The sequence below is a fragment of the Sturnus vulgaris genome, chromosome 17 (assembly GCF_052056855.1).
Source record: "Sturnus vulgaris isolate bStuVul1 chromosome 17, bStuVul1.hap1, whole genome shotgun sequence".
In the NCBI taxonomy this organism is placed as follows: domain Eukaryota; kingdom Metazoa; phylum Chordata; class Aves; order Passeriformes; family Sturnidae; genus Sturnus; species Sturnus vulgaris.
Window position 1 is genome coordinate 11,866,957 of NC_142259.1, and position 128,355 is coordinate 11,995,311.

At 49.4% G+C, this 128,355-nt stretch overlaps 1 protein-coding gene across 1 annotated transcript; it reads right to left on the reverse strand.

The window, feature by feature from the left end:
• Window positions 1-20,868: 20,868 nt before the first annotated feature.
• On the reverse strand, window positions 20,869-119,953 carry KCNB1 (potassium voltage-gated channel subfamily B member 1). Its single transcript, XM_014876091.2, has 3 exons — window positions 119,742-119,953; window positions 117,461-118,111; window positions 20,869-32,111 (listed from the first exon to the last, which is right to left on the reverse strand). The coding sequence occupies exons 2-3, from the start codon at window positions 118,025-118,027 to the stop codon at window positions 30,093-30,095; spliced, it is 2,586 nt and encodes an 861-aa protein (XP_014731577.1). The 5' UTR covers window positions 118,028-118,111; window positions 119,742-119,953; the 3' UTR covers window positions 20,869-30,092.
• Between the last annotated feature and the right edge of the window lie 8,402 nt (window positions 119,954-128,355).

Here is a 128,355-nt window from a genome sequence, read left to right on the forward strand (position 1 = left end):
AAAAAATTGCCTGATGTCTACAAAGACTGTTTCATGTTGCTGATAGACAAGTTTGTTAGGGATATCCTGATATCAACCTTTCCAAGCCCTTCCACATCCAGACACTCAGTTACATCCTCAGGAGGCATTTCTGTCTTCCACCATAAAGGAAAGATGTGGCCACCACTGAAAAGCTTCGATAACAACCTACAAAACATGGTTTGAAACATGGAGTAAATAAATATAACAGGGGCAAAAAGTAGAATCTGAGATTATACAGCAGGACTGTGGTCATAAGGTCACTAATTTCTTTTATTTCCTTTTTTCCTTAAGAGCCCTTCTGTGCTGCTGTGCCCTGTGTACTGTCAGTGACTGAATTTCATTTCTAAAGGCATAAGTGGCTGTCACTTATAGAAATACTCGTGGGAAATGGCAGGGGAGCATGTCAAAGTATTCCATTTCAGATGGGCACACGGTTTTTTCATCACTTCTTTCCTTGACAATTCTTCAGCACTTAAGGAACTCTTTCCTCTTTCAGAAGATAGAAGAAAAAGGTGCTCAGGACTGTCTTTTTCTGATTTTTTGGCAATAAAGATGGGTTCCTGCTGTCTGAGCAGCCCTGGGAGCTGTGATCCATCACTGGAGGAAACAGCAGAGCAGTTCTGGGATGTTTTAAAGGGCATGGCTTAACTGGACTGTAATTGACTTTCACTCATTGATCCAGTATTATTAGTGTTTGTTTAAAAATCAAAGGTTATTCAATTTGAAGTTATTTTGCTGCTTTCAGGGACTATAAATGCCATTTAACAGCACTAAATTTGATCAATCCACAAAAAACAAAAAACTTTTGAGTTTTTCTTGTAGTAATGCTCTCTTCCTCCCCTCACTCCAATTTCTCCATTCCCAAATGCCTGTGGAAACTTCACTTAAGCTTCAGAGCAGCATCCACTGGGCTTTGGCTATTCCATTGTCATCACTTCTACCCATTACCACCCACCAGCTTCCAAATGGGGACACAACCCAGGCTACAAATTCTAGATATGGTCAGCAAGATCCTTCAGAAGGCTCTGGAAATGAAAACATCCATCTTTTTCTAGCATTTCACCTTGAGGTTTAACAGCTCCTGTGGTGCTTTCTGTGTTCATGGGCTGGGGCTGTTGCCACCAGGAGGTCCCAGGCTTCCATAAAAGGGTAGAATGCTTTCCCATTTAATTTCCAGTGGTCCAGATGACTTTATTATTTACATCTTGAAAGAACAGACATACCACAGCCTGAACACCCAGGTGGCTTAGTGAGAATACATTTCCAACTGCTTCTTCATTCACTATTGCAGAGGAAAGAGTTCCAGATATTTCATTTGATGAACATCATATAAACATTTGATTTTTTTCCCCAATTATTAGGGAAATAAGAGAACACACAGTTTAAATACTGTGTACAACTCCATGATCAACAGGCCTTCTTGGGACAGAATTGTCATTATTAATCTCAATTCTCACTTCAGGCTGAGACTGACAAAGTCAGTGTCTTCTTAAACTTAATCTGATAAGAAATTCATTTAGTTTGCTGGACCCCCTGAGGTCTGAGTCGTTAGGATGTGAAGTTTTCATAACAAAAATTATAGTGATATAAACTTCAATTTCCTGTTTTAAAAGCAGCCATTTTCATATAAGTGCATGACTCCATCTGGGACTTGAAGAAAATGGTCAAGTGCTGCAGAAGAAAAGCTGTGAGCCACAGGTGCTGTCTAGAGGAAGAGTATGAAGCTCCTGGAATATTACTTTGTAAAAATACAGCAAGATATTGAGTATAATTGGTGCTAACATGTATTAGATCTCAGGACAGAGACTGGTTTTGTTTGAATCTGCACAGTAGCCAGCACAAAAAATGCCCTGGACCTGAGGCACAACAGTAGTATAAATAATATCAATAATTTAGGCACTGACCATATGGGAGCAGACCCAAAGCTAGAGCAAGATGAGTCAATCTGCTGCAGAGGAGGGAACTGTGCCAGCTTGTGCTGAGGAAATGGCCTGAGAGCTGATCCTGCTCGTGGGGACCAGATGGTGGTTTATGATACTTTTTCTTCCCCCCATTTAAAGTTCCTCAGACTGGCAAGGGGAAAAGGGAGAGAGGAGTGGTGTGGTGCAGCAGGCTGGTGGGTGGTGATGTGGTGGGGGGTGGAACCAGGAGCATTCTCCCATTTGTGGAGTATGACATAGAATGAAACAGCACTGTGAGCTAACCAAAGTTAGTCCTGGATGTGAATATATTCCTGCTATAGGGTGGAAGCTTTTCCATGTTCTCTTCCACTGAATCCAACAAAAGATCTGGCTGATTTACTCCAGATATGGGTCAAGTCCAAGTCTCCTACACATCCCTGCTGTGCCCTCCTCACTGGAGCTCCGAGGGGAGTGCTAAGGAACATGTGAGTCCATCAGCTCTCCTGCTTGCTCTGCTCTACCCACACTTCCCACATGCAAGCAGTGAGTAAACTACCACACCACTTTACTCCTTTCCTTTTCTTTAAAAGGAGTTTCGCTCAAGTTGAAATGTTGAAGAGCAGCAACTCCACAAAGTGCAATGGGTAGGTCGAGAAGCTATCAAAGACCTCCCTGCTATCTTCAATTTTTGGAGAGAATTAATAATCTCCTGAGCAGGCAGTAGCACAGAGGAGGGAGTTTTCAACAAGAAAAGCTCAGTGGCAGCTCTGCCTCACTCTGCCAGGCAGCAGCTCCCTGGAGAGCTCTGCCATGTAAGGGTGGCAGGAGCTGTGGCTGTGCCCCAGCGTGAGCCTCACATGGTTTTGGCCTTTGTCTGTGTCCATGTGTGTGCAGAGGTGTGTGTGTGTGTGCTTAAACACACCCACTCTTCCAAAATCTCAGTCAATGCCATGGATCGTGGGGCTTCAAACCCTGTATTCTATCATTTATTTTTGCAATGAAATGAAGATGTCGATCCAGCAGAGGTTTGCCAAGTAATTGTCACCTAAGTGGGTTCTGTGAAGGCACAGATGTGAGAAGAGAAGGAGCTGGGGAGACCTTGGAGCATCTTCCTTTAGTGCCTAAAGGATTCTGAGGGAGCTGGGGAGGGACTTTGGACAAGGGCATGGAGTAACAGGACAGAGGGGAATTTCTTTAAACTGACAGAGTAGGTTTAGGTCAGATAGTAGGAAAAAATTCTTCCCTGTGAGGGATTTCCCAGAGCAGCTGTGACTGCTCCATCCCTGGAAGTGTCCAAGGCCAGGTTGGACAGGGCTTGAAGCAACCTGGGCTAGTGGAAGGTGTCCCTGCCCATGACAGGGTGTTGGAATGAGACGATTTTTCAGGTCCCTTCCAGCCCATTCAGGGATTCTGTGTCTCTTGCAGAGTGCTCTGGGCACAAGTTGCCATTCCTGACCAACCTTAAACTTGGAAGAGCATCCAAGGCAGGCAGAGCAGGCAGAAGCTCCACCAAGACTCCCCACACAGTCAGACAGCCACAACACACTGCTCGTGATCATCCCCTTCCCCCAAGAAGCAGATGATTCCCCAAATAATTTGATTTTCAGTGCTGGGCTGGGAGGAGCTCCCACCACCTCCCTTAGCTGGGGACTGCAGGGAGCAGACCTGATTTCCACATTAGCATCCCCAGAGCCCATTTCCAGCTGTGGAGAGATTTGCTGGGTGGTGAAAGCACAGCAGGAGCTGCTCATTCAAAAGCAGGGAATGGCATCAATGAATTCCAGCAGAACCTCTCTGCTTGCAGGGGAGCACTGCAGAGCTGGGATGAAACCTCTGATGCTGCTGTTAATTGCAGCCTTTGCCTCACAGGAGCTGCTGTCTTTATTAATGCAATTATGATGTAGCCAAAGGCAGCAAATGCTTCTGTTGACCTTGCTGGGGGAACAGAGGCCTTCAGTCTCCACAGGAAATTGCTTCCTCTCCTGGCAAATGGCACATAACCCAGTGTTGTCCCATTCCTGCAGATTCACCATCTTGTCATTGGACCAGACAGGATGGAAATTGCTGTTTGATGCCACCCCCCTCGCTCCTGCAAGTCAGAGATAAAATCCAACAGTGTTTCCTGTCTTTCAGTATGGGAAGATCAACAATAAAACTTAACATTATACTAGAAGTCACTCTTGTATTATGAATTACAAAAATAGTAATAATAACCCTTAAAGAGTCCTAATTACAGACATTTCTGAGCTGTGATTTAATTGTATTTTGATGACTGAATTCAGTTAGCCTAAAGGCATTCAACGTGGAGACCTGATCTAAAAAAAAATGCACAAATAAATTGAAATTCTATATTGTGGCAAGAAGCTGCCATTAACAATATCAGGATTGGCGGGGGGGGAAATGTCTTAATCATTAAAGATTGAGATTTCTGACCACCCACTACAGACTTACAATCAAAGCAGGTTCCAATCTCAGAGCAACTTCCACTCCTAGTGAAAAGCACATTTCCTAAGGTTATGATATATCCTTAGTAAATAAAAATTCAAAAGAGGATGAACAGATGTGGTTGGATTTTAGAGGACCAAAAAAACTATTCTCCAGACATGAGTCCCAACACTTTAACCCCAGGAGCTCTAGAATTGCACTGACTGCCACCAAGGTTTGAGTTTTCCCATAGATCAATCACTGAAAGAAGAACATCCCACTATGGGATGTCTCAATTTGACAGCCCAAGGCAGACACAGAGTGGAAAATGAGAACTGCTGCTTTCCACAAAAGTCTGCTGAGATCTGGGGGGGGGGGATGGATGGCTTGTCCAATGTCAGTCAAGAAATCATCAACACAGCTATGGAACCTCCTGGTGACACTGGACTACCTCTCCTGGTGGTGGCCCCAGGGCAGCCAGTGTGACAGCCACAAGGTCTTTGGCTGGGTGTCACTCCAGAATACACTACAGCCTCCACCTCCAGCACTTGCCATCCTTGAATATTTGTTGGGTTTTTTGGGAGTCGTCTAAAGCAAGGAGACCTGCACGATCTTTTCTCAAAGTACCTGGAAAAAGGACAAAAACTCCTACAAGGTTATATTGCAAAGCAGAGTGTTGGGAATTAAGACAAACAAATGACTGCATGCAGAGGCAGGGAAGGCAGATTGGGCAGGCTGCCTGCACCTACCCTGAGGGCTGGCACAGACTGGGACAAGGCTCTGGGGAGCCCTGTGTCACCAGCTAAGGGCCCAGAGAGCTCCAGAGCCTCCCACGACATGAGGGAATAGGACATGGCCAGATGCTTTTAGTCAGATGACTCATAGCCAAGAAGCCTGGGGGCCAGAGTTTCAAAAGACATTATAATGCATTAGTCAACCTTAAAGTAAAGGCTTCTGTGGACCTCAGTATCTCAAAATAATTATGCCTTGGAGACATGCCCGAGGTGGCACAGCCACAGTGACAGCACAGGGGAGCAGCTCTGAGCCCCTGAGCACCCTCCTGCAGCCCAGCCACCAACACCATTAACGAGCACTGGGGCATTTGCTTGAATTTCCCTGTGCTTCTCCCAGCTCGTGAGAGCTCTCCATTCTGCATGATGCTAGAGTTTAGTCTCCTACTGTTCAGCATGAAAAACTGGCATAAAAGCAGCAGCTGGTGCTCACAGTATCTGCTCAGTCCCTAACACCACCCAGCATGTGCTAGTACTGAATATTGATGAAACTCAGATCTTATTACAACAGAGCACAATATGTTCCTTGCCTATGCATTCCCTTTAAGCACAAAAAAATAGTGCTAAATTAGGATCCAGGTCAGGTCCAGTTTCAGAAAACCCACTTAAGCCAAGGTTTGGGGGAAGCCTCGTGGGTTTTGCCTGGCTCTAGAGAGGATTGCTTTCTACTGCAGGAGTATAACCCAGCTGTAAAATGAGCCCAAAGTCTGGGGGTGTCAGAGTTTCACCCACCTCTGCTGAAGAACACACTTGGATCCGATCTGATGTCACATGTCTTGAAGATAAAGGCAAATTAACCACTTCAAAGCAGCAAGTGCTTCCACGCAGCCAATTTTGTTCTTTCTATAGAATCCAAAATAAAAATCCCTGTTTACCAAAAATCAGTTTTTCATCAAGTTCAAAATGGGAAATGAAACGTTATATGAGCTGTATTGGTGCAGAAATAGAAACACAAGTGTAAAGGATAAGACAACACTATTCCAGATATATTTTGAACAAGTTTTACTTCTGGGAATTTAGTGAACTTAGAACTGTGCATCATTGATTCATCCTTTGGTAGTGCTCCAAATTACACAAGATCCACATTATTAACTTGTGTAGTTGATAAAACACATTATGAATTCCCACATTCACCCCCACAACCAAAGAAATCCGGAGGAACAGCAAAAGCAGTTTTAAATACCCTGGTGGTCCTCAAGGCAGTAGAAGATTGTAAAGAGAAGAAAAGATCTGAAAGTCATGGCAGGGGAATATGCACGTTCTTGCCTTCCAGCTCCCACACACAGGGCTCGTTCCTGATGGTGGGGTTGATCCCAGGCACCATCCCAGCACCCCTGTCCCACCTTACAGGCCAGAAACGAGGTGGGAAGAGACCTCAAAGGGCAGCTCTGCATTGGGGGAGGATCATCTTCACACAAACCATGGCTTAATTCCCTTTTCTGACACCATGCTTGTGCTCAAGTGCCCTGGTGCCAGTCCTGGATTATCCTTCCTGTTGGGAAATTGCACTCAATGCTCAAAATAGCTGCACCTAAACCCATGACTTCTCCTCCCATGAACGGTGGGCAAAGAGAGCATTTTAGTTTTATATTCTAATTCTTCTCTGACATATTTGCAGCTGAGACTTTCTGCTTGACCTCATTTGCAAATTTAATAAGAACAATCCCTATCTCATCCTTGAGATGATTAATGAAGACACTGATTGACAGAAAACCCTTTGCAGAACCCCACTTTGTGAAGTTTTCTTTTTTGATAAGAAATAACTTTCCAACATGGCTTTCCAACCAGTTTTGTAACCACCAAATGAAAATTTTCTTCTAATGACGTTTCTCTATCTTGATTATCAAAACATAATTGGAGAAAATCAAAAGCTTTATTACTGTCAGTTTATACAAAAACCACCGCTTTTTTTTTGCTCATAAAACTGAGTTATACTGACACAGGAGAAAAATCAAAATGTTTTGGAAGCCACTTGTTCTAGGCAAAGCCCATGGGATGCTGCTGACCTCCTCACTATGTGCTAACAATTTCATTATTTGCTCCAAGGTTTTCCTGGCAGATAAAGTTAAACTGCTGGTCTGTACATGGAGCTTCCTTAACCCCATTTGAATGGGAATTTTTTTTTTTTTTTAAATCTTTGCAAGGAGACATTACCCACAGTTTGCAATGTCTCAAAACCAGAGGTGAACAGCTCCATGGTGGAGCAAATCACCCTGTGGTGATTTTCCCCAGCCTAGGTGATTTGAGATCAACAATCCACGCTTTTTAATTTCTCTTTCCCTGTGTTGGCTGCCTGGTGGCAGCTGCACATTTGAGTTGAATCTGGAGCAATTCAACACCAGAATGAAGGAGCTGGGCTTTGCTCCTCCACAAACTTCCCTCCCCTCTGAGGGAAGCCCAACACTTCCCCAGCTATAACAGTGGTGGGAGTCTGCACCACTTAATTAGTGGTTTGTCTGGAGTCTCTTCTGCCTTCACTGAGAGCCAGGATTAAAAAACACATGAAGGAAACGAATTTTCTTGTATTTGGGCTTGGTTGTTTATTAAATCTTATCTAAAGTACAGAAAGTTCAGCACCACTTCTAGCTACCAGCTAAAAGTGAGCAAAGTGGAGCTGAATCCAGCTAGTTACAGGGTCTCTTAAAGCTAAACAGTCCAATAGAGAATTAACACCTGTATTACTTATACTTTTAACCCAATAACCAAATTCCTGTGACCCTCAATGCAGCACTAACTGTCCAACCAGAAACTACTGCCTGAAACCATGAAGATGAAGGAAGATGAACACTGAAAGAGACAGCACCCAAAATCCTCCATCTTGTCCCATAACTATTACTATATTATAAAAACCTCAAATTTAAAACCCTTCACCATATGAAAGCATATTTAACTACACACCAGTGATTTTAACTCCATCACTCAAATTTGGAGCCTTCTCCAAGGCCTCAGGTCCAAAGCAGTGTTCTCCTGGGGGTCAGAGTCAGAAAGCACAGAAAGCTCAAAATCCCCAGATTTCTGGGATCCAACACCCAGGTGCCTCTTGTGTCCAACACACTTGTGCAGAGCATCCTCCTCCCTGTCCTTCCCAGTTCCCTCTCCATTTTGAGCCCTGGCCTGTTTGTTCTGCCCTCCCAGGCTCACACACTAGGCTTTTGTGCTCCTCCTTAGTAGTTTGACCCAGTTTCCCCAAGTCTGGACTGTTCCGCTTTCCATCGTGACTTAGCGCTAGCAAACAAAGCCTGGGAGCTGCAGAGACAAAGCACATCAGAGAGATCTGGGCCACCACCAGCCCTGTCCAGGGCACCAATTTCCCTGTGCATACTGATCCGAGGGCCCTGTGCCTGCAGGAAAACAGGGCACACGTCTGGGGATGCAATCAGCAAAGGTTTGCGCAGATGCCGGCAAGGACGCGCCTGTGCTCGGGTGTCCTCAGCACAAAGGAGGCTCTGCCTCGCACGATGAAGGTGTCACAGGCCAAACTGGAGGGACTGGCACAGGGAACTGGGAGCAGGTCTCCAGGCTGTGGTGTGGGAGCACAAGAAGCACAGGGCAGGGAGCTGGTGTGATGTCCTTCCATCGCAGGAGGACGGGGAGCTGCTGGAGAGAGCCCAGAGCAGGCACCGGGATAATGAGAGGGATGGAGCAGCTCTGCCGGGAGGAAAGGCTGGGAGAGCTGGGGGTGTTCAGCCTGGAAAAGACAAGGCTCTGGGGTGATCTAATCACAGCCTTCCAGTGCCTGAAGGAAGCCCACAAAAACAATAGAGAGAGTATTTACAAGGGCCTGCAGTGACAGAACAAGGGGGAATGGGCTCAGACCCACAGAGAGGAGGTTTAAATGGGATATTAGGAAAAAATTGCCATCTGGGATGCAATGGCACAGGTTTCCAGGGAAGTTGTGGCTTCCCCATCCCTAGAGGAGTTCAAGGCCAGGCTGGACACGGCTTGATCTAGTGGAAAGTGTCCCTGCCCACGGCAGGGGTTGGAACAAGACAACCTCTGAGGTCCCTTCCAACCCAAACCACTCCATGATTCTGTGATGAGTCGCTCCCCCTGTGACCTCCTGCTGCCCTCAGTGAGAGGAAAGAAGCAATAAGGAACCAAGGAGACTACACTGAGCAGCCCCATAGACAAAAATCCCATTTGGGTGCTCTACTTGGTGGCAAGATTTGAAAAGGCCCATGCAATCTAGGAATTCTTTACAGGCAGTTTGTCCAGCTGTGGAGAGGCTGCAAAGATGCTTGTCCAGAGGGCAGATCAGCATCAGGGAAGGAATGCACTTGGAGGCATTTAAAGAGTGCTGAGGACAACAGCTTGTGCTGTGACAGGGAAGGGGAGCAGCAGGGCTGCAGGCAGAGGGGAGGTGGTCCTGGAAAATTTGCTAAAACAAGATTCCCAAGGAAGTTTTAACCAAGCAGAATAGAGCAGGACTGTATTTGCTGAGGGATGAACAGGGCAGCAGCAGAGGAAAAGTCACATTCCCGATTTTCTGACATGTCTGGGTCTACCTGAATACCCAGTCATGGTGTTCTTTTCTATCTCAATGGAAAACAGTCTTGGTGAGGAGAAGAAAACAGGATTCATGACACTAAGTTTGCATTTTTCTGGAAGTCCATTAAGAGAAATAATAAGAGTTGGCTTGAGGTACCCCACACCTGCAGTAACCTGGAGAAGCCCCCAACCCACTGTGGCTGTGGAAGTTTTTAATACTTCCCCCTGCACTCTGTATCCCTGGCAGCCCCAGAAGAAACACTGGATTCCTAGATTAGCTGACAGGCACACACAGCACACCTGCACAGCTGGACCAGAAGAGTTGAATTATAGAAATGTCAGGCAGAAATTCTGCAAAATTCAGAAGGAGCTTCAACATCAGGACCCAGAGGGAAATCTGAGTCTAAAGGAGCAACAGGGAGCTGACATGAATGATAATCATAATATTGCAGCAGATCAAGGAGGGAATGGCATGGGGAAGAGTCTGAGGACTCTGCCATGCAGAGATTGGGCTGATGGCTGTAACTGCAGAGGTCACTGAAGAGACAGGCTGAGATTTTTGTCTGGACAGAGGAAACACAAGTGGAGTGGCCAGGCAGAGAGAGAATTTGTCTGCACAAAATCAGGAGCTGAGCTTTTCTTAGAACCACAGAATGGTTTGGGTTGGAAGGGATGTAAAGTTCACCTCATTCCACCCCCTGCTATGGACAGAGACACCTCCACTACCACAGGTTGCTCTAATCCCATCCACCATGACAACCTTTGCAGCAGGTAACAATTCACTGTTGCCTTAGAGCAGGGGTGCATTATATCACAAAACAGTTCATTAGGAAAGACTGGGGGAAGGTCACCCCGAGTGACTGGATGAGATAAATTAATCACATTTGTTGGTGAAAAATACAAGTGATCATCATTTTTACTGCTGTAGAAGCACAGCTTAAAATAACTGTGTGGACAGTAATGAAGGGCCCTGCCAATCAACACGAGCTAGAGAAAAAACCCAAACCAAGATTATTTTGGTTTTGGAGCATTACAGGGGTAGCTTGCAACTTGTGTTTTACTTGTTAGCTGGCCAGGTTATTCCTCAGAATAAAACCAAACAGAAAAAGGCAAATTCAACCAACTGAATTAATTGCACCAGTGCAACCCCATTGCCTCTGGAAGTCACCCACAGCTCTCCTGGGGTACAGAGACACACACATCACTTGGTGAGAGCACAGAGCTCTGCCCATCATCAATCTGCACTCGGGAGGGACAAATCCCAGCCCATCTCCACAGTGGGAACACGGGCAAAACCCAGGAGCTGACACAAAGGGAGGGTTTGAGGAGCCAGGCAGGCTGGCAGGGGCTCAGCTGCTGCTGGAAGCAGCCAGAGCACTGGGAGTGAAGGGGATCTCTGTATTCATGGACATCTCAGGGCACCTTTGGCTCACAGTGGGTTTGGACAGCAAACACACAGCACTGGGAATTGCTGCCTAAATTATTCAGCCTCAATCCAGTACTTATTGCTACTGAAGCACTTGGAGGGAAAATCTTTCTTTGACTTCAGAGGACTCCAGATCAAACCTCAGTCATGCTTTTATTTCTAGATGGAGAAGCTGTGAAATTAAAAAATTAAAACACAGGTTGACATGAAATTCCCGGATTTTTTCATATTTACCACTACGCCTTTTTTTTTTTTTTTTTTAAATAACCTAGATGTTTGCTTGAAAAGAAAGCAGGATCCCTATGGCAAATATTTGTCCATTCATTCATTTTCTTGCAATTTCTCTGCCAAATCTTCTCGGCACCATCCACATTTTCCATGGCACTGATCAAAGGTATCATTACTAACAAGGAGCATCACTGGACAGGGCATGTTCAAAAAAAATCATTTTCCCCTTACAAGACTCTCAGATCAGGAGCTCAGCATTGAAAAAGCCCCAAAAATCTGTCAGATGCACAAAGTGAGTGGAGTAAAAAGGCACTGGAAGGGTTGTGGGACAGAAATCCCACAGGGTAAGCACACACTCTGGAACCCAGCAGTGCCATCACCACCAGCAGGTGAAAAGCTTTGTACAAAGTTAAGAGAATCCCAGGAATGCAATAGAGCCATGGGAAACAGCACAGAGGAGAGTGGGTGACAGGAGCTGGGACACAGGCTGGCACTGGGGACAAACACCTCACTGATGGTCACACAAAGACATGCAGAGGTGGGCAGGGCTGGGGTTAGGAGAGGCAGAGAAGGCGGAATCAGCAACCAGTACATGAAAAGTGCGTGGGATAAATTTAGACATAATTCAGCTCCAGACCGTGAAGGAAGCAGCAGTGCTCTGAAAGCTTCTTCAACAACAAAGGAAGAGCAAAGGTGTAAAGGTGTGTTAGCAAACAAAGAACTGACCCGGGGCAAGAAAACCAAGACCACCACTGAGAACATCACATCCTTAGCAAAGGATTCAGGCACTGGCAAATTGCTGTAACCAGAAAAAAACCACCAACCTCAAGAGCCAGGGGAACAAGGCAGGGATGAGCACAAATCCCTTCCTCCAAAAGAGAGGTAGAATCCAAGGGCACGTTTAAATGCTTTAAGTTAATTATTTTTCTGTAAAAACGTACCTAATTAAACTACTAAGATATTGCATATACCAGTAATAGGTCCGTGGCTTTGCTCACACATTGGATGTGCTTCCTTTCACCTGCAGTGACAGCAGGAATGGCTTTAGACTGTCAGAGATATTGGGCAGGAATTGTTCCCTGTGAGGGTGGGCAGGGCTGGCACAGGGTGCCCAGAGCAGCTGTGGCTGCCCCTGGATCCCTGGAAATGTCCAAGGCCAGGCTGGACAGGGCTTGGAGAACCCTGGGACAGTGGCAGGCGCCCCTGCCATGGCAGGGGTGTCACTGGATGACCTGAAAGGTCCCTTCCCAACCCCAAACCCTCTGTGGTGCTGTGATTAAGCAGAACATTAGCAGCATTAATTTCTGAGTGAAAAGTGGACCAGTAGAAGGGGCCATTTGTGAATTGTTCACTGGGATTTGGTGACTCCTTTCCCTCTGGTTAGGTTTTCCTGTGGAAGGGACTCTCCCTAGCTGCAGCTGCTGCTGTTACTCACTCCCCATTTTTCTCCTTTAACAGACTTTGCAAAGGAAACCCTCAGTTTCTGACAAAGCCACAAATTAATTTTCTGTTATACCCAGAAGCTGCAGCAAAGGCTGCCGTGTCTCAGTGACGTTGTCCCCTATCCCACAGCACCATCTCGTGGGAAACTGCAGCTTGGAAAAACCCACCAGCAAAACCACCAGCTTGGAATAAATACACTTCCAAGAATGCCACTGCTCTTCTCTCAGCTCCAAATTATGTTTCCAGAATAGACAAATATATACATAACCAAGGACATGACTATGCACATACCTTACACGAAAATTTAGTCTGTAGTTAATATAAGAAGTCGTCATCATTTAATGTCCAGTTAGTGGTTTAAATAAAATCACTTTATTGCTTGGACAACTGCCCAACAAACAAGGACCCACATCATAAATATGCACACATAAAAATCGCCATCAGTACTCATTAGAGTAGCCACCTTGTTGGCAGACTCAACAAAAATGGAAAGGAGATTTGCTTATGTGACAGCATAATATCTGAAGCCAAAATAAAAATGGCTGAACAAACACAGAAAGCACAAGAAAAGAAAACTTCCCATGAAATCAGATGAATTTAAAATCCATCCATCCATCAATCAATCACATTTGATTGATTCAAAATCAAGTGAAAGCTAATACATAGAGTGTGTTGCTTTGTTGTCAGTTTTCATAGCTTAGTCAAAATAAGGCAAGGGAAAATTCTTGCAAACAGTATAAGAAAACACAATTAAACCAATACATACGAGACACTGTATATTATGTATATGTGCACAGCAGGATAAACGCTGCATCTTTGCAGGGCTTGCAGTGCTTCCCCTAAAACACGAAGAAGTGACAGGGAAGCACCTCCATGGCACAGCCTCACCCCCAGTTTATCTTTCCAGGAGCAGAAGTGCAGAAATGCACCTGGGTCTTTTCTCCCAGGTAACAAGTGTCAGGACAAGAGGAGATGACCTCAAGTTGAACCAGTGGGGTTTGGATTGGATATTACAAAAATTTCCTCACTGAAAGGGTTGCCAGGCATTGGAACAGCTGCCCAGGGCAGCGATGGAATCATCAGGCCTGGAAATGTTTTTTTAAAAAGGTGTAGATGTGATGCTTAGGGACGTGGTTTATTGGTGGCTTTGGCAGTGCTGGGTTAATGGCTGGAACTCAATCTCAAAAGGTTTTTCCAAACTGAATTATTAAACTATTGAATCATATGAATTATTACTGATTTATTGAATTATTTGAACTGTTTAGCCCATCTGTGAAGTGCTGCATTGCAATCCCATCCCTCACAGAAGACTCTCCAGTGCTGCCTGCTCAGCTCTCAGCAGGATCAGTGAGAGAAGAATCCATGCAAACCCCTGACCTCCTATTCGTGTCCAAGAGCTGGCAAACCCTCCACCTCAAATATCCCTGAAAAGAATCCCCAAAGCCATAAAATAGTTTCATAAAATATCTCCTTGGCTGCTCTGGGAGATCTTTCAGTGGGCCCAAACCCATGTGCCTGAAGGATATGTAAGAGAAGCTTAGAACAAAGGAAGTTTTCATCATCTCAAGAATGTATTTGTATTTGTGGTTCTGTCTTTTGGAGGCCATGACTGAAGTGGGCCAGCTATTGCTGGGATAATTTTTCCAATATTTACAAGATTTCCCATGGCAGCACTGCTGGGTGTCAAGGAAGAGGGGGTCCAGACCCTGGATATGGGTGAGGTTCCAGCCCAGAGAATGTGCCAGGCTTAGACTCAGAGCCTGTTCTTTCTCCTAAGATTTCCTTGGGAGGTGGAATTACCATGTTAAAAACCATTGTTTAATGAAATTTTACTTATTTTCTACATGGAAAAAACATGATTTCTATCTCAGCACCCAGCTTGCAGCTGCAGATTTGCAGGATTCTGGGAAAAACAGAGGAGAAAGAGTGCTCCCAACCCTGAGTGCTGCAGGACATCAGCTGAGTCCCACCATGGGCCATGGGGTCACCCAGTACCTTCACCTGCTGGGAAAGCATCACCAGAGCCTGTTTCAACAGCACAGCTTTCCCTGATGGGCCTCCACACAGGTATCCCATAAAAACATCTTCTGCTGCATCATTAATAAAATGATCATCCTTTTTAGAAACTCTCACCCTTCTTAGCCAATGATGCAGTGAGAACAGTGGGAGTAGCAAATAGCTGCTCTCTGCTGCAAACATTTGACATAAAGCACATCAAATTAGCAGCTAATGCCTCTTCCTTCCACATCCCACAGCTCTGGGAATCCCCTTTGGGAGCAGCAGCCTGCACACAAAGGCACGAGCCCCAGACTTTCAGCTGCACCTCCCACCTCCATACCCAAAAGTAGAGTTCAGCCTCCAGCTTGGAGCTGTAGGAGCTTCCAGGTCCTGCAAACCCAGCCCTGGAGGGTTATTAATGATCTCCATTTATACCATCACGCTGGAAATGTGGCATGTCAGGCAGCCGGGAAGATTCCAGGTGTCCTGCTGAGCCAACCTCCAGATGATTTATTTTTGCAAACAGGGAGAATGAGCTGGTGAAAGGGAGAGCACCCTGAGCCCATGGACAGAGAGCAGAGCCAACACCTCAGTCTGCCCCTTCGGCCCTGGCTGGGCAGGGGGGCAGCAGACAGAGGATCCCACAGTGGTTTCTGCATCCTCCCCTTCTGCAGCCGCTGCTCTTGGCTCTGCAAGGCTCAGGAGCAGGGCGAGCCCAGCCCTGTGGAGCTCACAGGGCAGAGCCCAGGCTGCACCCCACGGCTTTCTCCATCCCCTGGAGGAGCCAGCCTGTCCCCTGCAGCCTCTTTCGTGCAGATTTTTGTCTCGGCCACGAGCACTTTGTGCTGTCTCCACCCAGGAAAGGCAGAGCTGCCAGCACAGGGAGTCAGCTGCAAGCTGAAACCTCCCAAAAAATTCCAAGGGTCCGCTCCCATGGGCTTTCTCCAACACTTATTAACTCATTTATCACACCACCAGCCCCTCAGCTCCCCAGTGCTTCCACCCCTCAAACTGACTGTGATCAAGCCTGGCTGATCCTTTGTTTTTCAGAAAAGTGGCTAAGAGGCAAAGATGGAAAGGATTTCTGTTGGCATCAGGATCTTTGGGTCCTAGCTGTAATGTGACATTTGGGAATTAAAGCCCATATGAAAAAGCTTCAGTCACATTTCAAAGACCAGATGGAGACTGAAGTTCATCCCTAGATGCAAGACTTGCTTGGAGCAGGGGATCAGAGACCAGACCCTCCATATCAGCAATTACACTGAAATGGGTTTTCCGTTAATGAGCAGTAATTAGGGCTGCTAATTAGAGCCAAGCAATTCCCAGCCCATCCAGGGGTGGTGACTGCAGGCACCTTACCTGGGACTGTCCCATCACCAGCACCAACCTGGCCTTCCCCACACTGCACAGAACAGGATAGAATAACAGAGCTGAGACAGGCAACTCAAGGGTTAAGCTGTAAAAAAGCTGAGACTCTTCCTTATATGAACTACCTGATTCTTATTCAACGTGGATCTGTTCCACTGCATGAATGTTGCCTTGGCTTTATTGATATTACATGCTTTGAAAGCTCTACAATGACTAAAACTTGTAAAAATCCCATTTTGCTCAAGCTCTCAAGAAAAAGCAAAGCCCGTGTTTTATTTCTGAAGAAGCACTCATCCCAAGAAATCCCAGCTCTGCTAGTTACTAGTGAGCTGACACCAAACTGCTGAGCTTGGGTGAGAGGAGCTGAGAGCAGAAGCCAAAATGCTGCAGCCACATTTCCAGAACTGCTCCTGCAGGGATGCAGGACCCAGCTGCTGCACAGGTGAAGGTCACAACTCAAATTGCCATAGATAGAGCCTTCCTCATACTCCAAATGCAAGCACTTTGGGACATGTGCTGATCAAAACTTGAATTCAGGAGAATTTTCTAAGTATTCCAGTCATCTTTGGCTGGACTAAGCCCCCTTGAACTCTGAGGGTTTGGTCTCTGCATTGGCTCTCCTCTGCATTTTGCTGTCTGAGCTCTGCTAATTAGAAACACTCTTTAAACAACACACAAAACAGATTTGAGAGATGAGGAGGACATGGAACATCCAGGGCACAGGGAATGGAGCAGTGAAAAGCTCCCTCACTTGATCGAAGAGACCTCCTTATCATATTTAAATTTAAAACTAATTTAAACTTTTTTGGCTTGCTTTTCACATCCAGCTAGTCTTTTCCCTCACATGTGGACACCTTCACTCCTCTTCTTCCTTGCAGAAGTTGCTGGCCCAGCCTTTTTCCCTTCCCACAAGGTGACAGAAAACTTCTTTGAGCCTGATCAGCATAAAGAGCTTCACCCAGGGAGGTGTGAGAACCATTCACTGCTTCTTCTGAGCCCTTGGAAGTTTTTCCCTAGATTTTCCCTAGAGGAAGGCCAAGCTGAGCAAGATCTCTGGTCACCCAAATGAACCCCAGGATGAGCTGCCCAAGGATGTGCATCACAGCCAAAGGGAACAGACCCAGGGCTCACAGCAGCCACAGGAATTTTCCCCTCAAGGGCTCTATCTCCTAGTAGAGAAAGTGCTCCGTGCAACGCAGCTCTTCCCTAGGGCTTTCCACAGGAATTGCACTGGCCCACAGCTGGGTTAGGGCTGGAAACTGCACTTGGCAGCTGCAAACAATTCCTCGGTAAGTAAAGGTGTTCACAAACCACTCAGCAAACAGCAAAGCCATTGCAACACTCACCATCTGCTAGGGAAACAGCCCGGCAGACAAAGACTGCAGAATTCCCTCCCAGCATCATCCTTGAACAGTCACAAGAGAGGAACCAGCCCAGAAAGTGCCACGGGCAAAAACTGAAAGGAGGAGCCAGAATTTGCACTTAAATAGAATTCCACCACTCCATGTGGAGGGTGGGTCCCAGGTGAGGCTTTTTGGGAATTCAGGCTCATCAGGGCTCTCAGGGCAACCTGGGGGCTGCTGGTTAATCAGAGACCCTGCTGGGATGAGTTGAGCTCCCATAATGGTCAGTGGAGCTGACACAGAAAGCCAAATTATCTTGAGAATCCCAACAAAGATTAAATATGACTGGGTTATTTCCTTCTCCTCTGTGGTCACTTGCTATCTCTATCCAATTAGTAAATGTTGGTAGTTTGTTTTTAAAGCTACAAAGTGCAGTCCTTGCTTTTCCTAGAAAGCTCTCTTCCTTTTCACTGTTCAACTCCTGCCCTGGGTTTCTGATTACAAAGTCTTTTCTGAAGGGTGAGTGCAAGAGTAGCTGTGCTGGCACTGGGCTCAGAGCTCCTGGGCACTGCTCTAGCTGCAGGATATTGCTAAAACTTCAAGCTTCGATTGTTCATTTCTTTCATTTCTGACTGATATATTTTTTTAAATCTTGTTATGCATACTGGAGATTTCTTAAAAGCCCGTTTGTGGTCAGCACATCAATGAAAGTGTCCAGGCTTGAAAATTTTCATATAGCAGGAGGTTGTAATTTTTCAGTGGCCAGGTTAACAAAAGGAAAGAGTTTATTTAGGTTTTTCTTTATGTATTCTTCAGCTTTTGGTTGAGCTGCTGCCCTTCCTTCCTCCCTCCCTGCCTGAACATCCTCAGGTGTCTCTGGTGGCTGTAGGGGAGATGGACACCTGTGCCCTCAGCTCTGACTGCGTTTTACATTTCTAGTGTTGTTAAACTGTTCTATTTGGTATCTAGATAATTTATATCCTTTAACTGTGAGCCCAATGTTTGCAGTGGTAATTTTCCTTGCACAAACCCAGCAGTGTGATGGGAGCCAAGGGAAGGTTTTTGCCCTGCTAACATGCTGCTGGCAGTGCCTGAAACAGGCTGGAGTGCTCTGGGCAGGGCTGGAGCACAGCTGCGGTCTCTGCCTCTCCCTGCTCCAAGGAAAAGGCACTAAAGCAGTGACGGTATCTGGCACACGGATACAAAATTCAAATTAAACACTGGGTAAAATCGGAAGGAACTTTGTAGCACTTTTATGTATAAAGGCAAACATAATAACGTTTATATCGGTAATGATTTATAAGCGTTCTTCTACAACGCTGCTGTGTCTGCAGAGTGTTGAAAACTGTTCTCACTTTTTTTTTTTTCTTTTTCTGTGTTTTTCCCCTATTGCCGAAAGCAGCGCAAAGGCGGCTGCGCTCTCCCCTGTGGCCACCAGGTGGCGATGCAGCCCCGCCCAGCAGAAATGGGGCAGAAAACGCAGATTTGGGGTTTTTTGTGGAATTTTGTTGTTAAGGGCCTCGGTTTGCTTTGGGCTTTTGGGTCAGGAGAAGACTCATGGGCGAGAGGACCCACCTGGCCCATGGCCATTGTCCCTGTCCCAAACAGTAACCCCTGAGAGCTGAGCAGGGGGAGCCCTCAGCATTTCTAGGGCCACGTTGATGCCCTAAATTCCCACAGCCATTCCTGGACCACGGCAGCCAGCTCCAGCCTAGGAGAGCCAGGCTGCCTGCCAAGGTCCTGGAAATGTGGCACTTCCCTGGTCCCACAAGAGTGGGATGTGTTGAGTGCTGTTCTGAGCTCCTGGAGCAGGATTCTGCTCATGAACATCCCCAGCCTGCCACACTGCAGTGTCACTGGTGTTGGGGACAGCCAGCCTGGGGGTCCTGCACTGCTGTCCCTGCACAGCCACATTGCCCAGGCTAGGGGAGAGCAGAGCTGGGCAAGGGGAGGGCAGGATGGGTCTCAGTGTGGTGATCTTGTACCCCAAAACAAGAGCCCCTCCACTTCTTCCCCAAAGCAGGTCCCAGGAGCCCTGAGCAGCATCAAAACAGCCCAGAGCCCCCATGGATTATGTCTGGAGGGGAGGGCAGAGCAGGGGGGGCTCTGTGAAGCTCTTGGACTTGCTCTGAGGGCTGGGTGAGGAAGCTCACCCAGGAGAGTGTGAGCTGCAAAGTGCTGGGAGGTAGGAGTGGCTCAGGGAGAGGCTGGTGACAGAGCAGAGGGTGCTGCAGCATCCCGACCTGGTTGGCCCAGCAGTGGAGGCAGCTCAGGGCCAGGAAAGGAGAGCCCAGAGTATCTCATGTTTGGTTTTTTCCCTACACCTGCAGGTTTTTAATCCTTTACTGCTGGTCCATGAGAAGCTTGTGCTGTGCCATGGAAACGGGGTGCTGCCTTTATCCCAGGGTGCCCTCAGCATCTGGAGGGCTGCTCTGGCTCCCTAAATCCCCCTGACCATTCCTGGGCCCGGGGCCTCCATCTCCAAACACCAGCAGCCATGTCAGTGGGCAATGCCCTGGTGCTCTGTTGTCCAGCACTGCTGGACAGGCTGCTGCTGAGCCCAGAGCTGTTGGTGTCTCGTTCTTCCTCCTTCCTCTTGTGGAATCCAAGATGTAGGGGCAGAGAAGCAGTGCTTCCCATGCTGCTGATGCTGGAGGAGAGAGCCAGGGTTTGGGATGCAGCTCAGGTTCTGTGGAGGGTCTGACTGATGGAGGTGGGATTGGCTGGAGCCCCTGGAGCTGCTCACTGGGCCCAGCACCAGCGTCCTCACCTGACAGGGACAGCAGAGCCTCAACCTGGGCATCTTCCCAGAACCCCTCTCTCCTGCCTGGCCAAAGGTTTTTGGTAGTATCTCTCAGGCAACAGCAGATTTGGGAGAAATCAGTATCATTTCTGCTGGGGATGGTGGAAATCCAAGGCAGCCCCATTGCTATGGCTGCTGCAGACCATCATGATCCAACATCACATTAAGCAGCTCTGTAAGCAGATGTGCCACAGCTGGAAAGCAAAGCTATTCCCTCAGGTGTGAGCACGGTATGGCAGGTCACACAGAGTCCCCTGTGCTCCCACAGCCTCCCTGGGAGGGAACACGTGTGTGCCAGGGATTGTGTGTGTGTGCCAGGGAACGTGTGTGTGTGTGCCACGGCCATGGCACTGCGAGGTGTGGATGGGTTCTGTCCAGGCAGGTTCCTGCACTGGAGGTTTAATGCACTGGAGGTTTAATGCACTGCAGGTTCCTGCACTGGAGGTTTCTGCTCTGGATCTGTCACACTCAGAACAGGAGGTGTCAGGCTTGGCACAGCTTTCCTGACTCACGGCCCCAGCCATGAACAATAACAAATGTCTGAACCTGCTGGCAGTGCCAGGAGCTCAGTGCCAGCCAAGGGGAGTTCAATCTTTGGCCAGAATATGTGACCACGAAACAGAGCAATAAAGGCTTTAGGTTTTTCCATTCCTTTTTATTTATTTCTGTAGGCTGTAGTAAGGGACCATTGCTTTAAAACCCTTAGACATTTGGACATATTTTACAAGACAGTACAGTTTCTGAATGTCACACATTGATCACAGTTTCATACTATTACATGCATATAAAGACACGGATTTTTTTCAATAATTTGTTTTACAGAAACAACTGGAGAGGTCAATAAACTTCAACAAAGAATGACTAAATCAAAGTTACAAAAAAATGTAAGACTCTAAGTACACTAGTATATGGCTAATGTTGCTGTAATCACCCCAAAGTGCCAGGGCACTGAAACATTTCTTAAAAGGGAAGAAAACATCTGCTGGTGCATTGGACCAATATAACGATGGGTTGAGTGAATTCCAGTGTAACCCAATGAAGGGATAGTGCAAGGCATGCAGGACCTGCTGGACCACGGAGCACAAGCACTGCCCTTCCTTACAGACACGCTGAGCTGGGCTCCCCATTGATTCCCCATTGCACGGCTTGAAAAATAACTCAGTGCAAGGCAATGGAGAAACCGGCCCCAGTCTGCCCTTCCTGGGTCACAGCCAGTTTCTGTTTCCAGCTATAAAAGCAATTTGATCTAAATGTACCAGCAGAGCCACAGGAAACACATTTTCCAGTTTTGACTTGTCGTTAAGCATCACTTTCTTTTTTGAAAGGACCCCCAGAGCTTTCCCATCCTTCAGTGAGGATGGGCACTGGGGGCTGCCTTTGGGGCTCTGCAGGTCCTGGGCTCCTGGAGGAGACCTGGGCTGGTGCCAGCCCCAGCCGTGGTGGCAGCACAGCCTCGGGCACGGGGACATCACCGAGCAGCACCCACAGCCCTCGCTGATGTGCTGATGTTTTCTCCCTTTTCCAAAACTGCTTCACTGGCCTGATGAGAGAGCAGGATTCTGCTGCAGGAAGTAGGGGTGGATTTTTTTAATGCTAATCTAGTTGGAAAGAGAGTTTGGTTGGTAGCTGTGGCTGGCCTTTCTGAGTACAGTATCATGGCTTCAAAATTCAAAGTGAAATGGAGATGCTGCTCCCCCACCCTCCCCCCAGACACACCAGTGGGGAATGGTTCGATGCAAAAGTAATTTTCTGCACCGACCACCAAAAAGCCAGGGAATGGGAGAAAAAAATGTTCCTCAAAAGCCAACAAAACTGACATATACAAAATAAATCACGGGGCTTGCAGGAGCCAACGTGTGGCAAATAGTACGTGGAGGCAGTAAAACATAACAGGAAGAAGAGTCATAAATGGCAGAGCTCCTGAATGAAAAACACAGAGTAGAGAAGAATGGATGAATGGTGTTAAATGTAGATTACCAACAGGATCAGAGGTTGTGCCACAATTCAAAGTAACCCATGGCCCCTCTGCTGGCAGTGCCCTCCCAGCTCAGCCTGGGCCTGGGGCAGAGAGTCAGGGAGTGCTGAACTGTGGGGCTGAGTTTGGGATCCTGCTGGGGGACAGTCAGTCCCTGTGGGTTTGGGATCCTGCTGGGGGACAGTCAGTCCCTGTGAATTTGGGATCCTGCTGGGGGACAGTCAGTCCCTGTGGGTTTGGGATCCTGCTGGGGGACAGTCAGTCCCTGTGAATTGGGGATCCTGCTGGGGGACAGTCAGTCCCTGTGAGTTTGGGATCCACTTGTACCATCACATCCAGAGTGAGCTGCTGTGGGGGATGCTCAGTCGTGGCTGCAGTGACTGCCACCCTCCTGCCTGAAGGATTCCCCCTTTTCCCAGGCTTTCCCTGTCCTGCCTCTGTTTCCCATTCCCTCACCCCACTGGTTTCCAAGAAGGTGCTGGAGGCAGACACTTCCAACCCTGAGGCCATACAAAACAATTAATTTTCCATTAGCTTTTAGAGATATGGAGGGCACAGCTCCATTGCCCTCAATGGGCTCTAACTTACAGCAGCAAAGAATTTGGCATTTCATATAAATTTGGCTCCCTGGCTTTCATGAGGCTCTAGTTTTGAGGGGTCTTTGTATGGAGCTCAGCCTTATTATTAATTTTTGAAGGTAGTGTCACTGCAGTCTTGGAAAGACCCCTTTAAAAATAAAGGTTAATCCTTGTTCAGTCCTACAGAGCATCAACAGTATTATTTTAGTTAAAAGGAAGAAGGTTTTGCTTTGTCTTCTAAGCCTCTAAGACTGAAAACTTCTTGTGCAATGAAGCCAGAATCAAGCAAAGCAAAATATGGAGTAGTATTTACAGATAGGAACACTTGTGGCACCCAACCATTGGTGTCAAAGGACACTTATTGTGGCTTAGATAACACCAGCAGTGAACAGGAAACACATCCTGGATGCAGACTTTCAGTTTTCCCAAGGTTTCCTTTGCCTGGCTGAGACAAAGTTTCAGTGCAAGAGCCCAGATGTGACCAGCACGGGGTGCGAGATGCATGCTGGAAAGGAAACATCTCTTCTTCAAAGGGCTGGGGGTGCTTGGGCTGCTCCTGTGCTGCTGTGGGAGGGCAAGGGCAAGAGTGGCTGACCAGAAGCGTTCTGTGGTTTTGCTGACATGGAAGGTGCCTTTGGAAGGGATTGGTGTGATTGCTGACCACAGGCATGGCAGCCTATTGCATTAATTGCTTCCTAAGAAAGAAAAAAAATCCCTCCCGACTTTAACGCCTTCATTTGTGAACAGGTCTTGCTGATAATCCCGTGCAGAACTGGGTCTGGTGGTTGTTCCTTTCATTCGAGGGACACCTGGACTTTCTGAAACACACACCTTTCCCAATATCATCTGTGTCAGGTTTATTGGCCATTAATAGTGGGCATGGAAGAAAAGCTCACAAACAAATGAAAGGAAATGGAACCAAAACTCCATCTGTGGCAAAAGCACTGCCCAGACTGCTGAGTCAGAAGGAAATGTCTGTGCAGAGCTAGAGTGGCTCTGGAGCTCTTCATGCTGAACTTCAGCAGCCCATGAGATAGCTGCAGGATGAACATTTATCTCATGGATTTCTTATTAAATTTCTCTGAAAATGCCTGTGGGTACAGCTACAAAGGAGCAAAGAAGGTCATTACATAAGCAGGTACATGGACAGATTTTACCATAACTAAATCAAAATCTGGTCCCTTTTTGAATGTTTACACTTCTAATTCCTCCATAATTTTTCTCGTTTCCTGATTTTCTCTGGGACCAAAAATAAAATTTCCAAAACCCAGTGGGAAATGAAAGTCTGGACACTTCTGTTTTAGTCCAGGAAAAACTTCCCTGGAGGTGCCTGAGCACTGTCAGGTCACTGCCTCGAATAAGAGCCTAGGTTTTGATGCTTATCCCAACTCCATCATGTCACTATTAGGACGATTAGATTCAAAACCTGTCTCTTCTTTCTGTTCTCAGCTTAATCGATGTAAATCTGGAGGAATTGCAGCCAGGGATGTTGGGTGACCTTTCCCCTGCTGTCACCAGGGCAGAGTCTGGCCTGCTCCACATTTCTCAGCAGGAATGTCTCAGTTCCCACAGCCAGTCCCTGGTTAAAGTACCACAAACAGGAAAATACAAAAACATGACAACATCAGACAAACCCCATGACCTTTCACAGATGCACTTCCAGGAGGAATGTTGCAGGTGTTTATCAGAAAAAAAAAAAGAGAATAACATCAACAAAATGTTGGGGGATCAGCTGTGTAAATGAACACTGAGAGAGCATCTAATATATTATTCTGTAATACAAAAGAAGAAATCTGACTTGATTGCCCTATTATAAATTTGCTAAAAATACAGATATATATTTATATTTTTATATATATATATATAATTTTTTTTTTCAATCTGAACAGAAAAATAGACTACTCTGGAATGCATGAAAGTCACATGACTTTTCCATACATCAGGTACTTATAAAGCCAACACAATGGCAAGCAGGAGGTACAGAGGTAACCAGAACATCTGTACTTTATTCAAGAACCATTTAAAGCCATATTCTCCCCAGGTGGGTGATCCAAAGGAACCCAAGGTAGCACTTTGTTGTGTGCAGAAGTGACTGACCACACATGGGGGGGCTGGGGCTGGTTTGGAGCCCAGGGAAGCCCCTCTGGGAATTGCAGGGTTTGCTTTGGAATGAGCTGTTCTGGGAGCTCACCAGCAGAGAGAACGTGGCTTTAGAAACCTTTGTGATGAGTTTTACATAACCTCGTTATTTACTATAAACTGTACCGCTCAGAATTCTGTCAAGACATAAATATACAGTAGGTACAAATATTAACAATACATTACAATTTTAAAGAAGAGAATACTGTTTTCCTTAGAAATGTGTATCTTATTAGCTGCAAGGGAAGAAAAGGCTACAGTTTATCACAGCCATGGTTGCCAAACAACCTGACCGCCTCAGATGTTTCTCATGACTCGCCCAGGCAGAAATTCCCCGGCACTTGACACACGGCATGTTCAGGAAGGGAATGTGCGTTCCACGGATTTCTTTTCCTTTCTTTTGCTTTTGTTTTTTTTCCTTTCTTCTACCTTTTTTTTTTTTTTTTTGGCTCTCAAACCTTTCAGAAAAAATGTGGATTTCACAGGAGACTCTTTTGTTTTGGGTTGGGTTTTTTTTTCCATAAGTGTGCTTAGGTGAAGTTTTTGAGAAAAGGCACTGAGAAATCTACTGCAAAGTCACTGCTTTTTCCCCTCTGTTCAAGGCCAAAACTCAAAGAATCTTTAGGCTCCTGGTTAAGAAAACCTTCCACACACACACACACACATATATATATATGTATGTTCCATATATATATTTATAGGTGTGTGTTCAAGGTGATGCTGATGGTGTAAGACACAAGCAAGTGCAGCCATCACCTGTCCAAGGGTCCTTGCAGGTGTGACGTGTTCTGCAGCAGCAGGTGAGGCTCTGGCAGCTTGCTTGGTACTGGGAGCACAGTAAAGCTGCAGACCTGAAGCCAAATCTCAGTGATTAAACCCCACGCTTTAGCTCCAGGTGTTTTCCCGTTTTCCCCAACCACTATGAACTTTGGGAAATGTATCAAACCAACAAGAATTGAGTTGTCTTGCTGGGCTCTATAGAATTTGGTGAGCATTATGTTTTCACAGCATTGCCTTTCCTTTGAGTATAGATTTAGTCTAGCACAGCTTTAGGTTAGAGTAGATTTCCCAGTGCTTACATTATATATATGTGTATTACGCACACACACACATATATAGATACATGCTTCGTATTCAGACTTTATTTCATTAAAATAAACTAAACATACTTCCTTTGTAATTGGGCACAAAATGAGAGCTACATCTTTGTACACAAATAAGAAAGAAATGCTCTTCAAGCATATTATATGCTAAATTTTAAATTATTTGCTTTCTATAAGAAATCTATAGGACTTTGGCTATTCAGACTTAAAAGGAAGATTTTCTTTTAAAATGATACTTTTGAATTTGGCTTTCAAAAGTGACTCAGTAAAATGCTACTTTAAAGGTAGGACTAATAGATGACATAAGGTGTGTGTCATGAGCGATCATGCAAGGCAGACAGAGGGCCTTTGGTTACAAGGAGAGTTGCACCAGTTGACTATCAGATAAAAAATGATAGAATCGTTGATTTATACATTTTTGTCAGTGCCATCTATAAACCAAATACATCAATTTGGATGAGAGTGTGGTAAGTACTACACTATATGGCTATATTTAAATACGTTCACTTTCGTGATATGTAAAATATGACTTTTTTTCTCCACATGAAAGCATCAGCTCTAAAAATATTTAACTTGGAAATCACCATTACTTTATAAAAAAAAATTCCCTGATTTTTCTTCTTTTTACATTTGTGCTGATGGCAGACATGACTGATCACTGAAACACAGAGATTATATTAAAACTGTTCTCTTTAAGATTTCTTGTTGCCGCTCTGTGGCCTCAGAAAGCCACAGAATTAACCAGTATTTAAAGCTTATCTGCTGGAAAGTTACTTTTTACTTTTTCGTGACGACTCAATCTTAGCCAGTATCTCAGCAATACGTCGGTTCCTCTAAGTACACTTGAATTTACTATGGCCAAATCCTACAGCTCATCCCAATCCTTCCTTCACCGGGCAGAGCCCGCCGGGAGCGGCGCTGGGGCTGCGGGAAGGCGGAGTAAGGGCGGAGAAACCCCGGGAGCGGCCCCGCGTAAATTACACAGCCGCGGAATTCCCGCACAGAGCCGGGGAGATCCCGCACACACACCCAGGGAATTCCCGCACAGAGCCGGGGAGATCCCGCACACACACACAGGGAATTCCCGCACACAGACTCGGGGAGATCCCGCACACACACCCAGGGAATTCCCGCACAGAGCCGGGGAGATCCCGCACACACATCCAGGGAATTCCCGCACACAGACTCGGGGAGATCCCGCACACACACCCAGGGAATTCCCGCATACACACCCAGGGAATTCCAGCACAGAGCCAGGGAATTCCCGCACACACACCCAGGGAATTCCAGCACAGAGCCAGGGAATTCCCGCACAAACATCCAAGGAATTCCCGCACACACACCCAGGGAATTCCCGCACAAACATCCAAGGAATTCCCGCACACACACCCAGGGAATTCCAGCACAGAGCCAGGGAATTCCCGCACACACACCCAGGGAATTCCAGCACAGAGCCAGGGAATTCCCGCACAAACATCCAAGGAATTCCCGCACACACACCCAGGGAATTCCCGCACAAACATCCAAGGAATTCCCGCACACACACCCAGGGAATTCCCGCACACACATCCAAGGAATTCCCGCACACATACACAGGGAATTCCCGCACAGAGCCAGGGAATTTCCGCACACACACTCAGGGAATTCCCGCGCACACATCCAAGGAATTCCCCCACACAGACTCGGGGAGATCCCGCACACACACCCAGGGAATTCCCGCACACACATCCGCGGAGATCCCGCACATACACACACCCAGGGAATTCCCGCACACACACCCAGGGAATTCCCGCGCAGTTCCCGCACACACACTCTCACAGTTCTGCACACACACCCGCACAATTCCCGCACAGTCCCGGGCCCTGCTCTCTCGCTGCCCCGGCCCCTCCCGAGCTGTGGCTCTCCTCGCCCCGCTGGGCCACCAGGGCCGGGCCGGCTGGGCAGAGCAGGGTCACAGCACGGCGGGCACAGCTCCGTGCCAAGGAGACACCTGGCAAAGCCATCCTCACATCCCGCACTAGCTCCTGAAACAGAAATGTGCTTATTGCTTTTGTCCGTACATGCTGCATTCACTATTACGGGTTACAGACAGTGCTGCACGGCCGGGACGGACACACGGCTACATTCAGGACTAACCAACACTTGTTTTCTACAATAGGAAGGAACAAAATGCAGTGGACTCGAGTGACTTCGGGGGTCTCCCTCCCGCGTGTGCCCCTCTGCTCCCACGCCCCGTGTCTCAGCTCATCCCCGGACCCGCTGCCTGCAGATTGCTACACCCGGCAGGACCTCGGGGACAGGTCAGGAAACGCTCGGTGACAAGAGTTATTTACAACTGAGTTTTACAGTAGAAACAGAGAACAACAGAAAAGTTACCATCACAGTTATCACAGGACAAGTCGTGACTTGCTACAGGCGTGTAACAAATCACAGTCACAACAAGAGGCACAAATTAAAGTAGTGCTTGGTTAAAGTGCTTGATTGTTACACTCTGCTATCCTACTCCAGCATTGCAACAACGACAACAAAAAGTCAACGTAAAGTGCTTTCCCCCCCCCCCCGAGATTAAAAACCAAAGACAAATTATTTCCTACACAATTTGACATAACTTTATTGAAATAATAATATTTTAAAAACCTAGGCTGGTGGCTGCTAGTTCTGTTCACTTAAAATGGTCAGATCTTTTTTTTTTTTTCTTTTTTTTTCTTTTCTTTCCTCTTTATTTTCTTGTTTCATTTAAAAATGACTGGATGCTATTAAAACGCCAGGCCTGATTCTCCTGCCTCTCGCAGCCGCTTCGTGCCACGGCCCTGCAGGAGCCTCTCCTGCCCGACCCGGCGAGAGGGAGCACAGCCAGGCCAGGCACGGCTCACTAACCAACCCCTCTTTTTGCATATTTGTGTAACACTTGCATATCTTTCACTGCGCTGCTTGGGCGCAAAAAGCTTCGGAGCAGCCTGGTGCTGTCCTGCGGCCGGAGCCGGCGGGAGCGGAGCCCGGGGCAGCCCCGAGCAGCGGCACGGACGGGCGGGCAGGGCTCCGGTACCGCTCTGCTGCCAGCCCCGGGCCGGGCAGGGCTCCGATACCGCTCTGCTGCCAGCCCCGGGACCAGCCCCGGCTCGGGCAGGGCTCTGACCGAGCTCTCCTGCCATCCCCGGGACCGGCCCCGCTCTTTTGCCAGCCCCGGGACCGGCCCCGCTCTCCTGCCAGCCCCGGGACCGGCTCCGTCTCGGGCAGGGCTCTGGTACCGCTCTCCTGCCAGCCCCGGCTCCGGCTGCGGTGCCTCGGAGCCTCCTGCTCCTGCATGGCCCCTCCGACCTTCCCCGTGGCCAAGCACTGGCCCTGGGGCAGGTTCTGGCTTTTAGCAGAGGGTAAGTGCAAGTCTCACTATGTCCTAGGGCGTGTTTGGAATTAGATACAAGTGGTGCAACTCACCCTGCTGATTTTTCAAAAGAAAACGTCAGGTCCTACAGGATATCAGATTGTTAAACACACAAAGAGCATTTTAAGAATTGGTTTCTCTAGACCATTATTTGTTTCAAATGCTTTTCACCTGGATTTCCCAATAATGCAAGTGTTCCCTGTAACCTTTAAACATAATATCCATCAGAGAAAGCTGTAGATGGGGAACAGCTGCCCTGAAGCAGTGAGCATTGTGTTTTTGAAAGCTTTATACCAACCCCAGCAATTTATTCCAGAGTTCAAATCTGGCTGCCTTGGCATCCTTTATGGAACTAATGCAAATCAGATGTTAATATTTCCAAAAGGAGCTCTAGCGTTCAAGGGGAATGATGGATATTTGGTCACATTGGCTTCACTGGACAACATGAAAGGAGATCAATGTGTGATCATGATTTGCAATCATTTTTTTGACTGATGTGGGCAATGTCTTTAGAGTTGTTTCAGAGAAGGACATTTTCACAAACCCACACTGGACCTCCCCCAGACTTTTAGAAACAGGTGGCTTGTTTCAGCCAAGTTCATGCCATGCAGAAGCTCTTTTGTTTGTGTTGACTGTGAAGATACTCCTTTAAACTCTCAGTAAGTTCTTTCAGACCCCACCTCAGATGCTTTGATCATGTGTGCTAGCATGTCCTCCACTGCCTGGTAATACATGGACTTCTGGGGAAATGTGATTTTCTAGTCTGACAGTCTCCTGATTGCCCTGGGTTCTTCCAGTGATACCTTCCATAGAGTAAATGCAGTTCTGCCCTATCAGCTTAGGGGAGGTGGGTAAAGCAGCAGCTTCTAGATGGTTCTTCTCTGTTCTATAAACATGGTCCTTTTGTTTTAGATAGCCACTGTTTGCAACACTGTACTTGGGACTCACATTTCCAGGCGGACTGGAATCATACATGAGCTGACCTTCATCATCAGTGTCAGCATCGATGTATTTGTGAATGCCAGCATCATGGAAGTTGAAAGCTATGGCTGCCTGCGACTCTGGTGACTTTGGGGGGGTTCTTGCACTCGCAGTTGTGTAGATGGAGGTTTCTGGGCTCATGAGAGACCTGTCAGAGAGTAAGGACGTGTCTGTGGCAGCAGTGGCTCCCCGGCTCTTGAGAGGCTCTGGGTATGTTCTCAGTACATTTGATGCTGGTACTAATGTGCTGGTGTCCTCTTCCATGAAGTTGACTTTCAGAGATCTTAGTTTTAGAGGGTTACTGGCCTTGATGGAGCTTTTGGGACTTTCAATGAAGAAAGCAGAACGGTGGCTGCTGTCGGAGCTGGGGTTCATCTCCGCGTACCTGGCAGCGCTGCCCTCGGGCCTGGCCTGCTCCTGGATGAGGCTGATGCCTCCCTTGCAGGGCAGGGCAGTGAGGGGGCTGTGTGAGAACCTCCCTGCCTCAGGGAACTCGGCAGCACAGCTGATGAAGCTGTCGATGCTGGACATGCTCCTCATGTCCACCACGCCGTCGGTGCGCGTCGCCAGCAGCGGCACCATGGGGCCGGGCAGGGTTTCCATCTCCAGCTCCTCCTTCTGCTTCCCAGCCTGGCTCGACTCTTTAGTGTTCAGGTTTGGCTGGGACTGAGTCTTTGCCATTTTGTTGTACATGTCCTCGAGCTGCTGGACGTTCAGGTGTTGGGGACTTGAAGATGACCTGGCTTTTTCTGGGGATCCTTGTTCCTTGGTTTCAAAAGATTTACTAGAACTAGTTTCAGACAGTGTTCTCTTGGTCCATTTCCATTTGCTTGGAGATAAATGATTGTCCTGAACTTTATCCTTTTTGGCTATGCTTTCTCCATTCTTCTCAACCACAATGTCCATGAGTTCTATGCTACGGGCAAATGCATCCTTCATGTTCATGGAAACAATGCTGCCATTTCTTTTTGCTCTTTCAAGAGCTTCCCTGCGCTTAATGGCTTTCTCCTGCCTCTTCTGCTCCTTGTAAAACTCGGAGAAGTTATTGACAATGATTGGGATGGGAAGAGCTATCACCAGCACACCAGCAATGCAGCACAGTCCTCCTACTATTTTACCCAAAAGAGTTTTGGGGTAAATGTCTCCATAGCCTACTGTTGTCATGGTGATTGTTGCCCACCAGAAAGAAGCTGGGATGCTCTTGAATTTTGTATCATCCTCATCCTTTTCTGCAAAAAACACTAAACTGGAGAAGATCATAATGCCCATAGCCAGAAACAAGATGAGTAGTCCAAGTTCATTGTAACTCCTCCTCAGTGTAAACCCCAAGGACTGTAAACCCGTCGAGTGCCGGGCGAGTTTTAGAATCCGGAGTATCCTCATAATCCGAAATATTTGGACCACTCTTCGTACATTTTGGAACTGAAGTACACTTTTATTGGATTCTGTGAGGAAGATAGTAACATAGTAGGGTAAGATAGCCAGCAAATCTATAGCATTCAGTGGACCTTTGAAAAACTTCCATTTCTTGGGGGAGGAGAGGAAGCGCAGGAGGTATTCCATGGTAAACCACGCGATGCACACCGCTTCCACGTGCGCCAGCTGGGGGTTGTCTGTGGTCTGCCCAAATTCATCCACGCCTTGTAGCTCAGGAAGTGTATTAAGGGACAAGGCAATTGTAGATAGTACAATAAACATGATGGAAATGATTGCCAAAATCTGGAAAGGAAAGAGAGAACAGGGAGTTAATGTCAGAACACATAACGCTGCCGTTAACTCGTGGCTGTATTTTCACTCACTCACTGCAGGACCCATTTTGCTCAGTGCACTGAAGTCAGATAACCAATGCACCCCGAGCTGAGTTTATTTTGGAAGCTGTTTCAGTTATGGCAGATGCATAAAGGAGATAAAGCATCTACTTCGACTCCTGAGCTTTCATCTCCGTGCAGTCAAGGAACACGTGAGGAACAGCTAGGATGCCAGGAGGGCTGTGAAGCAGCAGGAGCTTTTGATTAACTACTAATTAGGTGCCCAACAAGGCCCATCTGGACAACAAGCTCTGAAATTTAAGCAAGAAGGAATGAAATTGTGAATACACAATTCGATCAGCGTTCTGCCCTCCATTTAATGAACGGTTGCTGCTGTAATTTGGGGTGCTGATGGCTAATTACAGAGATGTGTGTACAGTTCTACCACATAAGCATACAAATAATACACTCTTATTTAATGACTCATCTCTAATTTGATTCTTGATGGTTGTGAAAAACACGAAAACTTCACCAAGTTTTCTAAGCCATTTTGAGATTTGAGTTTTCTGGAGGAGAGAGCAAGCATCTGAGCAAACCAAACTGGGCAGCACTGAGACAGCCAAGGCAGGGCAGGTCCAGTCACTGGAGGCCTCACAGGTCTCAACCTCAAGAGAATAAAATGTAAGTCAAGTGTCTCATGGTGAAGTGTGGGGCAATTTAGATGTTAATTAATTCTGCATGGTGGCTTGTTTGAAAAGACCATTTCCTGGAGACCAGGAGCTGCCCCTGAGAAGCAGAGAGCCTGGTTTGCTTTCCTAGAAGGCTCTTTTGGTGGTTTTGCTGTCATTTCTTTGTTTACAGCCCACCATTTCTGAAGGTGTTTGGGATGTTTGCAGTGGTAATTTCAATTAGTTTTGCTTGGCTTTATCTCTGCCCACTGTACACAGAAGGGTTTATTTGCAGGCTTAGATGTATGTACCTGTTGGGTTTTATCTCCTTCCCTTTCACTGTAAATATTAACACTCCATCTTTATTCAGTGAATGGCATCCAGCAGCAGTAATTGGTGTCAAACCTTCTGTTCCCTTTGATATACCTTCCTGCTTTGAAGATCAAGGCGATGCCAGATGAATATAAATAAATAAACTGGGAGATCTAAGGGTAAAATTAGATTTTGGTTTAGGAGATTTAGCCACAAAGCTAAGCAATAAACAGAGACAGACATTTGTCATTTCTCCCATAAGTTGCAGCAAGATGTCACTTGTGGCTCCCAAGACACAGATTTTCCCCTTACTCATCTACTGCAACCACATCTCTGGGAATTTTCTTAGGCTAAGAGAAACTTCTAAATGTGAGTTGATTGTCCTCAGTTATTCAAGGAACTTTTCACTTGGAAAGTACATAAAACTGAGATGGAATCTCTCCAGCAGGGTTTAGAAGATCCTTCTCTCTGTAAGAGATACCTTGTCCTGGAAGCATCTCCCATGCACTGAAAGCCACCCCCGGAGCAGTTGTGCACAGAAAACTGGATCCAGCTGCTGCTGCTGCCAGGCTTTAGCACTGTTCAGTTGTGCAGGGCTCCGTCCCAAAGTATTTACAGTCTGGGATTTCAGATTATAGAAATCACCATCTGTCTCTCTAATAAGGTTTCCCATCTTGGCTGTACTGAACCTCTAGCTTGGCAGCTCCTGTATTTTCCACTGTCAGTAATGAGAGACAGAGAGCTGAAGGGAAGATGTTTGCACTCCCAGGGAGGCCTCCAGGGATGCTCTCCATCACAGGCAGCCTTTTCATTCCATTCCTGGCCTTTCCTCCTCCATTTACTCTTCCAGGTTCACTTCTCTTTAACAAGAAAAGCCAATGGGACCAATCTGGACTCGAGCAGAAACCATCCCTCTGCAGTGCATGACGCTCCAGCTCTTACAAAACTGGAAATCTTTTTTCCAGTCACTGTAAAACAGCACCTGTGGTCCCTGTTCCAGAGCACTGCCCCCAAATCTCGCTGCTTCTCCAGCTGCTCATGGCTGCATGAGATGGAAGGAAGCATGGGAGAGGGCTCCTCAAATTTAATTTAATTGTTTCATTCCTCACAAGGCATTAAACATGGTGTTCGTGAGAGCATGGGATGGGAATCAAAGAGCTGAGGTCCAGAGAACCTCGATTCAAAAGAACAGGCTCAGGCACAGGAAGGTCCCCAGAGCTCAGGCTTGGGCTGGCAGAAGGAACAGGGATGGGGAAGTTCAGCATCAGAGGCCTGTCAGGCTCTGTGAGTGCTGCTGAAATGTCCGTGTTCCACTTTTGGAGCGAGCTGTGCTCTCCCAGCTCTGGCTGCTGGCCTCCCTGGCATGTCTGGGCTGTTTATTGGGACTGGGGGAGGCCCCTCCAGCATCCCTGCAGGAGCATCCAGAGCTGCTCACTTGGATGCCTGTGTTGGGTCCTTTAAAATGCAGAACCAACACTGGCAAAGCTTGCAGCCTAAAATTCGGAAGCATAGGAGGAAATCAGGAGTCACAAAGAGCTAAACTGAGTGACATGAGGACACAGGCAGGTGCAGGAGTCCCTGTGTTGTGGAGCCACAGCAATGACAAATGTCCTGCACTGTGCTCACGTTGGCTCCATGTGAGCTGAAGGCAGGAGCCCAGAGCAGCACTGGGCAGCTTTCCTCAGCAGGGCAGCACAGACACTCCCTGCACTGGGCTTGGCACTGGTTTGTCCCCACACGACTTTCAGACCATTCCCACTCACAGTTTGCATGAGAGAAGCTCTGCAGTCCTCTTTGCTTCTTTGTATTTACTCTTGCCTTTCACTTGTAGCAATGCACCATAAATTGTGAAAATCCCCTCAGGTACTTTACCAGGTTACTTGCTGCAGGTATGGGAAGCACTCCTGATGATGGCCCTGGCTTGTGGTGCAATGTTCAGTATGGGCAGGATTTCAGGAAAAAGCTTCTCCTCCACTAAATCAGCTGTTTCACAAAGGTTTTTATGGAGTGAATGCTATGGTTCCTTTGTAGAAGCTAAATAACCCAAGGACAGGCAGGACAGGATTTTGGATGAATTTAAAGCAGTTGCCTCGAAGTGATTAGCATGATTGTACATACATGCTGGTTATTACACATGCAAATGAGACAAGCTGATTTTGGGAGCGAGTGTAGCCAGTCTGTGCAACTGCTGTTTCCTGAGGCAAGATGGATGTGCCATGCTGGCAAGCCTTTAATCCCCATCTCCTCCAAAATTCCCCCCAAAACTAGGCAGGCCACCTCTACCTGGCCCCTGTCAGGAAATCAGCACCAGCCCTGGGCTGGCTGAGAGTGGCCCAGAGATTCCTGCTTTGTGCTGGCCAGGTCTGTGCTCATCCCTGGGGGAAGAGGGCTCCTGCCTGCTCAGGATTTCCCTTCTCTCTCTCTCTGCAGCAGCAGTTTGTGTGTTCACCCCACAGCTGGCACAGAAAGGGGTGAGTTTTTAGGCAGCAGGGACAAACCCAGCATTGAGGCTTGGTGATATTCATTGCTTGGTTGTTTTCTCTGCTGAAAACCCTAACAGAGATAAAAGCATAAGACAGGAGACTTTCAAGGCCATTAAATTTATGAGAACTGGCTGCCCCAATCCCATAGGTGGCTCTAAAATCTCAGGGTAAGCATCTAAGATCTCTCTGCTCGTGGCAACATGCCCTATACTTTTTCTGTCTTCATACTGGGTAATGAAGCTGATATAGCAAGGAGAAGGGGTGGTGTGTGGGAGAGAGTAGGAGGATGTTTGAATATAGATTCGATATTCTTGGAAATACGATGAGGAAATTGTTATGTAATCAAGAAGTTCAATAATGTTTTTGTCTAATGTGCTTTTTTAGCTCCATCAAGGCCTGCAGAATAAATCTGGCATCAGGACCAGGTTTCATTCATGTGCTCCATTTACTAAGGGATGTTTCCTGCAGCCCCTCTGCTTTCCCAAGCTACAATACACTTTGAGTCAGACTGTCCAGCTCCATCCTGCCACGCCTGTGCCAGCCTCTGTCTGCCCAGCCTCTGAAACAGAGAGCACAGTGTATTTTGAGCTATATCCCACGTGCTGCACAGTGCAGAAACAGATGGAGAGTTCCTTAATCTCCTCCCCACTTGATTCTGCACAGGAATAACATCAGCTATACATGTCTGTGGTATTTATTGACAAGGACTTGTTTTAGGAAACATCTCTTCACTAGAAAATGCCTATTTATTCAAAAACTGAAAGAGTTTGAAGAACACAGTCACTCCTGATGTCAAGATTCTGACCACTGGGTTCGCAGGAAGTTTTTTCTAGGAAATGCTGAAGCCACAATGAAAGGTAACACTTGCATCATGGCAAGTGGAGACTGAAGTGGGGGATATGGCTGAAGGGAAGTACAGAGAACCTTCAATCTGCTTTTTTCACGTGGAAGGATGTTAAGATGCAACGCAAGACCTTGAATCTCCAAACCCCTCAAGTCCTACTGGTTCCTGTGGAGTATAAACCTCTGCTTAGGAGTTTTCCCTGACCTGGCACTCTCCATGTCACTTGAAGGTGTTGCCCTGTGCTCCAGCAGCTCCGTGCTCTGGAGGGGCCCTGCACACAGAGCTCAGCTCCTGCAGTGCCCCAGGCACTGTGCACACCATCTGTGGGATGGCAAAGCCCTGCACTCCTCTGCAGGCACACAGCATAACACCCAGGAAAACAACAGCAAGATAAAGCCACTTACATTTTGCTTTGGAAACATAGGAGATCTTAATTTTGACATTTGCCTGGAAAAGCCAAGATTGAATAATGCTTAATGATTTAATTTCAATTATAGCTGTAATAAGTTTATCTGTTGAGAGAGTAAGTCTATTTAGTTTAAAAGAGGATACAAGACTTGAGCTGATTCTCTGTCAATGCTTTGTTTGCCTACAGGCACCCAGAGAGCTGCAGCTCCAACTGCTGCTGACTAAGGTACAGTGGGCAGAAAGTCGCCTTCAGGCACAGCTGGCTGTAAAATCTTTAATACTCTTAAGAACATGTTCAGTTGTCACAGAACTATCAAACCCCATTAAATGATAAACGGTGTCAGGCTTCTTTCAGAGCAAAGCCCAGATGCAAATGGTGTGCTGGAGAAGAAAATGATAGATGAATCAAAATACTGAGAAGGCAAACTTGAAAGACATACAGTGCCTTTAGACATCAGTGCAGTGACAGTTCTCAGGAGAGGATGAGAGGGAAGCATCTGTCCTATTTCTGCTGCTGCTAGCACGGGGGAAATCAAAAAACAAAACAAGTGAATGGCACATGGAAGCTGAAGTTTCCCGTTTTCCTGTCGGCCTTGCCTTGTGCCCAGGATGATGCAATCCCAGCAAGGAGCACTGGGGACACATTCCCAAACCCCAAACCCCTGCCCACACCCAAACCCCACAGCCCTGCACATTCCCAAACCCCACAGTCCTGCACATTCCCAAACCCCACAGTCCTGCACACCTGCATCCCTGCACACCTGCACCACTGCACACCTGCATCCCTGCATCCCTGCACACTTGCAGTCAGCAGCTGCCCCTGGGGCCAGGCTCCCAACAAAACCTTCCCCCCAGCCAGGGCTCCCCTCTCAGGTGCATCTCCCATTCCCACCATCTGTCTTGCATTCAAGCACACAGAGGTTTGGACTCAGAAAGAGCAAAAAAACAAAGCAAAAATATGAAGCAAAAAAAAAAAGACTGCCCTCCACCTGAGCACTGGTGAGTGCTTGGGAACAGCTCCCGAGATGCCTTTGGGATTTTACCCTGCACCAGGGAGAGACGATGCTCGTGATCGACTCCCACCATGCAGAGCAGTCTGCTCAGCCTCAGACACTATTTACAGGGGATGCTGAGCTCAGTGGTGCTGTTTGCACGAGTAGTTGTGGGAGGGTTTTTTTTTAATGGTTAAATTCAATCAGGAATGTGCCAAGATAGCATGAAATCAACTAAATGTAATTAAGCAAAAACTATCAGCTTGATTGCTAAACCAGTCTTCCTCTCATGAATATGCATGAGAATAATTGATATTAATTCTATTCAAATCTTATAGGCACATTAGTCCTACATATTATAGTGTAGAATTTTTTGGAAAACTGAACCAGTTCCACTGCTGCTTTCTCACCAAAAGGCACAATGAGTCTTGCTTGTAGGGAGATTCACCGAGTCATTGATACCATCCTGAGTTGCCACATGAGAGGAAAGTAGAACAGAGCTCAAGTGATGTTTTGTCTGCAAAAAACAATGACCTGCTCAACGTTTCTTCCAGAAATGTGTTAGGAAAAGTGGCAAATCCATTTACCAGCATCAGCCACACTAATGACATCCTGGAGAGACAGAGAAGGCTGCAGGAAGAGTAAATCCCTGTAGACAGAAAGGCAGGGGCAACATCCTCTCCTGTTTAATGTGCTTGATACCAGCATGGCCCTGTCAGCTGGGTGTCCCCGTGTCCCTGTGTCCATCTGTCCATTGTCCCTGTATCCCTGTGTCCATCTGTCCCTGTGTCCCTGTGTCCATGTGTCCCTGTGTCCCTGTGTCCAGCTGTCCCTGGCCTTGCAGCTTCTCCTCTCCCCCATGCCCACCCCTCCTCCTGTCTGGCAGCAGACCTTGTGTCACACAGAGCACTTGGATGCAGGGACAATCCACACAGGAGGGGATTCACCTCCCCAAGCCAGGGTTCCCAAGGCTTTTCTCTAGAGCAGAGCCTGGAACCCTCACTGACAGCCTTGGCACAAAGGGACTGAAGTGTTTTAATCTCAAGCACAGATGGTTCTTCCTTTTATAAGCACCAAACACTGGATTAGATGTCACATATTTAATAAATAGCAACAACTGTATACAAACTGTGTACTAAAGCAGCTAAAAACTAACCCTTGGCAGCAAATCATTCCTATTAGCATGGGGCCATAGCAAGTGGCAAGTAGAGCCAGTGCACAGCAAACCTGTGTGGACATAAAAGAAGATGCAGCTCTACATGAGCAGCTCAAGAAGAGAGTTTGATCTTGCCTCACTATGAGAGTTTTGATGCATCCAGCTATAAATATAGAGGATGAAACAGAACTGTGAAGATGTGTACTCAGTTCTTTGTTGGGGCACCTTTCCTTTTTTGTTGGTTTATTTATTGTTGTGTTGCTTTTGAGGTATTTTTAAACTCAATTTGAGCTCAGAAGATGCTCAGACTCTTCGAAGTGTTTGCTGGCAGTCTGGGAATATTCACTCCATGCTTGCTGACTTCTGGACATTGACAGGAGAACAAACCTTTCCAAAGTGTAAGGGGTAAAGAGCAGCTTGGGCAGCCCTTGGCTCTCCCACAGCTCTGCCAGCCTTTCCTACATCCCTGAACCCCAGCCCAGCCCAGCTGGGCACAGCCCAGGCAGCACCTGCCTCCCCCAGAGCCGGGCTCAGCCGTGGGTCCAGCTCAGTGTGGGGAGGCAGCTCAGGCTGCCCGGGGTGTGACAGCTCAGGCTCTGCTTGGCCAGCGGAAAAAACCTCCCCGGGCTGGGACACGGCCAGGCCCTGCTGTGGGCAGAGCTGTGGCACACACCTGTGGGTACACACCTGTGGCACACACCTGTGACACACACCTGTGGTACACACCTGTGACACACACCTGTGGTACACACACCTGTGGGTACACACCTGTGGATATGCACCTGTGGTACACACCTGTGACACACACCTGTGGTACACACACCTGTGGTACACACACCTGTGGTACACACCTGTGGTACACACACCTGTGGTACACACCTGTGGTACACACACCTGTGGTACACACACCTGTGGTACACACACCTGTGGGTACACACCTGTGGATATGCACCTGTGGGTGCACACCTGTGGTACACACCTGTGGATATGCACCTGTGGGTGCACACCTGTGGTACACACCTGTGGTACACACCTGTGGGTGCACACCTGTGGTGGACACACCTGTGGTACACACCTGTGGGTGCACACCTGTAGTGTCCACACCTGTGGATACACACCTGTGGTACACACCTGTGGATACACACCTGTGGTACACACTTGTGGCACATACCTGTGAGTACACACCTTTGGGTGTGCACTTCTGGGTACACACTGTGGGTACACACCTGTGGTACACACACCTGTGGCACACACCTGTGGCTACATACCTGTGGTGTACATACCTGTGGCGCACACCTGTTGCACACACCCCGCCCTGCTCTGAGCTCTGAGCTCTGTCTCCGCTGCGTTATCCCAAACGAGCTCTGCAGGAGCTCCCCACGGGAGTCCCTTCACCCATCCCACGGGAATCCCTGTCCCCTTCCCACGGGAATCCCTGTCCCCTTCCCACGGGAATCCCTGACCCCTTTCCCCCACGGCCCGCGGGGCAGCCCGGGCACGGTCGGGGTGCAGATGCCGGCGCTCAGCTCGGCTCCAGCGGCTCCTGGTGTCCCAAAGCTCTGCAGGACGAGCTCTCGTTTCTGTGCTGCCCTCTGCCTTCATCCCGAGTGCCGCAGGAAATGGCAAAATCCCCACGGAGCAGGATTTGCAAAAGATCCCAGCTCCGATGTACGCATTAAAACATTTTAACGTGGCCCATTAAAAAACCATTAAAAAGGGACTTTTCAATGCACACAGTGCCCAGCATCTCTCACTGGCAGCACCGGTGGCATCACCTGGTGCCACTTGCAGGAGCTGGACAGCAGGAATCTGCTCAGGAGGTTTGGAAATGAGACACAGGGTGAGCCCAGCACAGGGAGAAACCGACTGCTGAGGGGGGAAAACAAGTCCAGTCCAAACTGGGAGTTGTTTAAAGAAGGCAAAATAATAAGGGAAAAACCACTCAGCACGCCAGGGAAATGAGAGTAAAAGAATTATGCAGGGATCTGGGAATAACCTTCCAAGGGCTGCAGCCTGGCACAGATGTGAATGAGCATCCCTGGCAGCTGAGGGCTCTCTCTCCATGTGTGACAGGGAATGAGCTGGCAATTCCCAGGGCACTCCTGAACGGCCAGACTGCTCACAGCAGCTAATATTGCCTGATTGTTTTCCTTTATTTCTTGGAAAGAAAAAAGACTCCTAAGGGCAGTGCCATTGGAGCCATGTGTCCAATTAACCTGCTGCAGGTTGTGTCACTCTGCTCTCTGCTGCATCCCCTTCCTGGGGCACAGAGCGTGTCTGTTCCCATGGCCACTGTCCCCTGGGAAAGAGAGAGGAAGGAAAAAATGTGCTGCTTTCTATTTATGAATGTCCTGCCTTTCCTGCAGCCAGGCTGAAGGCTCTGACTTCTTTTCACTCTCTCTCTCTTTCCCATTTCTCTGTCAATTGATTGCTCACTGCCAGAGGGCATTATTGGCTTCAAAAGCTTCATTTTCTGGTTCCTGAGCTGCTCATCTTCTCCTGGCTCATTGCTGTTACTGGAGGGCAGATCCAAGTCCCAGAGTCTTTGGACTGTTTTGGATTTGACCTTGAGAGCTTCTTTTGCTCACCCCATCACATGAAACAATCCTTTGATCATTGTAGGCAAGTACTTAAAAAAAAAAATAAATCCAGTGGGCAGAGATGATTTAGCTATATCAGTGGTGAGTGGAAATAAGCTGGAACTAAAACATTCCCAGGCAGGTTTAAAGAATGCAGTGCCTGGGGGCACCCCTGCTCTCTGTGTGCTGGGGCATGTGGCACACACCAAAAACTGGCTTCAGTTCTGTAACTGAGCAGCAATTGTGCTCTAGTGCCAACTTTTCCTGTGCTTAAATTCAAGGTTTGCAAGATGAAGTTGTGTAATTGCCATGAAAATCACAGCCTGTTCCTGAAGTATTTGCACCTGGAAAAGGAAATCCCTAAACTGTAACTTCCAGCAGTGGCCACTGAAAGCACAAGGCAAAGAAAAGATGGGAGTAGTGAATCCTGAACTTTGTGCCCTGCTGGCCAAGCTCATCTGGCCTGGCTGGGGAACTACAGAAAAGATGGTGGTAAAAATGCAGTGGTAAAAATGCCTTTCAGAAAACATTTCTCTTAACTAAGCTACTTACATACTGCAGTACTCCAGAGAATTAGCTTGTCTTGCAAGGTCTCATGAGATTCAAATCTTTGAGATGAGGTTTCTGCTCTGCTCTGGGCAAGAACACCTCTATCAGACACTGAGTAGTGGATTTGTTCAGGAGGTGGCTCCTTGGGTCAGCATTAGCAGCAGCAGATCCTTTTCCTGCAGGCTGGGCATGGGCTGTCCTTTGCTGGGGTCAATAAACCAGACATGGAGCTGCTGCTCCAGCAGCTGAGCTTGCCTGGCTTTGGGCGAGGTGGATGTCAAACCAGACCAACTGGGGCATTCTGGCTGACACCCTGCTTTTGGAGATGTATTAACATTGCACATGTAAGGGATGGTACTGCTGGAAAACAAATAAAAACCCACGCACACTTTGTGAGAAAGGCAGGAGGGGGAGGGATGGGTCCGTTTAAAGATGTCTCAATCAAATCCGTCCCCTTCCACACCTCTAGGTTTTGCTCCAAAATTCAGTTAAATTACAAAGCTACTAAAGATCCCAGCTACCAAAGGGAGGGATAATGAGGACACAAAGAAAGAAAATCAGTGGCAAAGCTGTGCTCCTGGATTGTTTCAGTACTCCATGGGAGAGCACTGAGTTCCTGACAATTTACCTTTCAAATCTCTTAGATAAAACAACTCTTGGAAATTGCCAAAACATTATTAACACAAACAGCAACACACAGCAGGGTGGCTTTGTCAAATGTCAGCAGAAGCAGCCTGGAAAAAGGGTCTGGAGTGCCTCTTGCAGGGCTCACCTTTCTCTTCCAAGATTTCTCCCTCCAGGTTTGGATGCTCTGCAGAATTCCCCTTGGGTCTTACATCCCATTCCAAACCCGCTGTTTGCAGAAAACAGTTGCTGCCAATTTCCTTTTATGTGAATATGGTGGGAGATGTAAAAAAATGGGAAATTTACAGGGGATTGGACAGTTTCTCAAAGAAAAATGTGTGACTGTTACTTTTTTCTTCAAAAATTCTTTTTGAGGAAAAAGTAGCAATCACCAAGTCTCTGTGTTTGCAGTGCAGTGGCTGTGATGCCTAAAGATTTTTTAGCTTTTTATACACTTTTCATATATTTGTAGCCTTGTAGATTTTTAATCTATAGTTGTATCATTTCTAGTACTTTTCCTGACTTTTCTCACAATAAGCTAACCCTTACTAACACATTCTTGAAAATCTGTTTAGTCTTATTCCTAAGAAGATAAATTTCTGACAAGGACATCTTGTTTTCCACCAGAACTTAAGACACATAACAAGAAAAGGGGCAAAGAAACCCCTGGACCACCTCCAAGGGGCTGACCCACGGGTGGGTTACTGGGTCAGCTGATCTCCTATTGGATGCACCTGCCTGATATACGAATTAATTAACCTTATAAAAATTGCAGAAGTCCTTTATCATGTGTGTGCAGAGCCATATGTGTGCACCTGAAAGATTTCACTGAAGAGTTGCTTTTTATATTACCACTCTTAATACCATTTGGAAAGTTTTGTGGTTTTATTCCAGGCAACAGCTGCTGCTTTGAAATCAGCCTCTGGCAGATGTTATTTTGGGGTATTTAAGCCAGGCTCTTGCTGTCACCAATCTCAATGTTCTTGGCTTTGTTACTGTTTCTCTGTTTTATTATTCTGAAGAAAATAACTCTGTCAGTGTTCTTTTTCTGGCAAGGAAGGGCTGTGCCAGCACCGAGTGGACGGGCTCCAGGTGCCAGTGGCTCAGAGCTCCTGTCCCTTGTCCCTTCCTGCTGCAGGCAGGGGCAGTGACACCTGGATTTCCCTCCTGCTGCAGGCAGGTCCAGTGACACCGGGATTTCCCTCCCGTGCCACGGGGGTTTTGTGCTTTCCCTGCTGCCTCATGGAGCTCCCGAGCTGAGCTGCTGTCCTGTGGCCAAACCTGCCCAGGTGTGGTGCTGGGGCCAGGTGAAAGGGCAGCACACGAGGGGCACATCCCAGCCACAGGGTCTGCCCTGTCCCCACCTTCGCCAGGGGCTGTGGCACAAACCCTGGAGTTCAGAAAAGCCCCAGTCCCTGTTAGACACCAGAAGCTGAACTCCTGCACCAGGGTCAGCCCACCCTGTCCTGAGCTGTGCCCACCCTGTCCTGGAGCTGTGCCCACCCTGTCCTGAGCTGTGCCCACCCTGTCCTGAGCTGTGCCCACCCTGTCCTGGAGCTGTGCCCACCCTGTCCTGAGCTGTGTCCACCCTGTCTGAGCTGTGCCCACCCTGTCCGAGCTGTGCCCACCCAGTCCTGGAGCTGTGCCCACCCTGTCCTGAGCTGTGCCCATCCTGTCCGAGCTGTGCCCACCCTGTCCTGAGCTGTGCCCATCCTGTCCGAGCTGTGCCCACCCTGTCCGAGCTGTGCCCACCCCTGGCACGACCCCAGCCCCGTTTTCCCAGGGAACAGCTCCAGAGGAGCCGTCTCTGCTCGCTGGGGGAGGTTTCTGGGCTGCTTCTCTTTGCAGCTCAGGCTGCTCCAAGAAATAAACACAGAAAGGGCTCTGCACAATGTTTCTTGTCACAAAGCCACTGCTCTGCTGTGTTGCTTGTGACAGTGCCACCATAAAATACGTGTTCCTTGTGCTCTCTATTCTGGTATTCCCAGTTTGAGGTTCATAAGTTGACTTATTCCCCTTTCTCAGCCCTCTCCCACATCACGTCTTATGGAGCCAGGAGTATAAAAACACTAAGCCCCGTTGCTTGTGGCCTAAGCAAATGATTTAATCAGTGATGTAAAAGGAATGACGAGCCTGTAGGATGGAAAAAATGCCAGATAGACAGTAAGATTAATGAGGTAACGTCTAAATCCAGGCATTTTCTAACAGATGGGACATGGCAGAGTTGACATGTATATTATTAAGAGGGACGTAAGAACACAGACAAAACAATAGCCTGCCTTGGCCACAGCTTCATTTACGCAGTGGAAACATTTTTTCTTCTGCAGGCAAAGGCAAGAAACATAGAAGGCAATGCTTGGTAGTGGAGTCCCAGTGGAGAAGCAATGTCTGTGTCCAAACACAGCTCTGCAGCCTGGGCTGAGGCAGGGGACAAATTCCCCTGGGCTCTGCCAGGTAAAGCAGCATCACTGTCCCACAAGGACAGGGGAGCCAGGCACCCCGAGACAGCTCAGGGACAATGTGGGGACAATCTGGGGACAATTTGGGGGACAGTTCGGTGTGGCTCAGGGGCCGTGGGCAGCAGCAGCCCTGGTGAGCTGGAGCTGGAGCTCAGGGCTGGGGAGGAGAGGAGAACTCAGGGATGGGAGCACATCTCACTGTGGGATGGCCAATGAGACAAGGCTGTATTTTTGCCTGCCTGCTTTTACTGGAGAAGCCCTTGGAAATTCCTGGTGGTGAAATGCAGAATAACCGTGAAGCAAAATCCCTGAGTCATCTGTCTCAAACTGTCACAGCAGCTTCCCCTGTCAATCCACATGACCCACTCAATTCTCATCCATTTTCTCCATTTTGGGGGAGTTGTGAAAAATAACTACAACCATTCCAAGTGATTGGTTGTAACATATGCTCAAACTGCAGTGATTTGGCCAAATTCTCCTAAGGCTGTACCACATCTCAGGCTTTATATAATCCAGACAAGAGCAGCAGACACACTCAGGGGACTTGGTCTGCCCTCAGTGCTGCTGTGCCCTGGGCAGACAGGCCACAGCTCAGCAGCTCAGACAGGGGAAAAAAATAATATTAACAAAAGAACGTAGTTACTAACGTCATTTTCCATTGAGATAGTGCATGAAATCAATCTATCCTGCTAAATCTACGAGTTCCAAACTGTATACATAAGGTATATTAAGGGATTTGGAGAGATTAAGAGTAGCTCCTACGGGTCTGTGTGTGTGTGTAACACCGATTGTTTTATCTGTGAATTACCTGCGCTGCAGGAAAGGCACAGACAGGGAAAGCAGCGTCAGTGGGAATGTCTGCTCCATTGGAAATGTCCCCTCCGTCGGGAATGTCCCCTCCTTCGGGAATGTCAGAGCTGAGCCCTGCCCTGATCCTCAAACAACCCCGGAGGTGCGTGCGGGACAGAGCCCTGATATTGGGACAGAGCCCTGATATTGGGACACAGATCAGCTATCAGACACAGCCCTGCTCTCGCCCCGAGACCCTCTGCCCGCAGAAATTCCTGCAGAATTCCCGCAGGAAGGCCGGGATTAAAGCAGAACCGGGATTAAAGCAGTGCCGGGATTAAAGCAGCGCCGCCGCTGAGCTCAGGCTGCAGGGCTGGCCAAGGCTCACCTGGCCGAACACACCTGGATTACGCCAGGATTCCATCGGGGGACGGGGAACGAGGAGAGACGTTCCAGGGGCAGCAGGCACTGCCCGTGGCTGGCAGTGGAATGCCTGGCACGATGGAAATGTGCTTTCCAAAGGGCTCACCTGGGCTGGCTCCAGCACACCCTCCCAGCACTCACAGCGTGTGCAGCTGGGGGTTATAAAAAGCAGCCTCTGAAAAGATTTTCCTACTGGGTAAAGGCACATTACGAGAACTTCCTGGCTTAGGTAGCTGTATATAGCAGCAGTAATCCTATTATGCTTATCCTGAACTGTCCTCCACCGAGCAGTGAAGTGAACTTTGCAGAGCACCAGAAGCCTAATTAAGCCTCCAAGCCCTCTGTGAGCAGCTCAGCTCTGCCTGTGTGCAGCCAGGGTCAGGTTATGACAGAAAACACAAACACCTGTGCCACACCCCAAAGCTGCTCCCTGTCCCCACTCAGCTGCTTCCAGTAAATGCAACCCCGATCTTTGTAGGAAGAGCTGTCCCCCTAATTCTTTATGACAGAGAGCCCAAACCCATGCCCACACACCTATGGCAATAACTGTGCCCTGGAAATGGCTGTGCCAAGGCTGAAGGCTGCTCACACAATTCTGTATTTTTGTTGCACAGCTGTGAGGATGAAGAAGCCTGGTACTGGAGAGCCCTGGCTGTTCTGGGGGGGGCTGTGTGAAGCAGCAATGTCACACCTACAGCCAGTGCAAGGCAGCCCTGGAGCTGCCTCAGCTGTGCCACGGTGTCCAGGCACACTGCAATGGCCTGGCTGCTTCCCTGGCTGCAGGAGCTGTGTGACAGCACCAGCTTCTCACACCTGACAGCCTCCCAACGCCTCCAGGAAAAGCTGTCAAGGAGCTTTCCTGGGCAGAAACCAAAGGGGGGACCGAGGGGACAGCAGCTGCAGCTGGGAAGGGCTAAATGGATAATTATCCTGAAATCTTAATTGCTAACTAATGTCCCAAACATTGCTCTGAAAACCCCAACACAGCTGTCAGTCCCTGCTGGGGCACTCTGTGTGAGGAATGCCCTGGCCTGGGCAGGAGCAGAGCTGACCCCAGCATGTCACAGCACATTGCAGCACAGCAAGAGGTGCTGGCATCACCCTGGCATGGCCAGCATGGCTTAGCTGCTGACCACCACTAAACATGGATTTCTGGGATTTTTTCAGAGCTTCCATTGCCTTTTCCTAATGGAGGGCACATCTGACATTTAGCTCTAGAAATTAATATCTTCAAATGCTTGCTTTTTGGTGTAGCAGACAGGCTAAATATTTGTGCTCTTGTCTTGCCTGGCTGGTAACCCAGGTACTATTAGTGAAGCACAACTGGGTCACGAGAATTAATATCAGCATCTGCGTTAGCTGCTTTATTTACAGCACTGTAGCTGTCAAAAGTTGTGGTAGCTTAAAAGGAACACGGTTTATTTGTGCTGACACCAGCAGTGGAATGAAGGATGAAGGCTGGCTGGCTCCTGGGGACCAGGCTGGGCCTGTGGCAAGCACAGATCCGAGCTGGGCAAATGCCCTGGGGACAGTCTGGGCAGTGTGGGGTGAGGGGACAGCTCGTCCCAGCTCACATGGGCCAGCAAAAGCCTTGGCTGGCAACACAGCCCAGCAACAGCCACTCTGTACTGCCCCAAACCAGAGGGAGAGCTTCTGGAAGGGCACAGGATGGAGGGACCCTTAGGTTATGGTTCAGTTATAAAAACTCTGATCACTGTTGCAGTATAATTAAGGAATTAATTAACTTCCCAGCTCAGTAATTATGGAAGCTCCAGCCCCGTGAAGCAGTGCCACTCCAGGAAGGCACTGCCTGCCTGCTGGGGGTCCAGGGGTCTCTAAAATAACCTGAGCATCCTCCCACACGGGCCACAGAAATTCTCACATTCCTCTCATATTCCTGTCTCAGTTCTTGTATGGGTAATTTTTTAAGCCATTATATCACAACGAGGGCAACATCTATTTTTTAAAATGAGGAATCTGGCAGTCCCAGAGCCAGAGGTATTGTTCTCTGTTGGATTTGGAAACATCAGCTGCTGAGTTTCTTTTTTTCTTCAGGACACACAATTAGCCATCTGGAAGCTTCATCAACACACCAAAGCAGCAGCAATAATTGTGCTTATTTAATAAGAGTCTAAATCTGTCCCAGAGAAAGCAAAACTCTCCCCAGCACAAGAACCCACGGCAAGCCTGAGCTCCTGTAAGCAGCAGTAACTGCTGAGAAGAGGAACTGTGCCTGCAGCCTGAACTTTGGGGTGAGAGGGACGAGCTCTGCTCTCAGCTGGTGCTGGCCATGGCACGGACCCACCAAAGCTCCTGAGTACAAGCATTCCCAAACTGCAAAATCCTGCAAAACCAGTGACTTTCTCAGAGTGTCTTACATGGCAATTAATGCCAGTCCTTGGAATCCTTCTGGTGTGCTTAGGTGGAGGATGAGCAGAGGAGACGTGGGAGCAGCAGGACGTTCCCCCAGCTCATGACTTTGTCCTCAGGACCACCCCAGGGACAGCTCAGCAGGCTCTGCACTTCACTGGGCAAACACCCAGTGCCAGCCACACCTCCCTGTTCCACCCCTGATCCCTGCTCCTCCTGCACACCCAGATCCTAAAGATCCACTGTGCACATCCACCCCATCCCTGCTCCTTCTGCAAACCCAGATCCTAAAGATCCACTGTGCACATCCACCCATCCCTGCTCCTCCTGCACACCCAGATCCTAAAGATCCCACTGTGCACATCCAGAGGCAGAAATGTGTCCCTAGAGGTTCTGATCACGGGTGGTAGAGGGCAGTAGCTATTTGCACACAATCAAGTGTGATTAACCTTGGGAATACACTGCTGCCACCTCAGCTCTCCAGAAACCCACCCTAGCCCCCCCACCATCCTGCTCACAGCAAACTGAATTTCCTTGAACAAGAAACAATTCCAGACACCAAGGTGATGCTTCACTGCAGCCCCTCCCACATGCACTTGCAAATCCCACCTAAGGATTACACAGAATTCCTCCCAGAACTAAAAGCTCCAGGAGTACAAAGGAAAAGTATTTGGAATACTTGAAAATACTAACAAAGGCTGCTCCTGGATCTGTGCAATGAGTTGGAGCTATTTTGTTGCTCTCTGCATTGCTGCTGTGGGGCCAAGAGATTGGTCCAGGGGCTGCTCTCCTCATCCAAATGTTCATGGGGAGGAAATGCAGGGAGAACAGACAATATATGAAGAACTGATGGGAAAAAAAAAGAGTTGCTCTGACTGGTTATTTCTGACAGAGAGCTCTGAGCTTCTGCTGGCTTTAGTTTTGCTAACTGTACTTTTTAATTTTGGCAAGGATGCCTGGAGCCCAGGAAAGGAATGCACTGTATATATAATTATAAATCAAAATATAATATAATACAATAAGTAAAATGAACACTGAAAAGCACCACTCACTAGCTGCATGTGACATCTACCTAATTGTTCCAGGCTGTGAGTCACCATTGAATTAAAGCCCTGCAAAGGCAGTGGGGCTCTGGCTCTCCTGGCACCTGCCTCGTGGTGAAGTGAAGCCCAAACCCCCCCAGCTTCCCCCCGGGGCCCTGAGCTCAGCCCTGCCCACCTCACTGCCCTGGCAGTGCCCTCAGTACCAGCTGTGCCTCCTGGGTTTATAGGGAGAGTGAAAGGCCTGAGAGATGGGATCCCAGACCTGAGACCAGCCCAAGGCAGCAGCAGAGCCCCGGGCTGGGGCAGAGCTGAACATCACCGTGAGAGGCAGACCCTGAACCCAGGAGATGGGCACCTACACCAGGGCAGTCCTTCCCCACAGGAAAAAGGGACAAAGAGAGGTTGTTGCCATGCCCTGAGAGCTGGAGCTCCTGTTTGTGACTGGAGGAGCCAGTCCAGACTCTGATCCCTGCTGTGCCAGGCTGCAGCAAACCCTGCAGCGAGGGAAAGGCTCGGGCAGTGCTGCTGAGCTTCACTGCAGGGCCATGGGAGGCTGGCAGGGCAGAACCAGCCGGGAATTGGTGTTTTTAAGTGGCCACTTAATCACGGAATATCCTGAGTTGGGACGCACCCCCAAGGATCACTGAAGTGCAGCTCCTGCCCTGCACAGGACAGCCCCAGCAATTCCAAGTGTGAGTGAGGATTTAGAGAATGGGAATGCGAGGGGGAGAGGGACAAGGATGCAAATTCAGCAGGTTTCTGCTGCTGACCTAAATGCCCTGAAGGAAAGATCAAATTGGCATGAAGATAACGAGCAGGAGGATGGGTGTAAGAAGAAAACGTGAGCCTGTGTGCAGTGACACAGCCCCAAACACCTCTGAACACACAGACCTGCACCCTGAGCTGCAGCCAGGCCAAGCCACAGCCACAGGCACAGGCAGGACCTTCCTGAGCCCCCTGCTCCTGTACAGCTGCTCCTGGGCTTCCAAAACCCAGCAGTGCCAAATAATTCAGTGCTGCTTCTCTGCAAGATGCCAGGATCTCATCATAATAAGTCATGATGATTTCACAGCAACTTTAAGCCAGTTTCCATCGTGCTGTCAAAGCCATGTGTCCTTGGCTTTAAACTGCCTTCTCCCCACTGGAATTCAGCCACCTCTGTAGTGGGACACACTGGGATTTTAATCCTGTAATTGACAGCATCAATCCTGGACTCAGGGGCTTCCCTGGGAGTGAGGAACATGCTGCAGCATCCTTCACTTCTGTTTTCAGACAATCAAATATTTCCAGCAAGCTATTAATCTTTGAGGAGTGAGCTGGGCTTTGGTCATCATTACTTAAATGGAGTGGATGGCAGAAGGCAGGTACCTGAAACCTCCATAAAAACCCCAGCCAAAAGGTGTGAATATTTCATTCCTCTGCTGGAGCAGCAGCAATAGGATGTGACAATGCTGATGGCTTGCAGCTCTAGCTGGCCAAAACGAGGCAAAAAGTCCTTTATTACACATTTTTCTTTACAGGATTAAGCTCTTGGTCTTTTTGAAACATCAGCAACAACCTGGGAGGACTGGGAGTATTTCCTTTGCAGGGTTTTCGTTCCTGATGTACTCTATGTTTGTGGTGCTTGGGATGGGATTGAAGCCCATAAATTGAGGCTCCCAACACCTTGTGTGTGGTTTCAGTGAAGCAGATTTGTTTACAGCATATTAAGGGCACCGGGAGGTTTTTACCAGCTGTTCCTTGTGATTTTTGGCAGCTCTCAGGATGCCATTGTCATTCCCAGCATATCTCAGGATGGCTCTCAAGCCCAGGGAATGACAACCCTCACTGTGCCCTGCACACTCTGCTGCCTGTGGAAGGAAAATCCCCAACCTGCAGGAGCCTGACAGGGCAGCTCCTCTCATTGGATGCAAGGTGCAAAGACAGAAAGGAAGAACACTTCTAAAATATTATGTTAAAGCTTCTCGCTAGAAGCTTTTGACTTGCTGAGAGAAACAAGAAGGTATTAACTGTGATGCTGAAAATAGAACCCCTTGCTCTCAGGCTGAACCCAGGCAGGGACTTCCCAGGTGATGTCACAGCACACCTGGTTCATGTGATTGTCCCTTACAAAAGTTTCTCTTTCTGACCTTTTGATCCACATCCATTTTCCTCTGCAGGAAATTACCTGCTGTGCTTGGTGGCTGCTCCTCCATCTGCTGAGAGATGGATCTTTGTGGTTCTCACAAGACCTTCAAGATATACAGGCTGTCATTTGAGTGCTTCCCTTTCTTGCACACCTAATTCATTTCGATTTGCTCATGCTACTGAGGTTTTTTTTGTCGTTTGTTAATGTATTTTCTCCCTTCATCGATAATTCTTCAAGTGGCTGTGATACATTTCCCTGTGAGCTCCAGCAACGCAGAGCACATTTTGTCCTGGGACGAGGCTCACTCACTCCATGCAAGGAGTGAACTCAAATTCTGCTGCTGCCCCTGCTGCTGCAGCACCTGCTCCTGACACTTTCAAACCTGACTGCAGGCAGAAGGGCCCTGCATCAGGATAACCAGGCACTGAAGGGCTTTGCTGTGCTCACACACCAAGCTCACCCCAGCCACAATTCAGGCTGATCGAACAATCAGCCCCACTACTTCACAGAACAAGCTTTTAAACCCCTGTCATTACAAAGGTTAAAAAAAAGCTGTAGTGTCTCAGCTCTTCCCAATGCAAAACAGAGCACAAATGAGGATAAATCAGTGCCTCAACACAACTGTGTAATTTGAATTTAGGCTGCTGAAGAGCTGAACACAAACTTCCACTGAGGCTGAGAACATCGGTGAGCACAGTGACAGTGCTGACAACGAAGGTGACAAAGGGCCTGGGCATGGCAGGGCAGGAGTGAGGGAATGCCCGGGCAGAGTCAGCCCCAGCCAGGAGGAACAGCACTTGCTGTTAGAGCACACCAGCTGGAATTAGGCACTCCGGGTCCTTTTCCCAATTACGGCATTCTGGATTTGTGCTATGACCTCGGGCAAATAATTTATTCTCTTTGTGCACAGTTTCCTCATCTGTAGAAGAAGGTTAATAGCTACTGCTCAGAAAGGTTGGCTTTTCCTGGCTGAGGTGAAGGTATCAGTCAGGGCAGACTTTGGCAGATGTGCTGAGACACCACAGAGGTAAAAATTGCAATTAATTACTATTTCTTTTGCCTGAGGTAGGTGTTAATTACAGATGTGTCAATGGTGCAGCACTGACCAGAGGAGTGCCTGCCACGGGAGCAGGATGAGCTGCCAGGCCAAGAAGAATAATAGAATATTGGTTTTTTTCTCTAGGTTTTCTCCAACTTAACTGCAAAGCACAGTAGATGTACTCACTTGGAATCTTGTGAGCTGGCTGAGGGTGTTACAGAAGTCCCTCCCATAGAGCAGTTTGGATGTGATCATGTTTTGAATCCTTTTCTACAGAAGTTGTTGCTCCTAGTGCAAAACACTCCTCCCTGGCTTCCTGTCTGCTTTTTGGTGCCTAAATGGATTTTTGGGGTCCATAACCCAGCATTGTTACTGCAGCCCAGAGTGAGCATCATGCAGTGGGATGTGAATAATCACATAACACCGATCAGCACAGCAGCTGATGGAGCTGATAGCATGGTCTGACCAAAGCACTGAATTTCTGTGAACAGCCAACATTTGCACCAACACACTCGAGTAGAGAATTCATCTCCCAGTAATCAGAAACCCTGTGCTCTGCAGGTGTAAAACAAACCCCCCCTGTGTGCCCCCCAGGCTGCAGGCCATGCACTGCTAAGGTGAGCCACTACCAGCCTGGACTGCAGGTGATTTCTCCTGACTGTACAACAGTGAACAGAATCCATGGAATTTTATTGAATTGCTTAGATTTCTGTATCTTTTATAAAAAGGAAGCTGTGTGCTGATAGAAGGGAGCTCACAGTTTAGGAGTTTCCTATTATAGATGTCATTCCCAATGGTTAACTCATCCAAGTGTGACTTGAGTAGCCCACATCATCAATATTAAATGTGACATTTACTATCAAGAGCAAAGTTTTGGGGCTGCTGCCAGCCCCACTCACTGAGCTGTAAATATTTTGATGAGGGAACAGAGGAAGGAGGGCTCAGCCCTGGCACCACGGGAGCTGCTGGTGCTTCCACAGAGCCCCCAGGGGCTCAGCACTGGCAGCTGGGCAGGAGCTCCTCAGTGGGGAGCCCAGGCTGGTCCCTGCACTGCTGCTGGGTGTGATGGGCACATGGGGAGGATGGAGAGGAAGGATGGAGAAGGAGGATGGAGAAGGGTGTTCCCTGGGCGTTCCCTGCACTGGGGGTACATGGGGAGGAGACATTCCCTGCACTCAGGGAGGATGGGGATGTTCCCTGGGTGTTCCCTGCAGTGGGGGCACTCAGGGAGGATGGAGACGTTCCCTGGGTGTTCCCTGCAGTGGGGGCACTCAGGGAGGATGGGGATGGATGTTCCCTGGGTGTTCCCTGCAGTGGGGGCACTCAGGGAGGATGGGGATGGATGTTCCCTGGGTGTTCCCTGCAGTGGGGGCACGCTGCAGAGCAGCTCCCCCAGCCCTGCACTGAGCTGAGCCCTTGGCACAGCCCAGGAACAGCCCCAGTGCCCTGCGGGAGAACCCCTGGCCCACCACAGCACCCAGTTTCCAGCAGTGTCCCCTTCCTTCCTGGACACCAGCTGAAGTCTGGGGAGTGATTTGTGCAGTGATTTGACCTCTGGTGCTGTTTTACAAAGGGTTTGCTGGTGGCTGTGGCCAGCCTGGAGCTGCAGCAGTCTGGGTGTTCACACCTCAGCTCAATCTCACCCACAGAAACCTCTACACCCACATCCATGGAGAGGCACTGGGCTGGGCTTTGAGCAGCTGCTCTGTCACCTGGGCTGCTCTGCCACCTGGGCTGCTGGGGGCAGTGGCACCTGTGCTGAGCACAGGTACAGACCCGGGGAGCTGCTGTGTGAAATAAGTTCTCAGTGTGAAATAAGCTCTCAGCGTGGACCCCCTGAGCTGAGGAGAGGAAAGGCTCCTGTGAGAGCTCCACATTGCAGCTCTGTCCTGGTGCTTCACCCTCCCGAAGGCACCCCAGGCACACCCTCAGCACTGCACTCACCTGGCCCTGCTGCAAGCTGTGCACTGCCTCCCTGCCACACAAACAGCAATGTTTTGGAACTACATGATTTGCCAAAAAAATAAGGAAACACCAAAGAAAGAAACACTGGCAAAGAGTTGGGGATTTCTTTTCAGAAGTCAGTATTTTAAGGGGAAGACTTTCTGGAAGAATATCAACTGTGCTTTGTGAAACACAAAACTACACATGATGACCCTACAGCTACACATGATGAAGTCTGCAAGGTCTCATTACTAAGGAATGGAAAAGCATATTAAAAACTGCAAATACCAAACAGCTTCATCACTTCCATGACCATCTTTTGTCTTTGTTTCATTGTATGCATCAATTTTCAATAAAGAACCTTCATGTGCCTATGAGTTAGATATTGGTGAGAGAGACTTTCATGGATTGCAGGAGCACAGCCAGGCCATGCAGACAGAAACAAGGTGGGGCAGGATCAAGCAGCTCAGTTATTGTGGGCTGCATGAGGAACAGAAACACTTGTTAAACTTTACTCGGTGTCATTTAATGTCATTAGCCCTGCTGGCCCAGAGGGATTTTACTGCTCCTCCAAATAATGACAAATGGTGCAGCTGGACAGAGATGAGCCATTCACTCCCGTGATAATTGCTCCACAATGATACTAAAGAAGCATTCACCAAAAACTTCCCTGGTTAATGATGTTTAATTCATTATTAAATGCAGCTCATTACTGTTGGAAATAAGGCCATTTAGCAGCCATCAGCTTTGCTAATATTGCTGAATGTCTTCCAGTGATCAGACAGCAGAGGGGGAGGCAAGTTTTAAAATATACATTTTCACTTCAGAATAAAATTTTTTAAAAAATCTGCCAGTGTTTAGTAACGAAATAATGCCTAATATCATCTGAATCTTTGACTTCCCTGTACAATCAGAGTAGTCAGTTGTTTGCTCCTGGAACTAACATCTCCTTTACAGGAGATTTTAAAGGTGAATTTCAGTGCAAGAAAATCCCTGTGTTCAGCACTGCTGGCCTCCTGCTCCCCACATGCTGCTCCAGGGGTACAAGCATTTAAAGCACATCCTGCCTCAGCCTTTCCTCACTGAAAGTTCTGGGGGCTGGGCAATCCCAGAGACTTTCCTGACAAACAGATGTGCCAAGGGCACTGCCTCCCTCCTCTCCCCCAGCTCCTGTCTGCCCGGGCAGACAGCACCTGGGGTGTCAGAAATTCAGATAAAACCAACAAATCAACCCCCAGCCAGAATGGCAGGCAGAGAGTGGAACGGACTTGGATCAGATCAAAGTGAGTCGAAGAAGGAGGCAGATCTGGGGGTTTGCAATAAATACAAAGCAGCCACCCAGGAGCACCAGAGGCAGGAACTGGGTTGTGTTGAGAACACTGGTTTTTCCTGCTGGGATGGGGCACATCCCACTGCTCAGCTCAGTTTTTCACTCAGACAATCTGAGTGCTGCAAACTGAGGGAGCCGAGCTGCCAATTTCCTCCAAGAAGATATCTCAGCACTAATTCACATCTTTTGAGCTGAAAAAAATGTACAGGGTAATGTCAGGTTATAAAACAGGCCCTTGACTTGCCCTGGTTTAATTAAGATAATGAGAAGTGTAGGATGATGAGCTATGGTTCCAGACAGCAGGAAAAAAGGATGAAGAGCAATTACATTTGGAACAGAGAAGAGTCTATGGAGCTGGGAGCTGGGGAACAGGCTGTGACAAAGGGGATGTCTAAGGAGATTTATTGGGGCTGAAAATAGAGCAGGGCAGGACTGGGAGACTGGGGAAGGTTGGTGAAGCAGAGACTTCTGCACCTGGAAGGCAGGTATTGGTGCAGCCAGCAGGGATAGGTGGAGGAAAAAAGAGCTGGAAGCTCTCACATGGTCCCTCAGAGACACAGACATGGGCAGGTCTGTGCTCCCAGAGCTCCCCAATCCCCAGGGCTGCTCCCAGAGCTCCCCAATCCCCCGGGGCTGCTCCCAGAGCTCCCCAATCCCCCGGGGCTGCTCCCAGAGCTCCCCAATCCCCCGGGGCTGCTCCCAGAGCTCCCCCAGGACAGCCCTGGCAGGAGAGGCAGCCCCGGGCACACACGGGGTGCTGAGCACTCCCAGCACACTCTCACCAACAGCCTGAGCACGTTCCAGTCTCCCAGATTTCTGTGGGACTCCTGTGGATCCAAGCTGAAGCATCTGTTGCATCACTGTCCTGAACTGAGCTCAGCCACTCCCAGCACCCAGACACACACCACAACATTTCTTCCTTGATGCAAAACGCTGGGAAATGCTGAATAAAGCTGGTCTTACAGTGAGACACCGTTATCTCTGCTAGCTCTGGATCCAGCCCAGGAGAGGTTCAGTACTTTGCAGTTTAAACACAGTCTGTGCTCCCCTAGGCTTAGCCCCGTGCCTTATTTCTGTCCCAGCTCAGAGCCCACCACGACAGAATTTGGGTGAGGGTGTGAGAGAACCCCGAGTTCTCTGCTGATGATTTTTTAATGGCAATATCTATAATGATGTGGTGGCACCACCCCATCCCTGCAGCAGCAGCGCTGCTGTGACTGAATTCACCTTTGTGCACAGAGTGTTTGTCTCTGCTGCAGCAGCATTTCCTGTCCTTGCCTGCACACAGAGACCCCACAGGACAGACCTGAACTTGGGAACAGCTGGAAGTGCACCCCAGGAAACCAGGATCACACCTGCACGGGGACAGGGGAACTCCAAAGGGGTCTGTCTGTGAGTGCTGCACAGTTCACCAGCCCCACAATGAACCCAGACCACCTCGTTTTACAACAAGTGCTTCTGCAGAGTAATGAAGCTGAGTGAGCAAAATGGGTTCAACTTCAGGATTAAAGGAGCAGTCAGAGAAACAACTGAGAACAACGGGTATGAAGAGGAGAGTTCAGACAAGTGACACTGGGTCAATATTGGGGTGACATGAGACTTATTATATACCTCCTTAATAAATATATTCAATTTCTGACCTACTGTGCCAAACCCACTTGTGTGACACTAGATTGGATTACATTTCTATGCTGTTTTTATAGGTTGAGTCCCAAGAACCATAATTTATTGACACTGCTTTATAAATGTTTAAAAGGGCGAGAGAGACTGACTTAATCAGAACGAGTCGTTTCCCTTTTGTTTGGACTAGCTTAAATCAGTCGCTTGCTACTTGATACAATTTAAATGACTAATTGTGACTTGATTTTCTCCCCTCCCGATCCCTTTGAATCATAATCAGTACTTTCAGCTAATGAATTTACCATTCTCAGAGCACTATTAAAGAAAGACTTGGTCTTCTCCATGAGTAGTCTTATTTATGCAAGCTCCCCATCGACTTCAGAAAGCCGAGTGATTAATTCACAAATAATTTATCTGACAAATGCTGCTTCCCTTCTCCCCCTCCCCACCCTTGCAAACTGCCTGTGGGCGAATTCGAAATTTCTCAATTATTCATTATTGAGAATTCTTGCGGGTTTTTCCCCCAGTAAATAATTTTTGCTCTAAACACTGAGCAGCTGCAATGTGTGTGAGCACACTTTGTGCTCTGGGGCAGCTCCCAAAGCCTCATTTCATCCCAGAGCCAGGATGGTTTCCACACCTCACCAGCACAGGAACAACGGGGAATGTTACTTTCTGACACACAAAATTACAGCTAATTCTGTATTATCTTCAATTATTTATCTATAGGCCCACTTTGAAGTATTTCAGGCAGGAGTTACATAAGAGGGAAGAATTGTTATTCCTTCCCCTGGGTGGTGCTCCTGGCTCCGTGGGCAGCTCCAAGAGCTGCTGGGGGCTCCGGGGGAGCAGCTCTGACAGGGAGGGGTTCCCTGGAGCTGGGGGTGCTGCCTCTCCCCATCCCAACACAGCAATTCCCTGGAGTTCCTGCTCCCACCCCCTGACACGGCAGATGCTGAGCCCTGAGTGCAGGTGATGGATGGAGCTTGTGGGACCCCAGGGACAGCCCAGGGACAACCCCAGGGACAACCCCAGGGACAACCCCAGGGACAGGGCTGTGCCCAGGGTCCCCCAGAGACCTCCCTGGCACCAGAGCTCCCAGCAAAGGTGAGCGCTCTGGGACACCTGTGTGACTGCCACCACTCGTGCCCCGTGTCCCCAGGCCCGGCAGCACAGCCCAGCTCCGGGGGGACAGCAGCTCTGAGCCCCTGCTTTGGCAGGAGATCAGATCCTGACTGACTGTGAACTCCAGACAGCCACTCACCCCACTCTTTATGGGCAAGGTTTTTCCACTTTTTGGACTTAATATTACATGTAAATAGAATTGATTTCTGTCTGGAGAAGAAGCTCCTCACTGAAGAAAAGCAGCCAAGGTCTGCAGAGGGGGTTTGCCAGGGAACATGGCATGTCTCTGCAGAAAACCCTTCAATGGAGAAGTGCTGGGGCTGACAGAGCTTCATCTCATTTCAATGGAGTAACTCCCTCCTTTCCCTCTGACCTCTGCTTCTGGCTGGTTGTCATGGAAAACGGACAGATGAAACCCAGAAAGAATTTGAAGGAGAACTTAACTAAATTGAAATTGTAGCCCTGGGGCCTTGTTTGCCAGCCTGTTTCTGCGGTGGCCCCGCTGGTAAATAATCGAGTAGTGACACTTATCGAGCACAGGTTCCAAACTGAGCCAAGGGAGGGCAGGGAAGTAAAGGCAGCCTGTCCTGGTCCCTGCCAGGGTCTGCTCTGGTGCAGCCCAGCAGGGACAGGGCAGCTGGAATGTCTGATTGTATCCCCACACACCCTCCTGCAGGGTAAGGGATGGACAGGGGGCAGCTCCAGGGACTGGAACCGTGCCAGGGGCACAGGAAGGAGGTCTGGAGGGATGATTAACCTGTATGGGGCTGGGAGATCCCTGCTCCAATTTATGGCCCTCTGACCCTGTCTTCACTTAGCAACACGGGGGAAGGGGAAGGGAAGCAAAGCAGGTATCTGTGATGCATAAATAACCTCGTTGCCATGACAGCAGCAGGAGCTGCAAGCACTCTCAGCATTGAGAGCTTCGAGGTAAATGAGACGTGACACCCTGCTCACAAAATCAAACCCCTGGGTTGAGCAGGTGAAAGAGAAGTCATCTGCCAAAGGGCAAAGGGCTGGGTAGGAGTGGCTTGGTTTTTAAAGGGATTTCTGAGCACAGCAGATACTCCATCAGCATGCCTCTGTGAGAGTGGCAGATGGGCTGTGGCACAGGCAGGATGTCACAGCAGGGCTGCAGCTCCATCATGGCATCCCTTGTGGCCCCTGGTGGCCTGGGCTACCACCGTGTGTCCATCCTGGCCATGGCTGCTGTGACACTGGGCACTCATCGAGGAGCTGCTGTCTCTGCAAGATTTCACACTCCCCCAGTGCCCTGTTGGGTTTTCATAAATGAACCCTGAACAGTGACACCCTCACTGCAGGGAGAGCCACACTCTGGGCATGGACATGGTGGGGGCAGGCTTGGTCCAAGCCAGCAGAAGGGGCACAGTGCATCATCCCAGGGTTCTAATTCATCATCATCATCATCTCCCAGTGCAACAAAAACCAGACCATGCCTCTCAATTTCCCCCTTTGTGGTGAGCTGCCTCTTGCTTTTCAAGACCTCTTGGAAAAGAGAAAGGGAGTGCAAGGAGAAGATGGGGTCACTGACACCTTGTGATGGCAGACTGGCCTTTTGCAGAATATTATCTTTGAGAGAGAAGGGAAATCAAGGTGGATGCTGTGGCTGGGCTTTAGCAAACCCTGCCCCTCCAGGAACCAAGGCAGGCCACAGAACACAGGAGGAATGCTGTCCCTGCTGCCCAGCCTGGTGCCCCCAGCTCTGGGACCCCTCTTTGCCTTGGTGATCCTTCCTTTCTAAAGTCTGAGGAGTGACAATCTGGCACGAGGCATTTCCAGCCACTGCAGGTCCTTTGCTGGCTCAAGTGGCCACTCAGCACCCAAACACCCCTGGGCTCAGGTTTCCCTGCCTCCCCTGTCTCCTAACACACGCCTAATAAGCTTAATGTCCCAGGTAATTACTTCAGGAGAGCTGATCTGCTCCTCCAGCCTGGCAGCAATAGGCTGGGTATCAACCAAAACCAGGGAGAAATCTCTCCTGGATAAGATGCAAGGCAGCAAGGACACAGCAGAGCAGCAGCTCCCCCTCCCCTTTAAGCACTGTTTCAGGGACTTTTACCCCAGAGCATTTTTTGAATATGATCTGCAGGTATTCAGTACAAGTGAGGGGGTTGTTTTTATCTCACAGATGTGGTGCTCAGTCATAGGTTTGTGCTGCTGGAGAGGATGTCTGTGTTAGGGGATCACTGCCATGCCTCCCCCGTGCTCCTGCTCTCCACTCCAGGACTGTTTCCACACCCGTTGTGTCCAGCCCGATGCTGAACTGGGCCAGCGCCTGCTTCCAAGTTTATTTTTAAAAACTGTTTTCTCTGCAATGATTACTGGTGCCAGTGCAAATCTCTGCTGGTCCCAGATGGAGAAGGGACGCCAAGAGGTCATTCCTGCTGCAGATGTACCCCAGCCCCTTCCTGCACTCCCTGCTGGGGCCCAGAAAAACCTTTGCCAGGGGGTACCAGACCTGTAAGCCGAGCCCTGAAGGTGACCCCTCTTATGTGAACTCATGACTCCAAATTTTCCATGCAGAGTGCTCCAAGAGAAAATTTCCCTCACTGACTGCTACTGCTCTCCAAGAAGCCACTCCAAAAGAGTTCTCTGTATATCCCACTGTGGGAATTACCAGTGTAACTAGTCCGTATTTTCCCCAGGGAAAAAACAGAGGGTTTTTTTCTGAAACATTTTTTCTCCTTACTGGAGAAAGCTTCACTACTGGAGTTTTCAAACATGAGGTGTAAATCTTCCTTTTAGATCATAAACTCTCCCTTGGCTCTTTTAATTCTTCCAACTGCCTCTTAAAGACAGGCAGGTGCTGCAGGAGGGAGCTGTGCAATAGGAAGGATCTGTAAGGAGCTTGTGGAGGAACAGGAATGAACCTGCTGGTATAGACCCTGATTGGCCTTTTTGGCCCCTTATTATAAAGAAAGGGGGATCCAGATGTAATGTCAATCTGATTTGCACCTTGTACCTTCTCACTGAATTTTACCAAAACTCAGCACTCGGCACAGGCTCTCCATTCACCCCCCTTTGCCACCAGCCTGACCTGGGGATGCTGCAGGATCCTCTGGGCAGGACAGAGCCAGCACACTCACCCTGGCTGGGCGAGGCACTCAGACCTACACAGCCCAGGGGTGTCCCACACATCCCTTCTCCTCTCTGGAGGAGACTCATGAGCTGCTAAGGAAACCATCTACATTCACCTCCAGACAGAAATAAGTGCACCGATTTAAATGGGAAATATCCAGCGTGCTTTTCCCAACATTAATGTCTCCTTGCACAGTAACCTTATTACAGCCAGACAAGTGACCAGGGCTGGCCTTGTTTAGGATTCTCAGCAAGTATAAGAAGATTAATATATACATCTTATTTCTGTGGAGATAAGCAGCTTAGACAATATGACTAAGGGGTCACTCCATACAACAGCTCTGTGGAATTATTATAATTTTCTGGTGGGCAATGAGGCGAGCTGAAGGTTTCCAGCCTGCAGCCTCAGGGCTTTGCCATTAACCAGGCAGCTTCATGCTAAGACTGGAGCTTGTCAAGAGACTGATTTTTTTGTTTCCCATAGGAAGTAAGAACATTTTGACATTTAGTGCATTTCTGAAAATATGTTTCAGATAAACAAGAGCATTTTGAGAATACCGAAAATGTTTGTTCCAGTCACGACCTTAAGAAACACGGTTGTTACCTGTATGATAAACCTTGGAAAGAAAAGTCATTCCAAAACTAAAGTTGGACCATCTCAACTTCACTGAATACAGTATCCCAATGTACAGTATTGCTGTTTTCTTCCACAACACACACCTCCAGATACCTCCTCTCCAGGAGAGGCAGGCACCACCAGTGCCCAGGCAGCTCCTCAGGGAACTGCTCCTGTCCTGGAGGGCAGAGCCCTGACTGGACCCCCCTGCCCCACAGGACCCCAGCTCTGGGTGCAAACACACCTTGGTCTCAGCACACACCTGAGATCTGCTCCTCTGTGAGCTCCACCAGCCCAAACTAATCCCAAACCTGGAACCACAACAGTGCAGAAAAAACAGCCAAACCTACTTTTAGCATGAGAGCCATGGGGACTGGAGCTGCTGCCAGGAGCCAGCCAGGTCCAGGCAGGGAGCACTCTGCTCCCCCCTGCTTCCCAGCATTATTCAATTCCTTCACTCTAAACTGCAGCCACGTTTCACCTGCACTCCTCAGGTGTGTTGCTATCCTGCAGATTCAGGAGCACTTCAGAGCTGTGCTGCACCACCCAGTAACATTTTGAGGCTGCAGTGCAGTGCATTAGGAGACAGGTCAAAATGCCATTGACTGAATTCGTTGAGGGAAAAAACAGTGCAACATTAAGGAGTTCAATAGATAACGTGGCTCCAGGTCCAGGCAAAGCCAGCTGACCCGTGGTCTGACTCTGAACACTTACAAATGTCAAGTTATGGGTTGCAAAAGGAGAAGCTGGGGTGTTTTAATTGTATCAGGACATCCTGACTCTTAAAATGCTGTTGTTTGCCTCAAATCCTTCCATCCTGTTTCTGTGATCATTGGGCCCCCATGGGCTGAGCAGCAGGGCAGGTTCACCTGCAGCTCCTGCAGGGCTGGCTGCTGTGGTCCCTGCACAGCCTCCATCCCTGGGGGACACCAGGGACCCCTCGGCTCCCTGGGCAAGACCCCGTGTCCAGCTCGGTGTCCAGCTCAATGTCCAGCTCAGTGTCCAGCTCAGTGTCAGCTCCCTGTCCAGTCCATGTCCAGCCCTGTGTCCAGCCCCGTGTCCAGCCCCAGGAGTGACCCTGGCCCTGCTGTCCCCCTGGTGCTGGCTGCTGCAGCTCTGCAGGCACTGAGCCAGTGCTGGGCTGGGGGGCAGGGGGGGTGTGGGGCCAGAACGGGCCTGGGGGGGTTTGGGGAGAGAGCCCAGCCCGGATCTGGGTCTGGATTTACATCCCCCTGGGAAGGGGACGGTGTCTTTGAGAGGGAGCAAGGAAGGGGAAAGGAGATCATGTTTTCTCAATGCTCTTATCTGAAGCAAACCCTTAATAAGGATTGGGATGAGCCTGGATGGAAGGCAGGGTTACCTGTGCCATGGTGAAGAGCTGGGGCAGGTGGGGGGCAGGTGGGGGGCTCAGCTGGCCCGGGGAGCTGCTGGCACACCTTGTCCCCCAGCCCAGAGGATCACAGGGCACCCTGCCATGCCAGGCTGCCTGCACAGAGGGCTGCAACGCTAACTGGGATAATAATAATAATAATAATAATAATAATAATAATAATAATAATAATAATAATAATAATAATAATAATAATAATAATAATCACTAATAATGACAAATATTTCTTTGGGCAAGAGGATCAAGGCGTCCAAAAGAAGCCAAACCCCAAAGACAAGGACCTGATGTAGCAGGGGCTCCTCTGGCACCTTCCTGCTCTGCCCACCCCAGTTCTCACCACTGAGGGTCCTCCAGTGTTTGAGTTCTTGTCGCTCTTCAGGTTTTGGGGCAAAAGGTGAAAAATCAGTTTTTTTGCTGAAAAGAAATCCTCTCCCCATTCTCTAAAGAAAGTGAAGCCAGAAGTCTACAGGCTTCGTGGTACTGGATGTAGAATAAAGAGAGGCCAAGAAATCCAGGAGCTCTGGAGAACAGCTCCATTAACAAAGAGCCTTTGTTCCAAAGGAGAGCAGAGATGAGGGAACCTGCAGCCTGAGCTGCAGTGCCAGCCCCGAGCCTGGGCACAGGGGACAGGGGCACAGGGCACAGGGGGACACTGCAGTGGGGTTTGTGCCCAGCACCACCCTGAGCTAGGCCTGACCTCAGCACGGGCACAGCCAGCTCTGCCCAAGGGCCCCGGGGAAAGCCAGGCCTTGTCTGAGCCAGGGAAGGAGCGGCACAAATGGGAAATGGGAAATGGGAAGTGAGAACTGGGAACTGGGAAATGGGAACTGGGAACTGGGAAAGGGGAAATGGGAAATAAGAACTGGGAACTGGGAACTGGGGAAGGGGAAATATGAAATGGGACCTGGGACCTGGGACCTGTCCTTGTTCATTTGGGGCTGAGCTCACACCATGAGAATGGGACTGAAGGATGGAAAACTCACTGGGGATGAGCGTGAAAAAACACCTGTGGTGTCCCTTAGTGAGTGCCCAGGAGTGCCCAGGTGTGCCCGGGTGTGTCCAGGTGTTCCCAGGTGTGCACAGGTATGCCCAGGTGTGCCCAGGTGTGCTGAGGTGTGCCCAGGTGTGGCCGGGTGTGCATGGGTGTGCCCAGGTGTGCCCCTGTGTGTCCAGGTGTGCCCAGGTGTGCAGGGGTGTGCCCAGGTGTGCAGGGGTGTATTGAGGTCCACTGGAGTGTATTGGGGTGTCTTTGGGTGTGTTTTGGTGTATATTGTGCTGTACTGGGGTGTGCTGGTGTGTACTGGGGTGTGCTGGGCTGTGCTGCTCTGCCATGGGGTGCTGGGGGCAGTGCCAGGGCACACAGAGCGTCTCCATCCCGGTGCCCAGGCTCTGTTCCCTCCATGCTGAGCCCAACCCCAGCAGGAGCCATCGGCTGGGACACAAATTCCACTCCGAGGGCTGGGACAGCTCCCGGTGCCATTACTGCCTGCATTTACAACTACTGCAAACCAAAAGCCTCGTTTGGGAAGCCCCATTTGTGCCTCACACAACTCTAGGCTCTGATGGATACTAAAATCTCCCGTTAATTATGCATGAAATGTTCATCTTTGGCTTTTAGGGACAGAGGAAACAGTTTTGTCTTGGGAATAAAAAGAATTATTTTGGCCTGGAGTCAAGAACACACAGCTCAATTTTAGTTCATTTCCTTTGGTTTTGGGCTCCTTTCTAAGTGCAGGCAGCTCTTTGGAAAGGGGTTGTTTCCTACAGAAAAGAAAGTTCTGAGTTCTCTGCACATTCTTTCATTGCACCACTTCACAACCTGAGCAGGCAGTGCCTGCTCGTTCCCTGGCCCCAGGGCTGGCCGTGATCTCAGGTGGCTCCAGAGGACAATGTCACTGTCCTGGGCTGTATTCCACCTCTCTACATCCCAAAATCCAGCTAGGAATTCCTCCAACTGGGAATCTTAGGCACTTACTGAGTAGTTGATAAGCAGTGGGTAAAGAGCCTGGAAAAAGGATTGGAGATGCCAGAAGGGATCCTGCTTAGGATGGGGGCACAGCCAGGCTGGTCCTGCTCTGTGCCCCAGGGCTGCCTGGCTGGGCTGTGTCCCCTCACCCCCAGGTGTCCCAGGTGTGAATATGAAATTCCTGGCAGGTGTTGGAGCCCAGGGCTGCCTGGCCGGGCTCTGCCCCCTCAGCCCCAGCTCAGCCATTCCCGTGGGTGTTGGTGGGATGTGGCACAGGGTGGGCACAAACTGGCCCTGGCAGAGGCCAGGTGTGGCTGCAGGGCTCTGTGCCCTGCCAGGCCACCCTGCCCAGCCCCAGCCCAGGAGCTCCCCAAGCTCTTCCCATCCGCAGATGATGCTTCCAAGGGAGAGCAAACAATGCAGAGCTGCCATGATATATTTAAAGATGAGTCATTCTCTTCCAAATGATCAGCTGTGAAAGGCTTTCACCACCCTGGGAATAATGCAATGATGGATTCCATGTGAATCAGTGCAGAGGTATCCATGGCAACCTCAGCCCTGCAGTTTGCCAACAGTTGGGATAACCGGCCTGGAAGAGTTGCAGAAAATAAACCTGCATATTATGGGTTTTTAAAGGAAAAATCAGCCTTGTTTTGAATGACAAGAGGCTTGTCTGTATGCTCAGCTTAGGCTGGCTTGGTTGGCACATGGTGGCACCTCTGGCAGGTCCCTCCCAGGGGTGGCATCCCCGTGGCTCCTGTCCCTGCCGTGCCACCTGCCACAGCCCAGCCTGGCACGGGGCATGGCTCCAGAAAGGTGCCCCTGCTTCCCAGAAATGTAAGGGCACACACAGAAATTCCCTGTGTGAATGAGAAGCTCTTCTGAGCAGCCTCTGGCATTACTCAGGAGCTGAATTTTGAAAACCATACATAAAGCATTGTGGAAAGCCTCAAATAAAAAATACATTCCAATCTGCTCTTTACTCTCCACAGGTGTCAGACTCTCCCTGCTTCAGCAATGTGGATCCTATGGAAAATAAAAAAAAATGTAATTTTTCTGTATGGTAGCAGGACTTTCATGAAGTTGCTTAAACATAGCAACTCCTGGAAGAGTGCCTTGGCTTGTTTGGCACTTGCTGGGGTCTGTGTGTGCCCCAAGGAAAGGAAAAGCACAGAAGGGCAAGTTCCTTCAGGGAATGAAGGGCAGGTTTGATGCAGATCAGTGGGCATTCACAGGCTGCCCTGCTGTGCCACCTGAACCCTCAGCTCAGGAATGCCCAGGAAGGGGGAGCAGAGCTGGGCCATCCCTCTGGAGCCCTGGGGATACAGAGCTCTGCTGAGCTCTGCTCAGATCCTAATGGGTTTTATGCCTGTGGAGCATTAAAGCCCAGCCCGAGGCAGCATCAAACACGATTTTCCCTTCAGTGTAAGGAGCCGAGTGACTCCAGCCCGTCTTTATTTTCACTGAAGCATTATGAAAGACTAAACACTCCAAGAAAATGGCATCCATTCACAGCATGCCAAGGCCACTGGCGTGCTGATAAAAATTTTAATTGCAAGAGGGTAACCATCAATCTGTGACTCATGCTGCAGAAGATGCTGAAATGGCACTCTTGTTTTCCTCTCTCAAGCATTCCATCCCAACAATCGTCTCTTTATGATAACATCCATAAAGCACATGCAGCTCTTGACAGGCCTTCTAATTTCACTGAACAAACCCTTTCTATTTCCCTATTAAAAACAAGGAAAAACAAACAGGGAAAGGATGAAAAATGGTAGAGAGAAGAAAATTTGGTACAGGAAGATTAGGAAGAGAAACAGTTTGGCTTCTGCAAGCCTAAGATTTTTCAGTGTTCTAAAAAATCAGAACCGAATATTTACCCATTTCTCCATGTTTCACCTCTCCAAAACCTCACCACCCTGTGTGCCACCAGGTCAGCCTGGCTGCCATGCCCAGCCCTGGCCTGGGACCAGCTCCTCTCCCACAGTGGCCACTTGTGTGCAAGCACTGCCCAGGAGATCCAGTCCTTCTGCCACGGGGACAACTTCCAGGATGGTTGGACAGATCCCAAAAACCAGCAAACCCAGCCCCGGAAAGTGAATTTATGGAGGAATCCATTATCATATTAATGCAGTGAGTGACTCCCAGACAGCAGAGCTGTGTCTTGGCACAGCCCCAGAGCTCCTGAGCCATCCCTGCTGTCCTGGCCAGGACCAGACAGGGCAGCCTCAGGGAACAAACGTGAGCAAAATCTCATTTCCTGCTGGACCAGCCTGAATTGTAAATCAATAGCTGAGCTTCTGACTGCTCTGTAAGCTGCCCAGGACACAGGTTCTGTGCAGGTGCTGGCCAGTGCCTGTCACAGACAGACTGGTGACCTCAGCACCACAGAGAGCTGGCTGCAAGTGACAGTCCCTGTCCTCCTCTGCACTGCCACTGCCCTTCTGCTGGCAGCACAGATGTGCAGACAGCAACAAAATCAACCAATTTCTACCATGGCAGAATGAGCAGAGACTTCTCTTAGAGGGAAAGATGGATGGATGTTTTCTGAGCCTGTCTGCCAGCACAATTGATACCAGCAACAAAATAGGATCTGATGGTTTTAAGGAGCCTGCAAAGCACATTGTAGTGCAGGACTGGGACCTGCAATGCCATTTTCAGGGCTGTGCTCTCCTCACATTCATAGCATTGCTGGATCTGCAGCAGGCAAGCCACAGAGGGGAGGTTAAAAGACTTTCTGTGAACACACAGCCCCACACACGGGAGACTGAATTTCAGCCTATTGAGATAAGAAAATTGAATATGCTATTTGTATTTTCAAAAGGTGAGTTTTCCTCTGGAAGTTGCCCCCCTATTAACATCTTATGTCCAAGTCACCTTTCATTGCTTGTATTTTGCATCATGAAGTGGCATCTCTGCTAAACTGACCACTGATGACTCCATGTCCAGAGAGCAAATGACTTGATCAATGTTCTGTTAATAAAGACTCCATTACTCTTCATTGCCTGCTTCCTTCTAGATGCCTTGAAACCTGAATTTCCACCTTGGCTGAGAGCAGAGTTCTCGTGTTCTCAACTCCCTGGTCAAGCCCTGAGGACCCCCAGCCTCCCCTCAAAGAAGGTGCAATGTAATTTTACAGAAGAGCTCAATAATGTGCTTTTACTGTGTTGCCACGAGCCTGCAAAAGACAGTCATGACTTAATTCCAAATGCTCATTTTTTTTAGTGCCTCTGATTTTGTTTGTGTCCTGGACTGTGTATGCAGCAGCATGTACTTGTGGGGTTTTAAAGAGAGTTTTTGCAGTTATTCTCTGCAAATTCTCAGTTTCTCCTAGGGGCCAGCTGAGAACAGCTGAGCAGAGCCTGAGGATGCTCTAGAGGAAAACTGCCTGGGCATCTTCTCCCTGGTCCTCACTGCCACCAAAAGCCAAAACTCTCACATCTCTAAACCCTGCAACTGCTGAAGGTCTGGCAACTAAAGAACCATCTATTTCCTCAAAAACCAACCTATGAAATGAATCATTTTGATAGGTGCCAGGATAACATTGTCCTATTTTGTAGGAATTCATGTTCTGAAATGAGTTGAGCTCCAAACAAAGTAAGTAGAAAAGGAGAAAGATATGTGAACACAAATTTACACAGTTGGTATGACAACAGGGATGTTTTGTTCAGATAAGACAGAAAGGCCTTGAGGGGGGAATTAAAGAATATGTACACTCAAAAAAATTGCAAATTTGGAATGGCTTCCCCAAGATAGATAAGAATTTATTAATAATTTCCTTCAGAGAGAAGATAAGGCTGGCACACAGGAGGATTAACCTGAGACTCGTCAGTTCTCAACCAGCTGAAGCCAAGCAGTGCACAAACCTGCAGGTTACATCAGGCTGCAGCTGGGAGGGATGGTTAGTTATTAATTGGTAATTGTTATTAATTGTTAATTGTATGACCATTTCCCCTGCCTTTCCTAACAAAGTCCAGTGTGTTTGAGAGATAAAGAGTTACAGCCCTTCTGAACCATTTGCACTCAGCCTTAAAATTCCCCCAAGGTCCAGCTTTGAGTGTGTATGCCAGGAACATCCAGGAATCCCCATTTCTGTGGGTGAAACCCTGGGGGTCCCTCACAGAGAGGCACAAACTGGGGAAACACTGCAGTCAAGAGTTGCAATGAGGGTCTGAGCATTCCCCTGATTTTATGCACAACAAGGAGCTTTTAATTCTCCAAACTCAACAGGTATTACTGCTTTTATCTCTAATTTAGCAATGCTAGTCAGAAAAATCCATTTTGTGGAAACTTGTGAGACCTGTCATTTTTGTGTTTTCTTTGGAGCAGCAGAAAAGAGAGCAGGAGATAATGGAATTTGATAATGTTGAATTGTTCCAGTTTGATGAATTATGATGTTTTGTGCTAAAACTACAAAGTCATAATTCACTATAAAAAACTAAACAGCTTATGTACCTTATATCTTATACGTTCCCATTTTAGAGCTTGTATTTTCATCTGCCTCAGAAGCCAAAATGACACAAATCAGAATGATCAAATCAAAGGGAAACATTTTTACCTCAACAAAAGGAAACACCTTTGATGTTAGTGCAAATAAACAAGAAAGTCAAAATGGTTTGACATTTCCCATCAGAACTTGGCACTGACACACTGGTGTGGAATATTTGTGATGTGAGGATCCAGCAAAGCCTCCCTGTCCCCACTCCTGTCCCCACCCCACGTGCTGCCTGCACCTGCAGCACCTCATAATTAAGAAAGAAATTACACACTCTTGTTGAACAAAGAACGTTATGCTTTGTAAAATCCTACAGAAATTTTTATGAGAGGCCTAAGAAAGGAGACAAGAACTGCATATTCCATCTGATATATTCAGCATCTAAGAAGTACCTTAATAAAGTTAGAAAACAAGATAATGAAGTCCAAAAATACTAAAAACCTTTCAGTCCAGGCCTCCTCTGTATAGGCCAGTCCGGGTGGAATAAAAGAGGAATTAATTGTAGAAGTCATTAGTATGTGATTTTATTCCAAAATGCTCAAAATTTCTAGGTCTGCCCTTCAATATCGTAGGGAGGAGAAATGTTAAACCCTGATTTTTGTGTTTTGACTTCAGGGAACTCCTGTTTACAGAGCAGGGTCTGAGTCAGCTCAGTTCAGATTACTGAACTATCACAACAGAGACATCAGCTGTGACTCAGTTCAGCTGCTTCTCCACCTTTGCAACCCCAGAGTCTCCCTCTTGCTCTGGGGCTTTTCTCCACCTGTCTGCTAAAGAAACAGCCTGGCCAAAAATATTGCCCTGTGCCCCTTGCAGCCAATTCCCTACCCGAGGGGGGAGAAAAACTCATTTACACGTGGCACATGGCTCCTTGGCAGAGGATCAGGATTCTGTGCCTGTCCTGGGGAAAAGGGAAAGAGGAAAGGGAAAGGAGAAGGGGAAGGAGAAAGGAAAAGGGAAAGGTGAAAAGGGAAAGGGAAATGGAAAGGGGAAAGAGAAAGGAAAAGGGAAAGGTGAAAAGGGAAAGGTGAAAAGGTGAAAAGGAAAAGGAAAAGGAAGAAGCAATTTCCTCTCAACTCTGGTAACAAGAGGTGCATCTCAGCCTGTGAGCCCCCGGGTCTGGCTGGGTTTGTGGATATTTCATTGTGCTGCTCTGAGGAAAGCAGAGCACTTTGTGCCTGCCACATTCCTTGGAGCTTTTGCTCCAAACGTTTCTCAGGATAAACTCACAGCACGGGGTTGAGTTATACAACTGGAAACACACAAACACAAAATATACCCCTGGGGTAATCCCTTCCCCAGGGTGTGATGTTGGCCTTTGACCCTTCCCCAGGTGTGTTTTTGTGTCCCCCTCGGGGTCAGCCCACACTGAGCAGCCCAGGACATCTCCTGCCTTTGTGACCTCGCCCTGCACAGGGGTGTGAGACCCACAGGCTTTGCCTCCTCAGCTTCTCCCACCTGCCAGGGAATTGCCTGAACAGTGGCTTTTTGATTTCTCCAAATCACATTCCTAATTTGAAGAGATAGTTTTGGACAAATTTACTAAAAAATGTGGTGATCTATGGGGCAGCTGGGAGCTGAAAGCAAATTCACTGCACAGCTTGGGATAAGGTCTGAAGAGATTCTCTCCCCATTTCCATGAGACCAAGAGGCACTGACTGAGCTGCAGTCAACAGAAACAGGGGAGAACAAATAGATGTAAGAGTGAGGTCAGAGCCAGCCTTTAAATGGTTAAATAGCAAACCATGCTGGCTTCATTATTTCATTTAATGACACATGAACTATGGAGGTGTGGGAGTAGAAAATTAATATCTGGAAAAGCCAAGACTCGAATGAAAACATTTTATCAGACAAAGATTCCTTTCCTTTCTTTAAAGGGGCTAAAAAAAGAAGAGGGAAGTATCCAGAATAATTAGCCCAAATAACACCATTAATCCTGAGCAGAAAAAGACACTTGTTCTTCCTGGATCCCTGGAGTGGGATGAGAACATTTTACCCAATGCAGAGTTGTGATTTCCCTTGTTTACTTGGTGCACCCTGTATGCTCCTCTTCCAACAAGCAGCAGCAATTGCCAGTCCTTCAGCAGAGCCCAACCTCAGTGCTCAGCTCATGTTCAGCACTGCTTCAGAGCCAAAATGCTGAAAATAATCTACCACTCCAAGCTAGCGAGCTGCCAAAGCCAGCTGCTCCTGTGCCCAGCATCCCCTGTCAAAGGAAGCACAGTTTTTTTCTCCCAGCCCTGGGTGCTCTCTCCCACACTGCTGGAGCAGTGGAGCTGCAGAGATGTGAGCTCGAGGCATGTGAGAGGCATTTATTGCTCTTGTGTTGTCTCTGCTGCCATAACTCCCCCAGCCCCTCGACCAAACACGTGCCCGGCTGTACTGGAGCTGCACAACCTGTAATCCTTGCAGCACTTGCACCCCAAACAAGCCTGGTTTGTTTTCTGTCTGGTGAGGAAGCACCTTGGCCGTGCCGAGACAGAGGCTGGAGCCCCAGGGCTCACCTGGAGTCATCCCCTGCCCTTCTGCACTGTCTGCTCACTGCACCCTGCAGGTGAAGCTCCTGCACTGTTGGGTGGCTGTGCCAGCTCTCCTGGGCTTTGGGAGCAGCCTCCGAGTGTGCAGCCAAGGATCCAGCTCCAGAGCTGCCCTTCACGGCAGCAGGGAGGGAAAGAGCCCAGGGCCGGTGCTTCCCCCAGGGCCCCGGCTGCTCTGCAGCATCCTCGTGCTTTTATTATCCACATTCACCACAGGGAAGACAAGCCTAAGCCGTGCTGTGGTCCCCATGGAAACAAGCCCCAAGAGCTCTGGCTGACTGTTCACCAAGGTGTACAAATGCCCTTTCTCCTGGAGAGGTCCTGAGGAAATGTGTCCTGTCAGAAACGCCAGGAGCACAGGGACACGCAGCAGCACACACTGGCACAGTGCACTGGGGCTGGCCCGGCATTTCACCTGCTTTACCTGACAAAATGGAAAAGGGGAAACCTGCTCGAATCTTTAGCATGTTCCCCACGGTGTTTCCACCCTTTTTATCCCACAATGAAATTGTTCAGAGACATGAAGTCACACTTCGTGTCCTTGGTCTCGGTGCTTGAAGGCCAGCGGTGGCATTTTCAGGGATGGAGTTTGGGATGACAAAGTGTTTGCAGGCAAGGGTGAATCATTTCCCTAAGGACACGCTCATACTTGTGTTCAGGAGAAGAAAATGTTCTGCCTTTGGCCTTGACAGTCCTTTAGCAACTCCCAAGTGCCCCTGTCAGACACTTGGTCCCACTCAGCGCTGTCCCTGCTCGGCTGCTGCTCCAGAACAGAACAAACACAAAGTGCCAGGGATCAGGAGCTCTGGGGCACAGGTGACATCCCCACAGCACAGCCAGGAAGGGCCTTTGGAAAGCTCAGACCCCTCTGAGGTCACTAAGAAACTGCACTGGCAGGAAACCTGTGCCCCCTCCTTCACCCTTGCCTGCTTCCCACACTAAATTTGCACTGGAGAGTGAGGGAAAATGTATGTTTATATCAGAAAATAAGAAAAAAAATCATATAAGCAGGATAAGCTATATTTCTGATCTCTATAATTTCAAAATATTTTTGTAATATAAAAAGGTTATTTTTTAATATTAATTTTTAGCATAAATTAGCTGACGTTTAATTGTAAAAGCTGTTTTGAATCACATATCAGAAAACCATTTCAAAGCTTCCCTTAAACTCCTGTTTTAAATTTGTTTCAAAGAAGGGAGCCCTGCAGACTGTCATTTTCCTGTATCAGCTTCAGCTTCAACAGCCATCTTCCAACAAAAATATTTTGCCAGAAAGTTCCCAAACAGCGTTTCTACAGCATCACATTGTTCCTAGAGCTTAAAATAGGAGACTTGGGGTTATCAATCCCAAAGTCTTTCTTGGCCATAAACACTTTTTTCCTTAAAGGGAAAGCAGAGTCATGAGCACCTTCCCAGCTGCTCCTGGTGGCCCCTCCTGCTCTCCAGGATGGGAACTGGGAGCCCTTGGCCATTTCCACCCACCTAGAAGTGGTTTTTAAAACTCTTGGCAGAGCTGAGCCTCCTCTGCAGGGGCTGTCTGTGCCTGGGAGCCCCAGTTCCTTGAGCAGAGCCCTCCTTGTGCCCGTGCTGTGAGCAGGGACCTTTGGCATCCCTCCAACCTGCCCTGTGAAAATGCCAGCTCCATTGCCCTCTGTTCTCCCTTAACATCAAGGTAAAAGATAAATTCCTTCTTCCCCCTGCCTCCTTCATGACAGCTACAATCAGCTTTGCTGATGAGATGCCACACACCACATGGCTGTGCCATCCCCAGTGCCATGGCTGTACAATCTCCCAGTGCCATCCATGGCTGTGCCATCCCTCATTGAAAATTAAAATCGGCCATCTCCCAGGAGGTGCAGGTTCCCTGGCTGGGGTCAGGAGCTGCTCAGAGCACACACATCCTGTGTCTGTCCTCCAGGCAAACCCCAACAGGAACTGCTCGCCTCTGACAAGTGACTCTGCTTTGCTCAGTTTCCAGGTAAAGTCTGACTAGAGGCATTTTTACAAAGGAAAGAAAAGGCCCCAGATGGAAAGCTGAATGGTTTTGTGAGCACAAGAGCAGGGTCAGAACAGGTCTGTCTGAGTTTTCTATTTCTAGTCAAAAGCTTTACGAAATAACTCTGTGCCAGCAACTCCCACAAGCTCCTTTGCATGGAAAGGGCAGTGACCTCCTGGCCAGCTAAAAAACGAAAAGATCCAAGGTCCTTCTGCCCTCTTTCGTTTCTTGCAGAAGAAGGAAGGCTGGGAGAGGAGACAGAGCCCACAGTGACTGGGGGACACTGGGGGTTACCCTGCCTCCAAAGGGCTCGTGGGCTCAGGCAGGCTCCAGCTTTTCACAGCAGCTAATCCTCAGAGGCAGCAGCTGAAAGAAGTGCAGGTCACACAGCCACATCCTGCTGGCTGCGTTTGAGTCTTTCAGAGAATTATGGAGTGTTTCGTGGATAGAAAGGTTGTGTTTGAGCTGCTGTCTTTGCTCAGAATTCAAGTGTCCTGGTCCCTCCTCGCCAGCCTCTGCTCTGCCCTGGAGGGAGCCACAGCTGGGTCCGTGTGCCAAGAAACAACAAAACATTTAGACACTTATTTCCTGGATGCACTAATAGATATGGGCTGTTAGGCATTTGCATAGGAATTAGGGCCATTAGAGCCTTTCAAAACGGGACTTAAAATTTGTTTTATCCTTACTGAACCAGAAAGCCTCAGGCATCATCATGAGAACAAATCACACAGGGGCTGGCTATTTTCCACACCACTGCCTTCTCCCTTGGGCATTAACAATTTTGAAATTCCATGGGAAACGCACACATGAGACTGCTTTGGGCAAAAATCCCTGGCCTTACAGAAAATACAGTGGTGAATGATGATCTCAACATAAAATTAATGATCTGAGAATATTTTTTACTTTTCTTGCCATAATGATGAATTTGTAGAACTAATAAAGACACTGGATAAGTAGTTAATGTTCCCCTGCAGATGGCCACAGTTGATTACTATTATTACTATATTATTATCATAATGATTCAGAGACTGGCAGGGAGAACATGACCAGCAGTGCAAAATGTCTCGGAGGTGAATGTCACTTTTAGCTCCTCCAGAACTGTCCCTTCTTTGGAGTTCTCTCACAGTAACTGCTGCACAAGAGCCTCTCCAAAAACTCATCCCTGTCATTTGCCTGTGTTTCCTCAAGGAAACAAAACCAGGAATTTCTGCAGACAAGTTCCTTTCTGAGCAGGCACAGGCCCACGGGTTCTTGCCAGAGCACACTGGCAAAGTGTGGTGGTGCTTTTCAACAAAAAAAATACAAAAAATTCCAATGCAACTGGAATGAAAAGCCTTTTGTGACCTGTCAGGATTTTAAATGGCAAGCAGAACTAAAATTTCATAGCAGGAAAGTTTCCTGAAGTTGACTTCTAGCTGAGCAGCCTTCATGAGCACAGCTCAGCTGTCCTTCCCAAAATACAGAGTGTACTGGGCACTCTCTGCTGTGTCTGAACAGCTCCACTGCTCCACTTTTCTCTTCAAAACCTTGCATATTCTGTGGTTGTTTTTCTTTAAATAGTCTGGTCCAGCCTGGCAGCAATGAAAGGCACAGAGGAGCAGGCCAGGTCTCTGCTCATCTTTTTGCCATACATAATTATGGATGTGCTCCCATGTCCTGCTGAGCCAGTGGGAATCTTCCAGGTGGGGAAAAACCAGGGCCAGGATCTGAGCTGCACACCTGAGGGAAGTGCTGCATGGAGGAACTTCTGTTTTGGATCAAGCCTTGATCTTGAGTGTCTCAGATCAATGCCTGGCTGACAGCATCTCCCCCCCTGCTTTTTTGTCTTGCTCCTCCTCCAGCTTTGCTTACTCAACCTCGAGCAAAGTGAGACTGATCCAGCCAGAAGAGATGCACTGGGAAGCCTCAGTGTGTTCCCACCCAGGGCAGACAGGGGTGATTTCCACTGCTGCCCACAGCCAGGAGAGCACAAGGAGTGAGAGCTGCCAGCACTGGAAGCAGCAGAGCCCCAGGAGAGGCACGAGCTGCCAGTGCTGGAGCTGAGCTGATCCAAACAGCACAGCCAAGGAAAGGCTCTGGCACTGCAGCCTCAGATCTGCTGCTCCAGTGCTGTCCCAGTGCCCCAGGGATGCTGTGTGACACTCTGTGCCGTGGGCTGGCACTGCACGACCCATCCCATGGCACCCATGGTGCTGTGCTGCCTCTGTTGTCCCCAGGAGAGCAAGAAACAAAATGCAAAACAAAATAAAACAAAGCTGATTTTCATTACTCCAGAGATCTTGATTTGGTGGGGCTGCCTCCTACTACTGAGCATAGAATGTTACATTAAAATCAAATGATATTACAAGAGCATGAGATTAAAAGCCAGCTGTGATTTTAGGAGTTTGTCTATGACACCAGTGCTCCTCGGACTCTGCATGAGGATGATGCATATTTTACAGACACACTTTCACTGGCTGTAATTTATAGCCTGAAGCACTATTGTCTTTGTATAAAAAGAACAATTCTGTTTTCCAGTGAGCAAACAGCTCTCCAGAAGGCACCCAAGTCCTCCAGAGAGAGGCAAAGGCAACAAAATGTCTAAGGCAGAATAAAGAATTTACTGCTGAACCAACAGAGACTCTTTTGCCAGTGACCTTCCCTGGACGGAGAGATTGCAGGCTGAGGATGGGGGACAGGAGCCTGGCAATCTACTCTGGGTGTGCAGTGTCCGAGGGGACAGCAGGGGCACTTTCTGGCTGAAAAGGGATGTGCTGTGTGCCAAACCCCAGCTCTGGGCCCTCACCCAGCTGACACAGCCCCTGGCACAGCACGGTGCTGCTCCCCTCCTCTTCCTCCCCTTCCCCCAGGGCATCCTCCAGCCCCACGGAGAGCTCCCCACTGTCCCCACAGAGTCCTGGGGGACAAGGGACACTCTCACACGTGTCACAGCCATGGGGTGACACAGCAGCCCTGAGGGGATCCCCACCATGGCCCTGAGTGATGACACTGAGCAGCAGCACTGAGGGAAAACCGAATTTTGCAGAGCCGAACCCACCTTCTTTTGCTCCCCAGTAAAAATGGATTTGTCACACATCAGTTATCCAGCACTGATAAACCATCTGAGCGTCAGCTATTAAAGAGGTGAAAAACGTTCATTTCAAACATGCCTGTTTCCCAAAAATGTACCAAATTTATGCACATTTAATTACTGCAGTTGCAGAACAAAATAGCCTTTGCCTGTATGTTCCCAGTAATTGCACATGGTCATTAGCATAGTCTATGCATTAAGGAACATCTTCATATTTAGTGGCAAAAATAGTATCAGCTCTGTGGATGGTATAAATGAATGGCTCCGAAGTTCTCACAGTTTACTTCCAGTAAGGTTTGCTCTGTAATTTTTAACCAATCAACATATTTTTGGTTGACAAATGTGAGCAGATATGGATCCTGTTGCCTTGTGAGGCTGAAAATAGATTTTGCAAATATGTTTCAGGCTGCGGAGGTGGTGCATGCAGCGAGGAAAAGACGAGGAGAGAAAAGATGGACAAGTTTTGGTTCCTGAGGCTGGGCTCGAGTCTGGCTCGTGTGTCTGTGCTCATTCATCAGTGCAGAAAGGAAAAAGGAAACACTGATCCTGTCCAGAGTGCACCTCTGGTGCTGGGAGTGACAGTGCTCACATGTCTGGGTGAGCAGGGACAGCACCTCCTGTCCCCTGTGTCACATCCCCTCGTGTGTCCCCTGTGTCACATCCCCTCCTGTCCCCTGTGTCACATCCCCTCGTGTGTCCCCTGTGTCACATCCCCTCCTGTCCCCTGTGTCACATCTCCTCGTGTGTCCCCTGTGTCACATCCCCTCGTGTGTCCCCTGTGTCACCATCAGGGAAAAGAGCAGCCATGAGTGCTCAGGCTCCAGTTTCTAACAGAGCCTACAGGATTTTCCAAGTTACATTGACTTTAAAACAAAGAAAAAAAAAGAATCTAGAGACTTGTAGGGTGAAATAGAATTTGACAGAAATATTTTTCCTTTTCACTCCCATTCTGCACATACAGAAATCGCAGACAGGAGCCTGGCTGAGGTTACACACACAAAATCCAGGCTCAGTGGAACGTCCTGCAGTGTGGCTCAGCACAGCCCTGGCCCCAGCACGGGGATGTTTGTGTGCATGAGGAGGGTGAGGATGGAGAGCCCCAGTGCAGCCCCAGCACACAGCTCAGCTGAGCCCCACGTGCTCAGAAAATTTGGTGTTCAAGGCACCCACATCTCAAACCTTCTGCTCTGAAAACTTAAGATCCAAGCTAGCCCTAATATTCACCAAACCCACAGAGAAACTGGAACTTTGGTTGGGTTTTAGTTGGAAGACAGTTTTATGATGCAAAACCAAATCTCTATTAATGCTTAATATTTTGTCATGCTCCAACTTTTTGTTTCTTCTAAAGCAAAAGAGACACTTCATTGACTTGCTCATTCATTTCAGGAAGAACAATATTTGAGAACTGAAAAATGTTCAAGAGCAACTTATATGAAGAGCTGTAACAGCTGGAGTGGAACCATTGCTTGTTCAAAACTAAAATTTGCTACAACTGTATGATTTTACGTCTGGCAAAATATAGTAAAATCATTGCATAATAAATTACTTACAACTGACCTATTTTTATTTAGAGCAAGCAGAGAAAAAATATCTGCAAATGAGCTGGAGGAGGAGGAGGGGCTCAGAGAGTGTCTGCAGGAGCAAAGCCCATTGAAGAAGGGCTACAAGAAGTCAGGCTGTGTCTGGGATGGAGACACCTTCACTCCCCGAAGAAAGAGGATGGAACCCGAGGATCCAACTGGACAGAATGTGCATGAGCAGCCCTTACCTGAGCAGAATTTGCATGGCTGTTTTCGCCCCAGCTTTGGGTGGGTAAAATTTCAGTGAGTGGCTCCTGGTCCGTGGAGCCATAAGGGAAAAGGCAATTTCATGGGGCTGCAGGACCGTGCACAAAGAACTCCCAAAAGGTCCCTGGGCAGGACAGGGTGGGGAAGGAGGGAGCTGTGGAGAGGCCAAGGCAGCTCAGGTGACTCGTGCCAGTCTCAGGTGCCCAGGGAGGAGCTGGAGGGTGCCCGGGGCAGCTGCTCCACCCTGGGAGCTGCCTCCTGTGCCACAGGCGGGATCACAGCTCTGGGAAAGCACGGCCAGGAGAGCAGGCAGCTCTGGGATCCCCAGCCCATTGGTACACAGCTACTGCACAGCAATGTCCATTTTCCTGTGGTTCAGGGGTTAGTTATAAAGTACCCACCTCATCTGCCACTGAAATTATGCAGAGGAAAGGGAGCTGAAATAGGTTCTGGAGTTGTCTGCTGCTGACACCCAGGCATGTTTCTAAGTTTTATGATCTTAACCAACACACACCGTTCTGTGCCCGAAGAACACTGACACAGCGAATCACCTTCTCAAATAAAGCAGCAATCTTCTGCCCTTCTCCTGTTACTAAAACTAATGTAGACACTAAATGAACTTTGGTCAAATACCTCAAAATATCTGCTCTCACTGCTGTCTTTTCTCAGAAATCAAAGGTGTAGTCTTAATTCCATTAAAGCCGACGCAAAATACCCAGTTTGAAGCCTGATGTTACATCCTTTGTGCTTAGTCTGCCAAAGTGATAAGAACAGATACGATAGGAGAGGAGTAGAAGAAATCTATTCTGGTGGGAAATGCCCTTTTTCAAATAGTGAAATTCTCCAAATTAAACTTTATCCAACCACTGTCCATTGAAAAAAAACCTCATCTGTTTTAGGGTTGCAGCTCGTTCCTCCTATGCCCTCAATTCTATTTATAAATGCTTTTTAGAAAACCCTTTCCCCACTAAAACAACGTGGTGTTGAATTTTTTTCTGGGTGACAATGGAAATGCAAGAAGGGGGAAGGAAGGGGAGTAGGGAAAGGCATTTCCATATTCCCATGTCCACTCTGCCCCGTGTCCCCGTGCACTGGGGGTCACACCACGGCACAGCAGCAAAGGCAGGGACACGGGGCAGGCTGCAGATGGCACAGGGTGTCACAGAATGCTGTGTCAAACACAGCGAAAGGAAATCACAGCAGACACGCCACAGCTGTCCACTCTGAGGTTTGCAGGGACAGAAACTTTTCCCCAGGTCTCGCACTGAGCACGTATCCTTCTATTAATGGAAACCCACACCAGAATTAGACATATTCTTCTCTGGAGCTTCTTTCTGCTCCTGTGTATTTATAGCCCCTTTCAATCCAGATAACGTGGCTGACAAAGCAGGATTGATTTGATTAGCATGTAAATAAAGCCTCATTGCTGCTCCTAGCTTGTCTGTCACAGTTATGTTTTGATGGGATTTCTGTCTGCCTTTTCTATTTACATCTACTCCTTAGAATCTTAGAACCATTTAGGGTGGAAAAGACCAATCATTAACCCTGTCAAGGCCACTGCTGACCCATGTCCCCAAGTGTCACATATACACAGCTTTCAAATCCCTGCAGGGATGGGCACTCCACCTCTGCTCTGGGCAGCCCTGGGGGAGTTCCTGAGCCTGTTTTGGGAAGGGCTCAGGTCCCACCCTGACATTTGGCACTTGCTCCTGGCCCAGCTGCAGGAGCAGGACCCACCAAGGCCACCCTGCAGCTCTCTCCTCATAAGGGAGAGTGGATTCTGGCACACCAATATCTCATTTTTCAAGCAGAACGGTTCTTGTGGGAGAAAGAAAGAATTCAGACACGTTCCCCTGAATGCTGGGAACAGAGCAAAAGGAGCCTCAGATGGAGAGGTTCCAGATTGCACGGTTCAAGTAATGGTTAAATACACGCTCCCCAGAACGAAACAAACAAATCCCCTTTCCAAATAAATTCTGTCACCACACCTCTGTCACTTGCAGAGCTGGGGCTGTTTTGAGTGACTACAGCGAGGAAGGATAAATCTGCAGAATTTTCTAACAGTGAGAGCTCCAGGACTGACTCCTGACAGTGAAAGATGGTTCACAATAACCTGTTAACACGAGACAGAATCCCAATAAATGCAAGTGGCAGAAATCCGCAATATAAAGCAGCAGACTGCAAGCTAAAACTGATCAGCAGAAAAACTGCTATTACCGACACAGGACCTCAAAATAAACACAGAACTGTCTTGCACAACTACCAGAGGAGATGCTGAGCAGGAGATGGGGTCTGTCTACATGGGCACATCTATGCACACTCACACTCCAAGGATGGGCTCCCTGCACTCAGATGTGCACTGAGAGCAACGGGACACACCAGGAAAAACAGAATTTCTGAATCAAACTGAAAGGAAGAAATCACGGCTTTGAGGTTTACCCAGAACAGCATTGCAGAAAGGTTTTGTTAAAGCAATGCCACATTAATTTGTTTCCAGTGCTGGAGCAGCCAAGGGAATAAACATGCAGCACCCTTACACTGCTCACTCTGGAAACACCAGAAAGGGTTCCTGTGATGTGAGGAACAAAGAGAAGCACAAAAAATAACTTTAACCACTCTCTCTAAACCAAGTCCTACAAAGCTGTGCTTGCAGGTGCAATATTATCCTTCAGAAACTGCTCCTCTGCAATCCCTGAGGAATCCCTGAGGCACCCGGGGCACTCCTGGCCCTTCCGTGGCCCTTCACACACTGCCAGCTCTGCAGGGGACAAAGCCATCACTGGGGGCCTGATCCTGCTGTGTCCCCGTGTCTAGCTGTGTGCAGCTGTGTCCCCATGTCCAGCTGTGTACAGCTGTGTCCAGCTCTGTCCCCTTGTGTTCAGCTGTGTCCCCCTGTGTCCCCGTGTCCAGTTCTTCCCAGTGTGTCCCTGTGTCCTCCTGTGTCCCCATGTCCAGCTGTGTCCAGTTATGTCCCCCTGTGTCCCCCTGTGTCCCTCTGTGTCCAACTGTGTCCAGTTGTATCCAGCTGTGTCCCTCTGTGTCCCCATGTCCAGCTGTGTCTCCTTGTGTCCAGCTGCGTCCCCCTGTGTCCAGTTGTGTCCAGTTATGTCCCCCTGTGTCTCCCCTTGTCCCCCTGTGTTCAGCTGTGTCTCTCTGTGTCCCCATGTCCAGATGTGTCCCCTTGTGTCCAGCTATGTCCAGCTGTGTCCCCCTTGTCCCCCCGTGTCTCCCTGTGTCCCCCTGTGTCCCCCTGTGTCCCCCTTGTCCCCCCATCTCCCACCCTGCCCAGCACAGCCCCAGCAGTGCAGCTGCAGCCTGGCCCAGCTGAGCTGTGTGGGCAGAGAACCACAATTGCCAGCCACAGGAAATCCGGGTTATTACAGGTTTGGATCATAAAATCCTCCTGCCTTGGAGAGAAAAAGCTCCAAATCTTGAAATTTCCTATGGAATGAAGTTCAAGGAAAAGTTGACTCACTGGAACGCTGTGCTTTAACCAGATTGGTATGCATGATATGAATATTAGCTATAATAAGGAAATTACAGTTAAATACAATATCCGTATTTAACATAAAATTAAACAAAACAAGACCATCAGTTCATTTGGGCTATTCCAGTGGGGAATTCAGACTAAATTAACACAGCCCACAAAGCATCTTAATTTGAAGATGTGACTGAAATGTCGTGGTTCTGTTGGCAGATTTCTTAACAAAACCAAAGTTTTTAGCTATGCTATGTGGCTTTCACAGTAAACCCCTTTTTCCTGGGGCACAGTCCCACCCTAATAAAACCCTGGATAAGGTCTGAGCATCTCCAAAACCCAGGACTGTTCCCCGTTGGTGGGACCACAGTCCCTGCTCCCATTTTGCTTTCCCACAGCCTCCTGCTTACACGAAAACATGGAGCAGAACACCGTATTTAAACAGACATTATCCACTTTCTGTTCAGAATTATTTCTGCTCTCTTCTCAGGGGATGGACCCCTCTAATCCCTTCGGTGTTTTGAATCCCTCCTTGCCAAAGGCAGCTCCTCCCTGGCAGCAATCACACACCGTGGGACACGAACCAGGACAGCCACCCTGGGGCAGGCACGCCTCTGCCTCCGTACAACACAGCAGCTATTTTTATCCATTACAGAGAGCTAAAAAGAAGGTTTGGGGGTTTTTTTATAAGAAGTACATCAGGGAAAACGAGACTGCACTGAAACCTTCAGTGATTTCTGAGCAGCTCATCCCCCCCACACTCAGGACCCCCAGCCCCTTCTCCTGCCCGTTCCCCGTCTCTGAGCAGGGACCCCAGGGCCGGGGGCTCTGCTGCCTGTGCCCCTCCAGGGCTGCTCCAGCACTGCACCACCAATGTGCCCCAGTGCTGCTTGCCATTTTTGGCAGTCAGGCCCAGAAATATGCAGGAGACATAAATAATTCCTTTTTTTGCAGTCAGTCCAGAGGACGGAGCAGAGCGCTGGCTGCAGCAGGGCTGGGGTGTGGGGCACCACGGGCACCCCAAACACTGCAGGGCTCTGAGCCCCCCACTACCCAAAAACACAGCAGGGCTGGGGTGTGGGGCACCCCAAACACTGCAGGGCTCTGAGCCCTCCCCTGCCCTCCCTTGCTGGGATGAGGGAGAGGAGAGGAACGCAGAGATCTGAGGGTAGCCCTGACACAGAAGGGGTTTTTAACTGGAATTACTGCAGAGCACTGGGCAGGCCAGGCTGGTCCAAAGGCACCAAACTGCAGAGGGTCCCTGCCCTGAAGGGCTCCCAGCCCAGGGTTTGGGGTGGCAGTGCTCTTTGGGCTGCCCTGGAAGGCAGCACCTCTGGCTGGGGAGGTTTTTGGTGGGGACAGGAGCCACTGCCCATCCTGCCCATCTCCCACAGCTGCTCCAAGGGGTTCTGGGCTGGAAAAGAGCCCTTGGAGAGGGAATTCCTCTCGCCTCGATCCAACATGTGTTATGTACCTGGGAGCTGCCATCCACCTGGGGCTTGGCCCCTCCCCAGCTGCTGCCTGCCAGGAGGCTGCCCTGGAGATCCCAGGGACTCCCTGCTCCTACCTGGTACAGCACACCTGAGGCTCACTGGGACATCAGAAAAGTGTCACTGGGCTCTGAGCCTCTGCAAGGTGCACTGTCCCCGTCTGAGCTGCTGGCACAAGACACTCTGCTGGGAGCACAGGGCATCTGGGAGCTCTGGCTCCCCTCTCACTGCTGGGCTCCCTCAGCCCAGAAAATCTGTGATCACCATCACAGGAGCCTGCAGGGGCACCAGACCTGGGCTCACACTGGGAAAGTCTCAACATGAATATCTGAACAGGGTCTCTGAGACTGGCCTGTGACCAGAAATAACCTCCCCCCTGGAGCACCCTGTGACTCCACCAGCTGCCAAAGAGCCTGGCCAGCAGAGTCCTTAGCCCTGAGACAGCTGCTTCACACCACTGTTTACACCAGCTCTCCAAATGCAAGGAGAAAAAAAACAACCCTGAAATATTTTCCTGGTGCCCTGAAAACAAAACACTCCGAGTTTTGGCACCACGAGCTCATCCTCAGTGGGTGGAGATTTGCCTTGACTCCAGCTGAGCTCTGCTCTTTGACATCAGCACAGAACTCGCCTGCATCTGCAAATACCCTGCTTATGCAACGCCCCTAAGAACATTCCCCTGCTGCTGCTGCTGCTCAGCTCACCAATCCAGGCTGCCCCAGCATCGGGGCTGTGGCTGCTCCCCAGGAACAGGGACGGGCTGCAGAACACAGCTCGTTTTGTTGGGTGCCTCAGCACTGCCAGGTGGGAATGCTGGCAGATTGTTCCGGGGATAAAGATGTGTCCTTTTCCCTATGGGAGGACTTGGGGGAGTTTTCCATGTCCCAATCTGCAGCCCCTGCAGAGCTGCTCCTGTGCCTGCCGAGGCACTGAGCTCCCCAGAACCCTCTGCCTTCGAGCTGCAAGCACGGAAAAGTCTCATGATATTCACTGTGGGTGAAAAAATATGTGCTGGAGGACCCAGTTTAATGAGCAGTGAGGGGATAAAAAGGCTGCAGCAGCCCCAGCAGATCTGTTTCATGCTCAGTGCTTCCCTTTCCCGTTGTGACCCGTGGCACTGGCTCTGGGAGTGCAGCCCTGCACCCTCGGGGACACTCAGAGCTGCGGGGAGGGATGCAGCTCTGCAAGGATGCAGCTCTGCGAGGATGCAGCTCTGCGAGGATGCAGCTCTGCGAGGATGCAGCTCTGCAAGGATGCAGCTCTGCGAGGATGCAGCTCTGAGGGGATGTAGGGATGCAGTTCTGCAGGGATGCAACCCTGCAGGGATGCTCACAGCCCCTCACCTCCTCACACAGCAGGGTCCCCTCCAAGGGCCCAGCCCAGCTGCATCCCCAGCCCTCCCAAGCTTCTCCAAAGGCTGCAGCTGGCACATCACTAATCCACTAATGGCCCTGCAGGCTCCAAATGACTGGGGTGTCTGGATTTTCCTTCTCGTGCTTTTAAAGTGTCCCCAGTCGCAGCTTGTGGCTCCAGCAGTGGGAAGGAGCTGCCATGGAAACCTCCCAGTGCCCTTCTCTGCCAGCTCCTGCTGAGCACAGGGAGCATTCCCTCCCCGAGACACACGGTGGGAAATTACCCCTGCTATCACTTCTGGGATCTTCTGTGTGCCTGCAATGCTAAGATAAACGGTTTGGAAACCTGTGGAGCAAATTCAGTGCAAATGAGATTGGGCACAAAAGCATCATAAGCCAGGAATTCAAAGAAATCCAGATATTCACTGCTGTTTTTCAATCTTGTCCTGGGCTAACGAGTTTCCCTCAATGACATTTGCTTCCACAAAGGCATTTCCTGGTGCTGTGAGACTCTAAGGGAAAAAAAGGAATATTTCCATTTCTTGCAGGTAGACCATGATTCAAATCCTGTCTCACCCACGTCTCTCTCTGTTCAGGCCATCACAGAGCACTGTCAATACAGCACGAGTCCTCAGCTGAATGAGGCTGATGGAAACAGAGACATGAGAATGTGCTGAGCACTGGGAGCCAGCAGCACTCAGAGCTTGAAGCTTCTCTGGCTCCAGGCTCAGTCTGGTGAGCATCCTGAGACAGGAGTGCAACACAAACCCCAATGCTGCCCGAAAATTCAGCTGTGATTGATGCAGCTTGAAATCTCCTGGCCCAGAGATGTTACTCAAGAAAAATCAGCAGACAAAGTGCCTGAGGTCCTGCACAGAACCTCCATCAGTGCACATCGCCTGGAGCCCAGAAACCTTTCAGAGCCTGCCCAAGGTCAGGAATTTGGGCTGGCAGGAGGTTGCTGACAGCAGAGGTGCTCTCCTGGCTCCTCAGCCCTGCTCTGGACACACAGCAGCTCCCTTGAGATGAGGGAAAGGGATTCAGAAAGGCAAACACACAAACTTTCCCCTGAGTCCTGGAAGAGTCCCTGCTGTGAGCCATGCTCTCATTCCAACCACCCCAACTTTTACACTGAATTTCCCAGCATGTTTGTTGTTCTAATGAGTTTTGTGGAGGCCTGGAGCAAGGACAGCTGATAAGATCTGTGTGAGTTTACTGAAGCAGCCATCAAGGGGGATTTTGACAGAGCTGATAAGGAACCAAATGCAATTCTTGCTCCAAGAGTTCCCAGCCAGTTTAGAGATGAATGAGCAGCAGCAGCCTGTGAAGAAGGCCTGCAGAGCTGTCCTCTGCAAAACACCGTGCCACATCCAAGGCATGCCCAGACTGCAAACAACAGGGCTGGGGGGAAGCACCAGCTACACAAGGACTGCACAAGACATCCATCACTGGCTTGGCTTTGGCTTTCTTCTGCTTGGTATTCAGGTCATTTGACTTGCCTTGATGAGAGGAGGGAGGATTTCACAAGCCAGCTAGAAATTACTTCAACCAAACAATGCATGAGTGCTGCCAGAGCACACTGCAGAGGGCTGGAAGGGAGAGGAGAGGGCCACTATTCATTTGTTTGAACACAGGATATCATTCTGGATTTTAGCACTCAACTCTGTGGCCACTGACCCCTCAGCCTTCCCCATTTCCCTCAGCCACTGCTGGAGCCAAGAGGGCTCCAGTGCTGCTCAAACACCACCCCACTGCTTCCACCAGAAGGAAGGGTCCTGCAGCAAAGCATCAGCCTGGGGCACGCCCCTGCCATCCACTCCTTTGTTCACTTGTTGTGCCTGGCTAATCTGTCTTTAATCACTTTAAATTATCCAGCATTCAAAGGAGATGCCATTTTTAGGCACTAATTGCCAAGCTCCTACCAGTTCTTGTTGCTGCAAAGCTCTTGTGCTGTCAGTCAGAGATGGTCCCTTGCTGCAAGATAACAACGTGAAATTTCAGCGCACAGAAAGAGAGACCTTGTACAAGATTGGCATCTAATTACCAGGAAGAATCTAGAAATTGCTAATATCTTTATCAAAACAAGGATGTTGCACACACAGAATAACCAAGGCTTAGTGCCCAGCTCTGTCCCAGTGCTCCCTGGCACTTCATTTAATTCTCATGAGTGTGCAAGTCCTGCAAACCCTCTCAGCTACCAGGATTTGTTCCCCATCCTAAGGAAAGCAAGGAGCAGCATCTCCCTTCCCTCCAGCTGCAGCCAGCACTCAGCCCAAAGCCCTGGTGGCCCCTCAGAGCAGAGCGGGGTCACACAGGTCAGGGTCACACAGGTCAGGGTCACACAGGTCCAGCTCTCTGTCCTTGCCCGTGCAGGGCTGCAGCAAAGCAGGGAGAGCAGAGGGGCAGAGCCCTCCCTCCTGCAGCCCCAAGGGCTGGCTCAGGGCTCAGGGCTGGGGTTTCTGGGGTGTCCCTGGGGTGTCCCTGCTCCTCTGCACATCCCACTGCTCCTGGGTCACTCCTGCCTTACAGGTCACACCCAGCAAACCTGTCCTGGGCTATTGTGATAATTGATAAAAGATTCGTGTTAATCACAAAAGCATTGGGGTTTGTATAAACCAGAATACTCAGCTCTGAAGTGAAGCATGGACACTAGATAAAGAAAATTATATGATAATTCTGTTTAAAATCACCTTGTTATGTTATATTATGTTGTATTATGTTACATTATAATATGTTATGTTATGTTTTCCAAATAAGTTGTATCAGCTACCAGCTTGCAAAATCAGGCTTCCCAAAAAGCCCTTCCTGCCTTTGTCTGATCAATACTGCTTATCTCAAGGACCAGACTTCCAGAACTTCTCTGGTGGCTATCTACAAGGATGTTTATTCAACCACCACTGCTTATGACAACAAAAACCCAAAAAATATTGATTACAACGAGAAACCACAGTGTAAGAAGAGGCTGCAAACCAAGGTTGGGTGGAGTGGACAGTGACCCCTCACGTTCCCCAGCGCTGCTTGCTCCCTCTATATCAAATAAAGCAATCAAAATTTTGCTGAATATCGAGACTTTTGTCTCATTTATAACAGCTATCAAAGGCCAAGGCACCTGGGAGCCCCTGTGGGCACCTGAAAACACCAGGAGCTCAGCTGGGCTTGCTGTTCTCCCTGTTTGTGACTCCCCAGCTTGGTTCCATGGATCTCTCCAGCTCTGCAGCACCAGCAGGGCCAGGCAATGTCACTGGGGCTGGGAACGGTCTCAGTGCTCTGTGCTCCCGAGCTCAGCAAACAAATCCCCTCTGGAACTTTCTCCCCTTAAAGACTGCTTGCATGGAGATGGTCTGACCTTTCTTCAAGGCCTCCATGGGCTGGCAGTAAAGAAAATCGCAACAAATTCCTGCTCTGGGCTAGCTGGGCTCACTTCAGCCAGGATCTGATAGCCCTTTGCCTAATCTCCTTTGTTTTTGGAGGTGTTTTCCCTTCCCTTCCCTCCCTGCTGCAGCTCCCCTTGGTGAGCAAGCCCTGCCATGGCCAAGGTGCTGGGGCTGCATTTCCCAGGCAGGGCTGCACAACAGCCCCGTGCTCCCCTCCCCTCCCTGCCCTGCACACTCAGCTCTGACAGTCTTCCAGAGGCTCCTTTAACTTTTTTCTTTTTCCTTTTTTTTTTTTTTTGAAGCATACAGCTCTTTATTAGAATTTGCTCTAATCTCATTTTAATTCCTTCTGCAAAGTCTCTTGCCGCCTTAGATCTACTTTAATTCCTTTTGCAAGATCTCCACCTCTTGTTTTATGTCTCCATTTAAAGTCTTTTGGCCTAAGGTCCTGGGCTCTGTGCACGGCTCGGGTATTTGCTCCATCAGATCCAGCAGCAATTCCAGCTCACAGCTTGTTCCTTTGAAAGCAGCTCCTGCTCCTGATAGCCAGACTTATCCCTGTTTGATCTGGATCAAAGTTTGGGGCCCCACACTAAGATGACCCAATTAATGGGAAAAACTGACAAAACACTTAGGCATTTCTCTGATGAAATCCTACTTATTTATGCAGATTGAACAGCCCTGAAAAGAAACAGGAGTGAGGTTTCCTCTCTCACAGCTCCAGGCATGCATCACACAAGACTCACTCTCCCCAGCTACTCCTTTTAAACTTTTCTGGGATAACCCCCCAGCATGCCCCTCCTGATTTATTCCCCTCCCTGTCTCTGTTTCTCCATTCTTTATTCTCCTCTTGCCTAGATTGATGAAAATTCATCCAGCAGCTGCCTGGAGCCCTTTTCCTCCAGCTGTCCCAGTCAGCAGACAGAAGGAAAGGGACAAATTTTAGAGGCAGAAAAGCAAGGGGTCAGCTCCTCCTGACCTGCAGCTCCCACCAGTGCAGGCTGGGGTGAGCCACTTCTTCCCTTTCAATTGCATTCCCCCGTTTCAGAAACGAGGACACGACAAAACCTTCAAGAAAATTTTGCTCTGGTTTGGACAGAAGGTGCAGAGCTTGTGAGGGAACAACATCCTCAGTGTGTGCAGGCAGCTGTGCCAGAGCAGGCACTGTCCCTGCCCTGCACACACCATTCCCACATCCCGGGACCATTCCCACACCTTGGGACCATTCCCACATCCTCTGGGGCTCCTGGCACCCTCTCTAAGAGCAGGATCTCCAAATACCATCCCAGGTTAACCCCTTAAACCCCTGGAAGCCACTGCAGGGGGAATTCAGCCATCCTGCAACTGCCTGGACTTACAGAGGAGAAACGGGGAAGGGAGAACGGAGCTTGTTTTTCTGCTTGTCAGCTTTTGGGAGTGAAAGCAGCAGCACTAAGAACTGCACTGGCAGACAGAAAGACAAGTTTTCACTGGTGGTAAGACCTTAAAAGACAATTGTTTATTTAAACTAGCTCAAGGTCACAGAGATGGCCAATTTGAGAGAACTCATTTCTTTTCCCCTTCAAAATTCTGCATCTGAAGTTGCTCAAAAGATGAAGCAGGATGCTTTGTGCATGTGAATCCTGCTGATAGTGGGAGGGCAGAGGAGGGCTGGGAGAGATGCTGGAGCCTGAAGAAAAGCAGAAGCTTTCTGTGAAAGAGTACAGACTGGGCAGCACAGGAAGGTCAGGCCTCCCACCCAGCAAGAGCAGAGCTCAGAGGCAGCTGCAGGATTTCACAATCTCCTCTCCTAGTTCTGGAAAAAAAAAAATTCAATCTCGACCCTTTGAGTAGTGAGGATTTAAGTGCTGGGTTTTCCTAAATACCACAGGGTATTTCCTCCCAGTGGCAGGTGCCTGGGCATGAGCTGGAACCCAGCACAGACCTTGGCAGCGTTTCTGAGCAGCCCTGGACACATCATCCCTGTGAGCCCCGGGCTGCAGAAGGGCACTGGGTCCTGGCAGGGAGCAGGGTGGCTGAGAGCCACAGCACTGCCCTTGGCCAGCTGGGTCCTGGGCATGGCACTGACCTGTGAGTGCTGGAGAAAAGGAAAAGCAGCCAGCCCAGGTTCATCCTATCCCACTGGGACCACAACAAACAAACTGTGCAAATTTGCAGCCAGGATTCCCTGTGCAAGCTGCTCCTCTGACCTTTCACAGCCTGATGCTATTCTGGACAATGCAAACCATCACCACATCTGCAAGTCTGGCACCTCCATGGCTGAAGGGGAGAAATTTGGAGAAGTTGTGGCAGAAAAAAGGTTTGAGCCCTTTCTGTGGAAGAAACTCCCTGAAGTGTTGGAATTAGAAGGTGTCTGGAGAGAGCTTGGAAATTCAGATCTTGATTGTAAGCACAACCAAAGTGAAGTCTCATTTTGTAATTGAAAAGACAAAACTGTCAAAGCTCTTTCGATTTATGGCTACTGGAAACCACCTTCCCACTATTTTCTAAATTGGTTCTCTCCAAAATCAAAAGAAAGCTCTAAAGCTCTGTCTCTGCAGAGATTTTGCTGAAGAAGAAAAGCACAATTCTCGGGATTTAAATTTGATTTGTTTTCTCAGGGATTGGGTGGGTTCTTTTGCCAGTACAACAGAAATTGACTGATATCAGTACCATGGGAAGTGGAAAATGTTTTATAAGAGTTAACTCCCTATTTTCCTCAGCTTTCCTTCATGGATTTTTGTGCTTGGGACCATGTGCTGAACAGAGCCATGACTCGGTCACTTCTTAGAGTCTTTACAGATAAAATACCTTTTCAATTTGGCCCTTGCACGACACAAAGTGAGAAAGCCTTGAGGGTGTCCTGAAGCAGGAGCTGCTGCAGGGAGCAGATGGAGCCCCAGGCCTGGGGCAGCAGCGAGTGCTGCCAGCACAGAACTGCCCTGGACACTTTCTGCTTTTCTGGAGTCTGCACAGCCACAACCCCTGCTGGTTTGCACTGGGAAGGAGGGGCTCAATCCTTCCAGCACTGGGCTCTTGCTCCAAGCACTCCAGTCAAAGGCAGAAAAGATCCAGTGACAGATTCCCAGCCATGGTGATTGGGAGTGATAATTAAAAATTATGGAGCAATGCAATGCCAGAGATAATGCAGATGCTTTCAGGATAAAGAGCAATGGCTCCAATCTGGAAACTGTGCTGTTTTCTCTTGCCAGAAAAGGTTTGCAATTTTGAACCCATCTTTTATCCTGACTGGTCAAGAATCCCTATCCACATAAATCTGTCCTGGCAGCCCCAAGCAGCTCTGAGCTGCACTGCAGGAACAGCTTCTCACTGCCAGGGACATCCAGTGGGGGAGCAGCTGGGAGATGGAGCAGGTTTCTGATATAAATACAGATATAAAAATGATAGAAATTCTATAAATACAGGTACTATATATGTACTGCTCAATAAATAAATATGAGATGGTCAGCAGGTATTTGATGTCTATAAATACAGGTACTGCACATGTACCTGCTAAATAAATAAATATTTTAAGTATTTTTGCCCTACACAATGAACCACCTCAGAACAATCCCCTACCCCGTGCAGTCTGCAGACACTAAAGCTTTCTATGTGCCACATCCCAGCCTGGAAACCACAACTGTTTCATTTCCCAGCTCTCACAGTCCTGACCTCTCCCAGCCTTTCGTACACTCCTGAGACTCATACTTTTCTCAGGATCACAGTGAGCTTGTGCTTTCCATTCTCATGTGATTAATAAATTATGCCCTACAGATATTTAAGCAGCTCATGTTTATTTTTCTGTCAATGGAAAGAGAATGTTTATTTGATCTGGGAGCACTATTTTCCATTGTCTGAATTTAAAGTTCAAAACAAAACCTGGAGATATTAGGTGATTTATGAGCCTCTGCTAAAAATAACTCAGCCCATTCTCATCAGTGAATCTCCCATTTTGCTCCCAGCAGTATCCCAGCAAAGTGATGGGGAGAGAGGGATGGGAGTCCCTGCTCCAGGTGAACACTCAGAGCTGCCCTGAGCACACCCTGCAGGGCAGAAACATCAACAGGTTCTTGTCCAGGCTGGAAGAACTCACAGCCTTAGCTCTTGGACTCTTATTCTCTCAGCTGTGGCATCTAATGTGTGAATGCCTCTTAATTTAATCTTCACCTCTGGACAACTTCTGAACCTCGCTTACTCTGTGGCTTCCTCCCTTCATGAACCTGTGTGGTACCCAAGGAAATCCTGTGTTCAGCCCTGGGATCCCAGAGCAGAGGGAGGAACAGGCATACAAGGCACTGGACTACAATTTCCATGAATCCCTGAAAAAGTATTTCCAAATAATTTCAAGAAAAAATAAAAAATAAAAAAAATCCAAATGATCTACAGGGAAAAAAACCCCAAACGAGCCCACTCCCAGAAACGAACCCAAACCTGTTGTTTTGCTGAAACACAGTTTGCAGTTGGAAAAGAGCTTTGCTGGCCATTTTTCCTGCACCTGCAGCAGCCATGCAGCCAGGCACAGGGGAGGACAGTGAGCTGAGCTTAGCTGAGCTGAGCTGCTCTGGCTGCTGGGCTCAGGGAGCACCTGGCTGGGCACTGCAGGAGCCAGAGCTCGGCTTCCTCCTCCTCCTCCTCCTCCTCCTGGGAAGGTGCTGCAGCCACGTGGAGGCAAACCCCGGCACCGGGCTGGGCGTGTGGCTCCCACCTCTATATAAAGGGATTTCCTGCGATGCCGGGCACGGGGGTGGCATGGATGTTCTCTGTCAGAGCTCTCTTCTGTCAGGGCTGAGCCTCTCTCCCTGCAGCACTGGGAGGCAGAGCAGCATCCTTGGCGAGATCTGCTCCCCTCTGCCCCTTCAGTGCTCCCTGCTTGCCCCGAGTGTGTTCTCAGAGCACTGAAATGGCCAAACCCTCTGCCCTGCCCTGCCCTGTGTCCAGAGCCCTGCCCAGCACCCCCAGACCACTGCTCTGGGTACAGAGCCACAAACTGGGACCTACTGGGCGAGGAAGGACTCTAAGGCTACACCTTGTGGGGTAAATCATGGAAAACTGGCCAGTCTGCTGGCAGAGCCAAAAGCTGGGAGAACAAACCTCAGCCCTGCTGCACACCAGGCTCAGATTCAACACCTGGGTCCCCCAAAAATCAAAGTTTGCTGTGATGCCCAGTAGGACAGACAGGTCACTGCCCCCTCCTGCAGGGATGCTCATCCATGGATAACCTGTCTGGGGGACAGGTAATGGCTCCCACACGGCTCCCCCCAAAAATCCACCAACACCAGCTCCATTAGCTGCTCACTCCAGCTGTGCTGGTGACAGGATTTCCTTCCCCAGGAGACGGGACAGGCCCTGCTCCCTCCCTGCTGTGCCATGGCAAGTCAGATCCCATATGGGAGCTATGGGTCAGGGCTGTCTGGATCATCCCCCCACACTAACTCTGGGGTGGGCACCCCAAGTTCATGGATTCTTTAAATCCCTAATTTCCGGAATACGTCAGAAAACTCTAATTAAGGAGCCCTCCCCTTCTGGTGGAAGTCTGCTTGTGTCAACAGAGAGACGGGAGTATTTAGCAGACTTCTTTTTCCATCCTGCTAATTTTAGGCCCTTATATAACATTTCTTTCAATACAACCCAGTTTCTGTAGCCCACTGAAGGAACGGCACTTCTCATTTGTCTTACACCAGTGCCTAAAATACTCCCCAGAGGAGAGGGCTGGCTCTGTGCTCCCCACCACGCATGGGGCCAGCTCTGCCCACCACAGCACGGTGTTTAAATAGCCCAGTGCACAGAGGGACACGCACACAGAGCCAAAGAGGGGCTGTGCTCCTGCAGCAGCAGTGCAGGATGGAATAAAAGCCATTTACCCCCGTCCCACACGAGCCCAGCCCAGGTGTCCTCTGGCCAGCCGAGGAGGTGACCCTGACACGCTGGTGCCTGAAGCTCCTGGTGAGCACTGGAGCTCCTCATGGTGATGCTTCAGCTTTCTGCTCTCGCTGCAAATTCCCTCAGCCCCTTCCTGCGCTGTCATCTCTGATGAGAAGCGGTTCTTACCTCCCTAAGTAAACCTCAAAGTTTGTGATGCTCCAGAGCACATCAAAAATACATCAAAATAACTCAAACTCCCTTTGACGGACCACATAAAGTTTGCAATTTGCATTTCAAAGCCACAGTAAGGAATGGAAGGCAAAAGCAAACAAGGCAGCAGCAGACACCCAGACCTGTCAATTATCCCGCTGATTTTTTTACACAAGGCTGGGAGAGCTGCAGAAAAAACTGCCTGGGGCCAAGCTCATCCCTGCCCTGGCACTGCTGAACTCAGTGGCTCTACACGTGTGGACAAGATTTGGCTTTTCTGCACACTTTTCCAAAAGTGTGAAAAGGCTCCTTGTCAGCATCGCACTGGGGCAGCCTCGGAGCACTTTGGTGCAGCACAGCTGACAGGTCAGGGGGATCCAGCCAGCGAACTGGTTAAAAAGGAAGGAGTTTTCACTACTACTGAGGGGAAAAAAAAGGAGTTGGAGTTTCCTGAGAGCACAGTGAATGATGCTGTGGAGATGCCAGGCAATGCTATGTGTGAACAAGTGTCAGCAGTGGAGCAAGGTGTGTGTGGTGCTTCCCTGCCAGAGCAGCTCTTCCCTCCCTCGCTGTGGCTGAGCCCCCTGCTCTCCCTCCCTGCCCAGCAGAGCTCAGCCCAGCACCCAGCTCAGGACCCAGCTCAGCCCAGGATCAGCTCAGCCCACAGCTCCATCCTTCCCTCTGCCCCACTCACTCCTCCCTGTGTCATCCACTGAGGATTTCTAGTGAAGCTTTGAATAAATAACGAGCACCTGATTTCACTTTACAGTAATTAATCTAGGGGATAATGCACTCATTTAGCAATGCTGGGAGCATTTATCTTTTCCTCAGGAAGAAGTTTTTGCTATGAAAGAGTCATGGCAAGCCATTAAAACCTAAACCTCTGTATCCATCTTACACCAGTAACTGGTTTTAGCAGCAGTATGGAAACGGAATGTTTTCTCTGCAGCACAGTGGTGTGGTCCCCTCCCCTCTCCGGGAAAGCAAACTCTTGCTCTCCTTCCCAGCATCTCCTATGAAGATTTGGCAAGAAGACAAGTGGTATTCCCCAGTCTTTGTGGGTGACTCCTGCCTTCCCCTGCCCCTCTCTTCCCTCTCAGAAGCAGCAGTGAAGCCTCTGGGCCAGGATGCTGTGCAGCACCTCACTAACACAGCAGGCTCCTGGCCCAGCACTAGACCTCCCAAGCACTACCCTAATATAAATAAATATGATTCATAAAGTCTAACTTCGAATTTGGCAACTGATCCTCTGAACAAAGCTGGTGAGTCAAGCTCTGAAGAGGTGGAACCAGGCACAGCCTTCATGATGTGTTAGTCAGCACGAAGGAAATCAGAGCGACTGCTCTGACGTGGGGACGCAGCACAGCTGATGCAAGCCTTGGCAGGAAAGTATTTGCATCACAACCTCGAACTGCTGGGCTGTCTCACTGAAAATCACACCAAAGAATGTGTTTTTTTCCAGCTACCCAAGCAGTGGCACTGCTGTGGCAGACCCTGAGCTGGCATCAGTCAGCACAAACTGTGCACACAGCGGGGCTGGAGCGCTCACAGCTGGACACTGCAGGGCAGGGGAGCAAGGCAAAGGAAAGAGGTTCCATGGGAATGGCCCTGACACCTCCAGGACACACCTGGGGGGATGAAAAAGGGGCCTGGCACAAATCCCTCTGCTGCAGGGGGAAGGCTGGGCTGGGCAGGTGGAAATAAAGGAGATGCAGGTGAGGGAGGATGGAGACAAATTGGGAAATAAACACCAGAGCACAGACAGAGAGTTCAGTGCAGCTCCAAGGGAGGCACCACTGCTGTCACCACGAGCTAAACTCAGTTTAACACCTTGGCCCCCTGGGTTTGGGTGACTGGCACTGAAACCTTGCCTGTACCAGGCCAGTGCAGCTGGAGCTGCACAGAGAGAATTTCTGTGCTGAGGGCATTGCCCCTCACAGCCACTCGGGTGCTGGGCTCAGCAGCCTCACCCCCACTGCAGAGAGGAATTCAGGCTCCAAGAGCCATCCCACATGGCTGGGCTCTCAGTGAGGAGCTGCAGAGTGATGGGAGCCAGGACACCCCGACAGTCCTATACCCAGGACACCCCAACACCCAGGACACCCAGGACACCCCAACACCGCCCCAGAGCTGCTGGCACAGGAGCTGCCCTGCTTTGTTTCCCAGCTGAGGTTCTTATTGTGACAAGTGAATCACCAGGAATGAATCTAACAAAGATAGCGTGGTAAACTTAACAGAAAAATTATATCCCTCTGGATGGGTGTTATATTTTGGGAACAAACTGAAGAACGAGGCATTCCTCGGTTTAACCCAACTCCTGGGTTTGCCTGGGGTAAAAATACAAACCCTGCAAACTAGCATTGTTTTTTCATTTCCATTAAACCTGTCTTTGTGAAAGTTGAGACTGAGACAGTCCTTGTTAACCTCAGAACTGTTCAGAAGTACAGACTGACCGTGGGGTTTTTTTCTCTGCCTTTTCAGATTGTTCTGTTGGCAAGGATGAAAGGTCCCGACTGATGCCAGGGAGCTGGTCCTGCTCTATTACCCCCTGATCTGCAGCTCACTGACCAAGCAGTGACCAGTGCACTTGGTTTGCAGATCCTGAATTTTGCACTGAGGATATTACAAGGTGGACCCCAACTCTGATAGCGTTGCTGAAGGATGGAGCATTAAGGGTCTCCTCTGTCCAGCTCTCAGGGGAAATCTGGGACTCAGCAAGTCCATCACCTTCCTGATGCTGCACATACCTGTGTCAGCTGAGGGCAGCATCTGTGCCTTACAGAAAAAGCCTGCTGAAATCCAAATTGCACCTGAGGAAGTCTGAGATGCTGTGGAAACCTACAGACAGCTGTTCTGGAACCAAAACTCCAGACTGGCAAGGACACTGCTCAACAAGGCTGTCCTATCCATAATTACACACATTTCTAAACAAATCTTCCAAACATTACAGTGACTGAAGTGAACCAGTTAGCCAAAATTCTGTTTAAGCAGTTTTCTAACACAGATTCACTGGGGACTCGGCCTCCCCTGGTCAGGGCACACAGGGAACCAAATCCACCCTCCAACCTGAGCTGGCAGGAGAGCAAACCCACCTGCCCTCACTTTGGGGTGAACACTGCCAAGTTCTTCTCCCTTTCCCACTCATGAGCAGCTGTGAAAACCAAGGCTGGGATCCAGTGGGCTCCTGATGGGAAAACAGCACATTGATGGGAAAAGGCTGAAAGAAGGATTGCAGGGGAGCAGAACAGAAAAGGACCAGTCTCACGGGAAATATTTCTGATTTCAGGTCGTGGCTGCACAGTCTGGGGGGGGGTGGATGGCGTGCCTGTATGGGATGTGCCAGGTGTCCCTTGGGATAAATGCAACCCCAGAGCTGAGCTCCAGCCTCACTGCACCTTCATCTTCCCAGTCAATATTTATAAAGCTCAATATTTGTGCAGTGCTGTGCAAGGGGAGGAATATTAACCAGAATGCCCGAGGGGCATCCAGGAGAGCAGCTCTCACTGCCACCTCCTGCCATGGGCCACCACTGTCACACGGAGGAGAGAATCATCACAGGCAGGGCTCAGCCCTGGGCATTTAATTCAGGTTCCATGTGCAAGTGTGGCTGCAGAGATAAAGGGCAGCCAGGATAAATCCCAGAGCACCACGGCTGAACTGTGAAAACAGAGTTAAAACACTGCCAACGTTCTCAGCACTGAAATACCTGAAAATCCGGCCAAGAAACCAGACTTTAGGGAAAGATCAAAGGATAAGTACATCTCACCAACATGTTTCCTTTTTTTTTTTTTTTTTTCAGCTGCGACCAAATTTGCAGGAGTAGAAATGGGTTTTCAAGAGGCAGAGCAGGCTGCCCCTCCCCTGGGCTCTGCCATTAGCTCTGGCTCCAGGCACTGGCCACCAGTGACTCAGACTTTCCACTCCCTATAATCCCTCCCAGTAGGGTACAGACTTAAGAGTTTTCCTTTGACTTCTGACTTCTATTTTGTTTTAATTTATGCACCTGCTTTGGAAGAGCCTTTGAAAAATCTGACAGCGGAGAAAAAAGGAGCCTGTTTTTATCTGTCTGATGGACAGGCTGAAAAAATACCCCAGCGCAGAGAAATTCTGCATTCCCGGGAAAATAACAGCATCTGCAGCTTTCTACAGGCTGTTAGTAACAAAAACTGAACTACTAGAAATCCTTTGTCAGAACAAGGGCAGAGCTTAAGTGAAAGAATAAGCAGTTCAACTGAGTCAGGAGAGTGTGGCTGACACAAGACAGAGCAAAAGGCTTTTTAAAAAACCACACCAATGAATTATGTACAAGCCCACGCTCCAGGGCCCAGAGCCCATGTCTGGTTTGCAGTGATCCCAGCAGGAGCCACGCTGGTCCCTCATCCTTGCCGAGCCAGGCACGAGGCAGCAGCTCCTTCTGTAAAAGGACTTCTTGTTATGGGTTTTTGGAAAGGTCAATAAATAAAATCTAGGTTTTGACATGCCAGCTATTTTAGGAAAAGTGACTTTTTTTTCCCATTGTCCCCGGGTCTGAAACAGGGAGCACCACTGCTTCAAAGCCACTCTGCAGCTGCAGCCCTATGCACAATGCCAGAGTGTCAGTGCTGCAGCTCACAGGTGGCACGGGACCTTCCCCATTCCCAGTGTCATTCCCACAGTCAGTGTGGCTCACAGCCTCTCTGCAGCCTGTCCCCAACACAGTCAGTGCACCTGACCCTGCAGCCAGCTCCAATCCCAGCCCCAATCCCAGCCCCAATCCCAGCCCCAATCCCAGCCCCAATTCCAGCCCAAATCCCAGCCCCTGCCCTGCCCTGCCTGCCCTGGCACCCCTGCAGCTCCCCCAGGCACAGAGCCTGAGCCCTGGTTCCATTCCTGCTCAATTCCTGCTCCATTCCCAGCTCCATTCCTGCTCAATTCCTGCTCCATTCCCAGCTCCATTCCCAGCTCAATTCCTGCTCCATTCCCAGCTCTGTGCTCTGCTCTCACTGCAGAGGGGAGAACACAAACTGCAGCTCCTCTCTGGCTGCCCTGAGAGCAGAGCTCATCTCACAGGACACATTTCAGTGCTCACATCCCTCACCAGAGCTCCCAAGGGCAGCTGTCCTGGTGTTTCCCCCTGGGTGTATCCTCAGAGCACTGTCCTGTGCCCCCCCCCCCCAATAAAATCCTGCCCCATAACCTTTTCTGCCTCACCCAGAAGATAAAACTGTAATGAGGAAGATTTCCTTGAGTTACTGTTTATTTAACATCATTTTACAGCTCTGTTGCCCTAAGGTGGGTATTTTTAGTGTCTCAGATTGCTTCTTCCATCTAGAGAAATAACAGTGAGTGCACAACGTGCTGGAAAAACAAACAGTTTTACTGCTGCTTTCTGGAAGCTTTTGGTAAATAGTTGCACCTGGTTGCAAGTGTACTTTGTTCTAAGGTGCTGGGAGTACCTGCCTGATGTCATTGCTCTCTGGGCTTGTTAATTAAGGACCTTGTGGTTTATTGTGTTTGCATCTGGGGCTGTGTTTTGAATGTATGAATGAATGGTGCCCCTAGAGAATATTATTATTTCTCCTGGAATACAAATTGAAGAAATATATGAACAATAGAGACAGACACTCTTGAAACAGCTCAGTTTATCAGATCCACTTCTAGGAAGTCATATTATCCAACTGAGAATACATCAATGATGCAAAATTGCCAAGGTGGTGAGCTATTTCAGGATATTCCAAAACCCAAGTAACAACATCTTGGTAGTCCTGTGATGGATTTATTGAGTGCTAACCCTTCTGCACACCCTTGTCCTGCAGTCAATGAGCAGCTCTCCTCTAAAAAAGCTCAGGAGCCTTTAGCATCTGTCATCCTGATGACTGCAAATCTCTCTTTAACACCAGGGTTGTTTTGCACCTATATGAGAGTATGGAATTTTAAGAGTACTCTTTCCCTTGGAACTTCCCTGATTGTTAATAATGGGAAGGGGGCAAGAGGGCAGTGGGAAGAGGTTTAGGAGCCTGCTGGTCTGCGTTAAAGATGGATCCCATGGGTAACATCTCCACCTCTGACCTTCACCATTGTTAGTGCTGCTAATATAAACACCTTACTCCACACAAACCTCCTTGCATCATTCAGCAAATCTAAAAAGAGCAGATGTGACAGTTTAAGCACTTTTACAGCCTTCCCCCAGCAGTGGGAGAAGCATTTGCCCAGAAATCTCAACTACAACCCTGCTCTTATCTCTATATTTAGACTGGTTTGGTCATTTTGAACGTGGTGTGTGTTGGTCAGCCCAAACAGCAAATAACAGCAAATAAGAGCAAATAAGAGCAGATCAGAGTGGTCTCCTGCCACGCTGGGGCAGGACAAATGGGACCCTGCTGCCACCACTGTCTTTAGGAGGGTTTATTGGTGATAATCTGTGCGACACCTTTGTTTCTGTGTCACTGCAGAGCCCCGGGCAGTGTGAGCAGACATCCAGCTCTTCCAGGGCTTCATCCCCTCCAGCAGAGCCCAGCACACCTTCAGCCAGCTCTGGGGGGACCTGCAGACCCCATGGAAGCACTCACTGGGTGAAGCCCACCTGGCCATGTTTGGCTGGATTAATTCAGCTGGAATCAATAATCAGCAGGGAAATTGTGTTCAGAGCTTTGGTGCAGATATTTGCAGCTGAGTGTGACCACTGGCTCCCACAAACGTGGGCAGGGCAGAGATCACTGCTCAGTGTCAGCACTGTGCTTCCTCCAGCAACCTCTTCATCTCAATGCAGGCAGAAACCATCCAAACATCGACTGTGTTTGTGAAAATCACTGCACAAGGACTCAGGGCCAGCTACCTGGGGGCTTGGCACGTGCTGGGGAAGTGCTGCTCTCCCAAATTCGGCTGTTCCCTCACTGCCACACGGTCTGCAGGGCCGTGGCTTTCCAGCACAGCCTCCCCAGGAAAGTCTCTCCCAGCAGGCAGCAGTCCCATGCTAACACACAAGGACACTGTCCCGAAGGAAAACACAGCCCAGGGTGCATATGAATGTCTGGTGGCACAAAGCCCAGGCGAGGTTGCTGCTCCATAGTCAGCCTATAAATCTGTCCAAATAGGATTCTGACCACATCTGCCTTGTTTACATTACAAAATTTTATGGCCACGTGATTCCTCACCTGGAGAGGAGGAGCATCCTTGCACAGCCAGTTAAGGGCTGAGATTTATTACCTGGTGAGAAGGGCCTGGCTGCTCCCTGGCTGGGCAGTGCCCGAGGCTGCAGCACCCCCCTGGCATCCCCCAGCACCTGCTGCAAGCTCCTGGAGAAGTTTTTATGCCTTTGTTTTCCCCAGAAAAATCTCCAGAATGACAGAAAGCTTCCAGCCAGGCTATGGAGATAACCAAGCTCCTGCAAGGACACCCCACCCTCCATCCCAGGAGAATCCCAGGGACTGCTGCCACATGGATCTGCTTTAGAGGGGCCTTGCTGTGCAGCTTGGGAGGTGTTTCCCAATGACATCCCAAAAAAGTTTGCTCCCCTCTCTTGCAATGAGACTGGCTCTGCAATGCCAGCAGGAGAGAGAATCAAATGTTGCTTTCACCAGGGAGGGAAAAGACTTGAGCTGAATGAGCAGAGGCAGACCGATTGCTGAATCAGAGAAAATCCAGGTTTCCTTCCCTGTGTTGGCCCTTTCTCACAGCTCCCGGGCCACAGTTACAGGCACAAAAAACAGATGACAAGAAGTGTCCAAATAGACCAAAATATAAAACAAAATTCAGAATGTTAAACATCTGTTCCATAGAAACAAATCTCTGTAGGCTTCTTGGATGTTGCAGATGTCACATTAACCTGAAGCACTTAAGAATTTTAACTGGAGGAGGAAAATGTCCCTATTTTTATAAAACTTCATCAGCACACACTCTTGGCCTCTCAGGGAAATGGGTCCTTTAAATGCACCATAACCTGTCCCTCTTGGCTTTGTGATGAGAAGCTGCTCAAAACTTGTTGGCCTTGAGGAGATCACCCCAATTCTGAGTCGTGAGTGCTGAAGTTTCCCACTCTTAGCAAGGGTTTCCCTTTGCCTGCAGGCAGGATCAGCTGGATCAGAGCCCTGTGTGTGCCCAGAGGGGGGATCAGCCCTGTCTGACACTTCTCTGAAGAGGTAACTTGGAAAAAGGGTGGGGAAAGGCATCTTCCATCCCTGTTATTACACCAACATATAGCTCCAAAAATCTTCGTTCTATACTGTGCCCCAAAGGAAAACATTTGAAATAATCCATATTCATTGGAGTTTTTAATTCCTCACAAAGCAGAATTCAGCAGGCAGCTAATGAAGAAGACAATTATGCAGCACTTCACACAAAGAGAGGACCAGAACAGGTGCAAAGGCTGGAGCCTTGCCACGCTTGCTCTGTTCTTTGGCACAGGGATTGGTGCTTTACTAAAATGTATCCACACATCCCAACAGTTTAAGGACTCAGTCTGAGAGGAAAAGAGGTGACATTTAAGATTAATCATTAGCTGTTGACCACCTAGGATACTAAATCAGAAAGGAGACAGCTGGCCAAACTCAGGTTTATTTGTGTTCCTTCTGAGGAGCACAGGCAGAAATGGTGCTGAAGCAGCAGGGCAGTGAAAACACAGACTGTGTTTGGTTTGCCCCTCGAATCAGGGCTCTGATGTGCCAGTACAGGGCAAAGGAGTGGGGCCCAAAGGATTTCTGTGCAACCAGACAAGGATGGGAAAAGCAAAGAGAGATTTTCAGTCTCTCAAAAGCAAAGAGAGATTTCTGCAGATGTTGGTCAGAGGTGCAAGAGACTGAAAATCCCCTCTTGGAGTGGGTGCAGGGAACTCGGAGCAAAGCCATGAGCCAGATGTGCCAGCAGCAGCCGTGGCACTGCCATGGGACACAGGCTGTCCCCTCTCTCCCCAAAGTGCTCCCCAGAGCAGTGCCATGGAGCTGGGTTCAGGCACACAGAGCTACTGGGACACCAGGAACAGCAGCAAGGTCAGTGGTGAAGTGTTTTACTGGAAGAAACAGCCTTTGTGACACTTCTAATGCAAAAGATCGTTTTTGTGAGCAGGGGGAAGGAGCCTCCTGCCAGCATCATGGCTTATTCCCCTGGCAAATGCCAAGGAAAAGAACTATCCCAACAGGTAGGTGATAATATAGGGAACAAGTGGTAAGACAGCAAAGATAGAAACTGCTTAAGGTCCTGGTGGAAAAGGGAAAAATAATAAATTTAGGAAAAGATGTAGCTTCCCTCAGGATAAGGAATTTCTAACAGAAAGGTTCTCATTTGCTGACCATTTCCACACACAGCTCACACAATTATCCTGCTTTTACACACACAGACTCACGAATTGCTTGTGTAAACTTCAGGACACCTTCATGCATTCCAGCCACCTGATCAGCAGCTGTGGGTACAACCCTCCATCCCTCACAGCCCCCCAGAGGAGAGCAGGAAAACATCACAGGGCACTGCTGGAGCTGGGACTGCCCTGGGAGCAGCTCAGAGCAAACAGCTGGGACACAGCTGGGACACAGCTGGGACAGGGGAACAACTCAAACACCTGGGACACAGCTGGGACACAGCTGGGACACACCTGAGACACACCTGGGACACAGCTGGGACAGCTCAGAGCAAACAGCTGGGACACAGCTGGGACAGGGGAGCAGAGCAGGGACAGCCAGAGCACATCTCCTGTGTCTGCCCCACTCCCTGTTTTGGAGATCACTGCCCCAGTATTGTCCCCATTGTCCCCAAGAGCCCTCAGTGCTCCCACAGCTCAGAGTCCTGCTGGATGTGGGATCCCAGCCTGGGGTGAGCAGTGCTGAGCACATCCTCCTCCTCCTCCTCCTCCTCCTCCTGGGGAAACAGGCCAGGCTGCTAATGGGATCAGCAATTAGGGACACTAATCCCATACCTTCCCACAGCATTTTTTGCTTTCTCTGTAAAATGGATTTATTACTGGTTTTGGGGTAGCATACACGAGCTGTGAGTCAAGACCCTGCTGTACTTAGTGCTGTATAAACACAGAACAAAAAGACAGAACTTCCTACAAAGAGTTTATGGATTAAATTAATTACATCTATAACTCGTGGAAGTGGCATTGCCATGCTCAAGTTATCTGGGCCATGAAGCAAATTTTCCAGAAGACAGTGCAAACTAAGATGTGTTTCACAGCCACTTTACAAAAGCTCTTAAGACCATCTTTAAAAATAACTTTTAAGTCAAGTGAGTTTTGTTCATGGCCATTCATTCATGGCCAGAAACTTCAGCAAATGTGTTCTTTAGCTTAATGAACACGCAAAAATAATGGAATTGCACCTGCCCCAGTGCTCAGCAGACAGGAAAGAGAGGCCAAAGTCCCCTCTGGTGAGACCTGATGCACTTGCCTAGCACGATGAAAATCTGGTATTTGAGCAGGCATGTGCTGGAGCTCTGGCCAGGGCTGCAGATGTTAAATGAGACCATTCCCTGGGATTGCAGGAGCTCTAAAGTTACACCTATAGAATAACACTGTGTGCCAACACACACACACAGAGCACAAACGTGTCAATTAGCAAATGCACTCTGATACCTGATGTACTCTGGAAAGCAGCACATCTTCTGTTGGGGAAATGTCTCCTGATCAGCACAGCCCAGAGGTGTCCTGTCCTGCTGAGCCACAGACATGAACCTGGAGTCAGGAACCTGGGGTCAGGAATGGTCAGAGCACACCCACAGAGTGCTGGCTCTGGCAGAACCTTGGCTCTTGGTGCTCCAAAACTCCCTTTGTTAACATCTGCTTTGAAAACATCTGCTTTGAAAACATCTGCTTTGGCCAAGGCAGGGCTCTGACCAGCAGGAATTAATTGTAATTCCTAGACCACTCTCCATCTGCTTCAAACTTACTTCCAAGGATCAAAATAACAGTAAGTAGGATCCAATATACCTGGAATTACCAAACCCACCACTTCATCAAAATAAACCAAAACTAAAAGCCAGTCATGTCTCTTGGCATCTCCTCCCTGAAGAGGAATCAGAGGTTGATGTATCAGAGCTCTCCTGGTGCCACAGGGTGTTCAGCACTCCTGGCAAAGGGGCCCAGCCACGTCCTGGCAATCCCCCCAACTCTGCCAGGGCACCCCAAAACCTGCCAGGTCCTTCCCAGGGCAATCCCAGCCTGCTGTGAGCCCTCCTGCCCCACAGGAACAGGCATCACCTTCCAAGGCACAGCTCCTCTCAGCTGAGCTCCATCACACTCTGACCTGGGGAACAACATCTGTGGGGTGACTGCCCTGGGTTTAATTCAGTTTAATTCAGTGCCGTGGCAATGGGTGTGAGCTACAGCTGCAAACTGAGGGGACATTTGCTGGCACAACATTGGTGTTATTTCCTTTTCATCTCTGTTCTACCCTAACAAAAACCATTCCTAAGGGACACCAGCCAAGGGGATGACAAAGAGGTGCTAGAGCAGGTCAGCCCAAGGACTGAGAGGGAAGAACTGAGGTGAGCTTTGCAGCCCACCTGTGCAGGATTCCTAAAGCTTTGTGAGCAGAAGAGAAGGAGCAGCACGATGTGGGGACACCATAGAAGCTGTGAGGGTCCCCTGGGTGTCAGCTGAGGGTGAGACCCTCTGTGGGACACTGCATTTACCTGCCGGGACCCTCCCTGCCCAGGGGAACAGGCAGAGCTCTCCCGGAGCAAGGACCAGCAAATCCCATTGCTGAGGCTGCTCCAGAGGGAGCTGCTGCCCCCAGCTCTGCTGCCCATCACAACTTCCCTCTTGCCGGCAGAGAAAACACTGCATTGGTCACGAAAATCTCCTGTCCAGCCCGTGTCCAACAGCCCTGAGCTGGCAGGGAAACTGCTGGATCCACACAAAATCCACCACGGGATGATGGCACCTGCTCCAGCCTGCTCTGCCTTTCCATACCAGCTTTGCTCTTGCCTGAATCCGGGAGATTTTCTTATTTACTGTCTCTTCTGCATTGTCATATTTCAGGGCAGATTGATAGCAGTAGTTACTGCACCAGGCAGGCGTGAGGATTACTTAATTAATGTTTGTGAAGCACTTTTAGATCCTCACATGAAAGCAGCTAAGAAACGCAACGTGTAATTATTATGTATTATTAATAAACTTCTGGCACATTGATAGGAGGGAAGACAACGCTGCTTTTTTTTTTATCCTTTTATTTTCTAAAAAGATTCAACTTCTATGCTATGAAGGACAGATTTACCAAAAAATTTATGAGTAAGTAAACAAGGAGTGAAAGCTCCTTATTCCAGCAGGAAGGCAGACAGCAAACACTGCCTGAGGAAGAGAGCTCCACTCCTTGGTGATCCAGACACTTGAGGACCCCAGAGTTTTGGAGAGCAGCCAGATATGGAGAAGGCCAGGGATGTTGCAGGCATTGCTAACAGTGGAAGGGGTTAAATGCTCCAGTTACAGGGAGTTTGTTTAATGTGTGGTCACTGTGGTTGGCAAAGGCCTGAGCTGCAGAAGCAATGGGGTGTGCACAGCAGGACAGGGACGTTTGCAAACAAACAGAAAAATCACATCTGTGTGAACCAAGTTCTTCAGAGCTGAGAACGTGCCAGACACAAATCCAGTTCCCAGAAATAAGAAGAAACCCAGTCTCAGATGGATTCCTGGGCAGTTCCACAGAAGGGGTCAGCTCTCATATCCCAGCTGCTGCTTGAGCACATGGCTGGGGGCCAGGGAAAAGGGGGCCCAGGGATCAGGGGTGGATTACAGCTCTGCCCCTTCCTCCACCACAGACCCTGAGGAGCCTCTGCACCCTCTCCAAATGAACCAGGACAGGAATAAACCTCTGCTCTGCTTGACAAGGCAGCTGGGGGGACAAACTCAGCTGGCAGGACAGAGAGCCAGGGATGCACAGACACCAAAGCACTGCAGAGGAGACAGGAGAAGAGAAGGCAGGGATACAAAAGAGTTCTCAGGGACCCAAGCTGCTGCTCCTGGTGACACTACACCTTTCCATTCCCTGTTTGCACTATAAATCCAATATATCCTCTCTATATATATTGATCTATATCCAATAGCCATTGGATGCTATTGAGCCACCCAAGCAAAGCTCAGCTGGCACATGGAAAACATTCCTTGCCATGGGAAGGGAACTTCCTGCAGTTCCTGCCACACAAAGGATTTCAAGTGATGAGGCTGCAACAGACCTCTTTGCTCACAGCTTCAGTTTATTCTTTTAGCAAAATGAGGGGTTTTTTAAAGAGATACCCACAAGGACTCCCGAGTCTGAACATTTGGTGAGCATAATCATGCTTTAGAAGCATTTTGCCTATCAGTACCAATGAGAGAGCATTTCTGGTGTTTATGCTGTTTATGTACTCCAAATGAGATTTACAGCTCCATTTTGTTCAAAAATGAACAAGAGCAAATGGACTTAAATAAAACAAAACTAATCTGTGCTTTTGGCTAGAGACTCTGCGTGAATCCTAGTCCAAACAGAATTGAGTAAGTTCAACTCATAACAACAGGAACTGATTCTGTAGAGCAGAAAAAAAGAACTTTCAGATAAATTGATCCTTCAATTTGCTTTGACTGCTCACCAGCTTTTGTCAGGGATGTAGGTTTTTTATCAGATTAGACAGATTCCTGATGGATGGTATCAATATTAGTTGATACCGACAAGTGCTTGGTTTTGGCCTTGCTGTTCATTTATCTTGCCCAAACACAACTGAGTGCTGAGCTGAGGCCACCTTCCCCCCAGTGCAGTGCCAGCAGCTCAGGAAGGGTCACAAATCATCCACAGCCCCTGGACCAAGAGCCCCCATCACTGGGCCAGAGTAACTGCAAAGCTCAGCACAAATCCACAAGGGGACTGGGAGAGACTTGTGACTACAGAAAGGGGAAACACCAAAAAAATGCAAATCCATCTTCAAGGCCAGGCTGGAAGGAGCTCCCAGGTACCCCAGCCCAGGCTCTGAGCTCTGTTTGTACCCAAGGGGGCAGCTGGGCTCTCTGAGGAGACTCCTGCTGAGTAACACTTGGGTCATTCATTGCACTTGCTGGGCTCAAAGTGGAGCTGCTTGCACAGATTAGCTCTTAATTGAAAATTAATACCTTCCTTACAGAGGTCAAGTTTGGTATAAAGGAATCCCCATCTGGATAGGCAGGTTTAATATACAATCACACATATCAATATATGCTGCAGCAGGTATGTATTCGGATTTATTTGGTCATTTCACAACACAGCTTTTTTGTGTTTTAGTCTGACATCTGCACTCCCTTGCTGCTCAAAGCACTTCAGCAGCCTCCCCTCCCTAGAGCTGCATGAAACAGCCCAGTACAGACCCTCTGCTTTAGTTCTAGCAGAGGAAAACGTGCAATTTTTCTGTAACTACTCATCCCTCAAACCCGACAAAGGTTTCCAGCCCTTTACTGAGGCTGGGCTCATTTCAGTGGGAATACCTGTGCTCAGACAAGGGGGTTGTTTTCTCTCTCCATCCCCTTGGATAAGCTGCCAGCCCCTTTCCCTCTGTGGGATCTCATGCTGGGCAGTGCCAGGGACCAGGGAAGCTCTTCCAGACCAGGAAAAGAGGGAATCCAGGGCCCCCCAGCCCTCCTCACTGACCTTGGGCCATGGTCACCTCCTCACTCTAAGATGGGGATAATACACATACCACAGGTTTGTCCTGGCCTTAACTAATCCATCTTTTCAAAGCACTTTGAGGGCTTTGCTTGATGAGCACAGACACTGTAATACTCATCTGTTCCCAATACATTCCACGGGAGTTTCACCCTCCACAGCAGCAGGACTGGGGCTGCTGCTGTTATTGGGGACCTAGAAAATAAATCTGCTTGGGAATCTGGTGCTTGGGGAGGGGGCATAGCCAGGCACCAGGGCACAGTGCTTACCTCAGCCCTCCATCCCTGCAACAAAGGGCAGAATTTTTCATTAGAAATCACAAGACCTCCCCAAGGGCTGCTGTAAACATGTTCAGCAGTGCCAGGCTGTGTGGGAGACAGGAGAGGCCAAAAGAGAAGCAAGGACAGTGGGGAGAAAGCAGAGACCAGGGAGAAAGCTCGGGGGGAATCCCTACAAGGTTTAGGATTGCAGTGCTGGGAAGGGCAGGAGGTGAACACCAGGCTGCTCCCCAGGGACTGAACTCAGGGCAGCCTGAGGATGGAGTGCCAGGGCTAGAGGGGTGGGCAGGGAGCTCTGCCTGTGCCCAGCTCCCCTTGGCCCCAGAGCCCAGGAGGGAGCTGAGCCTGCAGCCGATGTAGGAACCAAACCACACACCTCCCATCACATCTGAGCCTTGTCTGCCCAAACATGACAACACAGATGTCGAGCTCCTTGAGCTCACATTAATGCCTTGCTCAAACACAGTGGCCCCATTGTGCTCCTGCTGCTGCCAGATCTCTCCACAGAGTAAACCTTAGTGACTGTGTTTATTGTAAGAACTAAGTGATCAGCTGTGAACTTTCTTTGACATAAATATTTTGCCATTAGCAATGACAAATAGCAACGCTCATGTTGTAAAAGTAACATTGGGTTATTCCTCTCCACGGGGGCATTGACATCATGAGAAATCAGAAGGAAATTGTGATTGGAGAAATGGGCAAAAGGAAGAATGTGACAGCAAGGATATTTATTCACTGTGTAAGAAGAGTTAAGAGAAGAATGGATTTTTCCACAGAGCTCTGGAGTGCCTCTGCAGAGCCAGCTCTGGACACTGTGCTGGTCACAGAGGGCAGGTGTTTTACACAGGTACTTCCAAAGCTGCACCTGCACATCACACCAGCACAGCCTGAGGGTTGGGTCCAGCCCTTTCATTCTGAATCCCATTATTACTAAACCTCTGCAGTTACAGCTGAACAAAACAGGAATTTTCCATTGTTGCAAGATTTTCTACTTTTTGACTGGTGGTGTTGGCACCTCAAAGCCTGTCTGCTCTCAGGCTGAACAGGATGGGAGAACACTGAGCAGCGAGGGGAAATAATTTCTCCGAGATTTTTTTCCAAAGGTACAAATGAGAGCTGCTGCTTTAAAAATAGCATAGACTATACTTCTATAGCACACATCCTCCAAGGAATTCAGCCCAAGCATGTAAGCTTGTCACTTCCCCCCAGAAGCAGGCGGGCTCTCAGGGATGGGGATGCTCAGGCAGGAGCACAAACTCACTGCAGGCTCTCCTAGCAGGAAGTTGCAGAGAAGTTCAAAATCCAGGAGTGTGCCAACACACACGTGTTCATGCACACTGGTACTCCATGGACTGGATGGTGAGTACATCAAAGGAAATGCAAAGCCCAACAATTAACTTTCCTTTTATAGAACTCTCCAGAGGCTGCAGAGCTGCAGGCTGGGATCAGAAACAGCTGAACCCAAACCATCCTGAGCAAGGAGTGCCAGGCAATGCCTGTCTGGATCCAGGGGCTGGAATAGCAGCTCTGGGGAAAGCATCACCTTTGGAAGGTGGGGATCCCACGTGGGGAGCTCAGAACAAGCTCAGTGCTGGCAGAGGGATACAGGATGCAGTGCTGTGAGCCAGGCTGTGTTACAGGGACCCCTGCAAGTCCCTCAGAGCCAGCAAAAAATCACAGGACACAACTACCAAGCTGGCAGGTTTACTGGGCTGTGGCTGGGGGCTTTCCCCCCAGCTGGAAATTTGTGGAGGCTCTAATGGAGAGGAGTTCTGGGAACTGGCAGCACAGCAATACACTGTGGGAAGGTCCACTGGTGAGACAGACACAGAGGACATTGCAGGGAACTAAACATAGGAATTAGGGCTCCCCAGGCAAAAGATTTAAGTCCAGTGGAAGGACAAGACCCAGAAAGCAACTGCAGGATGAAAAGAGATGGATCCAGAACAGAAATCTCGTGTGTGTTCACAGGACAGGGCTGTGCCAGGAGCCCAGTGATAAGCTCCAGACCAAAGTGACAAATCCCTGAACCCAGGGGAGAGGCTTTGCAATGAGGCTCTGCTTTTGAGGCTCTCTGAAGATATGAGTTCATTTTGGATGAAGGGAAAGTCTCCTATATATAGCAAAAAAGCCAAGGCAGTAGCTCTATCACACTAAAAAAAGTTACAGATGGAGGCAAAATATGGGCAATCTGCCTTTAATAGTCAAAGCCAACATCTGCCCTGTGGTGGGACCCTTGGAGACAGACAGGACATGGCTGAGATGTGACCCCTGCAATTCGGGAGAGGGGTTTCCTCTGCGAAATGCTAAATTCAGGCAGGTTTAGAGATGAATGAAAACTGCACACCATAAGGGAGGGCCAGGAATAGAAAGCCCATGTGGGGGAAGAATGCTCTAGATGTAGCAAACGCATCTCCAAGAGGCTTTTATCATTCTTATTTTGTCACTACTATCAACAATAATAAGAAAAGAGCTTACAGAGCATCCTCCCCAGTCCCTAAGCAATGCAGCCAGAGATTAGCAGCAGGGAGCAGTGGGCAGCAGAGAAAAGCTGTTCAAGGAATGTAGAGGCATGCATAATGAGATTACCGAATTGGAGTTGCATGTTTTCAAGGATAAATGTGATATTATTGCAGTGGCAAAGGCATGGCAGGAGCAGAGGAGAAGATGAGAAATAGCCTGTCAGGAGGGAGGGATCACTGCAGCTGAGCTCCCAACAGGACAGGGACAAGTGGGAAGTGGAGGCAGCGAGGAGGAAAGGAAGTGCACATCCTACTTGACATGCAGATATGCAGAGAAGCTTTTTGCAAAGTGGGTGATGTCATCGTGTTTTTCTCAGCCTTCAGGACAGCAAGAGAAAAATAGATGAAACCAGCACATGCAGAGGAGTCTGTAAGACGAGCAGACTTCCCCCCCCCACATCCCATGCAACACTAATTGCTCAAATATTGATCGAGGAAATCATTTGTAAGGACTAAATGAGGAAAATAAATACTTTCCTCTTAAGAAGCAAAAAGGGCAATGTTCCTGCAGAGCTGCTGGAAAGGTCCAGGTGATCAGAGAGCTTCCAGAACCACGGACATTAATCTAAGATGTTGAGTTGGTCTAATTTGTTATTTGTTTATAATGGAGAGCTTGAACAACTGCAGTCCTTTCTTTTTCAGGATACCACATGAAGTCCAGCTGGAATTACAGCGAGGCTGGTTCTCCCAGGGGGATAACCCATGGACCCTAACTAGCCTTAGCTAGTGGAAAGCCACAGCTTCAGAGGGACTTTGGCAAGCCAGGCCTGGTAGCTGGGCTGAGGGTGACAGGAACCAGCTGCCCAAGCTCAGCCTTGGCAAGGGAAGGAGCAATTAGGATTAAAACCCCAAAGCAGAACGCTGGAGCAGTGCTAACCACTACTGCCCTGGCAGGGACACCACGCCCCGAGGCACAGCAGCAGTTCTGCTTGGCTTCTGGAGAGCTGCTTCTGTTTCCTGACTAAAGGAAAACTGCCATGCAACAAAGTGCAAGAGCTACTCCAGAAAATATCTGCACCTCGTCAGCTTCCCGAGTAAACCATGACAGGAGTGAGCACCAGAGTCCTCTGTGGTTAAAAATGGATGTTGTGAGTACACCAAAGTACATGAAGAATACTATTTAAAAAACAAAACCAAGAATCAACCAGCCAACTATTAAGACAGACTGGGAGAATGATAAAAATAAGCATAAACAGGCAAAAACAGTGATTGCAGGAAGAGGAGAAAGCATCCACAAAGCCTGCAGTGGATGTTTCCCAGGGATATGCAGGCAAATAACCACAGGAAATGGGAGAATCAGAGCCTTTAAAATATATTCTAAGGTTAGAGGGAGATGAGTTTAATTTAATAACTGCCTGGGGTTTTTTTCCATTTGACAGAGGGCAAGTCCCTCGAGGGCTGCATTTTGCACACAGGGGTTTCCCCCCGGCAGGTGAGTGCAGGGCAGCATAGACCAGCCCAGCCCGAGGCGCTGGGGCTGAACTGGAACCAGTCTGGGCACTGGAGCTGGAGCAGGGCTGTGGCTCTGACACCTCCCAGAGGGACAGAGGAGCTGTGGGTGCAGCCCAGGGACAGCAGCTCTGCCCTCTGCTGCTGCACCCCCAGCACCTCCTCTGCAAACCTGGGGCCCCTCAGGGAATGGGAATTGCAAAATCCAGGAGTGTTCTCTCCACTCACATACAGGGCAAACATAAATAAGAGCCTGCTTGCCATGAGGTGTTTGAGTTAAAAGCCAGACAGGGTAACCAGAAGACACGGGTAGATCTCCAGTGGATAAGAAAGCAACAAAAATGAAGGTCTGAGGGATTTTCCTTCTTTTATCTGAATGCTATTTCACACCTTGGGGTATGCCATATATTGTCCCATTTAAATAAATAATAAAAATAAAATCCATAAAAACCAAAACCGACAAAAAACATCCAAGAATTTAAAAAAAGGCAGACCCAAATCCCTGTAAACCAAACAAATAAAACACAACTCTCTCTGTTTAACTGGTCCCAGTGTAACTCTGGAGTAGGCTGGAATGGAGGGGTCAGGGGAGGTGCTGTGCAGAAAATGTTAAAATGCAGCCAAAGATCCTGGTTTGGCTTGGGGGGGTGCACCTGTGTCCATTTTCCGGACTTCCTAAAGAGAACATGAAGGTATCTCGTATTTGTTGGATGGAAAACCCTTTGCAGTGAGTAGAACAAGAACAAGAGTAATTCAGATTTCTCCAAGAGCGTTTAGGACCCTGGCGTGACATTAAACCTCGCAGCAGTTCACTCTGCTCCCTTTGCACAGGAACAGCTTGGGCTCCCAGACCTGGCAAAGCAGAGGGGGCCCGGCCTCAGGAGAGGTGGCAGAGGTGCCCCGAGGTGTGCAGAGTGCTGCACCGAGCAGCCAGCTGGGGACAGTGGCAGGAGCTGCCAGCCAGGGGCTCAGGTTCAGCACACACAGCCTGGAGGAGCTGGGCACAGCTGGAGAGGGCAGGTAACAGCTCAGCCTGCCAAGTCACTGTCCCCATGTCCTTCCAGCACCGGTCGAGGGGTGAGTCCAACCTACTCAGTTGTGGGTTGAATTCTCAGGAAGGTGATCAGAGCAGAGGGCACACTCTGGCACGAGGGAAAGGCGATCCACCAGCAGGGAGCAAATCGGATCAGGACAGGCTTAGCAGGGCTGCTGTCCCTGCCTGCTAAGCTCATTGTTCATCAGGCCTCTCTGCCCTGCTGACACATGAAATGACTGGGAATCTGTGTTTGGGAACTGTTGGAATATTTGAGATTTGAGAACACACAGCATCAGTTCCATTGCAGTAATGAAGGCACAGAATGGCAGCTCTAAATGCTCAGGGCAATGATGCATTACCATTCCCTCTCAATTAATCCAGAGCCTGCAATGCCGGGTGCACTTACTCCGAGAATTTTCTCAGAAAATGAAGCTAGAGTATTTCATTTATAAATCTCAAAAGACACTTATTTGGCAAGAATGACCCTTGCTCATATACAATAAATCATGAACATCAACAGTCTCTAATGGATTTTGGGTCAGTGCCACAGACAGCAAAGCCTGGGGCCTGTGTTTCAGGATTCCAGGACTGTGCCAAAGGAGCCTTATAAATTATTAATGTGTTCATCACAGTGTCATCTGTGCCACTGGAGAGATAGAGACACTCTGGGGCTCTGTTTGACATTAAAAAAGTGATAATGGGTTCAGCAGGCAGACCATGGCTCCCCTTCCTGTGCTGGGCTGAGCCAGTCAACACCTCATCAAATCCCTTCCCCAAAGTTTCATACAAGCTCTTGGTTCATGATGTGCAACATTTTGAGAAGAGAAAAGAAGAGGTAAAGAAGTCTGTTTGCACAAGTAGCCCATCCAAGCCAGGCTTGCTAAGGGATGGAGCCAAGGTGGGTGTTTGCAGATGTTTGTACAGACACATTACAGAGGTAGCCAGGGCTTCTTGTGACTTCTGTGCCATACAGCGAGGATGTGGGAATACAGAAAATTCAAGTTTTGGTCCCTACTGCTCAGTCTCTCATGCTTTTCAGTTATTCATCCCACAGTTTTCAACCTCTCCCCCTTCACTTTTGTCCCCATGGTTACTGAATCACTGTGTTCGCAGAGATTTTCCTCACTAAAGAAAATGTGACTAACATGAGGCAGCTAAATTACCAGAGCCAACTCTGACATTGGTTTCTCCCAACATGGATCTTATCTTCAAAATGCCTTCAAGTAGATCTGTCCACTGGAGCCAACTACAGAGTAAGCAGCACTTCAGCTATGGACAGAGACAAAGCTGCATCACTTGCACAGGCAAGACTTTAAAAGGCTGGAATCAGGTAAAGGATAAAATCCAAACACCAGCTTTAGCAGCCACGCAGCCTAGGCGTGTGTGATACAAATAACTAGCAGACACATTTCACCACAAAAAAAAAAAAATTAAATTAAGCCCTGGAATGGAAGGCATTATTTCCTCACTGCACCTGGGTCTAAGAGTTTAAGCAGAGGTGGCTTCTTGAAAGCCAATTTGGTTAAGCAGCAGAAGACTCACACGTTTTAGGCCCAAAGAAACCTGTTACAAACTGCACCAACACAGGCCAGCGGGTATCAAGTCCAAAATGTCCAACCATAGCAGTCAGCACACAGAGCCACTGCTCAGAGGAGCTTCTCCCACACGGAGCAGCCCCAGCGACGCTCAAACCAGATCCCTTCCAAACTACCAAAACCACCCAAAAACCACTGAAATTAATTTTTGCATGAGAGGCCCTCCTCTCCTTCACTCACACCATCCATCCAGCCACAAGTGCCCAGACACCGAAGCGAGGGCAGCAGCTCAGGTGAGCATCCCCAGTCGGGAGCCAGCAGACAACGAGATGTGGAACTCTTACCTTGGCCGCTACGGAGGAGTTGGGCTTCTCCAGGAGGTCCCAGAGCTTTTTCCTTTTCTCAGCACAGCAAGTGTTATCGAATTCCTCCCCTTCCCTTTCCCTCAGGGTCTCTGCTTCTCTCTTCAGCTCCTCGTTCATCTGCTCTTTCTTCTGGTGGTAGCGGGCCTGGCAGCAGGACTCCAGGTAGATCTCATCCACCCCCCAGTAGTCCAGCTCCTGGCTGAAGGACAAGGCGCACATCTCCTCCATCATGTGCAGCTTGCCGGTGCGATAGAAGTTCAAGATCGAGGTGAATGCCCCGGGGTGCCTGTCGAAGAAGTACTCGTTCTCCTCCAGGTTGTAGTCATCGCAGATCTCCATGAGCGAGTCGTGCGTGTTGCAGTCTCTGAGCTTACCCAGCCTGGTCCGCGGCAACCTGTCCAAGGTCCGCCAGAGAACCTCGTGGGCCAGCCCCCCCACGTTGAGCTTGACCCTTCGGGAGCAGGCCTTGCTCCTGACGATCTCGGTGGGGTCCGGAGGCAAAGAGGTAGTAGAGCGAGATCCATGCTTATTCATCCCCAGAGGCATCGCTGGTCCCGCTCGGGCTGGACGCTGCAAGGTGCGGGGCAGGGCCGGCTCTGCTCACCTCTCCTTCCCCTCCATGCCCCGGAGCTGCAAGAGAGGCCGCGCGTGGGTCCCCGCCCGGCGCGGGGGGGGCGGCGGTGCCGCTGCCGCTGTCCGCCCGCCGGTGCTGAACCGAGCGCGGCCCCGAGCCGGCACCGAGCCCGGCCCGCTCCACGTGCGCCCGCCCGGCCGCTGCCGCCGAGCTCCCCCGGGCGGCGGCCGGGGTCCCCCCCCACCCCGCCCCGGCTGGCCCCCGCCCGGCGGAGGTGGGCACGGCCCCCAGAGCCTCTCGGTGCCGGCCCGGGGCTGCGCTGGCCCCGGGCTCCCATCCCGGAGCGCCCGGCCCCGCCGGACCCCGCGTGTCCCGAGCGGCCCCCGGTGCCCCCGCCCTGCCTGGCCGTGCAGGCTGCGGGGAGATCCGGAGGCTTTCGGTAACTCCAGCCTGCGAGATTTCCCGAGGAAAGAGCTAGGGCAGGGAAAAGGGAGGATTTACAGACGCGCTCTGTCTTCTCTGGGCTGCCCAGGGACGCCCCCCAAACCCCCCACACCGGCCTCTGCATCACCGGGAAAGCGACGAAAACGGGAATAAGAAAAATCCCCGAGGCTGCCGTGGGGAGCCCGGTGGCTCCTGAGAGCTCCGAGCACTGTTGCTTACACAAGATGGCACGGAGAGAAACCCCGTCACAGGCAGGAGCGGCTCCCCCGTGCACAGCTCGGGGCTCGGCCCCGGCCCGGCTCCCCCCAGCCCCAAAATCGGACCCTGCCGGTACCTCCCGGCCCCACCGCCGTGCACGGGGAGAGGCTCCCATGGCCCGGCCCGAGCCCAGCCCTCACCTACCTCCTCCTGCGGGCTCCCGGCGAGGCGGTGCGGGGTGTGCGGGGCCGAGGGCGGCTACATGCTGCGGCGGGGCGGGCGGCAGGGGCGGCCCCGCTCGCATCCCCCCCGGGCGGCTCAAGGCGGAGGGATGGCGGCGGCGCTCCCGGCTGTCCGCGGAGCCCAGGGGGAGGGGAAGGGAAACGAGGTAAATCGGATCCTTCGGCAGGAAGCTTTCCAAGGCCTTCCCTCGGCTGCGGCTCCTTACTCCTACCCACAGCCAGCACCGGAGCCGCGTCTGCGCCCGCCCCCAGCCCTCTCTCCGGGCAGGCACAAAGGAAAATCCCGGTGCTCCCGGTGCAGCCTCGGCACGGGATCAACAAGTGCAGCCCGCGGCTCCGGCGGGGCCGTGCGCGGCTGTCCCGGCGCGGGGCGGAGGGGTCGGGGCTGGGGCCGGGCAGCTCCACCGTGAGCTGGAGCCCAGCATTGCAGCGAGCCCGGCCCGCTCAGCTCCGAGCCCGCTCCGCTGCGAGCGCGCTCCGAGCCCGGCCCGGCCGTGTGCGGCACAGCAAAGCGGGGAGCGCGGAGCTCCGGGCAGCGCACAGCTCCGGGCAGCCCGGCACGGCCCCCGCCGCTCCCCGAGCCGTGCCGAGCCAAGCCGGGCACAGCGCAGCCCAGGGAGGTTTCGCATCACCCCGGCTGTGAGGGCGGACCGGGCCCTCGCCCCCACCCCGCTGCCCCTCGGCCAAGGAACGAGCCCGCAACCATGGCTGCGGAGATTTGCAGAAACAGACAGGAGGAACGGCCGTGGATCTCTGCTGCCGATCAGGACTATAAATATAATGTAAAGCAGCATTTACTAACCTGAAAACACAGCAGAAACAGAGAAAATGTCGACTTTCCAGGCAAGAGCGCTGCAATCCAAGTATTCCTATGCCAGGCTGTCCCTGCCGTGTCTTTACTTCTCTCCCACCAGGAAAAATGGCCCTCACCCTCGAGCTCCGTTAGTGCCAATTAGTGTCACTTAATGCACTTCACCTGTTTGGACTGGAGTACCAGGGTACACAGCTGTGCCCTCTCCTTGCCTTGATTGCTCGTGGCTCCTGGACTCCGGTGACAGTTCCTGAAATTGGAGCCTGCTGTCTGATTTTATGTCATTAACTGGGAAAAATGACCCCCAGCGCTGCTTTTCCCCGTTTTCTATGAATCTCTCCGCCCGTGCCTGGCTCCTGATGCCCGGTGTTCTCAATGTCAGTGCTAGACTATTGTATTTAGTGTTTGAATGCCCACATCTTCCTGAGAGGTTGCCTTCTGAAATCCCAAACAATGCATTTGCCTAGTATTTCACACAGCTGTATATCGGCTGTAAATTTAGGAATTTCTTACAGGAAGTCGGTCACTACCTTCCTTTTGAGGGAAATTAAGGTGTAGAAAAACAAGATCACCCAGAAAGGGGTGGAAGGAAGAATTGGGAATAAAACTTGACCAGCTTAATCCCAGCCCACTGCCCCTCCAGTGAAGCAGCTCCTCCTACGCCATGAATATTTCCAATATAGGACAGACATTAGGGCAATATTCAGAGCTCTCCTGTTGCTTTGTCATCATTTCACCCCCAGACCCTACTTTGCTCCTCTTACAATAGAGACAAAACCCCTGATCAGGGCTAGGAAGCTCCATCTGTTAATGATTACAAAATGCTGTGAAACTTCCAGCTGGCAGGTGCCACAGAAGAGCCAGGGTTTGTCAGCACTGACCTGCTGGGCACATCCCTTTGTGATGCCAGCAGGGAGAATGACAGGTAGCCTAATGCAGGGAGATGCATCAGATTCACCAGTTAAATCCCTGGAGAAGAGCACCTTGGCTTTACCAGCAGGGCATTTGGACCTTCCTGTGCCATTCAGGTGCCATTCACGTGCTCTGGCCAGAGGCAGGAGAGCCAGCCCTGGAGGGGGCACGAGCAGGGGCAGCTCAGGCTCCTCCAGTGCTGGCAGCTCCCTTTCCACACAACCCTTCTGGCCAGTGCTGGAAATGGTACTGGGGAAGCTGGGAGAGGGAGCCCTGCCCAGGGCAGCCCCTCCAGCTGGCTCTCCCTGGGGTGATCCACGAGTGTGGGGAGAGGAGAGGATGTTTCCACCCCCAGGACATCTGTTCCCTGCAGCATTTCTTGTCCCACACGAAGAGTTTGTCAGCAAGGGGCAGTGCAGGCCTGAAGATGCAGAAATGTGCATCCTGCTCGCTCTTCTCCAAGGTTATTTCAATTGATATTTTTGTACTCTGAGCTTACAAACTTAATTTATGATTTGTTATTTCCCCAGCCTATGAAGCCAGCCAAATGTTTGGACGCAGTTTGTGCAAATCCTGTTTCTTTCCAGGCATTACAGCAGTTATTGACAAGGAAACACCTTAAACCCAAGTACATCAGAGGAAATATGCAGAGCACAGCAAAGATATGTTCTCCTGGGCTTGCAATCAGTGGCATGGACAATTCTGGATTTCACTGCCAGGTGGAACAGGTCTGTGAGGCAGTGTTTGTTGAGCTACAGCATGAGAGGGAAATAGACTGAGCCTAAATGTGGAAATAAAGATCCCTGTGCTGATCTGCAGTGACTCCTCTGCCTGTGTAAGGAAAAGCATCACATCTTCCCAAACACCTGTGCTGTGTCTGGCATCTCCCTGTCCATCCTGTGAAGCAAGAGGGAAGGCTGGGTTACATCATTTTAAAGGAAAACAAAGGGCTGTGGGAAAAGGAAAGCTCCTGGCCCGTCTGCAAAGCAGAGCTCAGCCCCATCACAGCCATGGGCTGAGGGGCTCCCACAGAGAGGGGAGCAGCAGCTTTGGTGGCCCCCGAGTTTTGGCTGGGTCCCCACTGCTGAGTTTCACATGCTGAAATGAGCTCTAAAATGTAACAATAAACCATATTGTTCTTGCAGCCCCAGGCCTGGTACTTGTCCTTGGGAGTAGGAAAAGCAGTCGTGCACAATAAACTGCCTCTGTGGCAGAGTGTTTCCTATTATGTCCCTTTAAGACTTCCCTCAGTTTCCAGGGATTTTCTTTCCAGACTGGAAACACTTTAGGTACAATGGAGATTTTCTTTTATAGCCCAAAATTCTTTCCCTTAAATGGGAAAAAAAATTATCAGGTTCCTTGGCAGAGATCCATAACAAGTGTCGAAAAGTGCAAAAAAAAACTGAGGTAGACAGTGCTCGTGCTACTGAGAGCCCAGGAGCATGGAAATACTGGAACACCAGGGGGAAATACTGGAAGCAGACAGCAAAACACGATCCAAAAACGAACCTTAAAGAAAGATAAAGAGTTGGAGTTTTCAGCTTGTCTAAACTTTTTGGATGCATTTCAAAATCCCAGGAGCACCCCAACCCCCTTGTTCCAGGCTGGCTTCCCTCCCTGCTGCTGCCTCGAGGAGGGGCTGGCAGAGCTGCTCACCTGGCACAGCTGCTCACCTGTGCACCTGGCAGAGCTGCTCACCTGGCAGAGCTGCACTCCTGCTCACCTGGCAGACTTTGCCAACAGCTCCTGCTGCCTCTTCAGCCTCAGACTCCTCTGGCCTTTGGGAGGAGGGCAGGAAACAGCCCAGAGCATCTTGGTTGTCAGAGAAGCTTCTGCTTCAGGTTCCCACAAAGCACACTCAGAGCCATCCCCTGTGGCTCCAGCCCTCTGCCTCTCTCAGGATCTGCATTTCCTCCTCTCAGGGTGTGCATTTCCCCCTCTCAGGATCTGCATTTCCTCCCGTGCCTCTGTTCACTCTCTGTCTGTGCTCACTGGCCACAGGCACCGACCTCTGGCTGCTCTTCCCAAGGATGGCTCCATCTGAGCCACCTTTCCTCTCTTCTTGCTGAGGGTGACTCTGGGGGGCACTGGAAGCATCAGCCTGTTCCCTGAGGTGTGTAAAACATCACCTGGCTGTGTCTGCCTTGTGCACATCAGCTTTGAGACCGAGTACAATTGCTCTAGGAAGGAAAAATACTCGAAAAACACACAAAAATACACAAAAAATACACAAAAATCATCCTGCTGGTTGAGGAATGAAAAGCCTCCAGCGGGTCGATTTGTCCCTGTCACCCATCTGCCTGGAACTTGCAAAAAGATCTGAGATCTCCCACCTATCAACACTGTAGGACAAATGTTTGGGGTCTTGTCCCTGTCCTTCCCTGGAAGGACCAATGGCAGCAGGAGGGGCTGGGGATGTTTCCTCCTCTTGGCTTTCCTTGTTTGGGCAGGGCTGGCTCCGAGGGAGCAGCAGTGCCTGTAATCTGTTATCTAACATTTAGCTCTGAGCACGGAGCCCTGGGAAGCAATTGTTGTGCCATGTTATTGAACAGCTGTGGATTTATTACCCCTGCAAGGCTGAGGGCTTGCATTAATCAGCACTCAGCAGGGCTGGAGGGGCCAGCCAGTGTTTGCAGCCCGTGGCCTCATCCAGCCAGCCCTTTCCAGCTGCTGGGCACTGCAAGTGGCCCTGCAGTGGTTCCAGCCCTTGAGGCTGTGACACTTCATCCCCAGGGCAGTGTGTGGGGTGCCAGGGTCCAGCACCTGGAGGCAGTTTGACGTTCCCAGGAATTTCCAGGCCCTGCCTGCTCTCACAGTCTTCACAGCAGGGCAGGAAAAGTCAGGTCCCCTCCCCAAAGAGCTTCCACCTGAGCTTGGGAGCAGAGCCTGGGGTGGGGAGGTGGCAGGAGAGGAGCTGTGAGCTGAACATGTTCCTGCTGGGATTGACTCCTGCCCCACACCCCCTGATTTCCACCCCTGGCCTCTCTCCTGCCCAGCTCCTCTTCAACAAACACAGGCTGAGGGCTCAGCCTTAGAGGCAAAGCAAACACTGAACTCAGCCACAGAGAGAATCTGCTTCGTGGTCTAACGCTGGGAAAATGCCATCAGCTGAATGTCCTGGGGCACAGAGAGTTTCCTGAGGATAATGAGAACAAGAATTGCTCTGCTCTTGCTTATGTGAATCCTAAAAGTGGATATGCAGTAAGAGAGCAATCTCACGTGGTTCCTGGGCAGAAAGTACCATAATATTCCCTTTCAGACTGAGGGATGGGCACCATGGGATGGGGGATGAATGAGAGCTGAAAGTACTTTAAACCTGAAGAGATGTCCATTAGTGACTCCTACCAAGACTGTTTGCCTTGACCCTGTTAGCACTGACAGAGGCTGCTGCCATCAGGAGCTTCCATGAGAGCTGCACAGCGAGGTGAGAGTCAAGCTGATGGGAATATCCAACAGGTTAAGCTTTTTATGGCTCACCTTTTATGAGAAACTGCTGGAAAATAGGCAGGCCTTGAAAAAAAGTTTCACAAAAGCAGCCCTTCTCCTGTGTTTCAGGCTGCCAGCTCCTGGCCACCCCCTGTCCCCTTGGTCTCTGGCACTGTGAGGTTCCTCTCCCTTTTCTCCCAGATTTTGTGTTCTGTCATTCCAGTAACCGAAGCAACACCAATACAAAGATTCCTCAGAATTGTCATAATAGAGATATTTATTTTAAGAGGGTTGTCAGGTGCCTAACAACAATACAAAGATTCCTCAGGATTGTCATAATAGAGATTTTTATTTTAGAAGAGTTATCAGCTACCTACCTTTGTCTTTTTCCATTCATTAAATATTAACAACATAATTAACAACAGCCAGCGTAATGCAAAATTTAAAAGGCCCTCAATTCAAGCTGTTCAACCCCATTAAATCAGGAAATCCCAGCAAACTCCCAAACTAGACAATAACCATCATGTTTGAAAAGCAAGCAGCCATTTCAGTATTTCACAGCTGCTCTCCAATACACTTGGATGGCCTTTCAAACTCAAGCTTAGCCTGCATTTTGAGCTGGCCTGCCCACTCCTGGGGCTGTGAAGGGATGCTGAAGGTGCCCCACCCCCAGCCCCACCCTGGGCATCACCACAGCCCTGAGCAGGGACATCCTCTGCTGTGCCAGGGGTCACCTCCCTCTGCCCCCCTGCATGTGCTGGCTCTGCTCACCTGCTGCAAGGAGAGGGTGTCTGCCCACCCTCACACACCTGTGGGAAGCACAGATGTTCTGTGCAGATGTTCTGTGCAAATGTTCTCTCCAGTTCTCTTCAGCTCCCTCACCCTGTCTCTATTTTCTGGCACTCTCACAAAGCTCAGCCACAGTCTTGCACAAAAATCCCCAGAGGTGAAGAGCCAGCCCAGCCCAGCACTCGCTTGGCATCCTCCTCAAGGCTGCTCCTCAGCCTCTGTTTCCCTTGCACATGAAGAGGGAAGGTGAAACAGAGGAGGTGAAATAAACTCCTCTGCCCGGCAGCACCTCCAAGGCTCCTCTCCAGCCCCAGTGGGGGGGTCTGCCCTGCCCTGACCAACACCTCTGATTTGGGAAGGGCTGTGCAGGGGGACCCACGCAACAATCCAGCTCTTCTGACCAGCCAGGACTGCACAAGTTCCATCCCAGGAGATCTCAGGCTCCATAAAGCAGCTGCAATTTCTTCCTAGCCTAAATCTATTGCTCCTGCAGGGGTGTTTTTCAACTTTCTGCAGTAAAAGTCCTGATAAAATGTGAATTGACTTTTGGGGTGCTACACGTGGCTGCACAGAGCCTTTCCCCTTCCCAAGGAGAGGAGGAAGGGAGGTGGATGGCAGCAGGGTGGAGGCTGGTGAGGGCTGAGTGACTCTCAGGGGCTGCAGCTTCAGGGAATGTGCCACCTCTGGGACTGAATGCCCATGGTCCCAGCAGCTGCTTTTCCATTTAAAGCAGCTAACAGCCCCCAGAACTCCTGCAGATGAGGGAATTCAATGAAGATGATTGTAAAAAGTCAGTGATGTGAACAGCAGGTCTCAGAGTATCTGTTATTAAAACATTTTGTGGATTTCAATTCAGTAAACCAAAAAAGAACACTTCAATTTTGCAAAAAAAATTGACTAAAACCAGAGTTTCCCTGTGGAAAAAGTTCAATTAGGACAGGAACAAGCACAAACAAGCGGCATTGTCTGGGGAACCACCCAGGAACTTCAGTGGTTTGCTTTACAAGTCTTTGCAGTGCAATTTGAAACCAAACCTCCCAATCATTTGCTTGATCAGGGGAAATGTGATGCTCCAGCCCTAACATGGACTAAAGTACATTTTAGGGGGGTGACTTTGTAGGTACAAACAAATCCTTCAGCCTGCTCCGTTTCAGGATTCAGCATTCCTGGATCCTGAAGGAGCTCTCAGAGGGAGCAGGAGGGTCTCAGCACCGAGAGCTGGAAACTGCACCTGGGAGGAGCTGGACCTTCCAGTGGGCACCTGGCAACACCAGAACCACTCCCAAGCAAGCCCCAGCCTCTCTGTGGCACCGAAATGGATCCGTGTGCAAGGTTAATTGCAAGGTGCAACCTTTAGATTCTTGAAACACATCTCCAGGATGAGCTCTGCAGTGTTCAGCTACTGGGAATGGCTGCAGAGCACACCCAGCCCCCCATCACCCTCAGACACAGCCCCGAGGCTGCAGTCCCACAGCTACAAGGCTGATATCAACAGGGCTGGGCTGGAGTGCAGCTTTTCCTACCAATTCATCATCCCAACCCACTGGTCAGTTCATTGGTTGGGTTAAAAAGTAACAATTCTCAAGAAGCAGAGAAATGGAAGATGACGGGCAGGTGATGCAAAGCAAGTCCTTGCTGTTTTACTCGATGTTCAGTTGATGCTGAACCCTGATCTCCTTTTTTTGGGCTGTGATATCCCAAAGCAGTATCTCTCCTTGTTAAACCCCAGGATTTATGACCTCGTGTCTTTCAGATCTGGTTCAGAAGAGGTCAACATTAGGAAAATGCATGTGAAGGGACACAGGAGTCAGTGCAGAAGAGCTGCCTCCTTCACTGGGGGTACCTGCCTGACCTGCCCAGGTTGTTCTGTATTCAGTTACTTGTGACTTTGCCAAAGTTAAAAATGCTCAGGTTGGAATTTTCCACCCTTTGGTCTCTGGGTTGGCCTCTAGAAGGAATGAAAGGCCATTTCAAGAAAGTTAGCTATGTTCAATGACTCAACCAGGGGAAAATTACACAATATTAAGAGGGATAAGATGTTATTGGAGATGGTAAAGAATAAGGGATTCATCTGACATTTGTAGGTTGCACTTCTCTGTAGATTAGCAAGGGAGAGGAATTAGGATTTTACGAGAAAACCTTAATTTTAGCATTTCGTACCAATCAGCAGCTTTGTTTTGCCATCCAAGTATCCTTCTTAGAAACTAACAGAATGAAATTACTTCAACTGCACCACCATAATGAAACCAACACAGTAGAGCCAGGATCTCTCACTATATTGCACCAATAAATAATTCCTGCAGTTTAGGGCTCTTCCTGATCCACGGTATAAAACCCAATTTTTAATTAAATAGATAAACAAGAACTTCTAAAAGCACCTACACAATTTGCTGGGCATTAAACATCAATGTAACAGATGGTTTTGCAGCATAATCAGACACTGGAGATAACAAAGGTGCACGGTAAATTTTGCACTGATGCCTTTTCTCTCAGGCCAGGGTACTTCAGCTGGATTTGGTGCCATCCTTGGGCTGGATTTGGGATCATCCCTGGGCTGGATTTGGGATCACCCCTGGGCTGGATTTGGGATCACCCTTGGGCTGGATTTGGGATCATCTGTGGGCTGGATTTGGGATCACCCTTGGGCTGGATTTGGGATCACCCTTGGGCTGGATTTGGTGCCATCCCTGGGCTGGATTTGGGACCATCCCTGGGCTGGATTTGGGACCATCCCTGCCAGGAGAGCTGCCCTGTGCCCGGCTGCATTCAGGACCCTCCCACCCCACAGCCAAAGCTGCTCCAGCACTTCAATGTTTTCCACTCCTCCAGGGGATCTCTCCTTTCAGTCCAGCTCCCCCGAGGATTTTCACTGGGCCAAAGCAGAATCTGGGCCCCACACACCAAAGCTGTTCATGGAACAGAATCCCCAAAGCCATGGTCAGTGGTGTCCTGACCCCACACATTGCTGCAGGGGTGCCCCCATTTCTGACCTTTGGGGTTCTGCAGGCGGCAGCAGGGAGGGAGCAAAGCGTGCTCGGTGCTACAGGAGGAAGGATAGAGCAGGGCTAGGGGGTAAAACCGGTTCTATATTTAAGGGCTGCACTGGGTTGTTATGGCAACAGGAATTCCAGCCACCACCGCGGGCTCCTCCGACGCCTCCTGCATCCTCTGCAGAGCCCAACTTTGCATCACGCTGCAGCCTCCTGCCCAACGCCTGGGCTGAAGGGGAGGGGAAAACGGGCAGCTCATCTTCTCACAGAGAGCTTGTTCCATCAGGAGAGGAAAGCAAACGAGAACGGCTTCAACAACTGCCTGTGGATGCAGGCACCCAAATCCAGCTCGTGGGGGCCACGAGGACTGGGAGCCCCCAGCACGGCAAACGCAGCCGGTGTGTCCCCACACAGGGCTCCTGATGTGTCCTGGGGAGTGTCCTGGGGTTGGCAGTGACCCCTGTCCCACAGCTGGCAGGGCAGAGCCA

Excerpts from the sequence above, each read along its gene's own strand:
- KCNB1 (XM_014876091.2), bottom strand. The coding sequence starts at position 118,027 with ATGCCTCTGGGGATGAATAAGCATGGATCTCGCTCTACTACCTCTTTG. Across the intron at positions 32,112-117,460 it reads ACTCCTCCGTAGCGGCCAAG|ATTTTGGCAATCATTTCCAT; the intron begins GTAAGAGTTCCA and ends TTTCCTTTCCAG.